At 39.8% G+C, this 128,344-nt stretch overlaps 1 protein-coding gene across 1 annotated transcript; it reads right to left on the bottom strand.

The window, feature by feature from the left end:
- Positions 1 to 66,983: 66,983 nt before the first annotated feature.
- LOC127629901 (forkhead box protein O1-A-like) lies at positions 66,984 to 126,340 on the bottom strand. The gene is made up of 4 exons (XM_052107202.1): positions 125,521 to 126,340; positions 73,155 to 73,346; positions 70,616 to 71,832; positions 66,984 to 70,473 (listed from the first exon to the last, which is right to left on the bottom strand). Exons 1-4 carry the CDS (start codon positions 126,076 to 126,078, stop codon positions 70,470 to 70,472), a joined length of 1,971 nt encoding a protein of 656 aa, XP_051963162.1. The 5' UTR covers positions 126,079 to 126,340; the 3' UTR covers positions 66,984 to 70,469.
- Positions 126,341 to 128,344: the final 2,004 nt, after the last annotated feature.

Here is a 128,344-nt window from a genome sequence, read left to right as displayed (position 1 = left end):
CTGAACCAAGCACTAGGAGGTTAAAGGGAAGTTAAATGATGTGTCCTCCAGCTTTTCTGCTAACTAGATGAATTATCAATGTTTTCAGTGGAGGAGCACTCGGTAGGGTGCTGACTAACTCAATTAAGGCAATCGAGAGAGAAAGGCTGAGGTTAGGAGAGGAGGAGGGGTAGAAATGGTGCAGAAGCGCTGCCTGAGAAGCTTTTAAGAGGAAAGTAATCACCCTGGTTACTCAGTAACTCAATAGCAATAGTGTTCGCTTACCTCTCCCCTTATACCCTTCAACCTTAGGCCCACGTGTAGAGGGACTGCTCTGATCCGGTCGGCTCTTGTTTAAACCCACCCACACACGGAAGCTGGTAACATGGAGGACTCTTTAGGAGAAAAAAGTTGAAGAGCACCGAAATGCTTAAAGGGTTATATCATACATTTCTTAATAGGAATAGTTCAACCCAAAATTAAAAATGTCATTATTTAATCACCCTAATATCACTCGAAACCCATTTGACTTTCTGCCGTGAAACACCAATTTGTTTGTTTGCCATATAATGACGGAGAATAGTGACTCCGGATTGTCAAGCTTGAAAAGGGACAAACAAAAGGCATAAAATTCAAAGTAATACGAATCCTGCACTTTATTCCAAGTCTTTTGAAGGGATATGATCACTTTGTGCAATGAACAAAACAGAATTTAGGTCGTTATTCACTCTCAAATGAAACATGGCGACTACACCTTACTGGTTCTCATTGCGTCTTGTGACTACATTTCATGACGTCATATTGCACTTTGGTCACAATACATGATAAGAACCAATCATTGCTTTTGATATTTTGTTTTTATCCCACTGAAGTCCACTTATAATGCCTTTATCGTCAGTTTTTAGTTTTTTTTTTCTTTTTTTTGGGTCAAACCACAGTTAAATTCTACCCCTCTCCTGCTGATCTCTCAAGGTCTCGTTTATCATTGTATTATTTAGGTCCACATTACATTTTCATCATCAATCTGGGAACTAGTGGCAGCTGTTTACCACTGTAGCTAGAAAACAGTGCTATTGAAGTATTTGTCCCTTTGGGTTTGCCACCAAAACATTACATGCACAGAACAGCACTTTTGCCACACATGTATTGGAAGGAATGCAAAGAATAAGTTGATCTACAAAGGAAATGTATGTAGGAACAAGCATATCCAATAAACGCATTAGCATAATACAGTGCATCTGGAAAGTATTCACAGCGCTTCACTTTTTCCACATTTTGTTATGTTACAGCCTTATTCCAAAATGAATTAAATTCATTATTTTCCTAAAAATTCTACAAACAATACCCCATAATGACAACGTAAAAGAAGTTTGAAATCTTTGAAAATGTATTAAAAATCACAATTACAGAAGTATTCACAGCCTTTGACATGACACTCAAAATTGAGCTCAGGTGCATCCTGTTTCCACTGATCATCCTTGAGATGTTTCTACAACTTGATTGGAGTCCACCTGTGATAAATTCAGTTGATTGGACATGATTTGGAAAGGCACACACCTGTCTATATAAGGTCCCACAGTTAACTAACAGTGCATGTCAGAGCACAAACCAAGCCATGAAGTCCAAGGAATTGTCTGTAGACCTCCGAGACAGGATTGTATGGAAGGGTACAGACAAATGTCTGCAGCATTGAAGGTCCCAATGATCTCAGTGGCCTCCGTCATCAGTAAATGGAAGAAGTTTGGAACTCACCAGGACTCTTCCTAGAGCTGGCCGCCCGGCCAAATGGAGTGATCAGGGGAGAAGGGGCTTAGTTAGGGAGGTGACCAAGAACCCGATAGTCACTCTGACAGAGCTCCAGCGTTTCTCTGTGGAGAAAGGTGAACCTTCCAGAAGAACAACCATCTCTGCTGCACTCCACTAATCAGGCCTGTATGGTAGAGTGGCCAGAAGGAAGCCACTCCTCAGTAAAAGGCACATGACAGCCTGCCTGGAGTTTGCCAAAAGGCACCTGAAGGACTCTCAGAACATGAGAAACAAAATCTGAACTCTTTGGCCTGAATGGCAAGCATCATGTCTGGAGGAAACCAGGCACCGCTCATCACCTGGCCAATACCATCCCTACAGTGAAGCATGGTGGTGGCAGCATCATGCTGTGGGGTTGTTTTTTCAGCGGCAGGAACTGGGAGACTAGTCAGGATCGAGGGAAAGATGATTGCAGCAATGTACAGAAACATCCTTGATGAAAACCTGCTCCAGAGCACTCAACCTCAGACTGGGGGAAGGTTCATCTTCCAACTGGACAACGACCCTAAGCACACAGCCAAGATAACAAAGGAGTGGCTATGGGACAACTCTGTGAAACTCCTTGAGTGGCCCAGCCAGAGCCCAGACTTGAACCCGATTGAACATCTCTGGAGAGATCTGAAAATGGCTGTGCACCGACGCTCCCCGTCCAACCTGATGGAGCTTGAGAGGTCCTGCAAAAGGAAAATGGGAGAAACTGCCCAAAAATAGGTGTACCAAGCTTGTAGCATCATACACAAAAAGACTTGAGGCTGTAATTGCTGCCAAAGGTGCTTCAACAAAGTATTGAGCAAAGGCTGTGAATACTTATGCACATGTGATTTCTTTTTTTATTTTAAATAAATTAGCAAAGATTTCAAACAAACTTCTTTCACGTTGACATTATGGGATATTGTTTGTAGAATTTTGAGGAATATAATGAATTGAATCCATTTTGGAATAAGGCTGTAAAATGTGGAAAAAGTGAAGCGCTGTGAATACTTTCCGGATACGATGTAAGTGTGACCTACAACACAAATTGCATAAATTACACCCTTTCATACCTCAAGTAGTTCAGTATTCATTTTGTTTGCTAGTTATTTGTTAGTTTTAGTTTTGTTTGTTAGTTATTTGTTTTAGTTTTGTTTGTTAGTTTTAGTTCAGTTTTATTTTTAGTTTAGTTTGTTTGTTATTTGTTTGTTTTAGTTTTGTTTGTTAGTTATTTGTTAGTTTTAGTTTAGTTTTATTCTTAGTTTTGTTTGTTTGTTATTTGTTTGTTTTAGTTTAGTTTACCACCCCCCATCTCCCCTGGAATCTACGCCCTTGCGTGACAACAATACCAACCACAAATTGAACTTTGCCATCAAATGGATCAAACAAATGCGGCTTTTAGAAATGCCCTCTTCACATATGAAATAAGCAAGTGCATTGATCACTGAGCTCTGGTGTTCATATTCAGGCTTCAGGGTTGCTGTTGTGTCTTAATATAGTGTCTAGCTGGCCCATCCTTCAATAACAGCCTCCTTGTAACATTTACTGCTCAAATAGCGAAGATCGAACTGAAATGGAAACTTTTTGTTTCTAATGTTGTAACCCAAAATGCAGAGTTGAAGGAGCTACACACAGCTAGAAAAACAACAAGATTTGACAGACTTTCCCACATATTGTTGTGGAAACTGGGTTTCAGATCACCCAGTTTTTGATCACCCAATAGATGTGATTGTTGTGCAAATGTGGACGGCTATGTGTTCATTCATTCATCTATGTGACGTTACAAAAAAACTGAACAAATCTTTTTTCAAGCTTAGTTTCAATAAATGCACTTTTTGGACTGGGGAGGAAGCTTTAAGCTCATTTTCATAGTACATCAAGCTCCTTTATGTTAAAAGATCAAGGAAAATGTAATTCCTCATGACATGACCCTTTTCAAACACTCTGATCACAAAGACATAAGTTGAGACTTCCTCTCCATGATCTTTGTAATTGTATTCAGGGCTGGGTGTGGTGGATAGGAGCATTTATTTAAAAGGTCAGCTTGTCAGATGATTGTCAGCCTTATTCTTCTTGTTGATTATGTTGACATTCTATATTTTACTGTCTTTCAGTACCAAGACCATAATAGAGCAAAATATGCATGATTACCTAAACTCACACACGCGATAATCCAAGGGTTCTCTTCGTGCATACTGAGATTCCAGGGCCCTAGAGATTTGTGTGACTCACTGGAGAAGTCGTGTGGCTTTTGTGCACTAAATGTGTGTTGGGATTGTCACACACACACATAAATACACGTCCAGACTAGCACAGGGAGGTGTGGAACGGTTGGTGGCAAGAAGAACCAGACTGAACCAGTCAAAGTTCTGACACTGCTTTCCACAGCAAGGAAGGGTGTGACTGAAGCCAGTTTGCAGGCCAAGACTTTTGACTAATTCGGGTGCAATCTAGAATGAGCTCTTGGTGTCTTTGGTTAGAGTAATTCTTAAGACTGGGAAATATGGCTAAAACTATATATCACAATTTTTCAGCCTTTTGATGTTTAGCTTGATGTTTATGTACTGTATTTAGAAATGAAAATATGAAATGGCTTAAAAGAGGTGTTGTTTTGTCAGAGGAACCATCAGTTCAACCAAAAAGCCATTATTGAATTTAGATACTAAATGTGTAATGCAGGAAGTTGAATACAATAAAAAATTAGGTCTGGGAGATATTGGGAATCAAAACTCGACTCATTGCAGGGGAATCGATGGCACTCAGGGACTTCACATGAAATTTAGGCATTCATACTATCATTCATAAATATTTTGAAGTATATTGCATTTTGAAGTGTATTGAAAGATTTAATCAAGTTTTTTTCTGAATAATCAAGAAAAATAGTTGGGGATCAACTCTGAATTCTGAACACCTGGAATTGGAATCAGAGTGGATTCCAAAATTTCTGGAATCGAACAGCCCTTGTAAAAATGTAGCATGTATTATACATTTTAGTTTTTAGTATTAATTTCATATTTAGGAAAGAATTCACCAAAGATGTTTGAGGCTCCCAGTAAAAGCGGCAGTTATTTGCATGCACTGGTTTGGCACCCGATTCACTGAAGCAATTATGCAGATCAGGCAACAGCGCAAACATGCCCGCAAAGCCTGAACGCAATTTGCAATGGAGCGGGAGGTTGGCCGGAGAGTCGGGGCAGCAGGGGCGGTATTGCACTCGCTCTATCGCACCGTTGTCACGAAAAGGGAGCTGAGCCGAAAGGCAAAGCTCTCGATCTACCGGTCAATTTTTGTTCCTACCCTCACCTATGGTCATGAAGGTTGGGTCATGACCGAAAGAACTAGGTCGCGAGTACAAGCGGCCGAAATGGGCTTTCTCAGAAGGGTGGCGGGCTTCTCCCTTAGAGATAGGGTGAGGAGCTCAGTCATCCGTGAGGAGCTCGGAGTAGAGCCGCTGCTCCTTTGCGTTGAAAGGAGTCAGTTGAGGTGGTTTGGGCATCTGGTAAGGATGCCCCCTGGCCGCCTCCCTAGGGAGGTGTTTCAGGCACGTCCAGCTGGGAGGAGGCCTCGGGGAAGACCCAGGACTAGGTGGAGAGATTACATCTCCACACTGGCCTGGGAACGCCTCGGGGTCGCCCAGTCAGAGCTGGTTAATGTGGCTCGGGATAGGAAAGTTTGGGGCACCCTGCTGGAGCGGCTGCCCCCGCGACCCTACTTCGGATAAGCGGTTGAAGATGGATGGATGGATGGAAGTTGAGGGCTCTGATTCTCTGCGCTCTATAGCAGGCTATGACACTCCTCCATTTTTTTTAATGAATTACTGCTGATAAGATTAATAGAAAATGTGCTCATTTTCATACATCTCTTTTAAATACAATTAATTTGATCATTTGCTTTCACCTGGCGGTAATAGCACAATGTAAATTATGCTGGGCAGTTTTTGTTATTGAAGTGCAATCTATAATAAGCCTGATTTACATTGGCAAGAAAAGGTATGTGAACCCTTTGGAATTACCTGCATTTATGTATACATTTTTATTAAATCTGGTTTGATCTTCATCTAAGTTACGGTAATGAACAAACATGATCTGTTTTAACTAATAAAACACAAATTATTGTATTGTTTTGTACATATTGAATACATCATTGAAACATTCACTGTGGAAAAAGTATTTGAACCCCTAGGCGATTTATGTCAACAAAAGCTAACTAGTGTCAGGAGTTAGCAAACCTGACGTCCAATTAATGAAATGAGATTGGAGGTGTGGGTTAGAGCTACTTTGACTTATAAAAAGCACTCAAACATTTTTTATTTGCTATTCACAAGAAGCATATGGTTACGTGGGCCATACCTCACAACAAAGAGATAAACAATCAAGAATGTTTGCTTTGCATAAAGCTGAAAAGGGTTACAAAGTTATCTTGAAGAGCTATGATATTCATCTGTCCAGAGTTAGACAAATTGTCTATAAATGGAGACAATTTATTCCTGTGGAGACCATTTATTCTCAATTTAAGTGGCCGTCCAGCCAAGATGACTCAAAGGGCACATAGCAGAATGCTCATTGAGGAAAAAAGAACCCTAAAGTTACTGTTAAAGACTTGAAGGAATCATTGGAACTGGTTTACATCTCTGTTCATGAGTCTACTATATGAAAAGCATTAAACAAGCATGGTGTCCATGGCAGGACATCACGAAGGAAGCCGCTGCTTTCCAACAATAATATTGCTGTGTGCCTGAAGTTTGCCAAAGAACACCTTGACACTCCACAATGCTACTCTATACTTTTGACTTTGATGAATACGAGTTCACATTTTTTGACCATTTAATGCAGAAAAACAGCTAATTCCAAAGGATTCACAATTTTTCTTGACACTGTATCTAGAAAGGAGGTGTGATTCTGTGGATAGGAATGACAATGACTTAATTTACATACTCAAAACACAGATAGATTGCAAGTGGTTAGTGAATAAGTTGAGTATTTTGCGCTGAAATACCATGCACTAAATTGGTGCAACTGTTCAGTAAATTGGCCCCTTATTATTTAAATAATAGGTCATATTTGCATAATAAAAAGCAATATTTACCAACATATATTTTTCACTAAAACATAAAATGTCACACAGGGACTTTAATAAACATTTTTGAGTAATGAAACAAACAAATTGCTCTGTCTATGTTTCGAATCCATTCATTAAAACAAACATTTTAAAAGAACTGATTAACGAAAATGAATACATTTTTCCAGCTGCATTTTGCATAAACTAGAGATTTTAGGGAACTTAATGTCAAAATAAAAAGTGCATTAAAAGAAACATGATATTGACAATGTTGGTTAATTTGATATCACTAACAAAAACATTTTATTATACCATGGTCAGTTGGAATACTCAATTCTGATTGGCTGCAATGTGTGCGTTAAAACCATTTAATGCACAGGTAGTGCATTCCTTTGCTATCCTCCACAATGAGACATTGCTAGAGTGTTATCTACCTAACGCACACCTAGCCATGTATTATTGTCATGGTTATTCTGTTATTTCATGTCTCTTATTTTGAAAAGTCATGTTCATGTCATGTTTTGTTCCTGTTTCCTTGTCACGTGATCTTCCTGTTTCCCTCCATGCTCATGTGTCTTGTTTTCATTGGTTCATTGTTTCATTACTTTGTTATTAGTTCTAGTTTGTCATTGGTTTTAGTTTATTGTCTTGTTATCTTGTTTAGAGTTGTGTTTGTTCATTGGCTTATGTTTCCCCATGTCCATGTATTTAAGCCCTCATGTTTGCCATTGTCTCTTGTCTAGTATTGATGTTTGTTTGGTAGCATTTTCATAGTTCATGTCATGTTTAAGCCATGCTAAGTCTAGTTTAGGTCAGGCCACTTTATGTTTTACCATGTTTTAGTCATGTTTATGTCTAGTTTAGTTCTCATTTAAAGTTAGGGGTTTGGATTTCACGTTTATTTAATAAAACTGCACTTGGGTTCTGCACATCGTCTTCGTCATTGCCATTGCCAGCTAAAACATTAAAATTATCCCTTACATATATAATGTAATGTAATGTACTGTACAGGGATGTAACGATTTCAAGGTTTCACAATACACCTCAGTTTTAAAGAGGAAGGTTATCAGTCCATTGAAATCTTCTCAGGCAGGAAACACCTCGAACCTCACCTTCTCCGTGAGCACCATTTCACGGAATTTGCAACATGAATACCTATATACAGTATACAGGATAGTAAATTATAGCCTGTTCCATGAAAACACCAGATTCAATGTAGTTTTGCATGATATGTAATAACTAGTTAAGCTAAAGCTATGTTTATGCTTTCTGTCACATTCACAAATGCAGCAAACAGTTTTAAGCACTCGCTCAACATTACGATGTGCCAACTTTTTGTTCAGGATAACAGTAGGCCAGCAATGTGTTTGATACTACTAATTATGTTTTACTTGTAAAACATAGTACTAAATAGTGTTTACAAAGTGCATGGCTTTTGGTGTGCAGGAAATTGACAGTGAAACTGTGGCAGAAATTGTCATTGGACAAAATGGCAATAAATAAACTGCAAATGAATAATATATTTTCAGTAGGTATTGTAGAATTGAACTAAATCACAAATGCAACAAATTACTGAATGCATACAAATGCATATTTAAGTGTAAACTGAGAATCATCATCACACATTTCATAACCAAATATTAAACTGCTAATAATATTATCAATGCACCTCAATACAGGAAACCCTAATACTGTGGTCATTTTTGTGACGTTATCATACCGTGAAAATGTCATACCGTTAGACCCCTAGTACTGTATATATTTTGTTTTAACATATATTAAAAATAAATGATAAATTATGTTTAAGACATTCAACTACTTTGGTACACTGTGTTTGGAATAGCTTCATTTGAATGCAAACTGCACTAAAAATGTTTTTATTGTTCCATACTATAAGGAAAAAATATTTGCACAATTCAGGAAGGTGCATTATGATTTGTACTTGACAGTTATAATATACTGTTACATCCTTTATATGTGTCTGTGTTTTTGTTTGTTTGTTTTCTCTCTCTTTCTCTCGCTCCGTTTCATTCTATTATACCCACAGACACTCGTCATTGTTCTGATGTCATCACCCTACCTCTGCCAATCAGTTTTTCACTACGCCGTTAATTACCCGTCTGTAACTCATTGTGAGCAGTCTGTTGTTGGCTCACTTTGTATCATGTTGTCTTTTAATATCTACTCTTCTGTGCCTGTTAATCTTGTGATGTAACCATTTATAACTGTCCTGCTTACTCTCGAATTCTAGCTCATAATTTTTGGAACTTTATTTGTTATTTACTCCTTTTGTTTACACAAATGGATCTGTAGAGATTTCGGGGCTGGTTACACATGCCGTGTGCCACAATCTTATGTAACTCTATATTTTATATCCATTGAAAATTGACAGAGAAAGTCAAAACAGCCAGAGACAGAATATGTAACCTGAGAAACTTATTTATCCAGTATATAAAGTGGATAAAAAGATGTTATGGTTGGGTACCTTAAGTTATGTAACAAAAGGAGACTAGAAATGATTAAGCAAATCTTGTGTTGTCTTTTCAGACAATCTGAAAATGTCTCAGAAACAAACAAAACTTTCAGCGCTGTCACCAAGGGTCAAAGCGAAGTGCTCATTACTAGTAATTGAAAGTAAAACATGAACTCTCTCTATTCCCTTTCTGCTGGTGTAGTCAGACCTTGTAGCACTAACTGAATGTTTTTCTGTATTAAAATGCCTTTTTTATTTTTATTATTACAGAAAAAAAAAAAAACATCTGTTGGACTATAATCCTGGACTGTCCCAAAGTAGACCAAATTGAAACTTGGAAACTTTTACATTGATGTATTGATTTATTTATTGCAGTTCTGTTTGGTGCTGCTAGTGGTGCAGAAATAACACGCTTAATCTTTAAAGTCCAATTCTTTAAACCTGGCATAAACCTGTGCCCACTTTTCTACACAAAATAATGGCATTGCATCTACTGTATATCAGGCTATTGAACAAAATCTTTATTCACAGACGTCTCTACAAAGAGGGAGTAAAGACAATAAGCAAGCCCATTTATAGCAGGTTACTGTCCACCACTGCTGTGAAAAGACTATCTCATGCCCTACATGACTCCCCGTTCTGTTCCTTTGGCTGCTTCACTCTGGACAGTCAGGTAAATGAATGGCCGTGGGTGAATCACACATGCACAAAGACTAAGGCTCGAGTCGACTCACAAAATGAATCACACAACCTGTTGAGGGCCCAAGTCATTCAAGCAGCTGTCTCAACTCACCGAGGTTACAGCCCTCCATCGGGACTCACGGTGGGGTGTGTTTTTACGGCGATCAATCTGTGGGCGTATTTTGGATTCTTTTTCTGATTTTTGGCCAGAGAGAATTCATCTGATCTGCTTCACAATAATGAACTCAGATTAAAAAATAAACAGTTTGAAGTGCCTGCATTGAAAAATAGAGCTGTTTGCAGGCAAAAAAAAAATGCTTCATATTGTTTTAAGTCACTGCTACTCAGGATTAGCACTCTTAAGGTCATTTCCTGCCATTCAGCAACAAGTGCTCTACACTTACTTTTGGGCAAGAGTCCTTAGCGTGCAAACATGATCTGATTTAGTTTGAAAAATAATCTAGGCAAGCAAATAATAATTGTTCCCTGTCAAAAAGCTACACTTTGATGCTGCGCTGACTTAGCGCTTTGGGAACAACTTTAGGTGTGACCAGCTGTGAATATGTGAGCAACACTTCAATGAAATTGACCAGAATTTATAGCCTCTGCTGGTGACATCATTGGATGCACCTGTAGCGGGGCAATAAATAGATGCGTCACAGGTGCATCGTCAGATCTTTTGTCTTCAGATCACTGATCAGATGTGTGTGTGTGTGTGTGTGTGAGTGAGTGTGTGTGTGTGTGTGTGTGCTTCATGAGCCTGTCAGAAACTTTCTACTTTCCTCTGTTAGGAGTTAGATTTTCTTAGGCAGTGCGCAGAAACCTTTCTCTTTAAAAAAAAAAAAAAAAAGAAAATGACTGAAAGACAGATCAAGCGGTGTGTGTTCCCTTGTTTACGCTGTATGGCTGAGAGGGACACACAGTTTTGTATACCTTCGCAGGTTGCTAATGACAGACGCCTCCCTGACGGGTTGGGGAGCAGGCTTATGTGGTCGTCCAGCTCAAGGGGAATGGGAGGGCCATCAGCTCGATTGGCACATCAACTGCCTCGAGTTGATGGCTGTATTTCTGGCCCTGAAATACTTCCTCCAGCATTTACGAGGCTGCCATGTCCTGGTGCGGGTGGACAACACAGCAGCAGTCTCTTACATAAATCATCAAGGAGATCTACGTTCATGCCAGCTGAATACTCTGGCACATCAGATTCTCCTTTGGCCCAGGGCAAGCTCCTGTCAGTCAGGACAGTTTATATCCCTGGATGCCTGAATGTGGGAGCAGATTTACTGTCCAGACAGAAAATGCCGACGGGGGAGTGGAAACTCCACCCCGAGGTAGTGGAACAAATCTGGGTGAGATTTTACAGGGCAGAAGTGGACCTCTTTGCCTCTCAACAGCCCCACTTGGTCTGGACGCGATGGCGCATACATGGCCCAGAATGCGTTTCCCCCGGTTTCTCTGCTCCCGGGAGTCTTGGCCAGAGTTCGCCAGCAAGGGTCCTGCGGGGAACAGGGTATGGTTCTCAGAGATAATGTCTCTCCTCGACGGCTCGCCTTGGGCGATTCCAGACAGGAGGGACCTTCTATCTCAGGCGCAGGGGACAATATTTAATCCCCGACCCGAGCTGTGGAACCTTCATGTTTGGCCCCTGAAGGGTACCAACTGAGGGAAACTGGGCTTCCACCTAAAGTTATCGAGACCATTCTAAGTGTTAGGGCTCCCTCTACTAGAAGAAGTTACGCCAATAAATGGGGTGTCTTTGAAAGATGGTGCAGTGCACATAATGCAGATCCAGTTAACGGCCAGATTGCTTCAGTTCTGGACTTTCTACAGGAAAAATTGTCTGCAGGCACATGCCCTGCCACTCTCAGGGTTTACGTGGCCGCTCTATTGGCTTGCCACGCCTTGATTGACAGGGTACCGTTGGGGAGACATCCTCTGCTCACTCGCTACGTTTGTCATGTGACTGAGACCTCCTGCTAGGACCAGGATCCCTTCATGGGACTTAGTAATAGTCCTTGAGGGTCTGGTTGAGACCCCCTTCGAACCTCTAGAGTCAGCGTCTGATAAACTTCTGACTCTCAAGATGGTTTTTCTTATAGCAATTACTTCTCTAAAAAGATTTGGGGATCTACAGGCTCTGTCTGTCTTGCCAGCCTGCTTAGTTTTTGCCCCAGGAATGGCTAAAGCAATTTTACACCCTCATCCTGACTACCTGCCTAAGGTTCCTTTCTCAACTGTCACTCTCGAAGCCTTCTGCTCCCCGCCGTTTACAATGCCGTAGCAGGAAAGACTTCACAGACTTTGTCCAGTCCGTGCCCTTCAGACTTATGTCCACCGCACTAGCCAGTGGCGTAAGTCAGGGCAACTATTCGTTTGCCATGGGGGCCATAACAGGGGGGCGGCGCCACCAAGCAGACTATGTCCCATTGGGTAATTTTGGGATGCTATTGCCCTGGCCTATGAGCTGCGTGGTCAAGCTTCACCAGTAGGTATCAGGGTTCACTCTACCAGAGGGGTCGTCTCCTCTAAAGCCTTGGCTAGAGGTGTCCCTCTGCAGCATGTTTGTGATGTGGCAGGCTGGTCCTCTCCGCACACATTCATAAGATTTTATAGTTTGGATGTTCATGCTACTTTGGGCTCTTATGTCCTTGAGTCAACATCTCAAGCTCATGTCTGAGACCTCTTGCACTCTTGTGAGCACACTACACATCCGTAAGGGGTCCGGACATCCACAGTCGCGGCGTGGGTATTCTCGTTCCCAAAGCTAAGTCAGAGCAGCATCAAAGTGTAGCTTTGTGACAGGGAGCGTCTCTGGTTACTTAACTGTAACCCCTGTTCCCTGATAAAAGCGTAACGAGATGCTGCACTTCATTGCCGCAATGGGATGCCCCAGGACTGCTCTTCAGACAAAATACCTGACGATGCACCTGTGACGCATCTATTTATAGCCCTGCTACAGGTGCATCCAGTGATGTCACTAGCAGAGGCTATAAATTCTGGTCAATTTAATTGACGTGTTGCACACATATTCACAGCTGGTCACACCTAAAGTTGTTCCCAAAGCGCTAAGTCAGCGCAGCATCTCGTTCCGCTTTTATCAGGGAACGGGGGTTACAGTTAAGTAACCCGAGACATTCCTCCATAGTGCAGCTTAAAGCTAATGAGCAGGAATCATGATAGTAAACTCAAAGCAAAGTAAACATGAGAAACTATCTCAATTAAATTTGTACACACTTCAGCCATATGGTCCATGAATCACATGTTTGGTACATTAGCCATTGACTGAGCTTGCGAACAATCGTACTAGGTGCAGATTAGAGCAAAAGGTGCCTCCATGATGCTACGATGTTGTGTGTGGTAGCCAGGGCATTGCTTTGCTGTTGCTAAGATTTCATGAGTGGTTTTAAGCATGCTCCTGTGTGATTTCTAGAGGGTTCTTGGAGGTTGCCAATTACCTGATCTCATGAAAATTAGCGACTGTGGCGACCTTATTTTGTGGCTTATTAAACATATCTAGTAGTTTGGTTAAAAATGTTCACCATGTGGCAGGTCGAGTAGGAATGGTGACACTGATACCATGACCCAGATAGGAGTGAGGTTTGGTGGGGTGAGTGTAATGGTAGCTAGTACATGATAGCTGTGCAGTGTGTAAATCTCACTCTCCTGGCCTAAATACACACATTAGCAATGAGGCTAGAGGCCATGGTTTTATAGCCTCCTTGCTAATGTGTCTGAATCCCATTCCAGGGATCGCCACTTCGAATCATGCTCGGTGGGTCGAGTAGGGCCAGTGACACTGGTGCTATGACCCAGATGGGAGTGAGGTTTAGGGGGGTGAGTGTAATAGTAGTCAGCTGGTACATAATAGCTGTGCAGTGTGAAAACCTCACTCTCCTGGCCTTACGAGATGCACTATCAACCAAGGCTTGAGGCCATGGCTTTCTAGCCTCCTTGATAGCACGTCCAACTCCCAGGCCAGGATTGATGGTTTGAATCCCACTCAGCACGGGTCAAGTAGGACCAGTGACAATAAAACACAATTGCTGAAGCAACGTCATTTTCCGGTGCTTCTATGACACTTTCGACTCACTTGTCAACTTGCGTGCTCTTTAGGCCTTGTTCCCTGATTCTGTGCAATGCTCTTATCAGTTAAAATAGCGCAAAATTTGATCATACTTGAACAAGCTTGTAAATGAAGATGTAATGTATGTTATGTAATGCAAATGTTAAAAAGTATCGCATTACCAGTTAAGCACTATAGTAAAAGTGTTTCGATGTCACCATTTTACTCGTGATTTGTGTGAAAAGGAATAAAAGTCATTGTTGCTGTAATGCTCAGTCTTCTTTTCACCACGAAACTGCTGCGAAGATAATACAGCCCTATGATACTCATCTGTGTGGCTCAAAACCCTCCTTTAATTTAAGTCTATGGTACTTTATGCCTGTTTTATTGTCCACCAGATATTTTGTTAAAATCCCTAACCCTATATATAATCAGTAATACTTGCCTTAGCACCAGCCACTAAATATAAGGGTTTACACTATGAATTCTTATTAAAGAACACAAATGAATGTGTTTTCCTTAGCAGCACTTTTAAAGCTATGTTGTGGTCATGCAGCGTTGAATCATATCAAGAGAGATCTATAGAAAGTGGTCTAATTCATATTTAGACCTGCTTGCTGTTCGTTATAGAAATAGTTGATCAGATGGTCCATCAAACATGTGAGTCATTGGAAGTGGATGCTCAGATCACATCTGCTGTCACGATATGAGAAAACACTACTGATTGCATAATTGTCATCACGACTCATATAATTACTTGCCATTTTAACATTTAACATTAACATTTTTCCGTTACAAATAAAATTACAGTTGACTGCAGGCACAAGTCCTACTGAGCAGCTATGGGTTACGTGTATCGATCAAGTCAATGACAATGAAAGCTATTGAGAATGTGAACCCATAGGAACTCTATTAGTTTGTTGGAAAGATTTTAGAAGTGCACTTAGCTGCATAGAGAGTTATAGGATGCTCCCTTGCTCCCTATTTAGTGAATGACTGTCTGTCTGCACTGGTCTCAGAACAGTTCAAAATGCACCTTATTTTCATCCTAACTACATATAAAGCATGTGAAATGTGAAAATGCACAGTGAATATAGGAATAATTTAACTATTGTTCATGAATTGAACCATTTTTTACAGTGATAACTAAATGAAATACAACAAAATGTATATTAAAATGAAGCTAAGATGCTACTCTTTACACCCACACAGGCTTCAATGAAAAAACTTCGGGTTATTACCAGAAACACTTTTGTTGGCTCTGTGCCCATAGAAGTGCTTCATGGAAATCAACGTCATGTTGTGTCATGTGACTTAGTCAGTGTCGGGAGTGTTACTTTTGAAATGTATTCCACTACAGATTACAGAATACATGCTGTAAATGTAATTTGTGACATATTCTGTTAGATTACTCAAGGTCAGTGACGTATTCTAAATACTTTGGATTACTTCTTCAGCACTGGTCAATTTTTTCACATGTTTTGACTATAAAAACTCTGTACAGTAAGACAAAATACACATGTTAAAAATACATTCTCTGAAAAACCTAAATATCTTATGCAATGTTGTTTCTAAAACAAGATCAATCAAATTGATCTTGTTTTAAGGATTTTAGATATTTTTACAGGAAACAATACAAAAATTATTATCAACAATATGATTTTTTCCCAAATATCAAAGATCTTACTAGTAAAAAGAAGCCTTTTAGCTTAACTTTATGAATGTAACTTTATTCTAAATACCAAAGATTTAAATTGTATCTGGAATATAGTTACTTATATTTTTATTTTAAATTTGTATTCCTGTTACATGTATTCTATTACTTCCCAACCCTGGAAATGTAACTCTTAAATGACAGTTGGTTTAAATGAATTTAGCACAAGGTTAAATTGTTGTTAGACAGCAAAAACAGGTGTATAACAGCCACTTATTCCAGTTTCAAGATGGATGCCTTTGTTATTCACATTAAAATAAAATAAAAACTGCATTAAGTAATTACATATTTAAGCAATGAAATACAAAAGGCCTTGCTATATTGTGAATATAGTCATGGCTAAGGGGCGTTGTAAGGCACGACACACAGCAGAATGACTAATTTCACAATATAGGACAGCCTTGAGTGCCTTTTGCTTTTTAAATTAAGAAAAATATTAAGGACAAAAATATTGGCCCCTATGGGTGCTGCACATTGATACAGGCTGTGTCTCGTTTGGAAGGATGCGTCCTCGGAGGTCGCATTTGTCATCAGCATACGTCACTGAGTCTGTCTCGTTTCAGAAAGCGAGTAGGACACCTCGAATGCAGCCTTTGAATGCGACCACCTTTCACGCAATTTCGGAGGATGCATGAGGTGTATCCTTTGTGGGCACTCACAACCAACAATTCTTTGCTTCAACGGAAATGTCTAAAAAAATGACTCCAATTTGCCTGTAAATATGATGTTCAAAAGCAAGGAATGTTAATTCCCAAGTTGAAGTACCTCAGTAGATGAGTGCAGAGTATATAATGTGAATAATTTTATTAATATATAATTAAAATAAAGTATTAGACTAAAGTACACCTGTAAAATACATTTTCTTTTCTCTTTACATCATTATAACTCTCCTCTCTTCAAGTGAGAAGGGACTTTGTTCCCTTCTCACTTGAAGTGCTTGAGCTTGTTAAAGAGTGACATGATGTCATGGCAACCATTTTACGTTCTGTTTCCATTTGTCCTACTGAAGGTAGTCTCATTTAAATGAGGCTTGTTTAAAGGAGAAAACTCGTATACTGCAGCCTCCAAAGGATGCGTACTACCTAGCATGCAGCCTTCGAAATGAGACACAGCCATAGACAGTAGCTGGATGAACAGGTGTTACTAGATTGTCTAATTGAATGGCTGGATTGTTATATGGACAATTTAGATTCCAGGACCGGAACTATCCATTTTATAGGAAACTTTTCTAGTGCAATTTTTTATTTTTTTTGCAAATTGAACTACCATAATCTCCAACACATGATTCCTTAATTGCTTTTGAAGTTAAATGTTAGTCATGTGTCATTAAATTACATTAAATGACTCATTTATGGTGAACAATTGTTTCTCTTTCCTTACATACAGAGCATCAGGTTACTTTCTCTCTCTCTCTCTCTCTCTCTCTCTCTCTCTCTCTCTCTCTCTCTCAACCACTGTGGCCTAAAACGTATCGGTTACCTAACGTAACCTCGGTTCTCTCTAGATGAGGGAACGAGTATTGCGTAAGCTAGCTTACGCTACGGGAAAGATTCATCTTTTCTGAGATATTGAAGCCAAAAATTATCCTTAATTTTTGTATCCATTATCAACGCAGTCGCGGCAGCTGCAGACCTTGAGCGGGCTAGCTAGCGAGCTCATAGGTTGCTCTGCGGCAACTGCTGCAGCCTATAGACGAGCTTGGGCGAACTCGCATCCAATGAGAGGCGTCCGCGCGCTCACTGCATCAAAGCCCGCCAAAAGGGCGTGACTAGAGTGCATATAAGCGTAGTTCGTAGGCTGGAACCCTGGTTTTCATTGACTGAAGCGAAAAGTCGCTGCGTGGCGCGAAGCACGGCCGGCTACGCAATACTCGTTCCCTCATCTAGAGAGAGCCGAGGTTACGTTAGGTAACCGATACGTTCTCTTCACGAGAGGTTCTCTCGTATTGCGTAAGCTAGCTTACGCTCACGGGAACCCATTGTCAACGCCGTGCGCGCCAAGCATCCACTGTATAAGCCCCAGGGAATTAAGGGGGACCCGGGGAGCCCTTATGAGTGGGGAAATAATATTTGGCCGGCAAGAATGCGGGTCATTGATTGTGTAATACATAAGCACATAGTAGGACCGGGAGCGACAGAGCGGCGGTGCCGGTCTGTGTGGAATGTGTCCCATCAGTGCAGCTCACCAGGGGAGCTGTAGCGTGATTAAACCGCTAGTAGTTTTGCCTGCAGAGCGGGCACTTCCATATTGTAAAATCTGACAAAGGTGGAGGGGAAGTCCATCCCGCTGCCACACATATGTCGTGAATGGAAATTCCGCTGGACCATGCCCACGAGGATGCCATGCCTCTAGTGGAGTGAGCCCTAATGCCCAACGGGCATGGCAGGTCTTTTGACGCGTATGCAGCAGCAATAGCGTCCACTATCCATCTAGATAGTGTCTGTTTCGAGCGGCGAGACCTTTGGTGCGCCCTCCGAATGAAACGAAAAGCTGCTCGGAGCGTCTGAAAGCAGCGGAGCGTGCAGTATACAATCTCAGTGCTCTGACCGGGCAAAGGAGATTGGCGTCGCGTTCGCTATCCGGTGCTGGCAGCGCCGATAGGGAAATGACCTGTGCTCTGAAAGGAGTACCGATCACCTTGGGAACATAGCCGTGTCTAGGCTTTAAAATGACCTTGGAGTCACTTGGTCCAAACTCAAGACACGCAGCGCTGACAGACAGCGCGTGAAGGTCTCCCACACGCTTGACTGATGACAGGGCAGTCAGAAAAACGGTTTTGAGTGAAAGGTATTTCAAATCCACGGATTGAAGTGGTTCGAAGGGGGGCTTTCATAGTTTCGAGAACTATAGAAAGATCCCAGATAGGAACCCGATGGGGGCGCGGGGGTTCATCCTTCTAGCTCCCTGAGGAAGCGGATGACCAGCTCGCTTTTACCCCATGACTGGCCGTGCAGGGGTTCAGCGAACGCCGCAACGGCCGCCACATACACTTTGAGCGTGGATGGGGATCTGCCCTCATCCAGCAGCTCTTGTAGAAATACTGAGCAGCGACGACACCCCACATGTCCGTGGGTCCAGGTCTCTGTCGGTGCACCATTTTGAGAACACAGACCATTTTGACGCATAGAGTCTTCTCGTGGAAGGGGCTCTAGCGTGTATGATGGTGTTTATTACTCCTTCTGGCAGAGCGACGGGTAGTCGTTGATCACCCACGCATGCAGCCCAGCTCTGGGTGGGGATGCCAGATTGTGCCGCGAGCTTGAGAGAGGAGATCTGCTCTCACTGGGATGGGCCACGGCGCTGTCAGTGACAGCTGCGTAAGCTCCGGGAACCATGTCTGATTCTCCCAACGCGGGCTATGAGGAGCACCGAGTGACGCCGCTTCCCTGATCCTCTGCATTACCTGTGGCAATAGCGAGACGGGAGGGAAGGCGTAAAGCGGGCGTCTGGGCCAGTCCTGGGCCAGCTGCGTCCTCGCTTCGAGAAAAATACTGGGCAGTGAGAGTTCTCTTTGGACGCAAAGAGGTCTATCTCTGCTCTGCCGAATAGGTGCCATAACGTCTGGACTGTTTGAGCGTGCAGGGACCATTCCCTGGGGAATATTGTCTCTGGACAGTCTGTCCGGGCCGTCGTTCAGGTGGCCTGGCACGTCGCGTCGCCCTCAGCGGCGCAGGTGGCACTGGGACCAACTCAGTATGCGTTTTGTCAGATGGAAGAGGTTCCTGGATCTGACACCGCCCTGACGGTTTAGGTAGGATACCACAGATCTGTTGTCCGAGCGGACCAGGGCGTGGTGACCCTGAATGACCGGGAGAAAGCGCACGCGCGCGTACTCGACGCTATCATTTCCAGACAATTTATGTGAAGGAGCTTTTCCTGAACTGACCATAGGCCGAAAACCGGAGAGCCCTCGCAGACCGCGCCCCAACCCGTGTTGGACGCGTCTGTCGAGATGACTTTCGCGAGATACAGCTCCCATTGTCACTCCCTGCTGATACCATTCGGCCACTGTCCAGGGCTGCAGAGCTGTTATGCAGGTCTGAGTCACCTTGATGGGCTGGCGGCCTGTGGCCCAAGCCCGGCGAGGCGCGGTGTTTAGCCAATGCTGAAGCGGCGCATGTGCAGTAAACCCAGCTGAAGTACTGCTGCGGCTGAGGCCATGTAACCTAGCACTCTCTGGAATTTCTTCAGAGGCGTGAGGCTGTTCATCTGAAAATATGCGGCTAGTCGCTGAACACGGCGTCTTGGCGCTGTGTAGATAAGCGAGCCGTCATTGCCACGGAGTCTAGTTCTATTCCCAGGAAGGAAATGGTCTGACTGGGCTGTAGTGAGCTCTTGGTCCAATTGACTGCAAGACCCAAACTGTTCAGATGGCTGAGGAGAACTGCTCTGTGAGACAGAAGCTCCATATGTGACTGAGCCATAATCAGCCAGTCGTCCAAATAGTTCAGAATTCGCAAACCCTGACTCCGCAGGGGTGCGAGCGCCGCATCCATGCACTTCGTGAAAGTACGAGGTGCTAAGGACAGGCCGAACGGAAGGACGGTGTATTGATAAACCTGGCCGTCGAGCGAATCTCAAGAATGGCCTGTGACGGGATTTATCTGAATCTGAAAGTATGCATCTTTCAGATCGAGAGAAATAAACCAGTCCCCTGGCGCACATGCGCGAGGAGTTTCCTGATTGTAAGCATTTTGAACGGTCTTTTTGCAAGCACCTTGTTCAAAACCCTGAGATCTAATATGGGTCTGAGGCCGCCGTCTTTCTTGGGAACAAGAAAATAACGGCTGTAAAGCCCGACTCAGCTCAGAGAGGGTGGCACTTTTCTATGGCCCTTTTGCACAGAAGGCTTGCTATTTCTGAACGAAGCATGCACGCTGCTTCCGTGTTCACAGTGGTTTCGAGCCACGCTCTGAAGCGAGGGGCGGCGATCGAACTGTAGCAAATAGCCCTGTTGTATTGTGCTTAACACCCACTTGGATATCCCTGGAATAGCTTCCCACGCTTTGAAGCGTAACGCTAGAGGGAGAATGGCCAATTCGCTCTGATTGCCGCACACAGAGCTGAACAAAATGTGTGAGCTGCGTTTAGTGTGTTCATGCATGATTGCTCGCGAGACAGCATGAACAGGCTGTTTTGTGAGTGACTTCCGATTGGAATGAATGGGGAAAGAGTCACATCTGTTACGTGATGCGCAAGCATAGTCATGGGCACGGGACTTACACACAGAGGAATGGTTGCTGGCCGTGTAACAGAGCGGGCAGAGAATGGGCGCACGACGCATTTGCGGGCGCATTTATTGACTCTAGCGCTCGAGCGGTTCAGTAACCGCTTTATGTGAGCGTGCTCTGGTGGGGACACGAGACATGCAGTGCTTGTGTGCAGAAGTGAACACTGGATTGTGGGCACATTTTCTACACATAGGGCTGGTCGTGTGACAGAGCGGGCAGAGAATGGGCGCACGACGCATTTGTGGGCGCCTTCATTGACTCTGACGCTCGAGCGGTTCAGTAATCGCTTTATGAGAGCGTGCTCTGATAGGGGCACGGGATGTGTTATGCTTGTGTGTAGGGGCGAACACTGGGTTGTGGGCACTTTTTCTACACATAAGACATGTTTGCTCTTTACAAGATTTATTTGGGTCGCCGTGAAAACGGCGTTTGAGTGCAGAGCAAGCGGGCAGTGTCACCGGCTTGTTGGCTGCTAAATTCACCACTGTAGTAGCCTGAGAGAAGGGGACTGACAGGGGTAAAGCTTTGACAGTGGTCCGGCCACGGCGGGACTGAGCCGTCGTTTGTTCAACACAGTTAGGAAGACTTCGGCTGCTCGGGTTTCAGCGTTACCTTAGATCGAGGCCCGCGGGGAGGCGGTCTGCGGCGGCTGTCTGAGCGCTGATCGAGGGCGGCCGCCCTGTCGACGCTGAGAAGTCTGAGATTGTTGAACTGGGCGCTGTGAAGAGGCTCGTGCAGGAGGCTGATCACGTGAGCGGCCTGCAGAGGAGCTAGCGCGACGCGGCAGGAAGAGGTTCATGGCTTGGGTGGCTTTCTGGACTTCTGAGAAGCGGTCAACAATGCCACTCACCGCGGAGCCGAAGAGACCGGTTGGAGAGAGCGGTGCGTTGAGGAACGTGGAGCTCTGCTTCTCCCATGTCGGCTAGTGTTAGCCATAAGTGTCTCTCGGTCACAGTCAGCGAGGCCATGCACTTCCCTAGAGCTTGGGCTGCAGCTTTGGTAGCCTAAGAGCGAGGTCTGTCGCGCCGTAGATCAGTAACAGCCTCTGGGTGCCTGCCTTTCTCATCCCACTCCCGAAGAAGGTCTGCTTGTAGGATCTGTAAAACGGCCATTGAGTGCAGAGCAGATGCGGCTTGGCCGGGCGGCGGAATAGGCGCCGCCAACATAGGCGAAGTCGCTCTGCAGGCCTTAGACGGGAGCACAGGCTTGGAACGCCATCTCGCGGAGGGCGGACAAAGGTGTGCTGCTACCGAAGTCCTCGACCGGGGATGGAGGAGTAGCCTCTCTCAGTGGCGCCGCCCACCGACGCCAGAGAGGTGGAGACGTGTGAACGGGTCCTGGCTGAAAACGGAGCGCTCCACGACTTTGCAAGCTCCGTATGTAATTCCGGCAGGAAGGGAGCGGCCCGGCCGCGGGTGTAGAGCGGCGATGGCTTTGAAGAAAGCAGCCGTCGAGTCTGTTGGGTGCCTGCTCAGGGGCGGTGACCACTCGAGCCCGAGGCGGTCGACGGCCTGTGTGAGGAGGCGTGTTAACTCCCCTTCGACCCGGCGCGGGTCCTGCTGGATTCCTGGGCTGAGGAGGAGGCTTGGGAGCCTGTCCACTCCTCGCTGTCCGAAGCCATGATGGAACAGCAGCCCTTATCCTCCGCCGCCATCCAAGATGGCAGCAGTGCGGCCGCCGGCGGCAACTGCGCGTCCCGGGGCGGGAGGGTGAAAGCGATGCTCGAGGGAGAGGCTCCGGCGAGGCAGTCGCTTCAACCACAGTTTCCGGCAGCCTTTGTGAGCGGCGCTTCTTCCTGCGCGGCTGAGGGTAGGCGGCGCGGCGGTTTCTGCTTTGATCGCTTCGAAGTCGAGCCCGCAGGGTCGACATCGGTAGCTCCTCGCAGAAATCGCATCCGCCCTCAGTGAGGGCGAGCTCTGCGTGCCCCAGTCCCAGGCAGAGAGCGCAGATGATGTGGCGGTCTCCTGTGCTGAGAAGGGCGCGACATGAGGCGCAAGTGGAGCGAGGCATCTTGAAAAGACGCTCGTACTCTTTTGTGAATAGTTCTTGAGAACTAGCTTGCTTAATAAAAGGATACGTCGTCGGATGGCGTAGCTCGCAGGATGGCTGAAGGTGGCTGAGACGGCCGGCTTCTTCTAGCGCTGTCCACGCTTGCTAGATGCCCCTCAAACGGCGACGCTGGCTTCCAGGTCAGCGATGCGGAGAGCTTCGCTGAAGAGATGAAAATCAGGGTTCCAGCCTACTGAACTACGCTTATATGCACTCTAGTCACGCCCTTTTGGCGGGCTTTGATGCAGTGAGCCGCGGACGCCTCTCATTGGATGCGAGTTCGCCCAAGCTCGTCTATAGGCTGCAGCAGTTGCCGCAGAGCAACCTATGAGCTCGCTAGCTAGCCCGCTCAAGGTCTGCAGCTGCCGCGACTGAGTTGACAATGGATACAAAAATTAAGGATAATTTTTTGGCTTCAATATCTCAGAAAAGATGAATCTTTCCCGTAGCGTAAGCTAGCTTACGCAATACGAGAGAACCTCTCGTAAGAGAACCATTATTTTCCACATTTTGTGTAAAAGAAATAATTATTCAGACTTTGGATAATAGATCTCAGACCCTGTGACATTGCAGTATATGATGAGATTAAAAACTAGCTAATCTCCACCATCATTTTACAACTGAAGAAACTACTGGAGTGGCGAAACATCTTAGGCAACAGAGAGACACATCCAGTTGTACTGAACAAGTATTCTAAAATAGCCGATACTAACTGTTGCTTAAAGACAACATAACATGCTTTCAGGATGCATTTTCCATGTGTAATGTGACATGTTTCCAAAAGCAACAGAATATTGAGGGATGAGACTTCATTTTATCCTTTGTGGGGTGGGGTGGGGGTTCCTCCCTTTTCTCCTCAATTTGGAATGCCCAATTCCCAATGCACTCTAAGTCATCGTGGTGGCCTAGTGACTGTCCGGGTGGCGGACAGTCACTAGGCCACCCGGACAGTCACTAGGCCACCACGATGACTGTCCGGTGGCGGAGGGCGCAGAGGCAACTGAGATTCATCCTCCGCCACCCGGACAGTCATCGTGGTGGCCTAGTGACTGTCCGGGTGGGGGAGGACGAATCTCAGTTGCCTCTGCCTCTGAGACCCAGGCATGAAAACTGGTCAGGGGTAAAAAAGGTGAGAAGAATACGGCAGCAAAAAAATCCAATCCAATCGACTTTATATACTGTATATAGCACATTTTAATTTTTCTCATTCATTTCACATTTGCTGCACAAAGAATAAATTGAAAATATAGTAACACATAAAACATACAAAATATGGGGGCCATTTTAATGTGTGGAGGCAAGTATTTACACAAAACACATTATTTTTTCTTTTTCGCCTGAACCAGAATCTCAAGGGCCCGTAAAAACCGTCCTCGCAAGGGAGCATTTCTGCTCCAACAAATTGAATTATTAATGCAGAACGGATAATTGTTAATTTATCATTAGCCTACTGCTTCGCTAAAAATGGAAATTCAGCATTTAAAGCATGCCATAAGTTAGGGCTGGGCAATTGCCAAAGAAATCTGAATTTTGGGGCTAAATGGCGATGGTATAATCTCAGTATTTAACTTTTTTTTCTTTTCTTTTTTTTTTTAATCTGTATTTAATTTAAACAAAAAAAAGTTATTTCATATCCTGGTAAATATTGTCCTACAAACAATGTTCATATTGAAGGCTATGAAAACAAACAGTGAATGCAACCTTTCAGTCTATCCAAAAAGGGGTCAAATCACATTACACTCTAACATTGCAAACATTACGATCTAAAAACAAAATAATGCTTTTTAAAGAAGTAGTAAAATTTACTAAACTTAAAATGAAAATAAAAACAAAACTGATATCATAAAAATACACTTGTAGGTTTGAAATTCTCTAGCACATTTATGTTCACCATCAACAACAAATATTCAACAACAAATATATTAGCAAAATCTATTTACTATTTAAAGTCAATGTATATTTTAGTCAAATTGCGCTCCTATTCTATTGCGCTCCGTCTGTTCGGCGCGCATGCTCGTTCACGGAAGTTTAGCCTGCTGAAGGCTCGTCCACTCATGACCTCAAAATGGAAATATTTGCATAACTTTCTAACATTTACAGATGGAGAATATGTCTGTGGAATCAAGTAAGTTATGCACTGAGGAAATTATTGGAAGTCACTTCGTTAAATATTATTAATAGAGGTATATTTGTTTCCACCAATCGCTGCACAAGTTAAGGTCACGTACTGTATGAAAGCACGTTAGTGCGAGCCCTCCCGAACCCATAGAGAATGCAAATAACATTGTAAGCTAACTTACCTCAGGCTTGCTTTTCGACGTGCAGAACTGTCTTTGTTCGGCAGTGTGTCCAGTTATCAGACTTGCGGTGTGGTGTCCAGTTGTCAGATTCGCGGTGTGACTTTGAAAAATATTCTGCCGTACTCTCTGACTCGGATTGGCTGTCAGTCAGCATTAGGAATGATGATTGGTATTTAAAGCCGCGAAGTTTATGGTAACTATAGAGATATAGCAGGTACTCTGACTCGGATTGGCTGTCAGGTTTCGGCATTAGGAATGATGATTGGTTTTTAAAGCCGCGAAGTTTATGGTAACTATAGATACATCACACACACCCCAACACCCCCAAATGTTTTTTCATCGGATCTGCACAAGTCACGTAGGTGACCCATTTTGTTTTTAAAACGGCGAAATTCGCCGAAAGGTGAGGAGTTTTCATGCCTGGAGACCATCAATTTGCGCATGAGTAAATCACGTGGCTTATTGAGCGTGTTACCGCGGAGACTTAGTGTGTGTGGGCGCTTCACGCTATTCTCCACGGCATCCATGCACAACTCACCACATGCCCCACCGAGAGCGAACCACATTATATCGACCACGAGGAGGCTACCCCATGTGACTCTACCCTCCCTAGCAACCAGGTCAGTTTGGTTGCTTAAGAGACATGGCTGGAGTCACTCAGCATGCCCTGGATTCAAACTATCGACTCCAGGGGTGGTAGTCAGCATCTTTACTCGCAGAGCTACCCAGGCCCCAGAAAAGTGGGTGTTACATAGCAACATGCAAGCAAATGTTACGTAGTTACTGTGTTTCAGCTTTGTAAGGCACTTAAGTCTACTAAGAAATACTTGATTTTCCATGATACCAACTATAATAGAGAAACCAAACATTAAAATCAAACAGTCAACGACAAGTGTACCTGTAGCACCCAACACTCTGAAATTAGAGCAGCTATTTTAATGTCACCCAACCAGCCATCCAGCTCTTTTTTTAACCTGGTCACAGATGCGGCCCATGTCAGGATTACTTATCAACCCATACATCCCCAGAGGAACGAGGTGTCCCGCTCAGACTTGTCGGCCTGAGGTAAAATCCGCTCCCACTGGCATCACTCAAGCTTGTTGTCAGATTGTATACTGCAACTATAGCACAGAAACCAAGTTGAGTAATAACTGGAGTCAAGAGGCTGAATCAGACCTTCCACTTGTGTATTATGTGGATTACTGTAATATCTATGGTATTGTTACTATTAGTGTATAAGAGTGGAGGTTTCCACATTACAGCTTTTTAGGTGGAGATGAATAACCTGGTTTGGAATTAAAAATTCGTCATACAATGGGTGTATTTTGACAAGTTGTGTTTGACTTGTAAATTAATGAACTTGACATTCTTTATTTTGATAATCCTGTTTTTGGATACTTGTCTATCTATCGATCTGTCTGCCTGTCTATATGGATTTCAGAATATGATTTAAGTCATCAAAACAAAATCCTGGCCTTAATTTTTATAGTGTGACACACACACACACACACAAGACGAGACAGTCACAATGAGAATCAAAACTGCTTTATTTGCAAAAAGCAGGCGAAGGTACAGTGGGAAAAATCCAGATGGAGAATGGTCGAGGAAAGCGTAGGGTCGAGAGCCGGGGAATCAAGATATAAACAAGGGGACAAATCCGGGAGATAGAAGTCAAAGGGAGCGTGAGGTCGAAGCCGGGGAATCAATATACAAACAAGACAAGCGAGAGGAAAACACAGGGGAACAAGGGGGGCTGGCAAGCTAAGGGGTAATCGAGAGGAGTACAAAACTAGACGAGACTAGCGGGGTGCGAAGATGCGGGGTAAACTAGAACAATAACCAACACTGGAGAAACGAATGCGAGTGGAATATATAGTGACGAGTGCAGGTGTAAACAATGAACAGGAGTGCAGATGACACGAGTGCAGGTGTAAACAATGACGTGGTGATTGGGACGAGTGCAGGTGGTCATAATGTTCTGGATGAGAGTGGGAAGCGAGCGAGTACGCTCGCGGAGTGCATGTGTGCCCGGGGGATAGTCTACGAGCATGTAAGCTCGTAGGAGCAAAAACGAGCGTGCAAGCTCGAACGAGCAAAACGGGCGTGGAAGCCCGAGGGAGGAAAAAGAGCGTACAAGCTCAAGGGGCGGAGCGAGGAGCGGGGTTCAGTGACATATAGCTGGCCTACTATGATCATCATAATAAAATATGGAAAATGAATGTGTGATTCAACATGCCAGAGCATTAAGTTATATTTTTATATTCAAAGTTACAATTATAATTTTTATGTAAAACTATATATTAAGAGTTACACGTGTATATTTTGGATTCACATTTATATATTCAACTATATATTTTGATTTACAACTTTCAGTTGCATTTATATATTCTGATTTCTAGCAATAAATTGATGAGTTAAAACATGACCACTCATAGGTGAAGCGAATAATGTTGTTCATCTCCTTCAGCTGCGTACACACTGCCAGCGACATTGCGTGCGACAGCGACTCCATCCCATTCAATTTCAATGAGAGGACAGCGACTTCCGGCGACACGAGCTGTCGCGACCGTTGGCGACTAGATGTGGGCGCGTCCAGCGACGCGACAAAGTTGAGACAAGTTCAACTTTATTCAAATGAAGAGCGACTAACGGAAGCGACAGCCAATAGGAGAGAAGATGGGAGAGCTCAAGTGATCCTTCTCTCTCTCTCTCTCTCAGCTCCTGCAGTAACGGAAAGATGAATGAAAGGGTAATTCTTGCTGTTAGCAATTTTCCAGTGCTGTATGATATGGATATGGTATATCCAGCCGCAGCTCTTGCACCAGCCGGTGGTACTCGCCGTGCTGACTCCGAGATTTAATGGTTTTGTGGACCCAGACAGACCGGCGTTTGCACCGCAGATAAACAGCCGCTATGGCAAAGAGCACGCCTTGTTTCTCATTCATCTTTGATATAAAGCATTTTATGTACTGATTCCATTTATATTTAGTCTTTTCCCTCCAAAATGTTTGCTTTTAGCGCCAAGAAAAGCGATTCACATCCGTGAATGTCATTTATAAACGTTACTAGGCAACCAGTAGTGGGAACGTGGGAACAACTAGCGACTTCAGGTGACCTTCGCTGTATATATATATATATATATTAGGGTTGTGCCGATGGACGATATCATCGTCCATCGTGATGGCTGACCAACATCACGATGTAGAGCCACCATCGTGATGCCACACCCCCTTTTGCGAGTCTTGCTAGTGTGACTCACTAATCCTAGTCTCTTCTATAGTTAACCTAAAAACTTTGCAGGGATTGCTCTGTAAATTAAATTGAGAATATAACTAATGCATATATGCTATTTTAAATACTGCAGTATATGCCAGAGGCGTGGCGTGTTAGTCTGTGAAAATACCGTGTCAGGCAGGCTGCACAAATATTGATATTGACATTGTTAGCTTCTTGTCTTTTTTTACATGTCTTACACTGTACATTTAGATTAAAATATTTTTATGTTGTAGGCTACAAGAAAATAGCCTTTATTAATTAATTATTAGTAGTTGTAGTGTCTCAGAAAATCTTGCTCATTGTCACATAGCACTTGTATACACTGAAGCGGCAGTGATAAACCCAGACCAGCGAACGTCAAATAACTTTTGTCTGGTTAATACTTTTAAAGAAAAATTTCCTTGGCCATAAATCCATAATGTCAAATCAAATGAAAGAAACAAGGTGAATATGAATAACACACATTTATTAAAACATAGAAGAACAACAAATAAAGAACTAGAAAGCGGAACAACACTCAGACCGAAACTCGGCATTAACATTTCACTTATAATTAGCAGCACAATTAACTTCAGCACAGGCTACAAAATAAATTATGTTATTGAAATATTGTAAAGTGGTCATATGAACTACACAAATGAGCGTTTAAAAAATAATATGCAAAATCGAATAGCTCCATAGCGGATGGCGAAAAATGCGTAAAGAAGTCTAATATCTTTCACCATAGACCATGTTTAAATTTCGATGTTTCTGGCCAGAAATACCAACATATTCACTTTATCTGGTTTTAATAAGCTGCGGATTGGAGTAACTACACTACCCGCTGTGCTGAAGACCCGCTCTGATGGAGTAGCACATATGCACAGATATTTCCGTGCTAATCTTGCCATGAACGGAAACCTTTTGTCGTTCGTTTTCCACCAAGTCAGCGGGTCCTCTTCCCCATCAATGGCCATTTCCTGCAGGTACATGGTCATTTCTGCCTCTACCTTTTGGTCATCAGTGAGTAAAATAACGAAATTATAGTTTTTAAGTGGAAAATAGTATTTATGTAAAGAGATATATTAAAATAAAAAGTGCACAACTCTTCTTAAGTGAAAGCTAAAAAAAAAAAAAAGCTTCACGTGTCGTGCAACCTACTGATAAAGCGCCGACGAGTCATTAGTTGGGTTAGTAAAATAACGAAATTATAATTTTTCATATAATTTTTGAAAATTATATGAAATTATATAATCCCCGCCCGCCCCACCCCACCGACGATATCATCGATCCATCGCGATGTTTTACTGTCAACATCGTCAACTGCCAATTTAGGGGACATCGCCCAACCCTAATATATATACAGTGAGGAAAATAAGTATTTGAACACCCTGCTATTTTGCAAGTTCTCCCACTTAGAAATCATGGAGGGGTCTGAAATTGTCATCGTAGGTGCATGTCCACTGTGAGAGACATAATCTAAAAAAAAATCCAGAAATCACAATGTATGATTTTTTAACTATTTATTTGTATGATACAGCTGCAAATAAGTATTTGAACACCTGAGAAAATCAATGTTAATATTTGGTACAGTAGCCTTTGTTTGCAATTACAGAGGTCAAACGTTTCCTGTAGTTTTTCACCAGGTTTGCACACACTGCAGGAGGGATTTTGGCCCACTCCTCCACACAGATCTTCTCTAGATCAGTCAGGTTTCTGGGCTGTCGCTGAGAAACACGGAGTTTGAGCTCCCTCCAAAGATTCTCTATTGGGTATAGGTCTGGAGACTGGCTAGGCCATGCCAGAACCTTGATATGCTTCTTACAGAGCCACTCCTTGGTTATCCTGGCTGTGTGCTTCGGGTCATTGTCATGTTGGAAGACCCAGCCTCGACCCATCTTCAATGCTCTAACTGAGGGAAGGAGGTTGTTCCCCAAAATCTCGCAATACATGGCCCTGGTCATCCTCTCCTTAATACAGTGCAGTCAGCCCTGTCCCATGTGCAGAAAAACACCCCCAAAGCATGATGCTACCACCCCCATGCTTCACAGTAGGGATGGTGTTCTTGGGATGGTACTCATCATTCTTCTTCCTCCAAACACGGTTAGTGGAATTATGACCAAAAAGTTCTATTTTGGTCTCATCTGACCACATGACTTTCTCCCATGACTCCTGTGGATCATCCAAATGGTCATTGGCAAACTTAAGACGGGCCTTGACATGTGCTGGTTTAAGCAGGGGAACCTTCCGTGCCATGCATGATTTCAAACCATGACGTCTTAGTGTATTACCAACAGTAACCTTGGAAACGGTGGTCCCAGCTCTTTTCAGGTCATTGACCAGCTCCTCCCCTGTAGTTCTGGGCTGATTTCTCACCTTTCTTAGGATCATTGAGACCACACGAGGTGAGATCTTGCATGGAGCCCCAGTCCGAGGGAGATTGACAGTCATGTTTAGCTTCTTCCATTTTCTAATGATTGCTCCAACAGTGGACCTTTTTTCACCAAGCTGCTTGGCAATTTCCCGTAGCCCTTTCCAGCCTTGTGGAGGTGTACAATTTTGTCTCTAGTGTCTTTGGACAGCTCTTTGGTCTTGGTCATGTTAGTAGTTGGATTCTTACTGATTGTATGGGGTGGACAGGTGTCTTTATGCACCTAATGACCTCAAATAGGTGCATCTAATTTAGGATAATAAATGGAGTGGAGGTGGACATTTTAAAGGCAGACTAACAGGTCTTTGAGGGTCAGAATTCTAGCTGATAGACAGGTGTTCAAATACTTATTTGCAGCTGTATCATACAAATAAATAGTTAAAAAATCATACATTGTGATTTCTGGATTTTTTTTTTAGATTATGTCTCTCACAGTGGACATGCACCTACGATGACAATTTCAGACCCCTCCATGATTTCTAAGTGGGAGAACTTGCAAAATAGCAGGGTGTTCAAATACTTATTTTCCTCACTGTATATATATATATATATATATATATATATATATATATATATATATATTGATATTGATATTGATATTTTGTTGTTTTGCAATGATAAACATTTCTTAGTCTTAAATTACTGTATGTGGCCACTATATATATAGTACATGCTAAGATCTGTCAATCCTTGAGAGATGAGGTGTGAAAAAAAGCCATGACCTGGCTATTCTCTGCTCCAAACTCTACTTAACAGTCTCCTAGTCTGAGTGTAATGAGGGGTTACACACATCTCACATGTCTAAAGCTCTTATGACCTGGCTACGGCTCTCTCACTGTGGCCTGGATTCAGAAAAGAAAATGGCAGACTGTAGTAATTAAAACAGAGTGGTTCTCTTGGGATTCAGGACCATGAGAAAATGTGTATGTGCAGTAAAACGTGGCCACCTGTTCAAGGCTATCGGAGGTTAAACTACAGACAATCCACTCTGAAGTGTTTTTTTTTACATAATTTATTAATGGACATTTACCATAATCCTGTGTGTTACATTATGTTGGCGTTATCTTAAATCAGGTTATGTACTGTAAGTATTTTACACTCATTATGGCACCAAATGTTGTGAATTCACATCCAGCTTGCATAATGCTGACATTTTTAATTTACACTCAAGCTACCCTTTTTTTAAAAGTAGAAAGCTACACTACAAGCTACAAAAAAGTATCTAAGCAGACTGTTTGCACTTTGAATTCTGCTAAATTTCTGTTGCTTAAATCAGTCTGTGCTTACCAAATTTGGAATCACTGCCCCAGTGACTGAAGATGGAAATGTTATTGAATGTATCTACGTATGAGCTCCAGTTTCTGGGTGAAATCTAGACATAGTGGTGCCAAAAGCAAGTAGTATTTTTAGTTGTAAAGGAGGTTATACAGTCAACAGGAATGGATATTTTATGAAATCTACCACCAAACCCCAACCCTAAACCTAAGCGTCAGTGGAGTAAAAATTATATTTTAGAGCGAGAGTGCAACCTCCGAATCGCACTCACTATTGTTTATGTGAACGTGATAATTACTGACCAGAACCCATGTCTCAAAGGTCAGTCTTGCAACACAATACAAGTAACACTAAAGGGAAACATTGACACATGAAAAAAGTGTGAAATGTCATGCAGAGTTTTCTATTTCATACAAAAAAAAAATTTTTTTGTATGAAATAGACTTCCCAATGCTACATATGAGAGAGAGAAAACAGTTTAGAGAGCGTGTTTGATTATTGCTTTGTTACAAATGTCACAATAAAAGCAGCTACTGTATGTAGCTGTTACGATCGCCTGTTGTTTTCACTGTGTTCTCTGTTTCTCTAGTCACGTTCATGTCACGTTTCCATGTGGTCTGCCCCGTGTTTCCTGTTTCACCCTCGCCAGTCACGTTCCTTGTCACTCTTCCTTGTTACCCGTCCCGTGTTTTCTGTTTCACCGAACACGCTCCCTGTCATGTCTTCCTTGTTGTCCGCCTGTGTTTCACTGTCTCTGTTAAAACTACACTTCCCTTCTTCCTCACTCCTCATCACCGCTGTCACAGCTTTATTGTCCGCACCTGTCGCTTATTTTGTTATCACTGTGTCTGTCTACTTAAACCCCGTCATTTCCTCTCTCCTTTGTCAATCGTTGACGTGTCCTGTTCGTACCTACGTTTGTAAAGCTCTTGTGTGTTCTCAGTTCATGTTCCCTGCAGTCTGCTGGTTCGCTCGAGGATAACCCTGGTTCGCTCGAGGATAACCCCGCTGTTCATGTTTTCCTGTTGTTTGTTCGTTCAAGGTTACCCCGCCCTTCGTGGATGTTCGCTCCCTGTTCACCCTTTGTATGTTAACTCATGTTTTAGTTTCTTTTTCCCATCGTGGACTTTTCCTTTGTTCCTGTGTTTGTATTGTTATTATTTGCTTCTTAATAAAACCGCATTTGGATCCGCACTTCCCGTCTGCCTCTTCCTCACATCATAACAGTAGCATTTTGTGATGCAGCACTGCAGCTCATTGGAAAAAGTAGCTTATTACTGGAAAAGCTACACTGTTTTAAAAACAGCTACTGTAACACATTTTAAAAAGTTTAAACGTTGTTTAAAGTTTAAAACAATCTTAGTAATTGTAAAGGGATTTAGGGAAAGGAGTAAGCGAAAATCGGCTTGAAAATATAAATAATAGTTTAATGAAAGACTTAAACCAAAAGACAGAAACTCACACATAGGACGGACAGCTGCCAGTAAGCATTCTCTCTCTGTTGCACCACCATCCGCAGTCGGCCTTTATCCCTCTCGGAGGCTTGGTTAGTCTGATAATGGGCCAGGTGTGTAAAATCATGACCCGGCCCCGCACTCTGCCTTGTCACATTCCTACTTCGTTCTCTCAGCCCAGGGATATCTGCCATCAAGATTATCCTACTTCCCACTTTTGAAGTTGCATTAATGACTATGTGTAGTTCAAGTGTTTTGTTGTCGGAGAGAAAACACGGAGGGCACCAGACTCATTCTTGCATATTTCTTAAGGAACGGTCTGCATTCAACTGTAACCTTGTTTTTCTGAAAGGAGGGAACCAAAAGCTGCTTCAGCAGTTGACGCTATGCTGAAGCACTTTAAAATCACGGCAATTTATAAATGTTTTACTCACTTTTGACACTCCCCCCTGATGCTCGAGTCATGGGGAGTGTATAAAATGGAGCAAAGCGTAATTTTATTTGGATTATTTTTACTACAGGCAAGAGAGCTCATCTTTTGGTCCCTTAACGTACACAATGTCTCGTTCCCTCCATTCAAAGGGGGAACAAAGGGAAAGCACAGCCTACAGCCAGACAGATATCCTCCTTAGCCCAAGCCCAGGATAAGGCCATGCTCCTGGCAAAGGGAGCCTTAACACCCATAATACATTGCATGGCTTGCAAATCATAAGCAAGCATAATTACTTTGACAAACCAGTAACAAAATCTTTGCTTGGAGACAATACCTTCGAACTGCCACCAAAGAACACAAAGAGTAGGATATCCAACAGCTCTACCAGCTTTGGGAACCAAGTTCTCCCAATTTTTTTACATAACACTGAAGGGAATGCATTCATGTTCTTTGATAGACAATTGTGAGCTAAGTGAAACAAAATCTATGAGTAACCATCTTGAATGGAGACTTAAATAGTGGCTGTAGAAGCCTTTCGTCGCCACATGCTGGCACTGTCTCTGTCGAATCTTTGGCAAGGAGATTTCGAACCTCTGAGCGCAAGACTAGCGTGTCCTGCACCATCATGATGGAGGACAAAATGCCATTGACACAAGGTGGCCGACTCACAAACTGAAGCACGTAGGCAAGTTTGATTGAGCACAGTACCCAACTGGACATGCTTGGAAGACCGTGCCATTAATCTATGTAATGAGCCAGAGTACACCTGTTGTTCACATCTGAACACCACCCACCCTTGGGGAGCAGTCATGCACTGCAAGTGGTTTTACATGGGAAACTGCTGCCCAGGCCCTCTTGAGGGTTAAAGGGCTGCCAAGCGACACGGAGGCACCTTAAATCTCTGTGTGGCATCATGGCAGTCTTTAGTCATGTTGTGACATGACAGTCTAACAACAGCAAGACATCAAGTAAGTGAACAGTGTCCAGCTGCAAACTCGTTTCCCACTCGCGATAGCAGGGAAAGTGAAAGAGCTGCTAGGCGACATGGAGGAGCCTTAAATCTTTGTTTTGCAACATTGCAGTCACCTGGCATGCTGTAAACAATAGTAAAAACAGTGCAAAACCGTCCTGTGCTACAGAGGAGATGCCACACTCTCATTCCTGGCTCTATCTATCTGTCCGTCCATCTGTCTGTCTATTTATCTGTCTGTCTATCTATCTGTCTGTCTACTTGTTTGTCTGTCTGTCTTTGCACTTGTCTGTCTATCTATCTGTCTATCTATCTGCATGTCTGTCCGTCTGTCTATATTTCTATCTATCTATCTATCTATCTATCTATCTATCTATCTATCTATCTATCTATCTATCTATCTATCTATCTATCTATCTATCTATCTATCTTTCCCATCGTTGCGTCGATTAAGTGACACAAGGGGTCACCCATGGAAGCCAGAGACACCTTCTGATCTTTGATAAAATGCCAATGGGAATTGGCAAGTGGTATTTGCATGCCACTCCCCCACACATACGGGTATAAAGGAGCTGAGTGTCGCTATTTCATTGAGAAATAAGCAAGCTGAATTCCCACAGCTTCCATTCACCTCTGCTGGATTCTGATGGCGCATAACAGCAGCTTCTGCACTGGTGCACTGCAGAGATTGCCCCTGGGTGCTTCGGCAGAACAAACTAAGAGTATAATCTAAAAGAGTATAATTCCTAGAAGAGTATATTCTAAAAGAGAAACGTCTTTTTAAAGATGCCTTTCCATCTGTGTATTATTCCTGGTTGCGCTTGTTATCTATCGCCTTCTAACGGCCAAGATAAGTGGCCTACCAACCGCTGTAGTAGACATGATCACTCAGGCTAGGGCCCCCTCTACGAGGCGCCTGTATGCCTTGAAGTGGCGTCTGTTCGCTAAGTGGTGTTCTTCCTGACGCATAGACCCCCAGAGATGCCCAGTCGGGTCGGTGATTTCCTTCCTGCAGGAGAGGTTGGAGGGATGGCTGTCCCGCTCCAACTTGAAGGTGTATGTAGTCACTATAGCTGCACACCACGACACCGTGGGCGGTAAGTCCTAGGAAAGCACTACCTGATCATCAGGTTCCTGAGAGGCTCCTGGTCGAATCCCTCCAGACCATGCCTCGTTCCCTCTTGGGACATCTCTATAGTCCTGCAAGGCCTACAAGGGAACCCCTTTGAGCCCTTAGAGTCAGCTGAGCTTAAGGCACTCTCTCTGAAGACTGCTCTCCTATGGCATACCACGCTCAGCACGTACCGCCTCCTGCAGGACTACGAGCCCATTCTACAAGGAGTGTTGTGGCCTCCTGGGCCCTGACCAGTGGCGCCTCTCTAACAGAGCAGCAGAGCAGCAGAGCACCTTTGCAAAGTTCTACAATCTCCGGGTTAAGCTGGTTTCGTCTCTTGAACAGGTAAGTCGGGGACACTCGACCGGATGTATCGTTTGCGTATAGCGCATTTCATCTCCACTGAGCTGAAGACGTGTGCTCTTGACTCTCAGAAGTTTTCACAAAATGTGTTCCCTGGACAACTTGCTCCTAATCCTGTGGCAGACAAGTTTATGGAGAAACTCACTGATGGCTCAGCTATCTAAGCCCTGTACTGGGGTGGTGCTCCGCATGTGTTGGTTCCCCATAGGTAACCCCTTGCATCGTTTATGAAACATTTCCCTGTTGGTTAACTGGCCCCTCTGCCCCAGTCACCATGTTTGTAGAGTCTCCTCCCCATTTGGGTTGGACCTACCATGGGACTTCTCCACATGACATACTTCCGGCTACACATGTGATGTATCTCCACTCAAAATGCCCCCCCCCCTCTCTGTCTGGGCAGGGTGTGGTCTCCACGATGTCTTCCCCTTGGGAGTGACACCCTACTTCCCCAGCATGGTCACTGATGGTCCAAGTCGGTTGAAAAATGTTCACTCATTTTGGGGAGAAAAATGTAAAAAAGAGAAAAAAGGCACACCCCATTCTTTCTTTGGGCAGTCAACTTGTCCCCGAAGGACCATTTGACACTCAAAACAACGTCAGGGGATGTTACGTGTTGGCCTGGTGCGCTGGCTATGAGGCACACAGTAGTCTGCCCATCTCGTACCACCACTTCATGTAACACAGTCCAGCTTGTGGCATTTTTGTAGGGGACCCTAGTGTCACTTCATTGACACAACGTCGGGTGAGTGACAGATAGGGAACATCCTGATTACCTCCATAACCTTCATTCCCTGATGGAGGGAATGAGACATTGTGTCCCTCCTGCCACAACGCTGGACTACCCACTGAAATGGCCGGGACCTCCTCTCTTGGCTCCTCAGCACAAAACCTTAATGAGCGGTCCGGAAGCCAATGTGCGGGGAGTGGCATGCAAATACCACTCGCCAGTTCCCATTGGCCTTTTATCAAAGATCAGAAGGTGTCTTGGGCTCCCAAGAGTGACCCCTAGTGTCACTTCACCGACACAAGGTCTCGTTCCCTCCATCAGGGAATGTAGGTTAAGGAAGTATGGAAGTCTATCTATCTATCTATCTATCTATCTATCTATCTATCTATCTATCTATCTATCTATCTATCTATCTATCTATCTATCTACAGTATCTATCTTTCAATCTATACATGTGTTGTCTGGCTCATTTAGTCATAGTAAATATATTTAACTTGAATAAAACTAGTTAATTTTGATCTTAACACATGAAGCACATTTTCAGGTAACCTGACATTTCATACTTGCTTTAGCAATACTCTACCTAATGAATCCCCTTTGGCAGTCCGTCACCTCCAAACTTCACTGTCTCCCTTGTTTGCTAATTAGAGCTGCAGGTCTTTCCCACTTCACACTTTCCCAGGTGTGGGCTTCACTGTAGACACTTCTTACCACGGAAACCAGGCATGGAATGCCCAGAGGCTAGCACACCTCCTCTTACTCATAACAGTATATTTCCCCAAACAATACAAAATAGACACTGCATTTCCAAATTCATTTTCAGGAAATACAATTATGCAAGTTCTATCAAATTTAAATTTACAGTAACATGCATTAAGTTTGAAATATGATGATCTGATGGTCTCAGCTTAGCTGTGGATCTCGTAGTAGATCATTCATCTAAGCTTTGCTTGCTCTGAATGTCTTAGGAATTTGTTACCGTAGTGATAAAACTATATTCCCAAGTCTGGCTCAATCAGGCCCCTATAGACATCACTACTCTGCTTTAAAGGATTGATTTAAAGGAGTAGTTTACTCAGAAATGAAACTTCTGCACATAATTTACTCACCCTTATGTTGTTCCAAACATGTATGACTTTCTTACTTGTGGAACACAAAAGGACAACATATAGTGATGTCAAGGTCCATCTTCTCAATACAATGGCAGTTGTATTTTACAGAAAGATAACATAAGTAACCTTTTCAAGCAAAAAAAATAATAATAAAAAAATGCCGGTCACTGGATGTTTTTAGTTTTTGGCACCATTCAGAGTAAATCCTAGAGACTGTTGTGTGTGAAAATCCCAGGAGATCAACAGTTACAGAAATACTCAAACCAGCCCGTCTGGCACCAACAATCATGCGATGCTCCAAATCACTGAGATCACATTTTTCACCATTCTGATGGTTGATGTGAACATTAACTGAACCTCCTGACCCTTATCTGCTTGATTTTGGGCACTACACTGCTGCCACACGATTGGCTGATTAGGTAATCGCATGGATGATTGTTGGTGCCAGATGAGCTGGTTTGAGTATTTCTGTAACTGCTGATCTCCTGGGATTTTCACACACAACAGTCTCTAGAAAATGACTCAGAATGGTGCCAAATACAAAAAACATCCAGTGAGTGGCAGTTCTGCAGACAGAAACACCTTGCTAATGAAAGAGGTAAAAAGAGAATGGCCAGACTGATTCAAGCTGAAGTCTGCGATAACTCAGATAACCACTCTGTAAAATTGTGGTGAGAAGAATATAATCTCAGAATGCTTTCTGCGGGTTGGCGCTGTTTTGGTGGCACGAGGGAGACCTATATATATATATATATATATATATATATATATATATATATATATATATATATATATATATATTATTATTATTATTATTTTATCTTATTTGATTTTTTTTTTTTTTTGCTTAACTAATAAAACAATGGATAAACTGTTCAAAATTAGGACAAAAATAATTTGGACACTTTCTTGTTGTCAAACATTAGCGGAACATGCCCATAGATAATGTGATGAACTACACCTGTGGTTACTCTGCTAGGACACCTGTGTATAAACTTGATGCGAACTCATCAAGATCATACATCCATTAAAAATAACTTTTAAAAGTTGGACTTTACAAACTTAATAACAAAAAAGTGTCTCAGAAAAGTTAGTTCTGAGCTCTAGTATTATTTGCTTTCAGATGCCACTTGGTTTGATATTTTATCGAATGCAATGACATTCATGAATTTTAAAGTGTGACCTAGGTGTTCAAAAAAAATGTTGGGCCACTTTATATATTAGAGATTAACATATATACACTCACCAACCACTTGTTTAGGTACACATGTACACCTACTTATTTATGTTATTATCTAATCAGCCAATCATGTGGCAGCAGAGCAATGCATAAAATTAACAGAAGCTTCAGTTAATATTTACATCAACCATCAGAATGGGGAAAAATGTGATCTCAGTTATTTGGATCGTGGCATGATTGTTGGTGCCAGATGAGCTGGTTTGAGTATTTCTGTAACTGTTGATCTCCTCGGATTTTCACACACAACAGTCTCTAGTGTTTACTTAGAATAGTGCTAAAAACATCCAGTCAGTGGCAGTTTGAGAGGTCAATGGAGAATGTCCAGACTGGTTTGAGCTGACAGAAAGGTAACAGTAACTTAGATAACCACTCTGTACAATTGTAGTGAGCAGAATAGCATTTCAGAATGCACAACACGTTGAACCTTGAGGCGGATGGGCTACAACAGCAGAAGACCTCATCGGGCACTTTCATTATGTCCATGGTGTTCCTAATAAAGTGCTCAGTGAGTGTAATTTTCAAGAGATCAGGCTGGTTTTTCAATTTATCAGTAGATCCAATATTAAAGAACTAAAAACTATTTAGTAGAAAATTGCAAAATCTTTCAAAATAATATATCGGTCAAACTGATTATCTGTATATCTCTGTAAAGAATACTAGTCCTTCTAAATCATTTTAAAATCTAACTCATTTCATGATTGATCCCTGGCCCCTTTCCATAAGTTAACAATAGGCTCATCCTCCCCTTTAAAACACAGCCAAACCTGCTAATCATGCGATCCGGACAGAGCTGTGAGCCACGCATGCCTTTGCACATGGCAGGGCAAATTAGAGTCTCTCTAGCAGTCTGGATCTTTAATTCAGCAGTACCAGGCCTTCATCTGTCCCATGAATTACAGCCCAGCACTCCCCGCTGTGCATCCAGCTCAGCCTGGCCCTGCGTCGCTTACACACAGAGAATTCAGCCTGGAGAACAACAAGGAATGAGTATGCAGAGCACATGAGATCAATGAGAAACAACCCATGATAAACACCTTTGCATTAACCATGTGACAATTGAGGCAAGATGGGTAATTAAGGTCACAGAATTAGAGCTCTAGGGTCAGGCATGGTTTGATGTTTTGGGTTGGTGGTGTGTTTGTGACTATAAATGGGCACAAATAGTCTTTTCCTGCATGGAGAGAGCGATCAGATTTCAAAACTCTTCTAAAAATGTACCTTAAAGACCCATGAAATCAAAATCGAAGTTTTGTGGCAAGTGGTATCTTCCATCAGACATTTTTGCAGCTGTGTTCACCTTTCCTTTTGGTGTGACCAGAAGCGTATTGTGTCAGTAGCGTGGAAGACCCAGGTTCGAATCCCTCATTGAAACCAGGAAATAATCACATTCACTTAATCTTTGACAAATGTGATTCGAAGTTTGCACTTTTCTCTCACATTATTATCTTTTCTCATACATATTTTTACTCTTCAGATGGTTAGGTTTAGATTTGGGGTTAAAGTTGGGTGGTACAGTTTAAAAAATATGAATTCCTCTTCTTCTATTACACTCTGTACAGCTGTAAACAACTTGCTTCACAACTTGCTTTTGGCGCCCCTCCATGGACATTACAGCCACAAAATGGAGCTCACAAATGACCATCTGGCCAACAACACTTACCACTTTTGCCACTGGGGGCAGTGTTTCAAATCTAAATAAGCACAGACAGATTTTAACTAAAGAACAGACAACCTACTGTTTCCGATTTCACTGTGAGATCAGTCTGTAAATGTTGTCTTTCTCTTTCTGTAAAATGGACTAAAATATTGATGACTCATCTTCTTCACAGGGGCGTATACACATTTTTGACCAATTAAGTGCTCTTTGAATTGAAAAAGTTCCCTGTAATTCTACCTGCCACCAAGCAGTGTTGGGTGTAACATGATTCCAAATTAGTTAGATACTGTAACCTAAAAGTTGTGTAACAGAATGCATTTTAAATTCCTGTAACCACATTCATTTATAACTTGGCATATATTCAAATGCTTTATAACTTTTGGCATGTAAAACAGATATAAAAGATCTGTGTCAGGATCTTAGTGGTGGAGTGATGCAGTACAGTCCCGACAGAGTGTTTCAGTTTGCGGTAGTCTGCTGAATCCTCTGCTATATAGCGTTCAGAACCGGCCCGCAAGATTGTAATTACACCGTGCAATTTGTGTTCAGCTCACATTTTGTGGGCATGTTTGCACTGTAGCCTGATCTGCATACTCCAGACAGCACGTGCAAAAAAAAAAAAAAAAAAAAAAACTCAGCATTACCGTATTTGATGCCTTGGGAGTGGTTGTACATTTTGGAGAAGGGAGCATCTTAGAAGACAGCATAATTTTGCTGACTACCTTTTGCACCTTCATATTGGAAGTACTTTCCACAATGCTCTAAAATGCTGTCTACAGAAGGTAGGCAGCTCACTGGGTTTTCAACCAGAGCTATTGTATTGGCTTTGTTATACTATAATCGTGTGTATTAAGCTAGCACAAAATGTCCTGTCTGTTGGCTCAAAACTTTGCTCATTTTCTATTTAAACAAAAAGAAAATGATCTGATTCTGTGCAAATTTGACATGTTCAACAAATCACTTGCAAAGAAAGTCTGTGGATGTTATAATGTGTTATAATGATGAATCAGGTCTAGTTTCATTGCTCGTACAGTTCCTCAAGCACCTGTGTGTGTGTGTGTGTGTGTGTGTGTGTGTGTGTCTCAGCGGTGGGCAACGAAAACTCGAAGCTTGTTTCCCTTCACTCCAGAAATCTGCTGAGGAGGCAGAGATTCACAGCAGATGGGCTGACATCAAGCCAACATAACATATTTCTCCAGGATTAATTGTCTGGCTCTCTCTCTCTCTCTCTCTCTATATATATATCTTTTTGAGCATTGGACTTGATTATATTCTCTTTGCTGATGATCTAGTTGTCCACAACACTCTAATAGTCTTTAGAAAAGTTTGATTTAAAATAGACAGTTTCAACTCTAAATTCTGATTGGATGAGACGTGTTCGAAGCTGAGGTAAAATTATTAGAAATGCCTAAAGTTAGGGTTATTAATAGTAATAATTAGTTTAACTCTATTCCTCAGCTGTAGTGTGATAGTAATCTGCTCCAAATGTGGAGTGATGCTGCTATACGTGCTATTGGAATTATTCTATGAGTATTTCAGTCACATTCTGTTATATTTCTTGTGGAACTCTTATTTTGACACCAACACAAAAATAAGACTCTCCTCTGACTCTGGAATGTGCATTTAAATTCACAGTTTTGACCAAGTGTGTGGTCGCACTACTTTTTCTCTGTGTCTCAATAGGCAGAGCTGCAGATCTAATGAACCTTATTTAAAATAAACCATTATTTTTAGTTTTCCCTGAAAAAGTTGCGGTTTACTCAAAACGTAATGTGTTTGTAGCACACATTTGACGCCTTTCAAAGGGATCTCATCATTTACTCATCCTCATGCCATCCCATATGTGTATGACTTTCTTTCCTCTGGAAAACACAAATGAAGATATTTTTTAAGAATATCTCAGCTCTGTAGGTCCATACAATACAAATAAATGGGTGCAAAATGTTGATGCTCCAAAAAGCAAATAAAAGCAGCATAAAAGTAATCCATAAAACTTCAGTGGTTAAATACATGTCTTCAGAAGTAATATGATATGTGACCGATCACGGAAAGTAGGGACACAAGTCGGTTTTGGGGCATTTTGAGTTATTCACATATTCTGAAAGTGTAGTCTCCAAGCTTTCCAACGATTTGTAACACATGGAAATCTGACAATATTTGGAGAAGTTGTGGCCATTTGAAGGTGGGCACTCAAAAAAGCTAAAAGGGTAGAAAACGGCCTCAAAAGATTGTGCAGTTCTCACCTCTCTCTGCTGCTGGGAGTGACAATAGGGCTCATTTACATCTCATTTAGATAAGCCATACCCCTGTAAAGCTCCCCCTGTAAAGCACAGGGGGAGCAAAAAGGTCAGGAAAATGTGCCATCAAAGAAAAAAAAAGTTTGCAAACAGGTAATAAATAAATGTCTCTTAGCATCTACCGATAAAACTGTATAGGCAACTCTTATGTACACTGAGTGCTTTTCATACAAGAATGTAAAACTAAATTCAGGTGGTTGGTTGATAAAGTGACATTCCACTTTCATCGTCGCTCAGATCGTCTTCAGAATCAGTGAACGCTTGTTCATAAGCATCCGGCTTGTCGAAGAAGTACTTCAAAACATTTTCGTTGTAACGGCCACGGTTCAGCTCGTCTGCGACATTCTTTGCGGCGTCCATCTTCACTGAATTTTGATATCAGATAGAGCCGGCTAGAGCGCTGCATAATAAGTAGCCACGCTGTTGGGGCGGGGGCAAAAGCGCCGGCGGCTATTCAGTACGGAAATACACACAGACAATGATACGCCCCTACTGCATGCTAGAATCTCCGAAAAACAAGCCGATTTCAACCTCAAAATGTACGCTTTTAAATATACCAATACTGTTATCTCAAACATGGAGAGGCTTCTTCATGATCTCAACTAACAGATTCTGCAAAAAAGCGGAAATCACCAATTTTGGAAAAAAACACTTGTTTCTCATTTTGCTCACAAGTTGTGCTGCCGACTTGTGTCACTGGTTTCCGTGACGGGTCACATATGTGTGGATGATCAATATTTAAGTAAATTCTTGCAAGAAATTCTTCTCCGTGACCAGTAGGGGGCATGTGCATGAAGAATGTGAATCAACAAAAATAAGAATAAGAAGAAAGTTAAAGTGGAGATTAAATGGGTAGAGAGGAGAATTTTACAAAAAATTTACTTAAATATCTGTTGATCTGTTTCTCACCCACACCTATCGAATCACTTCTGAAGATTTGGACTTAAACACTGTCGTGTATACAGTCATGTGGATTACTTTTATGGTGACCTATGTGATTTTTGGTGCTACAAAATGTTGGCATCATTCTCTTGCATTGTATGGAGATACAGAGCTGACCCCGGCGTAAAGGTGAGTAAATGATGAGCGAATTTTCATTTTTGAGTGAACTATTCTTTAAAGGTCCCTCTGTACTTCGTCTGTAATTTACAAACCAAAGGACAAATTGCAGGAACAAATTAGCAGAATGTCTTGTCTTTTAATTATAAAATAATGGGATAAAACACAAAATAAAGACAGTTTTCTTCTTAAATTATGTCTAATTGTTATCTTCCGTCCTAAGAGGTAGCTAGCATTGACACTATTCTTGTAAATTCAGGTCTGTTTTCATCACCCAAAAGCTAACATACTTTCCAAAGTGCAAAGAAATTAAATAAATAATAAACTTTGATAAATGTGTAGCACTAATTAAAAGCAGTTGTTGAACTTTATGGTAGTTTTCCAACTTTGTTCATTGACTTAGAATGCAAATATTTAGCAGTAACGCACAACTGGAAATAACACGTTTCGCTGTAAACAAAGACTTTCGTGAGAGCAGAGCGCCGTGGTGAATGTTATATCCTTTACAGTGCAGCAAATAAATGTGTTATTACCAAACATGCTTGTTATTGGTCAGTGTTGTTTTTGAATTGAGAGAGTGTGGCTCGAGAGCTGTAATGAATGGAGTATGCTTCATTAAAGTAACAAAGCAAGGGAAGGAAACACGCTCACACACACGGTTGTTTTTGCAGTACTATGAGGTGTTGTTTTGAATCCTTTGCCACCCAAGTGGCAAGTTAAAGTGTGAGGAGAGGGTTCAGGTATCGCCATGTGTTCCCGATTAATACAAAAACAGACATTAGAGGTCAGTGTGCAGAACAGACGCCATTACACTCATTAATATGTGCATGATTGTTGACTGGTCTCACAGGCTGATGCATGTGTGTAACCATGGACTTTGATACAGATTCACAGGTGTGTTCGTAGATGATAACAAACATCAGTGGTACATTTTGGCAAAGTAACCAGATGGGATATTAATATTTGGTTGTTTAATATACAATTACTGCTGTGTTTATTTGAGATCCATTTGATATCTGATGTTGATTACTTTTTCAAGAAATGTTTGTTTCCACTGCAGCATATTATGCATTAATTTGTTCAAAATAACAACAAATCCATTTTATGCATACAATGACGTGAATTCACCACTTTGAGAATAAACATGGTTTCAATTTCTGAGTAATTATGAAGAGAAAAATATCCTGCACACTACTGTAGCTTACAAAAGCAATCACTATTTATTGCATGTTGGCATGCAAAACAAAACATGCTGATTTCAAATGTTCATGTACCCTGAAATCAACCCTAATCTCCAAAATGATTGACAAGTGTACTGACAAGGGGATTCAAAAATGGAGGGGAGTAGATACAGTGACACCCGGGATGGAGAGGTGCGGCAACCTTGGTGTACGCACATGTTAAGACTCCTTTGTGTTGTGGTTGTACAGAGATTGTTTCAACTCTAAAAACTAAATTGTGCCCAAAACAATAAATTACAATTGTGAGTGACGTGGCCATCCCCTAGCTCCGCCACTGATGCTCAGAGGTCTAATGTTGCCTTCATGTACTATCGGAATACTTCCTACTTTTGAAGTCTACGTCGCGTTCAAGTGCTTTGTTGTCGGAAAGAACAGGAGACATGGAGGACACCAGGTTAATTTATATTTCTTGAGGAACTTTTATTTTGACACCATAATACATAATACTCAGCTTGCTTATGACAATGGAATGTTGGTCAAATACAAGCAATTTTCAAGGTGTAAAATGTGCAACAACATACATTAAATGGTTGCTGATATCCATATATTATGGCCGAAATGGCAAGCGCTAACAATAAGCTGTATTTAGGGGCCTGGGTAGCTCAGTGGTAAGACATTGGCTACAATCCCTGGGGTATGCTAGTTTGAATCCCAGGGCATACTGAGTGACTCCAGCCAGGTCTCCAAAGCAACCAATTTGGCCCGATTGCTAGGGAGGGATGAGTCACATGGGGTAACCTCCTTGTGGTCGCGGTGGGGCGCATGGTGAGTTGAGCGTGGATGCTACAGTGGGTGGTGTGAATTCTCCACATGCGCTATGTTTCTGTGGCAATTTGCTCAACAAGCCACATGATAAGATGCGTGGGTTGACGGTCTCAGACGCGGAGGCAATTGGGATTCATCCTCCACCACCCGGATTGAGGCGAATCACTACGTGACCATAAGGACTTATAAGTACATTGGGAATTGGTCATTTCAAATTGGGAGAAAAAGGGGGAAAAAACACAAAAACAACAAGCTGTATTTAGAAAAATGAATAAAACCTGTCATTCTCTACAGAGACTGTACTCTTCTCCACCATGTAGAAATGTATGATTCCTTCCATTACTGAAATGCAGGTACCAAAATTATCTCTGAGTTTCCCAGTCCTAATTATTACTTGATAGGTTTTTAATTTGCAAATTCCAAGAGAGAAACTCGTATTTACAATCATTTTGATAGCATGAAAATGTAGCACAGCACCGCTCGTCAGTGTCATTTAGGATGGCCAATCAAATCAAAGAAGGCCCACTTTTCATAAAAGCTAAGCAGGAACCAGTTGATTATTCCAGCGCATGCATCAGAATGATCAGGAGTTCTGATTAAGAATGTATAGTGCCATATAACATGTAAGTATTGAAGTAAACATGCAATATTTGCCCACTATTTTACGGTTTGAAATGCTGTACAGGGGTGTGTTTCCCAAAAGCATCGTTAGCAAACTATGGTCGCAAGTATTTGGTGTTTCCCGAAACCGTGGTTCCAACAAACATTCGCAAACAGCATCGCAAAGTTATGTGGTTATAACTACAGCTCTTTTCATGTGGTTACAAGCATAATTCCTTGTTGGTTTGCTGTGTGGACATACAGTAATTTAACTTCGCTGAGGCTTTCATCTTTCATTCCACATCATTCATTCTATCAAAACTTTGACCACGTTTACATGCACTTAAGTAAATGTTTTATTCCAGGGTTTTGAAGTAAGCGGCATTCTGAAACGTAGCGTAAACGCGAGTGCAGCCGTTTAAGGCGAAAGCGCTTTCTCACACATGGTTTCTATCAGAGAACACAGCTTTTATGTGTTTATGTTAACAGTGCCGTTAATATGTTTTTGAAGAGTGCACATGTGCTCAAGTGCGTCAGGGGAACACCAAAGTCTAATAGAGGCAAACCATCTATTACAGCACAATGAATCTGTCGCATTACAAAATACATGACGCTTTCCTGTCTTCAGTAGCTTTTTCACTGTAATAAGTTTGTAAGTTGAGCAATGGAGGAGTCAGGAGGCAGCGAAATGTCAACGTGAGTATTTTATTATTAGCGCCACTAAAAAACTTAAACCAAAAACAGCTCTTTGTAGCCACATAAACACACAAACGCCCCCGGTTTGTGGATCACCTCAAATTTACATGGCTAAAGTGCCAGGTACCAACGGGTGATCCACACATTGGTATCTTTCATGCGGTGGAGCCATTGGATGATCTGAGCAGAGAGTGAAGGTCCGCCCCAGCAGGTAGTAGCGGATGGTGAGGACCACCCACTTGATCGCAAGACACTCCTTTTTGATGGTGCTGTACTTAATCCCCATCAAGGAGTGTCTTGTGATCATCTCCATCAAGGAGAGCTTGCAATTATGAATAGTACCGGCCGCTGTTTATGCTCAGCATTCCTAGAATTAAAAGGAGGTCCATGCATTAAGTGCTGCACGAACATTGCTATTAATCCATGGTCTCTGGTTGGGGTAGATCTGTATTGTTTTAGTCGGTACAACATCCTCTATGCACTTCCTGATGAAACACGTTATGCTATCAGCGTAGACCTCAATGTTGTCATCAGAGGCAGACCGGAACATCTCCCAGTCCTCATGATCAAAACAGTCTTGTAGCATAGAATCTGATTGGTCGGGGTGGCGTGGTGGGCTAAAGCACTAAACTGCAGCAGAAGGTTGTCGGTTCGATCCCCACAACCACCACAATTGTGTCCTTGAACAAGGCACTTAACTCCAGGTTGCTCCAGGGGGATTGTCCCTGTAATAAGGGCTCTGTAAGTCGCTTTGGATAAAAGCGTCTGCCAAATGCATAAATGTAAATGTAAAACATACAATAGCTGTGTCCCCAATGACATACTATACACTGTACAGTACTATGCACTCAGCCATGTAGAGTATGACATTTCAAAGTGTAGTATCGTCCCAAATGGAACACTTACTTTTTTTTTTTACTTTACATTTCTTTACTTTTAGCATTTAACAGCTGGCAGAAATTATGTTTCAAACACACGCGATGTGTTGCCACTAGCTTTAGCAGGTTAGCCAACAATGTACATATTCACACATTGGGGTGATGGTAAAGCATTCAACTCACTTTTGTAAGGTGCTGTATACACTGAAACTTTCTATAATCTTTATTATTTACAATTGTATTGTCAGGCCAGTAACTCTGCCCCTTCCACTGCATTAAGTGCATTAAGTGTCCAATATTCCTCACTCCATTTTGACGGTTGAAAAAGAGCATTATCCAGGTAGTTAAAATAGACATGTCCATGCGATGGTTGGACATGTGAATGGCAAGCTCTGTGCACTTTGCTAGCTTTTAATACTTTTTATGTCATAAACCGTTGCGATTCGATACACCCTGATTCTTACTGTTTTATGACGACAATATGTTAAAGAATTCAAAATCCTCAGGCTCTGGCGATATTAAACTACACTTATGTGCTCAAGCTGATACCACAGACAGGGCTGCAGACCAGGGACTCAATTTGGGCAGTATGGCAGGAGAAATTCAGTGTCAGCTGGTGAGCTTGCCAGCAGTGTGGGCGAAGGTCGTCACAGACTTGTAGGATCTGGTTGTAATACATCAATCGATCACTTCCATGGAGATTAAATTCTCTGAGTTGGTTACAAGATTGATGGACAACAAGAAACAGATTGATTATCTGGTGTCATCGGAGAGGGAATTAGCTGCTAACCCGCTAGCGACCAAGACAGACTTCCAGTGCATTTGGGAAAATCTGGAGGATTTGGAATCGTAATCGACGAAACAACGTCCGAATTGTTGAAATTCCGGAGCATGAGGAAGGCAGAGATATGGTGAAATTCCTAGACGAGCTCTTCCCGAGTCTGCTCGACATAAAAGGCCTTAAGCTGGAAATCGAGCGAGCTCACAGAGTACCAGGTCGGAGATCGGTTCTGGACAAATTTTTAATATCATCCGATAAAGGTCTTGTGTTATGCAAGGAGTAAAGGAAAGTGTTCTTGGATGAACCATAGCATTTTCTTGTTCCCAGATTTAGCAAATTCGACAAGAGAGAAATATGATCGATTCTGGGAAAGCAAGAATCTCTTAAATTCGATGTGTAGGAAGGCCAAGTTCAGTAAGAGTTTTGTTCCTGTATCTATACGAGCTCTAAATACATAGGAAATCAGCCTTTGATACGTCAGGTATGCTCTCTGTCTCTGTTTTTTTTTTTTTTTTTTTTTTTGTAGATGTTTATATGTTGATGTTTCTAATATGTTATACATGTGTGTCTGTATTATGTACGCACCTATGGTGGAAACAAATTTCCTCTCGAGGACAAATCAATCAATCAATCAATCAATCAATCAATAAATCAACTGAAGATCACATTTCCAGCCAAATTGAGAAGAGATGCTAAGGATGGCTGTAGAGAATTTACATCCTTCATAAAACATTGAAGTAAGCCATTTGCTGATTTTAATTTTGCTGTTTAGTGGGCCTAACTGTAACATTCTCATTTGACTTTTGTTTTTGTACTTTTATTTTGACATTTCCTGTTTAGTTCCTGTTTCCTAGTCTTGTCTATTCCTGTTTTCCCTTGTTCATGTGTCCGGTTGTCATTGGTTTTAGTTAATTGTCTTGTTATCTTGTCATATTTGACATATTTTGTATTAATTTTCATAAAACCAAGATTATTCGTGTATGAAAGGTTTGAAACATGATGATTAATAAAGCAAATTTTAGATGGGGAAAAAATTCATATCATACAGGACAATACAGCATATTGTCCTGTCACGTACCTGGTTTAGCTGGATGGATGGATTCATTTCAGACATGAAGTTGATCTCACTTGACATTATTCTCATTTTCTGTAGCGTTTTATGAAATACGGCATTATCCATACAGTATTTATTGCTGATCACTGTATTTCTCTGCTACGGTCTACTGTCATAAATATAACAGCATCTGAAACTCTGTGCGTGGCGCCTCATGTCTAGCAATGCGCGCAGAGCATGAAAGGGTGTAAAGGAAGTTTGTTCTGTAGAGAAAAATATTTGAGGAAATAGCGCTAAAAGATCAGTTCAATTTCCACCCAAGCGCTTGCACTGTACACAGCTCTGTTGTTATGTCATTCTGATCAATTAAAGTGTAGAAACTGTAAGATGGGGCAACTGATGTCATGTATCGCGGTCCGCTAATTGGTGACCACTGATTTATGCCAAAGACCATATCACGGAGCTTTCAGCTATTTTATGATTTAGAAATAGGATCAAAGCTAATACAAGGTCTACATTTAAATACATATGTCAGCATTTTGAACAAATTTACAGGCAAACAAATTACATTATTGGCAGTTTATAGTATGGATCTATGTTTTCAAGTGGATGAATATTTATTCGGGGCTCTGTCCTACCTGCCCATATAGATGAGCCTTGCCTGGTGAAAATCTTAAAAAAAAAATAATAATTTGTGTGTGTGTTAGGCATTATGAACCTAAGAGATCTAACAGTAAAAGGACATTTATTTTTTGGACTTGTTTTCCAACATTAAAGCATTATAGTGTGTAGACTAAAGTTTAAAGAATTGTTCCCCTCAAAGGAGAAAAATTTCAATGATCCGAACAAACCAGTTCACTCAAATTAATTGGACTTTCTTATGAATCAATGTGTTTGATTTCCCTCTTTGCATAGTGTGCTTATAAAAAAAATGTCATATGTGTGAATGCATTGGGAAAATATTGAAATTCCGGGACATTTTGCATCCAGGAATGGAATTAACCGCACTGCATTAATGCATATTATTGACAGCTTTAATCATGATAAAATTTTACAGAAATATTAATGGAAGATTTTCAGAATCTCCACTGGATTCTCTAAACCCTTTTTAGTTCTTTTGATAGTTTTCACCAAAGATGTTTTGCTGAATTGCTGATTGGTTTAAAACTATTTCCTAAGACTGATATTTTTCGAAACCATTATCCTATGGGTTGAAATATAACTACAGTGGTACAGATCAGCCACCTGTACCTTATTTTATGATTGTTATTTTCACTGGTTAACAGCGTTGGAACCAATATCTTTCACTTCCCCAGTGTAAACTCTGTGAACTTCTTTGGAAATTGACTTTCTTAGATAATGCAGAAATGCTGATTCATTTCAGAGTGATGAAACAGTGTGGGCACATGCAATGGTGTGACTCCTAACACTTAGCTTCTCTAAAAATTATTCAGTTTTTGAATCATTTTCAAATGATTGAATTTGAAATCTTATATATTTTATTTTAAATAGTGCATTTATAAACAATCAAAACAAATGAACAAAAAACATTACTGTCATTAGTTTTGTGTAACAGGAGGTGCTGACTGGAAATTTGACAGGAATATCCTAACCACAGAGTCTTCAAAAGAGGAAACTTATTATGTCAGTGCAGTGGCACTTCAAAATTGCCATGTTATAATGAGCCATGAGACTCTGCATGGCGTGCAACAACTTCCCAAAAGAGAACTGGAGATTAGTGCCACACCATGACCAACACATGGTACTTGATGGAGTCAGGTAGACTGGAAATGTGAGAAACGTCATGGTTACTGTTGTAACTGGGAGACGGGGGCATTGAGAAAGCATGCCTTGTCAACCTCGTGCATCTCGACCATGTTCAGCCAGAGGTAGACCACAAGGGTGGCCATCGCCCGCCCTAGTGCCTGCGCTGTGACCTTCGTGGCTCTGAGTGCGAGGTCGGTAGCAGAGAGCAGTTCCGGTAAGCCGCACTCATCCTGAGCTTAGACGGAAACGAGCGTGCCGGTGGGCGGGTGGTCCGTGGGGATTTACCCGGCGAAACCGAGTTACATCCCCAAATCGCCTTCATCGCCAGCCGGGGGAAGAAGGAGAGACGCGGGGGGAGGCTGAAGTGGCTTTCTCTCGTGAGGAAAGAAAGCTGTTCTCGCACTGAGAACATGAACCATTCGTAAAACGCTGCCTGCATGTGATCGCAGCCCAGGCACGCGAGGCAGCTTTTATGACCGTCAGAAGTGGAGAAAAATTTACGCATCCAGGAACTACACAGAGGCGGAAAGACATCTTTAAAAAGATGCGTCCTGAAAAGGACGTTCAATGCCTGCTGTGTATTGCTCTTTTATGAGTGAAAACTCCAACTCTTTTAGAGAAACAAACTCTTTTAGGAGGGGAAAACACTCTTTTAGGCAGTGAAAGTGCTGTCGAAGCACCCAGGGGCGTGGACTGCACAGCATGCAGAGAGAGAGAACGCCAGCTGGAAATGCGCCATAGATCCAACAGCAGTGCTGTTCTTGCCAGTAGAGATAAGTGGAACAGTGGTGAACTCAGCTTGCTGTTGCACAACCGCTCGGCTCCGAAGAAAAAATCTGACTGACAGACAAACGACCACTTCCCTTTATACCCGTATGTCCGGGGGCGGGACATGCAAATTCTGTCTGCCAATTTCACATTGGCCTTTTCTCAAGTTCAGAGGTACACGAGGCGCCCAAGGAAGACCCCTTGTGTCACTTCATTCGACACAACGTCGAGTGACTGACAGAAGGGGAAGGGTTGTTCTAGAAGTCTCACACAAAGATATGTATTCATTTTTGTGCTGATGTAATATTATTCTTTATTCAGTATATTTGTTTTATTTATTGATACTGATACTAAACAGTTAAATCTTTTAATGCAGTGTTTGTAAAACAACAATTAGAATTCATAGTGATAACGTGCAATTGACGACCCTCCCATCATCTCAATATGCAAACAATACTTCCTTGCTACACAGTATGCATTAAACAGTACATCACATGAGCAGGGTGTCTGAAAACGTGGTATTCATTTTAAGTAAGCAAAAAATACCCTGACGACCTACTGCATCTGCTGAGATTCTGAAGTGTAAATTTTTTTTTCCATACATTTTACCCACAGTATATCTGATTTGAACAGCCCTGCATCTATGAAATCAGCCTCTTTCATAGTATGAAACATGTAAGTATGAGATACGTATACAGAACATCGTGGGTTTTGCTATGTTAACTAATGTCATGTAAACTAAAAGCATTCTTTCTGAGACTGAGGACCAGATGGATTTCATTTTCCTTTAACTGGACTGTCACTTGCCTTAGTTAACAGTTGGAAACATTCCTTTGTCTCTAAAATCACTTTCTTTGGGATATCTGTTGCTTTAAAGCATGACACGAGACAGAGGTAATGACACAGTTCAGACCACACAGTAAGCTCAGTCAAGCATTGCTGATTTGGTGGTTAGCTTTTGTGTTCTATGATATTAAGATCCCTTGTTCTGTTTAGCTCTTGCTTCGTCAAACTGCAAACAGACAATTGTTCCCCCTAAGGTGCAAGAAAGCGTGGGATACAATTTAGACAAATTTGCAGCAAAACTGCTTTTTCATCGCCGTTTAAAGGAATAGCTCAACTCTCCAAAAAAAGAAAATTCTGCTATAATATGCTCACTGTCATGTCATTCCAAACTTAAAACATTTTCAATCTTAGATGGACACAAAAGGAGATATTTTGCAGGATGTCCAAGCTCTTTCTTTCCATAAAACGTAAGTGGAAGTTTTGTTGAACATAAGGGCATGTGTGAGCTCCTGTTTCCAGGGGACGCTAAAAGCAAGTTGTATTTTTAGAAGAGCTAAACAAATATATTTTAATGCACTAAAGATTCACACCAAATTCGTAATGAATGTGCAAGTGCAAGGTCATGGAGGACGAGGAATAAGTCTCCTTACCGGCCCACTCGGACTTGGTTCGCGGATCTCACGCTCCCCGCGACAGCACCTCCCTGGAAAACTCCCCTGAGGAAGGACCTTCTTTCCCAGGGACAGTGCACCCTCTGGCATCTGCGCCCAGACCTGTGGAACCTCCACGTCTGGCCCCTTGATGGGACGTGCGAAGATCTGAATGACCTACCACCTGCAGTCATAGACACGATCAACCAAGCCAGAGCTCCCTCTACCAGGCAGGCCCACCATGACGCAGTAGACGGCAAGTCCTTAGGTAAGCAGGCACTTAACTCCAGGTTGCTCCAGGGGGATTGTCCCTCTAATAAGGGCTCTGTAAGTCGCTTTGGATAAAAGCGTCTGCCAAATGCATAAATGTAAATGTAAGCACGACTTGATTATCAGGTTCCTTAGAGGCGCCCGGAGGATGAATTCTCCCCGGCCAAGCCTGTTCCCCTCCTGGGATCTCTCAGTGGTCCTCTAGGGCCTTCAGAGACCCCCCTTCGAGTCGCTTGACTCTTCTTGTAAAAGGCCCTCCTGATAGGGCTAGCTTTCATCAAGAGGGTTGGGGACCTGCAAGCGTTCTCTGTCAGCGACACTTGCTTGGAGTTCGGTCTGGCAGATACTCTCATCATCCTAAGACTGCGACTGGGCTACGTACCCAAGGTCCCTATGACCCCCTTCAGAGACCAGGTCTGAACCTGCAATCGCTGCCCCGGGAGAAGGCAGACCCAGCCTTTTTGTTGCTGTGTCCAATACGTTCTTTGCGCATCTGTTTGGACCGCACGCAGAGCTTTAGATGTTCTGAGCAGCTCTTTGTCTGCTTAGGCAGATGGCGGAAAGGGAAGGCCTTCTCCAAACAGAGGTTAGCCCTCATGCAGGTTCGAGCACACTCGATAATAAGTGTGGCATCCTCGTGGGCACTGGCCATTGGCACCTCCCTAGCAGACATCTGCAGAGCAGCGGACTGGGCAACACAAAATACCTTTGCGAGATTCTACAATCTCAGGGTTGAGTCCGTCTTAACCCGTGTTTTGTCAGGTCCGAGCCGGTAGAACTCTGTAATACGGAACAACCGACCGGGTGTTCCGCTTGCACCTAGAGCCCTTCACAAAGGTAATCCAGTGCGGAATTTGTGGCCAGGCCCACTACGAGCCTAAAGTGCTCTATACTGGGGTAGGGCTCCACAGGCCTACTGGGGTAGGGCTCCACAGGCCTAATTCGCTCTTCAGGCAACTCCCTGTGATGTATTTTATGCGGTACGGTCCCCCTGTTGGCGGACCTGCGTCTCCCTTGGGCAGGCCTTCTGCCCCTAGTCGCTGTGTTTGTAGAGCTCCTCCCTCACCAGATAGGACCTACTTACAAACTTCCACGTTTGGCCTGACAACCCATGTGACGTATTGGCCACATGTTACCTCCCCCCAGTCTGGGCAGGATGTGGTCTCCGTAGGGACTTTCCCCCCTGAAAGAATAGGAAAGGCCATAACCATAACTTTTTGAATGCAAGAATTCCCTTTGTAAGTGTGGTTTGTTCTTGTCATGATGCCTATATAGCGAGTTTCGCTTATTGCCCCTGGAGAAAACAGGTGGTAGTCCAAGCTTAAATTATGGTCAGGGGACATGATTAACTGCGTTCATTTTTTTAACACGTTATTTTTTATATAATTAATCACACCGAATTAATGTGTTAAATCAACAGCCCTAGTTCATATATTTAATGCAGTTAAGGCATTTATTTTCCCAATTTGGCATAACTGATCTTCTTTCATTTTTTTAATGCATTGAGGGATATAGAATGTGTTTTTTGTGCAAGTGAGATGAATAAAGAGTGCTGTTGCATTCGTCCCTTGTCTTCTGTCTCTTTATTTATGCATGTATTTTGCTACGAGTAGCCTATATTTCAAATGAACTCGTGAGCCCAGCTTCTCTTTTTTTATGCCTGGATAATTTAGCACAAGGTACAGTAATACAAATACACATGTAATAATAATATACTTTAAGTAAAATAGGTATAGTAAAACAATTGCCACATAAAAAATAAATAAAAGAAGACACAGCCTATTCTTTATTTAATTTTTGCATGTTTGTATTGAATTCAGGGTTTCTTGTGTGTGGTGAGAAATAGTGCACCGGAATATTTTATGAATTATTTTATCCTTGCAATAAAAACAGGCCAATGCACTGGATTGTGCAGCAGCAGCTACTCTGGCAAAATGACATAAAGCTCTTATCTCACTGGTTAGTCAGTTTTCATTGCAGTCCAAAGAAAAAAAACATCTGACTGCTTCCATTAATAACCCTTCGGACTGTCGGTGGATGATCTTTCAATAACCTTTCAGATTGACGGTGGATGATCTGTCAGACAGTGTGAATAGCGTCATGTGAATACATTCTTCCTATTAAAAAAAATATTAAAAATGAATTAACATTTGCACCAAAAATGTTGTCTTGGTGTGAATAGCCAGATATCAGCATTAATCCTGCCTCTAATTTTAAGAAACATATCAAGGTAAATTTCATATTTCTGCTTACTAGATTCTGTGTGTCTATAATGTAGCCTGTAAATTAGCTATCTATCACTGAGATTATTGGGCAGCTGTGAGAGATTAATGTAATGTTATCAATAGGGCTGGGCAAAAAAACAATCTTGATGTTTATCTGAAAAAAAAAAAAAAATAGAGGGAGGGAGAGAGAGAGAGAGAGAGAGAGAGAGAGAGAGAGAGAGAGAGAGAGAGAGAGAGAGAGAGATGTCCTTGATATCGATGGTAAACTTTTGAGTAATTTTCTATACTTAGCATATGTTCTACATCTAGACCAGGGGTGTTCATTTCATCAATCGCGATAGCAAGACAAGACAACCACTGGTTGGTTGATCTAGATCAGTGTTTCCCAACCACCAAAACATTAGTGTGCCATGAAATATTGTCAGGTGTGCCATGGAAAATAATACAATTCCACAAAATAATAAAAGAATGAAAAAAAAATAAAAATTTAGGGATCCAAACTCCTTACCTTTTGGAGAAATTCGCCATTTTTAAACCATAATTGGTCACTTTTGTGATTGTGAAGAGCAATGATTAATGTGCAAAATTGAGTGATATTTGTATGCGTTAAGTGTCTTTCACATGACTCCCTTCAGCGCTGCAGAGTACACTGAAGTCTATGACGTCACTTTACGCCAAAGTGTTTTTCACACACACGTTTTTGCTTCACCAATAATGTCTTCGAGAGTACTAAACAACAAGAAATATTTAAAAACTGTCCAAATTTGTGAAGAGACATTGAATGTCATTAGAATACGGAAAATGCCCTGGCTATTGTGCTGTAGGTGTTTTGGGTTTAGTGTTAAAACTGAATGATATCAACATTGAACATTATTACATATATTTTATTTTATTAATTACAAGATTAATTACATGTAGGGATACATACAGTAGTCCCAACAAGCATTTAAAAAAAATGAAACTGTGTTTTTTTTAGTTGGTAGATCTTAGCCATTTAAAAGTAGATCTTCATGCAAAACAGTGTGGGCACCCCTGGTCAGGGGTCTTGTGAACAGTTTTTCTTCATTTAATTTATGCGTTGCATATAACAAAGCCAAAATACAATGTCCATGCATGTGGATAAGGGGTCGCACAATGGTTAATATTGTGGAGGAAGAGGGTGTAAAGGGATTAATGGAAAGTAGGAGGCGAGAACCAGCTTGACAATATAAAGAATAGTTTAAAAAGGAACTCCAACAAAAAGACAAACACACAAATGTGTCAGACCGTAAATCTCTCTACCTGTCCCACTGCAGTCTCCAGTCGGCCTTTATCCCTCTCTGAGGCTTGATTAGCCTGATCAAGTGTAGCATCATGACCCGGCCCCACCCTCAGCCCTGTCACATTCCTCCCTCGTTCTCTCAGGCCGGAGAGCCCCCGGCATGACGTACACCCACCCCCCCCCCACCTCTTTCCCTGGGGAGGGGCGTGCCTAACGCCCCGTCATAAAGCAGGTCATCCCCGTCTGGACAAGGGAGGGGACAAGGGGAGGGAAACAAAAATCGTGCCTAATTAATAAAAACATCTTAAAAAAGAGAGGGAAAGGCAAACACAGTGGCAGTGGGAGAGAGATAGAGAAATTACTCGCCGGATCTCAGATACGCCGTAGCTTGGTCCTCGGCCACTCCTCCAACCTCCAGTGGATGACAGCTACGCCTCCCCAGATGGATCAGAGGCAGTCTTTCGGCCCCTGGCGGACGGAATGCCCCGGCGTGTTCTCGGGAAACAGAAGGGGTCTCCCCTGCCCCTGGCAGCAGTTCTCCCGCTCCAGGCGGTCGGCCAGGAGCCCCTCCCTGCCCGCGCTCTCATACCCCGGCGTGTTTCAGCGGCTGGTAGGGGTCTCCTCCTCCCCTGGCAGTGGCCCTGGATGCTCCAGGCAGTTGGTTAGGAAGCCCTTCTCCCTTTATGGTCGGCGGACAATCGTCTGCACTCAGGCGGCCGGGCTCCTCCGTCCTCCGGCGGATGGCCGTGGCTGCTCCATTGGGGTGGATGGTAGTGGCGAGGACTCTACTACGGCACATCCCTCATCCTTCCTGGGTTTCAACACCAGTATAAAGGGGGTTATGGAAAGAAGTAGGCGAGAACCGGCTTGACAATATAAATCATATTTTAATGAAGAGCTGAAACCAAAAAGACAAATACACAAAGGTGTCATACAGCTGCCCGTAAATATCTCTCTCTCTCTCTCTCTCTCCCTCCCACTGCAGCTTCCAGTCAGACTTCATCCCTCTCTGAGGCTTGGTTAGCCTGATTAGGGACCGGGTTTGTAGCATCACGACCCGGCCCCGCCCTCCACCCTGTCACCGAGGGATTAACAGATTTAATCTCCATTGTATTGGTGGTCACCAGTTTATGTTGTGTTTTGTGTGATGGTTCCCCAGAATGGAATGCTGGGGTGCTCACCAGGCTGTTTAACTAGCTTGAACAGCTTCTTAAGAAAGACCATGCTGGTCTAGGTTTAGCTGGCGAAAAGCATGGCTATGCTGGTCCATCAGTTAGACCAGCACCACCAAACCAGCACTAACCAGCATAACCAGCCTAGAACAGCATGGGAATTACATTGCAGTATCTTCAGAGTTTACTAAAGTATATGAAATATGCCACCAAAAGTCAGTCAAATCTCAGATTTTTTTAACGTGTTACTTCCGATCATTTGTCGTGTCACTCATATGATCAGTTTATTCCCACCCGGCCAGGCAGTCTTCACACCAGTGGGGAGTCAACTGAGGACGGCAGTCTGAGACGCCTCATCTCTCTTCACACAAGCATTCGCTACATCTGTTTCTCTTTTTTCTCGTTCCTTTCTCTTTCCAAGTGGGTTGATAAATGTGCTAGTTACATTTGCCCTTGGCAGAGCTCTTGTAATTTAGGGTCTGACTGCTTTTTCAGAGCCTCTAACTCACTCCATATTGAGGGCCAGAATGAGACACTTAAACGTTGTGTCTCCAGTCACCAGATTGAGTTCCACTTATGGCGCTTTTCCACTACACAGTACCAGTTCGCCTCGGCTCAACTCGACTCGACTTTGTTTGGTTTTCCACTGTGTAAAAGTTGTACCTGTACCTGCTTTCGGGTACTTTTTTTCATACCACCTCCGGCGAGGTTCTGAGCGGGCTGAGGCGATACTAAAATGTGACGTAAAAACAATGCCGACTGCTGATTGGTCAGAGAGAATCGTCACTATTCACTGCGTCATCATTGCGCGCGCCAGACGGAGTATCCAGAATAACTCCGCCATTTTTAAATAGTTTGCACAGATATAGCCTACAAAACTATTATTATGGCACAGCGGGAGCGCCATTTACAGATGGCACTCGATGATGCAGCACATGCCTGAGAACTCGAAGCAGCTTTAAGGAGAGAGGAGATTGCTGCAATGTCGTCCTTCAACCAGGCCTTTCTGGGAACCCTGAGCCAGGCACTGAACCGGCGGGATGCTGTTCCACCGCCCCTGGACTGAAACCCCTTTGTTTATTTTAATTAAATGTTTGCACTACATGTAACATATGTATATAGTTGGATGTGTGAATTTATATTAATATTATATTTTTTTCTATTTGTATGCGTGTTTAAATAAAACCTTTTTGAAACTTATTACAAACAGTGTCTTTTTTTGATGGTTTGCTTTTTTACAAGGGTTTGAACAAGTATTTTCAGATTGTATACTGTGATAACCTTTAATGAAAAACAGCAGAGACAACATATTTAATGATAATGTATTTATTTAGCAATTAAAATAACGCATCCGACCCTCTCGTACATCTCTGCCCTCCTCCTCAACACCCTGTGCCACTGCCACCACAGGCTCTGCTGCTGCAGGTGCATCCCAGTCATTGTCATAGTCCTCTCCGTGACTCTCACAAAGGTTATGCAAAGCACAGCAAGTAAGAATCATAGATTTCACAATTGTAACATCACAGTCATTTCTTTTCATGAGGCAACGCCACCTTCCCTTCAGTCTACCAAAAGCGTTTTCAACCACTATCCGTGTCTCGACATATTTTCTTGTTGTAGATCTGCTGTTCTACTGTCAGCCGTCCAGTGTCAGTGAATCGGTAGCTCGGTTGAAAGCCCAAACAGACGGTCTGCCGCGGCGACTTTGCAAAGCTAAACAGATCTGAAACACATAAACCATGCACATTTTAGTACGTAATACTGGTAGCTATAAAGTTGATTAAATACTTTGCATATAGTATAGTATTTACACATATGCAAACGTTAGCTATGTTAGCATAACTTAACCTCTTGCTTCGGCTGTGAACAACCGGATTCGTCTCGTAGTCTGAACTCTGTAGTAATTCCCAAACTCTCCTGTTTTTTTCAGCAGTGTTTCGTTTTGCTGCCCTCAGCCTCTCATGAAACAACGTTTGTCTTCTTGCTGTGAGAAACAGCCACATCCCGAGGGTCAAAAACAGCATACACTCGATTTCCTCCATTGTCCTGTGTGTGTGGGTAGCGGATGTGTGTCGCGTATAAGATTACGTCACGGCAGTTTCCTGCGGTATCGCTATGACGACCGGGTATTATTTGTGGCGGTACTGTCTGCAATGGAAAACGGAGCGAAAAGCGAGCCGAGGCGAGGCAAGCCGAGGCGAGGCAAGCCGAGGCGAGCTGGTACTGGTAATGGAAAAGCGCCATAAAAGACTGCCATGAGATATACTACACTAGACAAATGGCATGGTGTTTTCCAACCCCCTCTTTTTAGAGAGTCTGGCTGTGGAAGCATTTTTCTAAGTCTGAATGTGATTTTGAATCTGAAAGTTATAGGAATAGTTCACCCAAAAAGGAAAAATATGTATTCATTTACTCATCCTTACAGCAGTATGCCATTTCAAATCTGTATGACTATCTTTCTTTAATTCTTGGAACACAAAAGGTTAATTATTTGAATGACATCCTGGTATTTTTTGTGCATATAATGAAAGCAGATATTATATGGAGTTAAGATGAAAATAATATGCATTTTCAAACTGTTCTGAGACCAGTGCAGACAGTGAACACCCTGTAAGTTAAGTCATTCAGAAAATAGGGAGCAAGGGATCATCCTATAGCTCTCTATGCAGCTCAGTGCACTCACTTTTAAAATCTGACCAAAAGTTCAGTTTCAGGCTTCAGACTGTTTGGACCACTCAACATGTTTGGCAGACATGGGACAATGGTAATCAGTACATGGTTTTAGAATTTAGAAAGTGTTGTTTTATTTTAACATGGTTGGCAGTGATTGGATGATGCTGGCCCTTACTTAAATCAGAAATAATTATGCTGATTTCATATGTAATGCCTATAATGTCCCAAAAACATGAATAACCAACACTACTGGAAACAATAAAAATGTGATTAAACAAATATGACTGTCTATAGTTTGGTATTAGTCCTGCTGTCTACATACATGGACATACATTTTTAGGAAAACTATTTGCTCAAGCATTAATTTGCGTGTTTATAAGGTGCTAGTAACAAATCAAAAAGGGAAATGGGAAATAAATAAATTAATGTATGATTATATTTCAATGTTTTTTTTAATGTAGCATCTACCATGATTAATTGCGATTAATCACAGAAAACTGTGTGACAGTAATTGGTTAAAAATAGAGCCCTAATGCATATATACAGTAGAAAACACACAAGTATGGGCCACTTTTATGATACATTTATGATACTTTTATGATACCTTTATGATACTTTTATGATACCTTTATGGTGCTTTTTTGTCATTTTGGAGCTTGACAGCCCCATTCCATATTCATTTTCACCAGATGGAAAGAGGGGCTACCTTTTTTGTTACATGGAAGAAAGTCATACAGGGTTGTAATGACATGACATGAGTAAATGATGACAGAATTTAAATTTTTTACCAAACTATCCCTTTATCAGTAGTTTTTCATGCTGCCTTATATATATAGTGAAACATTAAATATTCAAGTATAGAAGTAAAAGAAATCTTCCGCACTGGCAGATCAGTATTTCATCCTCTGAATAATGAATCCCATTGTGATCTGTTATTATTGATGACACCAAAGGGTCATTAAGGGTTTTACATATTTTTACATATTGCCCATTTTGACAACATTATTCATAGATAGGCAGAACAAATGCCATACTGTACAATCCCATTCAAGCCTAATTAAGAAATGTAGAGCCTTTTAGTGTAAAATCAAGTAAAAGTCATTTTGCGAAAATGCTGGCATAGTAACGTGATTTTATGATAGTAAGAGTAATGCATTGTGTTTTTTTAAATCTACTGTGTCTGTGGTCTTTTCTAGAGCCACCACAAGAATGTTTACTTAGATTTTTTTTTAAATGTTTCATTTGATAAAAAGAATTAGGAGGTGCCAAAAGATGTAATTCTCTTTATATCCATTCAATAATGCACATGCGGTGGAAAAGAACATGAAAATCCACTTTAATATACTCCAGAATGTACTAGCATCACATCTGTGTGTCCTCATGTAACCTTCTGCCTGCCTGTCTTGCCTTTTACCCTCTGTAATGTAAGGGCCATATATGCAGTTGGCTGCCATCCTCACAATCTTACACATACACACAGAGAACTCACACGCACCGCATTCCACAGGAGTCGACTCATGAGAGGCCTTCAAGGGGGCGGTGTCCCCTTCTCCTCCCCGCACTTCCTCTCTGTCAACACATGCTGTTTAAAGGGAACTCTGGACCTCACTGCTGAGCAAAGAAGCGAGATGGGGGAAAAAAGTTAGGCAAAACACAGGAGAGTTGTGGGGAAAAGTGGACAGTGCCAGTTCTTATATTGCATTGAGCTTTACCACCTGTATCCCCCCATAACAAGAGCAAGTCCTTGGGTGACCCACTCAGAGCCACTTCTGAGATTTCATCACTTTTGTAGGATCTAAGGAGATGTACTTGGGTCCAAAAGTTTGAGATCAAATAGAAAATCTGTTATTTTGTTTTCATTTAGAGTAAAACCCATGAATAATAATAATAATAAAAACACTTTACAATAAGGCTTTATATGGAATAGTAACATGAACTATCAATAGTTTATAACAATACTATTGCAGCATTTATTAATCTTTGTTAATGTTATTTCTATGTATACTAATATATTTATAACATTAAAAGAATAGTGAATGATAGTATATTTATAAATGAACATTAATAAAAATTAGTAGGAAAACCTATTCATTGTTTATTATTGTAGGTTCATGTTAGTTTATAATACATTGATAAATACAGCATATACAACTTATTAAAAATGGGTAACAATTTATAAAAACTATATGGTATAATGTATTATAGAGAAATGGTTTATAGTGAATTGATCATTTATATATGATTCTCCTACATTTTTAATACATTACTAAACTACACACAAAACGTACGTTTTTCATTTATATTCAATGTAGCAAACAATTTATTAATGTTTAATAAGTTCATACAAATTACAAATCATACAAAAGGGTTTTTCATCCTTAGTAATCCTTAAGTTGATGCAAACTTGTGGTAAAGAAGTATAGATTATAACAATAAGAAGGCATAAATTCATTGTTAATAATGATATGCATTTATATATGAAATGAAATGGATATACATTTAAACTTTTTAAAGCGTTTATTACTGTTTTAGAAACGTATTATTAAAGCAATTAATGCTTAATAAAGGTCGCAATAATGCACTAACGATGAATTGCTAGCCAAATATTTTGCGTGACATAATCTAAAGTGAGAACTATATACTTAAATGTGTAAATGGCTAAATTTAATAGTGTATGATGATATGAACATTAACCAAGATTAATAAATGCTGTAAAAGTATTATTCATTTTTAGTTTATGATAATGAATACAATCTTATTGTAAAGTGCCACCCTTTTATTAATATTCGTAAAAGTTAATTTAAACAAATACAATTGTTCATTGTAAGTTCATTTTAGTTTTTAATACATTAATGTTAACATATACCACTTTTATTTAAATATAAAAATTATTTTAATGTAATACAGTGGCACGAAAAGTATGTGAACTCTTTGTAATTAGCAGTTGTTTTTTTTTTTGCATTAATTAGTCATGAAATGTGATCTCATCTTCATCAAAGTTACAAATATAGACAAACACAAAGTGCTTAAGCTAACAACAAACAAACAATTATAATATTTCATGTCTTTATTGAACCCATCCCATTAAACATTCATAGTGCTGTGGAAAAAGTAACAATTCTTGATCGTATGTTTCTGAGATCTCTTTTTTGCAATGCATGGTCCAAGTCAGAGCAAGCTTCTTGTGAATAAAAAACTCAAAATGTTTGAGTGCTTTTTATAAGTCAAAGTAGCTTTAACCCACACCTCCAATCTTGTTTCATTAATTGGATTCCAGGTTTGCCAACTCATGAATCTAATTAGCTTTTGTTGACATCATTAGCCTAGGGGTTCACATACCTACACTGTGAATGTTTGAATGTATTAAATATGGACAAGAATACAATAATTTACATGTTATTAGTTAAAACAGATTGTGTTTGTTCATTATTGTAACTTAGATGAAGATCAAACCAGATTTCAAGGCAAAATTATACATAAATGCAGCTAAATCCAAAGGTTCACTTATTTTTTCTTGCCACTGTATGTTGAAATCCATTTTAACTAAGACTGAAAATTCAAAAAGTACTGTTCATTGTTAGATGTTAACTAATGTGATGAATACAACTTTATTGTGGTGTTATCGATTATTATGCTTTATAAAATTATTGTTTGTCAGTTCATGATAACGCATTAGTTAATTGATACAACCTTATTGTAAAGTGTTCCTGCCCAACGTCAAGATCATTCTAGCAACGAGGCCCCAGCTGGAAGCCAGAACCATAATAGAAATCCAACAGTTCTGCAAAAAAACAAAACTTCTGTCGTCCTTTTCAATCAAAGCCAGAACAAAGATCCCCACAGCTTTTCACACGAGTGATTTCCACAGGACCATCTGTCTAAAGAAACACCCGAGCAGATCACATCTCAGAGCAGAGGATACAAAAATGACCCGAAGCCTGAAGCGGGGTTACTGAATTCATTCTGACTGAGAGGAGAAGGGTATTTTAGGCGGACAATGACTGTCCTCCACTTTTTAGAAAAATGTATAAGGATTTAATGATGAAATTTCTCCAGCAGCTCTTTAAAGTTGCCCTGAGTCATTTATTTACTCACCGTCACGTTGTTTCACACCTACATTAAGTAAGCACCACCCTCATAGTGATGGATGATCGGAACAGTTTTCTGATTTGGATCGTTGAGTCTCGTTCAGCATGAACGAATCTTTTTTTCAAGTTAGTTCACCTCTCGATGTCATCTGGTATGAGTCGTTCGTTATTTTGTCAAGTGACAACCGTATCTGCATAGGGTATACGGCTGTCACGTGACAAACGAACGACTTGAACAAGAAGATTCCAGTGGTAAAAAAACTAATATTCTGTTACCTGTGTGAGCGATACATAGCGTATACCGCTGTCACGCACAAAAACAACAAACGACTCTGACCAAAAGGGTTGAAAAGTGAACTACAAATTTCTGTATCCTCCACAGCGCCTATGCGGTTTTCACGTAATAAACGAATGGAGGTTGTGCAAAGCGCATGCGCGGCCAACACAAAATGAACGAACCGCTCATGAGACTATTCGTACTTCTGAGTCACATACAAGATTCGTTCAAAATTAAAGAATCGTTCATGAACGACCCATCACTACCCCAAAGCTTTCGAAGTACGCTTTTGGGTAAACAAAGAGAGACAGTCAATTGGATTCATCTTTATATAACATCATTTATATACACATGGCTTTTTACAGTGACAACATGTTTCTTGTGTGGGAATACAAGCACAACAGGCATCAAGAACAAAACCAGAGACCTATGGCCTCACAATTCACAAACTGTTTGCTTACAGCTGACAAACTAAAATAATGAACATATTATATATATACTGTATACATCAGTATTGGCATGTCAGCATAACAGTGTCTTCAAACAATATAGTTTCTCTCTTATAGATATTCTTTCTAAACTACATAAACAAATTGCACTACTAGTTATATAATCTTTTGATTGTGAATCAAATAATTTTTGTGCATAAATGTAACAGTTTGTTTCAAAATAGATCATCTTCAATTCTGTCTTCTCCCTTTAAGAGAAATCTTTACATTTATGGAAAAAGTGCAATATCTTAATTTATGGTTTTTCGTTTTTCAAAAAATAAAAAATTGGTCCAAACTCCACAATCTGAAGAAAAGAAGATAACATTTTCTTCCCAATTTGTTTTCAATTATACATATATTTTTTTTTAGTTTTTCTACAAACTGCTGCTAAATACAAAGATAACAGTCAGTGTACAAAAAGTTTTGCATGTAAATTATCTTTGACTCTCTAAATATACATAATATTCATCAGAACTATGAACTAGCAAGCAACATTAACTCAACTCCAAAGCTCTATAAAACATGAAATATCAAATATCTAAAAATCTGTAAAATAATTATCATCTAAGTACACATATCTGCATAGGTGGGGCCACCTGCTAAATTCACAAAGCAAACGCATGTCAGGTTTTGTGCATTATGGATATTCAATGTGGACGCAGTCATTTTTTTAAAACATATGGCCTTCACCCTTTGCCCATGTTGATTGAGGCAGTGTGGACCAGAGGTATAACTGATATTAATTTAATGACGTGAGATGTTTGTTGTATGTGAATTTAACAGATGTCTGTCATTCTTTCTAAGACTGACTAACACCATGTCCTAACCAGGCGGGACAGAAAATAAGAATCATATACATCGATTAACAACCTCGAAGCTCACTGTAGGTTTATCTTTAAAAGTTTAGTTTTTTAAATATTTTTTTCTATGGAGAAAATGAATGGGATTTTTACATCCAAAACTAGACTGTTTTTGGACCAATGAGATTTGACTGTGGGCGGGGCTACCGAACACAACGCCACAGGAATAGAAACCAAACAACTGACAAAATGCTCACCGTGGCAAAGTAGAAAAAAAACTCAGATTTACAAGGAAGTGAGGTTTTATCATGATACGCCTAGTTAGGACACATTATTAGTGTCCCCAAATTATAGCACTAATAGCACTATAGCATAACTTCTCTTTTTAAAATTAATCATCATAAAAATAGTCAGCACCTCACGTTTAAATCTACAAAGCTTAAAAAAATGTCTTCAACGTCTGTTTTATAACACTACTCAAGAAATCATTTTGAATCATTTAAATTCTTCCATGAATTATCAATGATACTTGCACCCTGATTCAATTTTCACTTGCCAGTTTGCAACGTTTAAATGTCTGCATATAGGTGCAAAATAACCAAATCTGTTGATATCCATGAGCAAATAAAAAAAGGTCAAGAAAGAGAAAAAAATATCATATAACTAGTACGTATACATCACAGTGCCTGAAATTTGCAAGAGAAGAGAAATAAAATACAAATATGATAAAAGTGTAAATGATACACTGTGATATGATTCAATCACATCACTTCTTCAGCCTAATAAATAACGATAAGTCAAAAACACTCTACACTTTCTTAAAGGCAGAGGACTGTAGAATAACTACAGGAACAGATTCTATATTGTGGCGAATGCATAGGAGAGTCTCCTTGCGCTGTAGTACTAAACTACAATATCAGCCACTGCCACAATGCTCTGAGGCATTAGGGACCCTGTGAGCAATACTTAAAGGGATAGTTCACCCAAATAAAAATTCTGTTATCATTTACTCACCCTCATGTTTTTACAAAAGCGTATGACTTTCTTTTTTCCATGGAATACTGGTGACTTAGACTCCTATTCTGCCAAACATTCACTTTCATTGCACGTTTTTTTTTTTTTTTTACATACAATGAAAGTGACTGTTATTGAGGCCAACGTTTTGCCTATTATCTATTTTTGAGTTCAACAGAACTAAAGTAATAGAGGTTTGGAACAACATAGAGGAGAGTACATGGTGACAGAATTATAATTTTTTGGTGAACTATCCCTTTAAAAGCAAATCCAACAATTTTTCAAAATTTCAAGGTTTGAAATCTACTCACAATGCACATTTTCAAAGTAAATATGAACTAGTGAAATATTTTGTCCCATGAGGGCCCTCTGCTGAAATGCATTATACACAGCTTATTGTCAAACTGAGGCCAGGAATAAACAGCAATAACGATAATTCTGATAATACAAAACAAAACCTTTCTACTTTATATGCCTTTGAAATATATATTTCATGTATTTACAAAAGACGTGGAAAGATGTATACAATTCAGATGAGAAACACCCTTTCATGTAAGACCACCAATATGTAAAATGTCAAATCCAGTTTCTTTCAAATGTACAAAACAACATTAAATTTGTTGCCCTGATTGTTGATTTCATTGTGTAAACTCTATGTACACCAATTAATAGTAACACACTCTTTATAAATGTAGTACATCTGCTCGATGTCAAATACACTGACGTGACAGAAATAAAAGTGTTACGATGTGCTGTGTGCGACGTAGTTCAACTAGTCTGCGAAAATTTCCCTAACTTTTTCGAGGTCCTGTTTGTGCAAGACCTTTTCTAAATAAATCTATTTACAGTCGTTCCCCGCTTTCGTCTACAACTGTTCCAGATCTTCCCGATTAAGCCAGTCATGGAGTCTCCATGAAGCACAGCATGAATGCATTATAACCCTCAATATAAATTGCAGGGTAGCACATTGAAATGACAACACGACATTTGAAAGAGAGCTATTACCATGCATATCACTGTTTCAAGGTGTATCATATGTGCTTTTGTGGTGCCTGGTGTTGGATTTGGTGGTTCTAATTTATCACAGTTTGCCCATATTGGATGTGGCTGTAAAAACATTACAGAAATTTGTGTGGACTATGGTTTATGTGTGTGTGTTGCAGCAGATGTAAGGGCCTCAGGTTGTAGTTGTCCTGATTTGACCATTGGTTCTCTACAGTGAGAAAAAGGCAACTAAATAAAGCTTGTCAATTTGGCTATGGCTCACAGGCACCTGGTTTGGCACTTGGTTTGAATTTAAGTCCCAATGTCTGAGGAAAAGTGTCCTTGAAAATTAGCTCCATATTGAGCCCATTTGCTCGGCAGTGTGAGGTCGTATCGCACCACCTCTGCTAAAGAAGAAGTAATAATGGAGGCTGTGTCCTTGACAAGGTGTTCATGAGAGGTTAGGATGGGTGTATATAGCCACTCAGTGTTGCTGTTCTTTGGAGATGGAGAGATTTTACCTGTAAAAACAAGATGACACCAAAGGCATTATAATGAGAAATTCAGTAGGTGTCTAGTACATTTCCTGCTGGAAAGAGATCAGTAAAAACACCAGAAACAAGATTTGGAAAAACCACTGTAATGGAAGGTAATAGTTCCTACCCAGACACCCAGCTGTGTGTGGTGGTCTTTACACTGTGAGGTGTGAAACTCTGTTGAGTGTTCATGTGGTCAAAGTTGAAGTCCAGCGACTCTCCATCCATGAGCGTGTCGTGCAAGATGGACTCCACATCGCATTCGAAACGCTCCACGGGCATCCCATCGAGATCACTGGGCAGCTTCTCCAGGTATTGCTGTTGCTGATGGTGCATCAGCCCTGGGCTGCGGCCGTATCCATTGCTGTTGATGCTGCAGTAAGGTGGGAGCCCACCCCCAAGATGGGCAGAGCCTCTATACTGCATCTGCATGGCTGATTTGATGCTTCCCAGGCGTCCTGCAGCGCCGCTGTGGCCAATGCTAGTCAAGTGATGCAGCGTTCGCCCGTTCATTGCCAGTGATGTGTGTGGGGCTTGTCCATGCATGTGCGAATGGGAGAGGGCATGGGTGTGAGATACCCCACCTCCCATAAGTTCATTCTGTGCACTGCTGTAAGGGGGCAGCATACATCCACCACCTCCACTTGACTGGGAGACAACTGTTTCCACAGAGGGCATGAGCTCTCCAGGATCCCCGTCAGATGTCAGAAGCTCCTTCAAAAGCCCTGCCGTGCAGTTAAATTGGCTCATGGATACTGGACCCGGCCCAAAGCCAGGCTTGGTTTCTGGCAGAGGCTGCATTGGCATGGAGGACATGCTGCTCATTCCTCCCTGGCCATAGAGACACTTACGATAGTCTTGTTGGGTTTGCTGGTTGACCGTGGCTAAACCTGGGGAGCTGTAGGGGGAGTAACCAGGGCTGGCCTGCATGAGTGAGGAGGGCGAGGACTGCTTGGATCCTGACCCAGGCCCTCCTGCCGACCCCACCGATGGGTTCTTAGGTGAGAGTAAGTTGAGGTTATCCAGAAGGTTCTCCATGACATTCTTAGAGCCATTGTGGCCCAGAGAACCAGCCATTTCGGACAGGCTAGGGAGGGTGGAGGTCATTTTGGACCCTGAACCAGGGCCTGGGTAGACCATGTGGACATCAGAGTCGCCAAGTTCATCATCAATGAAGGGCGAGAGACGCCCACTCAGAGTGCTGGCATTGGAGCTGGTGCGAGGACGGAAAGCCGTCCATGCGTCAAAGTCATCGTTGCTGTGGGAGTTCGGACTGCCAGGCCACTTGCCATAATGAGAGCCAGGGCTGTCTGCACCCCCCTCAGGCCCACCCTGAAGAGCCAGCTATAAACACAGAAATGAATAGAGTCAGTCGTGAGAAAAGTACTGGTAAAAGTAACTATGTATACATAGTTAGAGTGCAAACTGTTTATCAAAGAGATCACAGGATGGTCTGCTGTGCTGCTTTTAAGGTCATATTATACAAACTTCGTCATCAGCACAGTTTCCTAGTCATGGTCAAAAGAGTATACTTTGGATGGCCAAAGCAATTTTATAATTGTGTGTGAGACATAACGACACACAGACTCTAGGTGCTCACACTTCTATGACATGAGATTTACTTTTTCATAATGACATTAGATTAAAATCTACCATGTATTGTAGGCAGTGTTGTCACTACAACAGTAGTTGATACTTGTGTTCCAGTGAAATTTGACAATTCTCCATATCAAAATTAATACTAAATAATTTGTTAATTAGGTAAACACCATTTTAAGTTCTGAAGTAATTATTCAGGACAAGGAAACAACAGTAATAAAATAAGAACAAAGAAACAAATTAAGAAAACAGAGATTACATATCAATATGTATTCAAGTATACATTCAGAAATTGAGCCATAAAACTAGATCACTGACTTATGAAAAACCTAGGTTTTCACTGCATGATTATAATACATTACTATTTATAAAGCTACTAAATTTATCCAGCCAAGATTTCTTGATTTCTTGATTGTGTTTTAATTAATATGTCACGCCAAGGAATTTTACAGTGTAGAGTCACACTGGTGCATTTCCACGAGTGCTATTAAAGCACACAAACACACACACACACACATTAGCACAGAGAAAGAAGGCGTTTGTCAGTCAGACAGGAGAATTTCCGAAATGTAGGATGGCAAGGGGATGGGTCCTTTATATTCATGAGAAAAGCAATACCTGATTGGTCGAAGAAAATATAACCCAACCCATTAAACTAATGCTATCAACCCCTGCCATTCTGCGTTTCGGCAATTTTACTTTCATATGGTTACGTTATGATTATCAGTATTTGTATACTTTATATCACCTGTTATCAACCAGTGGTTGTCTTGCAATCAACTGGTCAATCGCGACTGACATAATGAGCACCCCTGGCCTAGCCTTTAAGCTTGGGAATCAGCAGGTATCTGGCGATATAATTTTGTAGTGATACTTGGGTCATGATACAATAATATTCCAATTCTTTACGTTTAGTTTGCAATTCAAAATTGATATATTGCGATCTTTTACTCATTTGTTTCTCATTCATCTTCATTGAAATTTGATGCACAACAAATGCTGAACTTCCTGCTTTACTTCATCGTAAAGCCACAAAAGTAACTTAGAACACAGGCATTTTCTTATACCTTTTTCTTTGCTGCTCGTCCTCTGCTCTTGGAAAACTTGCTGTTGTTGTCCATGGAGGCGGCTCGGCGTCGAGGAGACTTGCCGCTCTTTCCTCCTTCAGGGTTGAGCATCCACCAAGAGCTCTTGCCTGTGCCCTCATTCTGAACACGGATAAACCTACTGTGCAGGGACAGGTTGTGTCTGATCGAGTTCTATGGGAAAAAAGAGTGCGAGGGGAAAAAAGTGTAAGTGTAATGTTCAAAGTTTACCCTGTTCCTGTAATTTCCCCTCTGACGGTAAGTCAGCAGAGTGCAAATCCTCTCAGCAGCTGTTTTCTATTAAATCCTGTCTTTTCTCTTCACCTCCACTTTCTTCCACTCGCCCTTCCTAGAACATTCTCCGCAATTCAAAGGACACCTGAGGACAGTTATCCTTATAAAATATTCAAGTGAATATTTACAAATTGTTCTCAGAGGTACGTGGAATAAAATAGGAGAATCCCTTCTGATGTTGTATTGTACAGATTTTTTTTTTGGTGAATATCGATGGTCCTTTTCCAAGTCTAAACCTCAAGTCTAAATTAAAAGACTTTCATCAAAGACACCAGCATGTTTTCAGTGGTGATTTCTAAGGCAAGCAACACTATTATTGTTGAATTTTTAACTTTTTGAACAAATCCATACCCCTATGTATTAAAATGTATAACTTGTCCCATAAAATTTCTGCTATGGTCATGAATGATACCTCAAATCATGTGGATTGTTGAGGAGAGGTGTGCTATTACTTTTCAAAGCAATCTTACAATTTCCACCCAAGCTACAGTATATCTAGGGACTATTATATCATAGAGACTTGGGTGGGCCTTTTTTACTTGCGCCAGTAAGCAACAACTTAGCAACACTACATATCTACATATCAACAAGCTAAAAACCACTCCGAACACCTTAACAACCACATAACAACATCCTGGCAACCACCCACAATACCACCAGCATCAAGATGGCGAAGAAGAAAAAAACTGTTGGAAAACAGCAAAAATGTGGTATATATACACATAGAGCCACATGCGTTTTCTAAGAAATGTGAATTATTTATCTATTTTCCTTCAGAGGCCATTCACAGCACCATAAATAAGAAAGAAAAATGGCATTGTTATTAACTACATGCTCTGATTTCATTACATAGAAACAAATCACTTCGAAATAGCAACCTGTCTTAAAGACCCATCAAAAACAGTCTTTCTCTGCCTGACCCGTCTTTCTCTGCCTGTTTCTCTACTCAAGTCAATGAACAGTTGTGGCACGGGGGTGGATTTAGCCACATAGAAATGATGTACATCTCTCCTGTGAGTCCACATCCCATAATGCCTCTCAACCACAGTAAACATTCAGCCTGGCATAGACACATTACCTATGTCATCATGGCGATCCCATTTTCCTTAGAGAGGAGGAAAATGGGGGATTTTTGAAATGCTGGCCTATTGCCTCCTGTGTCTAATTTAGAGTTGTTAATGGATAGTTCCAGGCTGTGCTGGCAGCTTAAGCTGATCTTTGAGGTTGTTTGTGAACTAAAAAGCTTCATGAGATACATGCAGAGGTGCATGATTTAAAAGAATATTATATATATATTCTTTTTTTCTTTTTTTTAATCTGGCCCATAAATCCAACAGTGGCTATAAAGTTTCAGATATGGTCTCTGACATGTGCTTAAAAGAAAGATGCAAACATTCAAAACACACTCCAAGTCTTGCAAAGCCATACTTTTGACTATCTGCATAAACTCTGATCCACATTGCTACTTATTTTGGAAAAGAACTGCCCTCTCAGACAGGAGAGGGCCATCTGACCGACATGTAACGCAACCAATCACAGTTCTTTTTTTAAAGTGACATTTAGGGTGGTAATTCTCAAATCACATATAACTCTAAAGCTGTCTTCAAGACTTCTTGGGAAGTTCCTACTTCCAAGTTTGGAAGTCATAATTATGACATGATCGCTTCTCTAACTATAACACTATCCATCGGTCTCATTTTAAAAAATCGTTTCCCCACATGTCAGGGATGTAAAAACACTCATCGTTGCTTTAAAACACAAGTTTGCATGCCGTGTCAAATGTCTCTATGTTCCAATAATCTTGGCCAGTATGCAAACGTATATACTGTGACAAATTTAACCACAACCAAATCAGATGACGGTTCACTGATGGAAATAAGGAGTGGTTTTGGAGAATGGAAACCCTGGGGGTCTGGGGAATACCAGAGCTGAACACGGCATTTTGACAGGGAAGAGTCTGTGCGTCTGGATGTGGTCAGGCCTTTAGAAAGGGACAAGGATGGCTTCCTGTTGAGTATTAGGAATGTGTTTGTGAATTAGTGGTGAACTGATGGAACGTCCAATTTCTTCTCTAACATTACCTCCAAAATATAGCAATGAGTGTCTTCTTGGGCTGGGCGGTATGATGATCTATACCAGGGCTACTTAATTTTGGAATGTTCATGGGCCTTTATAATGAATCAGCTCAATGCTTGCAACATTTGGCTAAGCTTTTATGAGTTTAATAAAAAAAAATTTGGTTTCATTTATATTGTGTTTAGAATTTTAAATTTTTTTTTACTTTCATGTGGTTGCGTTATGTATCATCTTTTAGTTTTGTCTAGTTTAGTTGCCTTTGCTTACATTTACTTTTATCTAGCCTTGTTTGTTTTTGTTTGAATTCATCTACTTTTTGTTTAATTTTGTTCAATTTTGTTTGGTTTTGTTTTGTTCTGTTCTGTTTACTTTGATTTCTTTTTGATTCTATATGTTTGGTTTGCTTAGTTTCATTTACTTTTGTTTATATTTGCTTGGCTTCATTAGGTTGCATTTACTTTCATTTAGTTTTGTTTAATTTACTTTCAGTTAGATCTGTTTGATTTTCATTTGTCTTAAGTTTTGCTGGGTGTAGTTGTAAATTAATTTAGCTTAATTTCATTTGGTTTGATTACCTATTTGAGTTTTGTTGCTTTGGTTTATTTTATTTAATTTTGTTTGGTTGTTTTACATAGGTTTCGTTAAATTTTTCAAAAACAAAAAAAATGTAAAAGGGATAAAGTACCATTCATTTTAAATAGTTTAACTTTGGGTTATCAAAACATAAGCATTACTATATGGTTATGTAATACATAAAGCATTTTTAAGTTCAATTTCTAGCTAAATTACTATGTTATGATTTTTACTGTAAGAGTGATATTATTTACCCATATAATGATAGAAGATTTTGATTATACTGCTCACCTCTAGTGTATCTCTTTAGCCTGTTTGAAAACCGTACTGTTGTTTGTGTTCTCTATATAGCACGGGCCAACTGAGCTATTTCAATACGTGGTCAAATCTGTGAATGTCCCTAAAATGCAACTTTCACAACAAATGGACAAAAACGACAGAGAACCCAAACAATATCAAAGCACGCTCATCCTGTATGCATGCCAGAAACTTCCTTCCCGATTGACACATTTTTAACCTGTTTTGACAATAGTTGATGTATTAGTGCCGGAAGAACACAGGAACTTTGAAATTCCAGCAAATCACTGTGTTCAAAGTTCAAGCTTAATCACAACTAGCCCTCTTATACCCCTTATATGTCTTCTGGAAACAGAGAGCGGGATGCTACGGTGTCACAATCCACATTCCTGTCTGTGTATACCAAACCTCAACCATCATTCTTGTTGTGTGAAGACCATGTAATCTCGGGTTCGCAACAATACTGCCATTCCACAGATACCACAACAATAAGTGCAACATTTTATAAAATGGAGCAATTTCTGGAATGCTATAGACAAGTAAAACTGTCATCTATGCAAATAAATCACATCTTATCTTGACATACAGTGTGAATGTATATATTTTTATTGCCAGCATGGTGTATTGGGCAGTGGTGATGAGAGGTCTATCACCATGACAATAACTTACATAAAAACAAAAATGAATTATGCAAAACTGCCAATTTCCATGTAGTATTTTCCTTCAACTGGTTCTTCAAGTCTCTTTGATATGAAGTAGTAATGCTACAAATTTAGATCACAGTGCCTGCAACTGGACATATCAACAAATGGACTAGAATTTATCATGGTAACCACAGTTTTCGCCAAAATACCCCAAATGCTAGCAAGATTCTGACAGCTTCTTACACTTGATTGAAACTGCTGATAACAAAACATTACTCTGTTTAAGCATTGAGATCAGCTATACACCGCAACACTGTCTCAACCAATGGGGGAGTGTTCAGGAAACTTGTTTGAAAACAATAAATATTTTTGCAATTCTGGTTGGTCATGCAGAAATCACTCACTTTCACTTGAATTGTTAAGGAGTAACAATATTGATTTACAGCTGTACAAGTAACTGCACTAACTATGGCATGAGTATGGTTACCATGGTCAACTTTTGTACCACTGTATCCCCATTAAATATTCAAAAAGACACTGATTTTAAACCCCTAAAGCAGGAACAATGAAGAAAGTCAACAGCAAAAGCCAAACACCAGGAAGTGACCACATGAAAGAGGACTGTCACAGGAAGCCGGCCTCACTTCCTTTCTTTCAGGAAGCAGTGGTTGTGTGTTTGAGTGTGTAGAAAGAACTGGAATGCCAAGCAACAGAGCCAAGCTGGTGGTGAAGAGAAAGAAAGAGAGGGAAAGAGAGCGGGATTGCTGCTCTACTGCACTCGACCCCTCCACTGGCAGACAGTTTGGTACTGGGGTCAACCACAGTGATTCTCACTCCAGAGAGAAACAACAAAACAGATGACAGAAATAGACCCAGAACAGTGCCCACTCTACTGCCCCACTTATATAATGGACACCTAGACATTAAATGTGCCTTAAAATATCATCATGGCCTAACAGGCCCTATTCATCATGGCCCTAACAAAACAAAACAAAAAAGTACTCTGGTGGTCCAGCACAGTGATGGTATACAATAGTATTGAATGTTTATCTTGTTCATATAGCACATGGTACTCCACATTTACATAGCATTACAAGGAACTTCAAAGAATAACATGGATTTCCACGATACATGTCCTAAAACAATGTAATATTTTTTTACTTTATGGTAGCAAATATAACAAATTTGTTAGTGAATTCTTTTTTTTTTTTTTTTTTAGATCAAGACATTATTATTTGCAAGCAAAGAAGAAAAAAATGGTCTGTTGTAAGTGAATTATGAGTAAACAAAGCAATAAAGGGGGCAATAGAAATACCTTCAAATGGACCTTCAAATTCAATCATATATTCTCTTTTTCAGGTAGCTAGATATAAACATGTCTCCACCATGACAGTACTGTATTTAGCCTTAATAAGAAAACTGACTACAGAAAAATACACGTTTTAACGGGCATTGCAGAAATGCAATGTGAAATCTTGCTTGCATACTTAAAAGCATTGGGTTCATACTTGCGTAGAGTAAGTCTAAGTGTGTAATTACAAACTGTCTGAGAATCCAGTTCTATCTGGAATTTTGTTTTTTCTAAATTTCTCAATACTTCACAAGTATATTTCAGTCATGACAACTCTCAAAATTAATTTATGTTCTTATAATTGATATGACAAGTTGGTAGGTCTAGATCAAGTTTGTAGGATCGGACTAGATACACTACACTGCCACTGCTCAAGAGCAAGTATAAAGACTTGCTACTAGGACATAAATAAAACATGCTGTTTTGAGCATGTAGGACATTCTGTTACATTCTGGATTAAATATACATACAATCCCTGTGAAGCAGATTTAGAGAAGTGGTGCTGGGGAGGAGGAGGGTTTCATAGAGAAAATGTGTTGTGTGCTGCAGTGAAATGGGCTTAAACCTAAAAATGTACTGTTAATTTAAATCTTAGACAAAGACGGAGTTCAGAAGTCGATTGGCTAACAGTATGCATGTCAATGGTCTCATCAGCTGCACCCTGCGAGCTAATTGGCTAACAGATTTTGGGCCCTATTTTAAGACTGCTATGTCTGAAAGGGGATATGACATGAGGAATCAAATTTTCCTTGATCTATTGACGTATAAGAAGCCACTATACTATAAAAACATACTGTAAGTTTCAGAACTCAAAACTTCCTTCTCAATGCAAAAAGAGCATTTGTTGAAACCAAGCTGTTAAAATGACTCAATCTCTAATTCCTCCACATTATGATGTTACACTGTGGTAGACATTTGCATCTGACCGCATCCAGAACAACACATCAACCACTACTTTACCTTTATTCAATTATGTAGCTCATCCAGTGATGGTAAGCAGAATGGGAGTAAACTGTCAAGTCTGAGAAGCAGCACCAATCCTGAATGTTTATGACAGAGGGTCAGAATGAGGGTGGGAAATGATCATGTTTAACAAATATACTCATTATATAAGTGACCCTTAAGGAAAATTTTAAAATAATAAAAAAAAAGTATGTCTTGACCCCTTTAAGCGCAATACTAAGCAATACGTTATACACGCTAAGTCAGTGTGTTGGCAAAATAGTGGGTGCAAGTGGTTCTTCTCCAATTATTGCGCCATCTGCATCCCTGTCAACCAATGTCAATATAAATGAAGACAGCCAATTCATAAAAAGTGTGTTTATAGTGTAAATTGGCTGTATGCAATGCATTCGAGAATAAAAATGTTGACCATTAGTGTCTTACGTTCTTTTGCGCATTAACTACATTCTTGTTGAATGTCTGGCATATTTCTATGAGAGTGATACGCTTCTTATACACACAATTAATTATATTGATCACACACATCATACCTAGTATTAAAAGTGATCAATAGCTCTTTGATATCATCTTCTGGTGGAATCCTCAAACTGCACATGCATGAACTAGGTTTTAGACTTTAGCTGAGAATAGATGTGGTTCTCAGACATCTTAGCGATGACCGATCTCTCAGGAATAATTTCGTGGCACTTCATAACCATACAATACCCATAATAAGCCCACATACATCCACAGATCAGCTATCCAGCCTATGCCCACTTGTGCTGGCACAAAAACTGTCTTAGAATTAGCGCTCTCACAAAGTTGGATAAGACGTGTTGTGCCTAAGAACTATATTTGAAAATATGCATGGTATTATGTGGCGCAGTAATTTTACATTAGTGTTTGTGTTTGAGTGAATATGTGTGTGTGTCTCACTGTAAGCTCCACAGGCAGCTGAAGGTCATGTGTTTAGGGCAGTCCAAAGCCAAGGACACAGAGTCCCATTTCTCCTTCCTTCAATCCCTTCCTCCAAGGAGCCTGAAAGGCCACAGTGTTCTCTCTCTCTCTCTCTCTCTCTCTCTCTCTCTCTCTCTCTCTCTCTCTCTCTCTCTCTCTCTCTCTCTCTCTCACTCTCTCTATTTCTTTTCATTCCTTCTATGAGCATCCAAGATTTACTGAAGACACTACAGATGGAATCGAGAATTATTTCTTAATCAAAAACGGTTCCATTTAAAAAATAAATAAATACTGGAATCAAAGGATTTAAAATGTAGGAGTTTTCAGGCTGACTTGAATGAGATGAGAGAAGAAGACTGGTTGCAGCAAATTAATAGCTTACAGTATTGCATGGTCCCAGCTGGTTTTAATTAACAACATATAGCACAACTTGTGTAGTCTGATTCGTGAACGAAAGACTCTTATGAGGCAGTTGTTTTTAATGAAGCGGTCAAAACCACTTAAGTCAACCTCAAACTCTTCAAACTAATGGTGCGATCAAGTCCTCCTGGGAAGTTATTTGTATGAGGTCGGAAACCGTAAATACGATGTGATGTGCGTTCAAGTGATTTTTGTCAAAACGAACAGACCCGTTTTGCAATTTCAGATTTTTTCCTCTTTTTTTTTTTTACTTACTAGGATTCTTTTTAAGCACCAATAAAAGGAAATGAAGAGCAAAGCCACGCATTAGGTGTGTACGAATGCTTTATCTATCAACTGTATCATTCTAGTGTGACCAAATATAATAATGGGAAATGTAGTTTTGTTACAAATGCTTGTTGCTGCATAAACCAGTGAAATGAGTCACATTTTCTGACAAGTTTTCTTGTTATTCTTAATTAAGAGTACAAAAAACTAAAGTCAAAATCCTCAAGTAAAACTGAATTAACAATAACAATTTGCTTCCACCATGATGATTACATTCCCCAACTCGGAAAGTCGGTGCTCAAAGAAAGTCCAGAATTTCCCACTCAGAATTACAAATTTGTGGTGACCTTCATGTACGCTTAACTTGTAAATACAGTAATTCGGACATTAATTGAACACACCATAGCTAACCAAATCAGTCAGAGCTGAAGCTGAATTAACTCAAAAATGAACCGAGAACTGTTACAATGTTAATGGTGCAAGAATTGTAAGACTTGTGTAATTACTGACTGTTTGTTCATAATATTTCACATAATTTAGTTGTTAAATGGTACTTAAATGGAACTGTAATCATTAAGAAGCTGTAACTGCATCCGAATATACATACATCCGTACAAAATAGTTTGCCGAAAACAGTAGAGTAATATGTCAGAATCCTCAGTATTCATAAAAGTGGAGGCGAGAAATAATCAGATGACCTCTGAATAGTGCATCAGCTGCCCACTTTACTATCTCATAATGTCATGGGAGCTGAGGAGATTCAAAAAAATATTGTTGCCACCTAAGGGCGAATGTGGGCCATTCTTGGTGTGGAGGTACCCTTTGGCAAGGAGTATCAATGTGTCAATTTAGAAAATGTTTGACCAGTGACTTTTTGAGATATTGGGGCTCAAGGAGAATAATAATAATAATAATAATAAAACCGTCAATAACAATAGATTTCCTCCTACCGGAGGAGTCTAATAATAATAATAATAAAACCGTCAATAACAATAGATTTTCTCCTACCAGAGGTATGTAATTATTTTGCAGTTGTTGTTGTTGTTATTATAACATCGTACACTCACTCAGCACTTTATAAGGAAAACTATGGTCCTAATAAAGTTCACTTGAACTTCTGCTGTTGTAGCCCATCTACCTCAATGTTCGATGAGTTGTGCATCCTGAAATGCTTTTCTGCTCAATACAATTGTACAGAGTGGTTACCTGAGTTACCATAGCCTTTCTGTCAGCTCATACCAGTCTGGCCATTGAGCTCTCTAATCAACAAGGCATTTCCGTCCACAGAACTGCTGCTCACTGGATGTTTTTTGTTTTTGGCACCATTCATAGAGTAGAGACTCTAGAGACTGTTGTGCGTGAAAATCCAGGGAGATCAGCAGTTACAGAAATATCATATCAGCCCGTCTGGCACCAACTATCATGCCACAGTCCAAATAACTGAGATCACATTTATTCCCCATTCTGATAGTTGATGTGAACATTAACTAAAGCTCCTGACCCATATCTGGATGATTTTATGCATTGCACTACTGCCACATGATTGGATGATTAGATAAATGTATGAATAAATAGGTGTACAGGTGTACCTAATAAAATGCTCAGTGGAGTGTATGTTGGGGTCAAGGGACAAAGCCCATGTTCCCGGATGAAGTATGTCCAGAATCTTTTCATACTACTCACCTGCATACCTAAAAAACATACTTTATACCTGTCTTCTTGACAGGTAAAATCCGTCATCAAATACAGTACACACTCTGACAGAACATGATATAAGAGGCAGCTAATGAAATGGAAGCATTTAGATTCCCACCAATAAAAGACATCTGTTCACCTGAAATGTAGGCATATACGACTTCTACAGAAGAGCTAAATGTCACAATGTTCTCTGCACTTTAAAGCAAAAAACTCCCCAGCAAGATACGGTGAAGGGTGTGACTAAAAACGTAGCTACATGTGTGAGCTACATTACTGCCAGCCAGCGATATTCAGACATAAGAGTAAGACTGTGCAAGAAACTAACTTGATGAGACAACCTCGTTCTTACAGGGACTTTAAATGTGGTTTCAAGCAGTCAAGGGGAGACTGATGTCAAATGTCGTGGTTTGAAGTGCGACACCTGTGCAGGCAAGAAGCAGAGACCGCAATGTCCTAACAATATCCACGTCTTCTTCAAAGGACAAAGTCCAACCTAAAGAGGGTCTGATTATGCATTCGTTTTGAGCTTTGGGCTCGTGTCGGGTCATGTCTGGTGTAAACAGAGCTGCTGTCTGCTGACAATAAGAATGTGTGAGTGTGGTTTGCAGGCGACGGAGAGAGCACCCAGACCTGTCATTAGCTCATCACCAGCTCAGCAGGTCTCAAGAGTACTAAGTATAGCCCAAGCCCCAAAAGTGAAGCAATCAGGTGTAAATAAACCTAAACATTTCAACATGTTAACCCTGGAGAGAAGCTAGACTCCAAGTCTAGAGTCTTTTGCAAAAGTAATCCTTTCAGAATTTGTCACCACTTGATATGAATGAAAAATTGTGGCTCTGATAGAACATTCAATTAAAGTTTTATAAAGCACCTGTAACTGCAAATAATTTAAGAGAGCTATGGATTGATTTTTTGAATGATCGTTTTGTTGCTTGGGAACCGTGATTGATTATCATTATTAATTACTTTAATTATCGAACATTGTTGTTTTTTATCATACCACTGTTGCTACCATTTTATAAGCAATCCACTTTAATCCTCATTGTGCCCCTGCAACTGGGGTAAAATGACTGTAAAGCACAGTCAGTATGTAATATTAGATTAGGCCTTTCAAGAGATGTCATGTCTTCTCATGACTGCTAATATGCTAACATGAGGTGTGACGACTTTACAACTAATGTGAACTATGTAGGTGGTGCGGCATTTAACTTCATGCAAACTTTCATATATTCAGTTGCTTGTGGTTTGACCATATTTGATGACTACTTTCATTACAACAGAAGTGCTCACTTCTAGAGTACACACTAATGCCGTTTTAACTCGTATGACTTTCTTTCTTCCACGGAACACAAATGAAGATATTTTGAATGATGCATGATGTGTTTTGTCCATACAATGTAAGTCAATGGGTCCAAAACTTTCAAGCTCCAATAAGGACATAAAGGCAGCATAAAAGAAATCCAAACAACTCAAGTGGTTAATCTATGTCTTTGGAAGCAATACGATAGCTCTGGTAGAGGAAAAGATACAAATTTTAGTCCTCATTCATTGTAAATACTGACATCCGCAATCTCTTTGGTGCGTTCATGAGAGAAGCACTCACAAACTTATACACGCTTGACGCATGTGCAGCATGCTGTTCAAAAACCATATATTGTGTTGCCAGCCTCATGGTTTTCTCGCCAATTTGGGCGGTTTTGAAAATGCAAAGGCGAGTTGCAGGAGTTTTTTTGTGATACTTTCAAATGTACCCCAGTCACAAAAAGGTTGATGGTAAACACTAGAAAATAAAATATGCTATGTCTTATTGATGTATAATGATACCAGGATTGAGGACCTTGCAACCATATTCAGCATCAAAGAATCTTGAAGCCTGGACTGTGTTCCGATCGGGCCGGATGTCAAGATTTAGAGTGAATAAGGACTTCAATTTGGGCCTGTTTCTCAACCAAAGATATTGTATTGCATCAGAAAACCTTGATTACTCGAGTTGTATAGATAACTTTTATGCTGCCTTTATGTCCTTTTTGGAGCTTGACAATTTTGGACCCCATTGACTTACATTGTATGGACAAAATGGCAAATCCCTTTAATTTGACACAAACTGTCTTAAGATTCTAAGTCACATTAAATTTTCAAAACCCATGTTTTCTTGCACATTTTTGGAAAGATTTTCAATGTTTTCAAGATTTTCAGGAAAATTTTCAGAGTTTTGTTTGCTGAGCAAAAGACACACAAGTATATAGTTTGACAAATTGGGTCTCATACATGAAACATGCAGTGATAAATTCTGTATTCTTGGGCAATGCAACAATTCTTGTGCATTGTGACAATTGAAATAAAAATGGTTTTATGAATGATTTGTATAGAAAATAATTTTGCTTGTTTTTCATGAATAAGGCTCATTAAATGGATTGTACTGTATCCCTCGGAAAAAGTTTTGTTGCGTAAAATATTCATTTGCGTGTAAAAAAGGTGCACTCAGTTTGCACAAAATTTGAGTTTGTTGCTGTGACACTTAGCAACAGAAATGCAGCATCACAAAAAAAACAAGTTCAAAGTTACCAGTGTCATATTAAAAATGAACAATTCACTTTCAGCAATTAAAAATGTATTCAGCGAGTGAAAGCGTCCAATTACAAGGGATTACTGAGCGAGTATTATTCGGCTAGTCATGTGATCTTAACATAGCGGCACTCTTGAATGTGCACCCATCACAATATGTAGAATAAAGCATCTTTTTCTCTAACACTGACATTACTAGAGTCTACATCTCATGTAAGTGCACATCATTTCAACATATTTTTCAAAAATACTATTCCAGTATTACTACTTCTTATATTGAAAAAGTTAGCACTTAGAAATGTCTTTTACACTGATTAAGGTCTACACCAGAGCGATATAACTTATTTGGGCCCGCTCCATGTAAGTACCACTATACTGTAAGAGCACTTCATATTGTGAATGCAATTTTTTGTATCTCTTAAGCAGAAATGTTCATATTTGACTACAAAGATCTGAAGAGCATAAATTCATGTTTCAATTAACCTCCTAATGTGAAGCCTCTTTGTAACCTCTCATTATGTCCTTTAGGCCAGTATAACATGCTTTCTGACTTTGCAGAAATGAATGACGTATTAAGTAGGGATCAAGGAAGTTCGTGAAATCAGATCTGCGCACTCAGCAAAATATTAGCAAGGTCAGGAAAACTTTGATAGGAAAAGTGGATACTGACTGAACGTCCTATCATCAATCGACAAAACAAATGTTGTGAATGTGAATACATCAGTGCTCCATTTGGTGAAATCAAATGATACTATATGCAACCCCATTTTATAAAGTAGCTAAACAAGGAAGTCCCTGTGCAGGCATCATAAATGGAAATCCAACAACAATATCGGTGCCATGTTCTGTCTATTTTAAAGTGATCTTTCAGCAGTTAATTTTTTATTAATTTCTCCCTGGACAAAAGTCAGAGACGTATAAACCTGCAAAGTGGTCCATACCAATAGTTCATACTATCGGTTCAGATGTGGTGCGGGGTTTGCCTTTGAACAGCAGGAGTATAGATTATAAAGAGACTGTGATAGATAAGATGGCCACACAAGTATATCTCTGAACGCAGCAGACACACTGATTTATTGCTATATTAAAGTGCACTTACTAACACACAAATGATCTCTTTCTGTTGTACCTATTGTACATACACACAGTATTAGAGGAGTAGCAATACACAAACACAGACAAATACACTCTTAACAAGGAAACAATTTTCTCCAAGATTTGCACCACGCAGACACACTGTGGCCACTTCCTGCCTAGCACTTCCTGTAAATTCCGTCAGCAGCATGCGGAAGGTTAGATTTAAGAATCTCAATAATTTATTAAAAAAACAGTTCCCACGGCTGTTGGTCAATGATTTTCCATTATTTTTTCAGACATTTGTTTAATAAATAATTTGATAAATAAATATGCACTCATAAAGAGCCATTTCTAACCGATTAAATATTTTAGGACCAATCATTACAAAAAAAAGTAGTGAATATTCTTTGTTTTATTTTTCCAGGCCTGAAAATTTTAAAATGTATTAATATAAAAAAAAATACTTCTTAAATATTATATTTGTTTAATACATTTTTTTTTAAATAAAATGCATTTTAAATAATTTATATTTTAAATATTAATAAAAATATTAGTATGTTTTATTGAAATTTTTAAAACGTATATAAACATAAATGCATTATTTTATAATAAAATATACTAACATTTTATAAATATATTAATAATAGTTTTTAAATAACTAGGGCATTCACTTAAAATTTGTATTCAAATTAATTAGATGATATGCCAATTAAGTAATACAATTAATCACAATTAATCACATATTTGAAGAGAAAGGCCACCAAATAAGAAAATAACTATATTGTATAAGTATTATTGATCAAATAATTATAAATAATATAACAATTCATATAATTAAAGTACATTACAAAGCATTTTATATTAGACAATACAAAAAAGTGGCTTTAGAAGTCTTCATATTGTTTAATTTTCATATAATTGAATATAAAGTTTACTGTAATCCATTTTGCAATTGAATTCATGTGCCAAGTTAAATGTAGTTTGAAACACAGAAAAATAAGTCTTGATTCAGAGTTGTACTCCATCCAACTGTGCTTGAATGCAAGAAGGCGTCACTCGTGGACGTTGCAATATATCAGTATATCAGATAGCAAACAAAATATCCACAAAAATTCTGAAATAATTGTAAATATTTACTGCTATCGAAGTAAATGCGTTATTAACGCATTAATGCAAAATTAGTTTAAAGTCAAAAGATTTTTTCAACACCGTTAACGCGTAATATGACCCTTTGAATAAACCGTTAATTCACGCAAATGCCGCTACTGTCATGCATTGCCGTCGGGAAAACAGATGGTGTATATTCCTTTTAGAGGTCGACCGATATTGTTTTTTTCAGGCCGATGCAGATGCCGATCTTTTGAAATCCGGGTCGGCCGATGGCCGATTAATGCTGCCGATTTATTTTGGCCGATATTTGGCCGATGTGTGCTTGTTTTTAACCTCTTATTTGAACCTTTTATTTGAAAGATAAAATGTAACACAAATAATTACTTAAGATAGACAACATTTCTCAACAAATACATTTATTGAACACTTCACCAATCTGCACTTGTACACTTAAAATTAAAAATGTATAATGTAAAAACATATTGTATAAATAATGTATAACAAATATATTAAATAAACAAAGCAGGTGTTACGAACTGCTCCGAGACACGAAGGTTGAGATCCAAATGCAGCTTTAATTAAGGGGCAATCCAGACACGTAATCCAATATTCAGAGCATCCAAGAGAAGCACAGGCATAACTAGGGATGGGTATCGGTAAGTTTTACTACTCTTACCGATACTGCTTATCGATCCGGTACTTTAACGGTATTCTTAACGGTTCTTTTGTTATATATATATATATATATATATATATATATATATAAAATTTTATTTCAGGAAGGTCTACTAACATTACTGTTCAGGTGTGGTCTAAAAAGAAATCTAATAAAGTAATCAATTGTAAAATAACACTGCATAGTTTATCATAGATAGATTAATGCTTATTAATGCATAAGTTATTCATTCAAGAGCTGTAAGTGATTTTCTCTTTGCCTTTTGTAATGGCTCAATCGTCACATGTTTAATAGACAGCTTCCCCTTTAAGACCGAGTTCAGATCTAGTAGGCTCCTGATGCAGCATATTTTCTCCCCAACTATTTCCATAACTACGTCAGAGTTGTAGTCGAGACCAACTCACTCGAGTCCGAGTCGAGACCGAGACCAGAGAGAGTCGAGTCCGAGTCGAGACCGAGACCAGAGAGGGTCGAGTCCGAGTCGAGACCGAGACCAGAGAGGGTTGATTACCTAATTTACTTTTATTTACTTAGTGATATTGGTTTAAAAAAATATTATCAGTTCTTCTAAGCTGGTGAAATATCAGTCCACTCTCTAAATGTAACTAATAACCTTTGCTTCTGTAATTGAAGTCCCGCAGAATGTACATGTTGCAGAGTGTTTCCTTTTAAAAGTCTTACTGCATATGAATTCTTTGTGTCCTTTAAAGGCAAACTGAATAATGGTCGATTTAGCAGACATTTTCACACATTGCTAGAGGCTCACATCCTCCCTACCTGACCGGAATCTTGCTGCCTTTGCGCTAACTAGTCTCAAGTCATGCGCAGTTGCGCACTAGAAAATCACCAATCACTGGGCGTGTCAATCAATTTAAAGAAATATTATATACATACAATAATAATCATGAAAAATATTTTGAATTGGACTCGAGTGGACTCGGGAATAAGTCCGAGTCCTAAAATGTTCGAGTACGAGTCAATACCGAGTCAAAATGCACACGAGTCCATGACAAGACCAAGACCATTAAAATATGGTCTCGAGACCGAGTCCGAGACGAGTCCGAGTCTCGAGTACTACAACACTGAACTACGTCCATTTAAGACATAAACTGTGTTTAAGTGAATCTCCAAGCCGGTCGTTTTGACATATTTTTGTGTATAGTTGATTGTTTAGACGCATGAAACCCAAAGTAGTATATACTTTGCTCGTCTCTTTGCGATTGTGTTTCGAGCGCTGCGCCTTGGGAACGGTATCTCTTAGCGCTCTTTTTATTATTAAACGCGTCCGCAATTTAGCAACAGTAGCATTTTACAACAATCACCGATCGTGCTGATTCTGGCGTTAAGTTTGAGTTTTAGGGAGAAATGTCAGTGCACCGCTGTAAAGGGAAGGAAGTTGTGCTAGACAGAATGCGGCTTATGTATAAATATTATTTTTATAATTTTTGGAAGGCGAAATCTAAAATAAAATCAGACTAATATCACAGATCTAAACCAGGCTACGTTTGAATGTTTAGTTCTGTCACTCATTAAGAAGGGCTCGTGTTTTGCTCGCTGTAGCACCGCGTGAGCGAGTTCTTTCTCTCTCTCTCTCTCTCTCTCTCTCTCTCTCTCTCTGACTGCGAATAGCTAAATTGCATCACAGGCAAATGGTTTCATATTATTATACATAGAAATGGCTGGCGAGATAAAATAACTTTCTCTTTATAGCAATAAAAATGTATTTTCTTAATTTCTCCAGTACCGACAGCAGAACCGATAACGTCCGAGCTTACCAAAGCCAGTCCTTCAATAGCCTATACTGCGTTGGTATATTTTTATTACTTATTTATCTGCATTGAGTGACAACCCTCTCAAATATAAGACACACAAACAGAACAAATAGATTCACTGTCTGTAATTGCAAAATTCTTGCTTGCTTATTGTGACATGATAGCAACCCTTCTGCTGTGATAATGCAACTTCAACTACGCTATCAATATCCAAAGTAGCCGAACGTCAACTAACACGTGTTCGACGCACGCTGCCCCTAGAGTCAACTATCGTGTTTGTCACGTTTTTTTCTTGAAGTTGGCAGTAACATATCAAAAATTTTAATTAAATCTAAAGAAGTTATACAAATTTAACCCTTACTGTTTTCTCCAAGGAACTTAGCTCCTTCCTTAGGCACTGGATGAGGTCTGCTCACTCTGCTGGAAAATGACTCTAGGGGCAGCGTGCGTCGAACACGTGTTCCACAACAACACTAGGCTGCCCACAGATGCGCCTGCCTAATAATCGGCTCGATGCCGATTATGTAAAAAATGCAAAAAATCGGCCGATTAATCGGTCGACCTCTAATTCCTTTAAATATAGCTGGTGAGACTGTGCAGTATACACATCTAAAGAGTTGAAATATTTATGAAAGCCTTTTAGAATACAAGAATAATTCAGCTTGGAGCAAAATGCAAAGTCTTTCGTGACTTAGTCTGGACTTTGTCTAAGTGTGTGTATGTGGGGCAGCCTGAATCAAAAGATCAGAATGTTTCTCAAATCAGAACCAGGTCCAGCTGAGGTCCTGCCAGGCCTCTAGTCTGCCTCTCTGCTTCGGATTCCACTCCAGGGAAATGAAATTTTGGGCTCAAGCTGAAATCAATACATCCAATCAATAGCTGAAAACAAGACTTCAGTGTGGTCTGTTGCTTTCCAAATAAAGATCAGGGTCAGTAATTGTGGATCATGTTGGCGTAAGAGACCCAATTTAGTGTCTGATTTCCTTCAGGGTGGGCTGATCTTAATTAGTGTGCTTATTAAAACAAACTATTCCTGAATCAGGCAGCTATGATGGCTTTGAGGCATTCTGAGCTTATAAACACTGACAGGGCTCCAGAATATAAAAATTACTTAGGAGTCATTGGCTCCTAAACAGAAACATTATGGAGCCAAATGGCTGTTTATAGTAGCCAAATCACAGATTTTCTCGATTTAGATTGCTATTCAGAAAGAAAAGGAAGTCAGCTGATAACCCATTCATCTAAGATTTAATAAGCCGTATATATATATTTGAGAAGATAAGTGTGCATTCCCTTTTGTCAAATAAATGTTCTCAGCCCTTTCATAATTTATACAAATATAAGAGATAAAAACAATTTTATTTAGTACTGCTCTTCAGAATTTACATTACAGATATTTACATAAAGTATAGTATGCATATAGTAGTAGGGCTGCAACTAAGGATTATTTTGATAATCGATTATTAGAAGGATTATTTGACAAATATTGCAACGATTAATCGATAGCTCTTAACCGATTATTCTGCTTGTGCCCCGACTTATAAGTTTAATTCTGTAAAGAAATTAATTATTAAACTATAAAAAACTATTGTTATCAAGTGTTTTTGTCTTCTTTTCCATTTAAAAATGTATAAAATTCCTTGAAACAAGATGCATTTTCTTGAGAAGCAACATAAGGTAAGATTATAAGATAATAAGAGTTGCTTTCAGAGAAAGGAGCTTAAATATACAGTAAGTGTATTTTGTATAGAAGTTTATTTTTTACTTTGTTATACTTCTGCGAGTGCAGTAAAGACAAAATAAACTTATATTCAAGATATATTATCTAAAAGCAAGTATACATATCTTATATGCTGCTTCTCAGGTGAATGCATCTTTTTTTAAAGGATTTTTAGATATTTTAAAATATTTGTATTTTTAATATTACATTCAACATCCTCAGATAACAATTTCTTCTTCTGCAATACAGCTGCTAAAAAAATTATGTAGTTTTAAAAGAGCATTACATATTTATATTGAAAAATAAGCCAAAACAAAAACAAATCAAAAACATATTTTGTTGCAGTGTATAATGGCTCATTTCTGTTCACTTCAATCCATCTTTAACTCACACCAAAAAAAAAAAGTATTAATAAAGCTGCATATTGCCAATATTCTTCACGATAAGAAATGCACAGTGACATATATTATGATTCAATAAGTCGCGAGCCATCACGTTATAATCCAGCTGCAGCAAGTGCGCGCACTCTTAGATCGGGACATTTGCGCAACTCATAAAAGAGGCACTGACCGCACAGAAAAATGCCAGTTTCGGAGTTTGTAGATATTTACATGATCTGCTTCCATATTATTTTAACTTTAATAAAGCTATTAAAGCACCCGATGTAACATTGGGGTGTTTCCTTTAAAGACACTCAACATGCAAGTTTTGCTTCAGCGGAGCGGCAGCTCCAGATCCACATATTCCACAACGAGGGTGCTTCTCTATTTACTTTGTATTTTTGCATTATAATTCCCTTATACTTTGCGATCTACATCACCTGAAGCTGTTTGGAAAGTTTAGAGTGCATCTGGACTGTGAGCTGTGTAATTCTTCCTCTCCTCTGTCAGGCGCAAGCTGCAGTGCTGCTCTCATCATTAGAGTTTAAAGTGATCTCATGTTACATTAAATTAGATCAAATTACCATTTTTTCAATAATTTTTTATTGTCGACGTTGTCGATAATGTCAACTAACCATTTCAGCCCTATATAGTAGTGTGTTGTCGTCTTGAGCATCAATGAATATTTGCAACTTGTGTAATAGTTGTGAACAAGTCCCTCAATCGTCCAAAGTGTCAAAAGCTTGATTATATGCAGTTGAAGTCAGGAGTTTACATACACTTTGGCTGAAGTCATTAAAACTCCACAGTTTTTTTAACCACTCCACAGATTTCATATTAGCAAACTATAGTTTTGGCAAGTCAATTAGGACATTTAGGTTGTGCATAACACAAGTAATATTTCCAACAATTGTTTACAGACAGATTGTTTCACTTTTAATTGACTATATCACAATTCCAGTGGATCAGAAGTTTACATACACTAAGTGCCTTAAAGCAGCTTGGAAAATTCCAGAAAATAATGTCAAACCTTTAGACAATTAGCCAATTAGCTTATGATAGGAAGTGTACTGAATTGGAGGTGTATCTGTGGATGTATTTTAAGGCCTACCTTCAAACTCAGTGCCTCTTTGCATGTCCTCTGGTCTGATGAAACTAAAATCGAAGTGTTTGGCCATAATGACCATCGTTATGTTTGGAGGAAAAAGGGTGATGCTTGCAAGCTGAAAACCACCATCCCAACCATGAAGCATGGGGGTGGCAGCATCATGTTGTGGGGGTGCTTTGCTGCAGGAGGGACTGGTGCACTTCACAAAATAGATGGCATCATGAGGAAGGAAATTTATGTGGTTATATTGATGCAATGTCTCAAGACATCAGCCAGGAAGTTAAAGCTTGTTCGCAAATGGGTCTTGCAAATGGACAATGACCACAAGCATATCTCCCAAGTTGTGGCAAAAAGGCTTAAGGACAACAAAGTTATGGTATTGGAGTGGCCATCACAAAGCCCTGACCTCAGTCCGATAGAAAATTTGTGGGCAGAAATGAAAAGGCATGTGCGAGCAAGGAGGCCTACAAACCTGACACTGTTACACCAATGCTGTCTGGAGGAATGAGCCAAAATTCCAGCAAATTATTTTGAGATGCTTGTGGAAGGCTACCCAAAACATTTGACCCAAGTTAAACAATTTGAATAGAATGCTACCAAATACTAACAAAGTGTATGTAAACTTCTGACCCACTGGGAATGTGATGAAAGAAATAAAAGCTGAAATAAATCAATCTCTCTACTATTATTCTGACATTTCACATTCTTAAAATAAAGCAGTGATCCTAACTGACCGAAGACAGGGAATGTTTTCTAGAGATTAAATGTCAGGAATTGTGAAAAATATATATTTGGCTTAGGTGTATGTAAGCTTCTGACTTCAACTGAATACAGTATATCAAATTCAAATTATTTTACAATATTGCCTTAGTCTTTCTTTACTGTTACTGGATGGCCCAGACACAGAGACAACAAGAGTGCAAATTGAATGAAATCCCAGATGCAGTTTAAGTGCTACTCCAGCAATAATTACCAGAAGAAAATAAAGTGGTATACAATACGGGACTTTTAATTATAAAGAAGCCTGAAATACACATGGGACTATTATTATCCTAGTTGTGAGCTCACTAAAGGTTGATTCGCTGAGAAAGTGAATCTGATTCAAACTGCTAACCTGAGCTCCTGAGTTCAAATCCTTTTTGGGTGATTCATGAAAAAGACCCGGTTCAAAAGAGTCATTTGTTCACAACTCTCTCACTCTTGGTTTGTTGTTGCGTGCGGTGCAGCAAGGTTGTCAGAAACAGGAAGGGTGAAAAATGGCGCTAGACACACTGGTGCGCACTCTAAAGATGTATTCAATAACTCTCAACATGATATCTGATGATATCAGTGGTGACTAGATTTTAAATTATTGTCGCAATCAATCATTTCTGGTCACATTTGTGACCATTTTAGTTGCAGTCTGGAGCACTGACTGACCACTCTTGATACCGCAACCATTTGGACTTTTTGGAGTGTAGCAGTTAAAATCACCATCCACCTTCATTGTATGGAAAAAAGCTATCTTTAGTGTTTCATAGGGCTGGGAGATATGGCAAAAAATATTATCATGATATTCTTTTTTATATCATTCGATATCAATTAAATTCAAGAATACAGTGCAGAAAGATCAGATATGATGTAACCAGCACTGTTGTTTTGTTGAGCTGCTCACTAGAGACGAGGAGAGGGTGTAACCGTCATGATGTCTTGCAGTCAAGATGGAATCAACCTGGGGTCCGGATCCGGAACACGGTGACCTGCGTAGCGGGGGCAATAGCAACTTCATACAGTATGAGGCTGCGTTTCCACTGACGTGGAAGAAATCCGCACAAAGCCAATCCCAATGCTAGGGAACTGCTTGCCCCGCGCTGCTGTCAATTTTACAATCCACCTCACAAGCTTGATATTCGGCTTCCATAGGAAGGAATTGAAAGCGCTCGCTCACTACATGCCAGTGGAAACATACGATAAGAAAGCCAAACTGCTAGCGTTTTTACTAACATGCATGTCTAGATGTAGAACACAGGCTAAATATAGAAAATTACTCAAAAGCTTATTGTCGATATCATGGAGTTTTTTTTAATCGCATTAAATATTGATATCGTTTTATCGCCCAGCCCTAGTGTTTCACTGAAGATGGAAAATAATACTGGGTTGGAAAAACATGAGGGTGAGTAAATGATTAAGAGTGAAATAATTTTAATTCTACATTATAGTCCTTTAATTGTAAATGTATAGTGTGCGTTGGAAGAATATCTTAAACTATTCCTGCGTTAATGTGTAGAAGAGACAGTTGTGTCATCTCAAGCTTGTGTTGATTGCCTTTGTTTGCACTTTGATAGGTTATCTTGGCCAACAGGGGACAATCACAGTTATACATGCTGGCCTACTTTTGAAAGTCAATAGACAGGAGCTCTTAAGCAGCCCGCGAAGGAAATGCAGATGGGGAAATATGAAGCGTCTTGGGTCCTGTCGTATTTACATTTATCCTTTCATTAAAACCCATCAGCAGAGGTGGAAATGACAATCGTCATTACAATCCTCATGTACCTGGCAACTTCAATGTGTTGCCAAGGAGAGCCAGTTAAGGAAACATGACAGGTCAAGAGGAAATAGTAGGTGAATTTCAGTTCTCAGAATAAAGTTCTGTGAATACGTACCACAAAGATTCAAGCTTTGAAGAGTTATTATTTTAAAGAGATATGTTGCATGATATCTACATTTTCTGAACTAAATAATTGTGTTCACCCAAGCAAAATCGCTGCCCCAATGCTTGGGTGTTACGGATGGTTACTAGTGTGCTATGGTTGGTTGCCTGAGGGTTAAATTTTGCGGATGGTTGAGCGCTCTAGCCTTTCAAAGTGTACTCTTTTTATCGCTAGCCCATATGGACATATTCAATATATGTGCAATATGACTGCTTTGTGATACGCTTTAGTGCAGTCAACAGCAGACACATTTGCAAATGACGTGCATAGACGTGGACAGTCCGAGTGTCTAGAAAAACTGGCCTTTGCGTGGACAGTCAATGCATAACGTGCTGGTGAGACAATCTGCACAAGACGTGGCAGCACGCATTATTAAAAATTCAGCCTACACCATAAGTTTGTAAACTTACAATTTCTTGAATTTCATTACATTTTAACTATACTTTCTTAAATTAATATTCATGATGGCAACATCCTGTTTGCTACCTCAATTCAAAACCAGGAATTGAATTGGAATTGAATTTACATTCTTGAATGGCGCAAAACCTGTTGCAAACTACAAACAAAAAGTGCAGGGTCAGTGTGGGGGTTAGGGTGACTCTCACAAGAGTTTCACAGCATTGAAGACACGATCACTTCCTGCTAGGAAGCTAATAATTTCCCTTTTTTCATCTTCTTGTCTCCTTATTCTCTCAAATTTGTCTATGAAACATGCCACTCTTGCTGCTGAGACCGGCCGACACAAAAGGCAACTTGTCTCACGTGATGACGTCAACTCCCACTAAATGAATTTTGGTCATTTTGGCCTGCTAGACAGAGATCCCAGTGTGCAGCTTCTCAATCCAATTTTTTCTTATGTTAGGGGAGCCCTCCCTACATCGCTCCATTTATGCTGGAAGAACCCTTGCTTAAGCTCTTTGTCTTTAAAATACCACTTTCATGCTAAAAGTGGGAATGTTCTGATGTAAATAAAAGAAAAGTATTTTGGTAGATAATATGTCTCGCCCTGGCAATGTGGGAGATGGGACTTTGATACGTTGTGTGAAGAGACAAGGCAGTCTACCATGACTGAGTAGCTCCTGGCAATCTTATCCTCGCACATCTGTAAAAAGATTCTGGGTACACAAAAATCCAGACAATATCCGTAAGCTAGCTTAGCTGAGCAATAGCTGAGTACTTCATCGCCCACCAACGGGAACTTCTTCAGTATTTAAAAGCAATATCTTCTGAACACCACGGTGGTGTCCTAAGGCAGTTTTGTAGTTTTATGCAACTAATTAGTGTTAGCATAAATCATTTTAATTCTCAGGGTTTAATATTAGCCTGAATGACTGCTGCAAAGTTCAACAAGTTTTTAGTTTGTCTGTTTTGTCCTGCCATTAAGCATAACCCTCAATAAATCTTTTTAGATTTATGCTTACAAAAATTGCCAATGGGGTAAGAATATATTCTATGAAAACAAGTCTTGATATCTACTGCAATATTGCCTCTCAAGTAAGAATGTACAGTCTATGTACGTTAGCTTTGAGGCCAAAATTTACTTAGCAAAGAGACACATTTAACCCTCAGAGACCTAGCATGGCAAAAGTGCAAATCTCTGAACTCTGCAACAACAACAGTTTTGGCAGGAAAAAATATTAACTGTCATAGATGGCTAAACTCACACAATAAGGTCATAGTTGACGCAATTGCTAACACTTTTAGGTCAATATTTAGGTGCTTTTTACTTTAAATTCTCCTCCCTGCCCAGTAGGTGGTGATATGTACAAAGAATGTGAATCAACAAAAACAAATGAAGAAGAATGTAAAAGTGAAAGTAGTGATTGATCGTACAAAAGGAAAGTAAAGACAAGTGCTTTTTCTCAAGGTCTTACATTCTTTTGAACGTTTTTGACATCATTCCCCGCCCAAAAAAAGAAAATAGTTAAGAGGAATCTACATACCGCATCACATCTCAAAACTCGCATGGATGCGTTTAACGTCCTCATGTCCTCCACGTTCGATCTTTCAAGGTAGTTAGGCAAGACTGATTTTCACAAGAACTAAAAAAAGTTTTTTAAAGGACAAGCACTTCGATATTTCCTGTCCGAACTTCCTGTTTCAAAAGGAAATACATCAACATAGGAAAGGAAACGGCACCCGTCAAACAATTTCATGGTGTCTTTAGGGATTTCTGTTATTTTATGGGGTTTGGACAGAGGAAGCTTAGATCAGCATAAAATGACCGATATCTTCAGACTTTATTCACGCTAGTGTGAAAGGGTGTATTTTATGCCCTCATTGGCCCCATCGTGGCATTCAAATTGATGGAGGGAAGGTTAACAAAGTTTTTAAAGTGCAAATCAAAGTCAGTGAGTACAGCACTATTACTTGACTTCCTCTCCATTGTATTAGCACAGGAAGTGCTGGCTAGTGCTGATACGGATCAAGCTAATGTCACAGCTCCGCACAAAAACACTGGATCCATGGTCCACCTCACGAGGGCAAGTAGCACACACAGTCTGAAGATGACGGGTTCGAGTGCTAACGCTTCCTTAACTAAATACAGCCGTCTGATTGCAGAAGAGACCAGAGAAAAGGAGAAAAAAAGGAAATCTCTTAGAGGACAGAGTTACCCCTACTGCAACACACGACAAAGATTTCTAAAGGCATACATTGAGATAAAAACAGTATTCCTAACAATGAACTTCCATGAATCCAGTCCAGATCATATTTTAAGAGCCTCTGTCACAAAGACATTTCCTTTGAACATTTGTGCAGCTGTTATGAAAGAAAACACGCTAATGTTATATATACAGCCCTGTTTTGGTAGAGTCCCCTCAACATCCATGATGTTCAGTCGCTAATCCTGGTGACCTTTCATTAGACAACAGGGTGCACAAACAATGCAGGCTCTTTACGTAGTTGAGTAATTCAATATTATGGCTGCATGATTCTGACAAAATTCATAATTGTTGATTATTTATTTTCGATTAACAGGATATACATACATTTCTTATTTTGGGTGGCAAATGGATACCATATTCTTTATGTAGGCTACTACACATCCAAAAAAGAGATGAAAATGGTATGAATTATTGCTTTTTCAGTTGATCAAGACGTAAATACTTAAATGGTCAACTTCACATTGGCACTCTTAGCAGCATGAAAAAAATACTCTTATTCTACTTTTGAATAACACTACTTAAAGCTCGTCTTTACAACAGATAATTGTTACCTATAGTCCTATAGACTCATTTAAATGATTCTGGTGTGCACTGCACTGCAAACAACACTCAAACTTTGGGCAGGACTAGAGGTAGATCTATATATATATATATATATATCAGTTTTACCAATTAATAGGTGCTGATAGTTGGTTATCGGTTATCTGCAAAAATCTATGTCGACAGTTTACTTCATTTTCCAATCAAAAGAACACAATCTTAACAGAAGCGAGGGTATGCAAAAAATTTTTAACTATATGGAAACGTGCCCCGTCAGCACATACATCGTGCCTCCAACTTCATATCTTGTGAATAATAATAAACCATATTCCTCGTTAAACCTCATCTGGGGAAATATTTATACAGTACAAACTCTTCATCTGGTGAATATATTGGCTCTAAAAAGCTTATATTGGTAAATACATAAATATAGAGCATTGTAAGTCATTAAAAAAAAGAATCATTTGTTTTGGGCTTGTTTACATTATGCACCAAAACTTAATTTTTCAGGTTATAATTAGGATTTTGGTTCAACATAAACTGCATTAATTTTGGACTCTTGTTGCCTCTTTGTACCTGTCACTGTGAAGAAAGGCTAAGCATTATATATATATATTTTTTAACATTCATTAAATCGATTTTAAAAACTATCAGTCGATTAATCGGTTATCTGCCTTTTCCACCAACTTAGTTATTAGTATTGGCAGAATGCACTATGGGTTGACCTCTAATCAGGACTACGTGTTTTTTCGGACAATAGCATACAGTTAAAGTATTCAGAAATCATTATTTTTGAAATTCCATTAGGTGGCGCTAGTCCTACAGAAATTTCACACTTTAGCTTTAATCGCAACAGTTGTAATCGTAAACTAGATTATTAAATTCGATTCATTGTGCAGGCCTGTTCTATATTTGTATTTATTTTTCAGTTCAATGGTGGAAAAGTGAAGAAGTATCAAGCAAGCCAGGCTACCCAGCGAATCAGGTTGACGTCAGCGAGAGCAGGTGATGAATCAAATCGAGAGAGCTGCCAGGACGAGTCAGGACGGGCGGCTGCAGAAGGAAATAGATCTAGCACCTCTCACACTTACTCTCACACATTTTGCAGCTTGCGGCTGCACCCCCATTGGCAGGAAGTGCATCAACGTGACCTTTATGGTGGTGGTTTGGTAAAGTAATTCTGCAGTGAAGGCCCTGTGCCAACTTGGCCTTGTACTTTCTGATTTGAGATAAGTTTTGTTGCTTTTTTAAAGACTGAGGATAAAAAAATTTAAAGGTTGAACTGGGTGAGTGCAAAGGTGAATGTGTGCTTCTTGCTCTATGACTAATCATGACTAATTTGTCAGTTATTTGATGGTTTAATCCAGAGTGAATTATTACAGGGACAGTACCATTGGACCAACTTGTGGTGCAGTGTTTTGGGCTGCAGAATGCATTATTTATTTATTTCACTATACCTGAAATACGAACTACATTCATCAAAATGTGCTGTATGCAATAGAACATACTGCACAGAATACTGTATTCTACAATGCAATGCACTTGATTGACTTTACTTTTTATTTACATGTGCTATCTGAACAGAAGTAATATCAACCACGGTTTTTAACATCACTTTTTTGATTGTTATTTAATCAAACAGCCAAAGTTGCAATATTATTAAACTTAATTATGACTAGATAGGTACATTTTTTGAAGAAAATGTGAGTCATACTTGCTGTGGGAAATACTCGCCACCACAATGTTCCACCAAGGGCCTCAATACACTGCCCCAAGTCAAACAAACCCACCCCCAAGTTTCTGCAATATGGCTGGGGCATGTTTATATATACGGTGGCTAGAATGGTCTGGATGGTTGTTAGGACATAGCTGGGCAGTTGTCAGGGTTATATTTTAAGGCTGCTTGCAAGCCTGAGTCAAACAAGCAACCCCAGGTTGTTGACATTCAGATCCGAAGATGATCCCTCTGATCACTTTGTAATGTTAACTCTATGGGATTTGTTCACGCACCAATCACATACAAAAGTCATAACACACCTCTTAAACATTTAAAAATGTTTCTTCTCTCAATTAATCCCTTTAAAAGCACCACATCTAAAAAATATTACACTCACTAATTTGTTGTTGGAAAACTAGTGTAACATCAAATGTCCCATTTGTTGCCTTCAGTAACCCTTAGTCATTCAAATGCTCCCAAACAGCCAATTTAAGTTGCTTTTTTGGTTGATATGAGTCTGGTAGATCGAATTCCTCTGATACATTTTGGAGTTTGTGTGTAGCCCCAGTTCCATGAGAACTGAAATTTCACGTTCAGTCCGCAAAATCTGGCCAAGCACTATGTGGAAACTGTCCGTAACCATAGTAACAGCAGCTCTAACCACCCAGACACAAGCACAAGATATTTTCATATTTAGGCTTAGACCGAAAAACTCTTTTATATTATATATTTATATTATACATATAATATTTTTGCAACATGTATATTTTTAACCATATATTCTAAATTCTTATGGTTAAATTAACCGTGACATTTGTAATCACAGATTTAGAAACACTCATTCTAGTAAGGAGGAGAGGCGTAAACGTAGCGAAATTAATGCGGTTTCAAATGAAAACGTATTACAGTGGACGTGGCCTGACATATACAATTATGAGCCAAACGTTATGACCACTCACAGGTGAGCGAATAATGTTGATCATCTTCTAACAAGGCAACATGTCAAGGTCTGTGTAGAGTTTTTGTAGTCAATTAGGGACAAACCACAAACTGGCAACAGGGTGTTGGGTGCACAAGGCTCATCGATGCGTGAGGGCAACAAAGGTTATCCCATCTGGTCTGAATCGACAGAAGGTCTACCGTGGCACAAGTCACAGAAAATGAATGATAGTTACGGGAGGAATGTGTCACAACACACAGTGCATCGCACACTGCTGCATATGTGTCTGCGTAGCTGCAGAATGGTCAGAGTGCCCATGATGACCCTTGTCCATGTCCACTGTCAAAGGTGCCTACAATAGGTTTGAAAGCGTTGAACTGGACCTTGGAGAAGTGGAAGTATGTCGCCTGGTCCAATGAGTTATGTTGTCTTTTACATCACGTGGACAGCTGTGTACATGTGCACCATTTATCTGGGGAAGTGATGGCACCAGGATGCACTGTGGGAAGACGACAAGCTGCTCGAGGGAGTGTGCCACCTACCTAAACATCGTTGCAGACCAGGTACACCCCTTCATGGCAGTGGTATTCCCTGATGGCAGTGGCCTCTTTCAGCAGGATAATGCGCCCTGCCACAATGCACACGTTGTTCGGGAATGGTTTGAGGAACATGATGAAGAGATCAAGGTGTTGCCCTGGCCTCCAAATTCCCCAGCTCTCAATCTGATTGAGCAGCTGTGGGATGCTCTAGACCAACAAGTCCAATCCAGGGTGGCTCCACCTCGCAACTTACAGGACTTGAAGGATCTGCTGCATGCCTTGGTGCCAGATACCACGAGACACCTTCAGGGGTCTTGTAGATTCCATGCCTCAGCAGGTCGGTGCTGTTTAGGTGGCACATGGAGGACCAACATCATATTAGTCAGATGATCATAATGTTTCATCAGTGTATATGGCTTTTATGCAGAAATGATACAGTAAACAAACATTTAAATCCCTTAAGAGGCATTTCGACGAGCGTTTAATAGCATCCTCAGAGCCGTATATATCGTATTAGCGTCCGTATTGCCATCAGTTTTACTGAATGCCCCTGTGTACGGACAGAGCCATGTTTGTAGTGGTCAGAGAGGGAGATATTTTAGAGTGTGCTCAGGAGAAAGTGACTTTGCTTTGCTTGGATAAAGACCCTGTGTGGTTGCAACACACTACTTCATGTCACTGTGATAAGGTGGGGTTTCAGATATTGCTTTGATTGTTAGCTACAGCCAGGCTATGGTACAGTGATCGAGTGTGGCCCGACAGATGTATGCCTCAAGGGTGTTATTGCAGCCAAACCGCAATAGACCTTATCTGAGCACTGTAGACGCTCAGTCAGGCTAACTGTCATGAAAGTATTAAACATGGGTGGTTGGACTGAAATGTTTTAGTATGAATTACACTTCAGAATGGGAGCTCTAATAACCGGTCGGCAAACAGATTTTCAACGAATTTGTCAAGTATTACATTTTTCCGTTGTTTTGTCAGCAGTGCCCATCCTTTTTTGAATTCCGTACTATTTTCATGCTGATGAAAATAAATGAGTGGTATGGTATCAAGACTGATGATCTTTGACACAAGTTCACTTAAAACACAAGTTATCGATGTTGAACTATATTTGAGAGCCTTCACGCAAGCTTTAACTGTGGGTGGTTGGCCCTTAATGGGAATCATTTTCTCACCGTTATGTTGTTCTAAACTTGCAAGACATTCTTTCTTCCAATGATTTCAGAAGGAGATTTTAGGCTGAATATTTGTATAAAATAAAAGATAAAATTACTAATAAAATATCCAATAAAAGTATTTGAAGACTGAGACTAAGATGCAATGAAAACGAATATAGACTGAGACTAAAATGAGTTTGCCAATTAATCTGTTTTACTGATTAATCAGCACCAATAGTTGCTTTTTGGTTATTTACAAAAATTATACAGATTTTAAAAAATATTTTGGCAATAGTGTTTTCTAATATTTTTACCAATTAATAAGTGCAAAAAGTTGCTTTTGGCACTATTGATTATCTGCAAAAATCAACTGCAATAGTTTTTCCCCCCAAAACATTTCCCCAATCATTTTTATCAGTTTTGCCAATTATTCGTGCTGATTAATATGTTTTGCCAATTAATTGATTACAATTAATCAATTTTAGCAGATTAATCGGCACTGATAGTTATCTATCTTATCAGTTATCTGCAAAGATCACCACCAATATTTTTTCTTTGTCCTGTGGATGCCACATTACCACCTTGGGGTGTGCATTATTTCTAATAATTCAACAGTCCGACGTCAAATATCCTTCAAATATTGTATTTCATTGTAGATTATTGTAAGAGTGCATGATTTCTTTCCCTTATGTGTTTGTGTGAACTGGGTGCACAGAAATGTCAAAATAAGAGTCACCAGTGTATTTCTGACTTGTTTATAATTAAAAGTATTATGCAACAAATCTTAATATTTGTTCTGGTTATTATTGGTCATTTGATTATACAATAGACTAAATCTGGGATTTTATAAATGTTGGACTCTTGTTGCCCCTATATCTGTGTCCATTACAGTAAGAAAAGACTAATAACATTTTGTAACATTCAATTAATTGATTTTAAAAGCTATTGGCCAATTAATCAACCTTTTCCATCACCTTAGTTATCGTATCAGCAAAATCCAATAACAGTTGACCTCAAGAAGAAAAATAGTCACATGAGGGTGAGTAAATGGGGAAAAAGACGCTAACAAATTACTTAACACGTGTTTTGTTTTGAATAGATATGTCTTATTTGTGAAATCATAGCAGATGCCTGCTGTATGAGTGAATCTGTCACATTTACAGTACGACTGTGAATCATCTTATGGGCCGCACCCATAAGATGTAGAAGTATTAGAGTAGTGAATGGTCTAAGAATGTGAACTATTTACCAAAGGGGAATTTAGGGCATTGAATGAGCAGTCGGATGGAGGCATACAGTGACGAAAGAAGAATGCTGATTTTAAGCAATAGGAAGTGATCTGAGGAAATGACCTCACAATGGTAAAATCAAGGATGCTGATTAATCTGATTTGGGGTTTAATGCCATTCTTTTTTTGTTTAGTAAAGCACAATACTTTGTACAACATACCTTTAGAAAACAATATGAAATTATATCTTAACTGTGACTATATATATATATATATATATGTGTGTGTGTGTGTGTGTGTGACCTGTAAATGTTTTGTGGAGCTTCACCCATAAAGTTTACGTAGTGTTTCTAATGCGATTGAACATTTGTTAATCAAGAGTGTATAAAGGGTTTTAGTGTATAAATGCAATGATTTGTAGTAACAAAAGCAAGATAAGAGGTTATGCTTCAGATCAAGTCAAGACATGTGCAGATCAGAGGCCAGATCTAATTAAATTCGATCCCGCCTGGCTTTCACAAGACATCAGCCAAAAGCCCAATCATGCAAATTCCACTGTGACGGCTGTAACATTCCGACAGTTCCTTGGGGGAGACAGAGAATGTGGAAGAGGAAAGAGGTTGAGAAAGGGAAGGATGACAGGATGCTGTGAATGAAGGGGTGATAGAGAGGAAACAGGAGAAGAGGAAGAGTCAGTCCTCTCTCCTTCAGTGGTGACATCACCACCAACGCACTGCCACGTACCCTCGGCTTTCTTCAAAGTGATCATTTCCTGTTAAAGTTGAGGAGAACTTCAACTGATGGGTAACTCGTGACTAAGGTGGAAACAGGATGCAAAGGTTTTCTTTAATTATCTTGCTTCAATCTGAGCTGTACTACAGCAGGCAAACCAGAGCTGTCTTATATTTCATAATGCCTAATACTTTTTGGGGTCACTATTATCAAATGTATTTGGGCACTTTAGCTAAACTTCAAATGTTTGAATGTCATTGCATTAGATAACAACATTTCAAACTACCGGTAAGTGCTATCTGTAACTTTATGCAATGGCTTTTAAACAACTAGTCTGAAGTCATTTTTAGTGGATGTATGAAGTCAGTCCCCATCAAGTCCAAATAATCTTTTTAGTCATTTCAACAGTAGACTTTATCTATTTTTATTTAATTTTATTTTTTTATCATTAAAAAAACAAGATAAAAGTATCTTTGTTGATGAGAGATGTCATTGCTAATTTGGTACTAGAAAATCACTTGCCATTATATCAAACACTGCTGAAATCTATTTGGTTTGTTAAATGAAGCTTAACATTGTCTTTGTGTTTGTTTTTGAGTTGCCACAGTATGTAACAGACTGACATGTCTTAAGGTAAATATATTAGGTCAAAAATGGCAAAAAAGAAACAGCTTTCTCTAGACACTTTTCAGTCAATAATTGTTTTGAAAAAGATTTCATACAAAGGTGTACACTACAGTCTTCAAAGACAAAGGACAACTGGCTCAAACAAGGACAGAAAGAGATGTGGAAGTCCAGATGTACAACTAAATGAGGATAAGTACATCTCTAGTCTCTAGTTTGAGAAATAGATGCCTCACATGTCCTCCACTGACAGCTTCATTGAATTCTACCCGCTCAACACCAGTTTCATGTACAACAGTAAAGAGAAGGCTCAGGGGTACAGGCCTTATGGGAAGAATTGCAAAGAAAAAGACACTTTTGAAACAGAAAAAGAAAATGTTAGAGCGGGCAAAGAAACAGACATTGGACAACAGATAATTGGAAAAGAGTGTTATGGATCTTAACCCCATTGAGCTTTTGTGGGATCAGCTAGATGGTAAGGTGTGTGAGAAGTGCCCGACAAGACAACCACATCTATGGCAAGTGCTACAGGAAGTGTGTGGTGAAATGTCACCTGAGTATCTGGACAAAATAACAGCTAGAATGCCAAGGATCTGCAAAGCTGTCATTGCTGCATGAGGAGGATTTTTGGATGAGAGCATATGAATTCTTTTTCAAATTGTAATAGTAATTTTTCATGTTATTAATGTTTTGACTATACATTGTGATCAGTTGAATGCCACTTTGGTGAATAAAAGTACCAATTTCTTTCCATAAGAGCAAAATCTGTACATTACTCAAAACTTTTGGCCGCCAGTGTATATTTTAGAATATAATAATTTAATAAATGTATATTATAAATAATATATAATATTAATATAATTAATATTATCTAATAATATATATTATATTATTATAATGTACTCATATTTATTTTACAATTATACATTGTATATAGTATAACTGATTATAGTCAATATTGAATGCAAAATGATTATTATATTAAAGGCAACATCTACAGACAAATTCCATTGAGAGGTCATTCCTGCTTTTCTCTCCAAGTTTCATATGAGTCACAGAAACCCAGCACCTGCGAAAGGAATGGACTGTCCCATGGAAATCTTGGTCACGAAAACATGAACAACACAAAGCAAGCAAGCAGAATGAAAACAAAACAGAATGGCTTAAAACTCGCGCCAATTGTTTTCACTCTAGCGTGTTCAACCTCTGTGAGTCGGCAGGCCAACACGACATGAATGATTCATTGAAACAAAACGAAGCGCACATGTGGGCACACGTTTAATCTGCCCAACTGGCTTGGCCTTATCCCAGGAATTCACGATCACAAAAACAGCCGCCACACACACACACAGAACTCAAAAGAGCCAACAAAAACAGGTTGTATTTACAAGTCAAAAAGGGATAGTTCAGCCAAAATGTATCATTCTGTCATTATTTACTCATCCCATTTCATTCAAACCCTGTATGACTTTCTCTCATCTGTGGAACACAGAGGGTGAATTTTGGAATAATGTTTATGAAAGTGAATGAGAACCGGGGCTGTTAAGCTCCATAATGCCAAAAAAGTACCATAAACATAGTCTGTATACAGAAACTTGTGCTCTATATTCCAAAGCTTCTGAAGCCATCTTGACGTTTGATTTTTAGAAGATTATCAGTGAATAAAGATTTAAGACTTTGCTCTGTTTTACACACAAAACTATCACAGAAATTAGAAGACTTTAAATATAGCCCAAGCATTTTATGCTACTTATATGGTGTATTTGCATCCTTTTTTAAGCTTGAAAGCTTCAGTCCCTACTCGTTGTAAATTCATGGAAAAGAGCAACTAGCTCAATCGTACAAAGTTTCTCTTTTTGTGTTTCACAGAAGAACTTTATGCAGGTTTTAGAATAACATGAGTGCGAGTAAATGATGACAGAATGTTCATTTTTGTGTGAACTATTCCTTTAAAATGAGCTAACCAGTTACACAAGCCCTCTATAGGCAAACAAAGAAGACATATGCAACAGTGGACATACAGTAAATGTAATTTATGTCAAAAGAAAAAAATCTTCCCCAGAAGTCATGCAACAAAATAAAGATTAAATACTCAATTCACTTTTATTTGTGGTTTACTCACCACGGAAGTCGGCTGCGGTGTGTATCAAAGTCAATATTATGTTTTAAGGGTATGTTTGTGTATGAAAGTGTGTGTTTGGGTGAACGCGAGCTGGGCACTGTGTGTCTATGTGTCATTATAGAGGGCCAGTCTGTCAGGCACCACGTATAATCACTTTAGGGCAGGAGTTGCACAACAGTGGAGAGGGTAATTCCTGCGGTTTGGGGCCTTGGCAGCCAGCGGACTCATAAAAGTGACGGCCACAATGTAGTCGCACACTAATACTAGCATCAAGACGCATATTTCTCTCTCTTGTTCACTTACACGCTCAAAATGACACAAAAACAAGACAAAGTGTAACTCGTTGAATAGTGGCCCCTCTGATCAGTCTGGGTGGGCCCATCCGTCACTGCTATTAGTGTCTCTCTCTCTCACCTGTCACTCTGCAAGCCGATGAAGCTCTTCGTTCTTACAGGAAATGTGACGTGATTCTCAATCTTTTAGAGGAGCACTGCTTTGTGACTAAACATAATTTCTAACATCAAAGTGCACACAACGATTTTCTTTTCATCGTGGCTCAGTACTTCGCACCTATGCACATATTTCTATAATGTTCTATTATGTATAATGTTACCCTAACCTACTTACACAAAATAGAACTTGAATATAAACTGACAAAAAGTATAAAATTGTGTCGGTTTTGAAAGCTACAGTATGTTTACATGTAAATATTTTGACTGCATTTTTAAGGCAACATACACACTAAGGGCGGACACGTACTCTACACAAGTATGTGAATGCAGACGCATCTTGTAATGCAAGCTCGATTTCATGCGTCATTGCATTTTGAAATGTGTCAGTGCAATACATAACTTAACGTAACTATGCGCTGCATTATCAACGTTTGCCGCAATGGACGCTGCATCGAGATTAGTGTGATGCACTCACTTCTACCGTGAGTTTACTCTTTCAACTCAACTTCTGTCATCGTGGAGCAACATTTTGAAGAAAATATTGCTGAGCAAGTAAGTTAAATTCAATGTAATTATAGCAACTTACCAGAATAATAACACATCCAGTTTAATGGCACAGACGTTTGAAGGTAACTCTATCGCCCCCTTGAGTATTGAGATTTGTTCCCGCCACAGTAACGCAAGAACGCACTATAACCATGATCAACTGGACAACATGTTGTCAATGCGGTGGTCAAGCGCTCGCATCTGCATTCACGTACTTGCGTAGAGTTTCGGCCTTAACCCATTTTCATTTGAAAAGTCTGAATAACGATGACGTTAGGAAACTGAAAACAAAGTATGAGGTGATCGTGAATGTTTTCAAAACGCTCTGTTTTTGGTGATGGAAAACAATGTTCTATTGTGGATGCGAGGTGTAAATCTATCAAAATTAAGAGTGTAGCGGCTTATCGTGGCATGGTGCATCGCGGTTCCAAAGTGTGAGAATGCGCATCATGGAGATGTGATGTTTTTTTTATTTTTTTTTTATTAAAAGAGTACAAAATTACAATTATTTTAGCGTCTGTTCTATCCAATACATGTGACATCCTTAGCCTACATAACGTGGGCATACAAATGGAAATCGCTTCACTGGCACAAGGAGCTCTAAAATATGGTTGCACACTAGCAGCCACAGATGTTATACGATGAGTTCGGAAGAAAATGAAACCAGGAGCGAGAGAGAAAAGCGCCTTTTCAGTGCGAGGCATCGAATGTCTGTTTGAAGCGCAAGAGTGACCTGCTCTGACAGCGCAAGAGAAAATGTAAGTTTACAGAGGTTTAATGAGAGTGCCACATTAATCTACTATATATAATGCTGAATATCATGTATAATAACGCTATGGGGGAATATAATACTAATGTCATGTCTGTTTTTGAAAAGCATATTTAGATGTAATCAGAGACAATCCTATTTTAGAAAATTTTTAATATAAAATATACAAAAATATTTGTAATCAGTGACAGTGTGTAAGCATTGAACAGCATATGTATCTAACATGATTCCATATTTTCAATAAGCAGAATTATTAGCTAATATTTATTTCCATTTGGTGTCACCATGGACCTGTTCTGGGCGTTTTTTAGTCCTAGTGCATCTGATTGATCATATTGCACTTTTAAGAACTGTATTTTTAGCTAAATTTTGAAAGAAAACAAGCTGTTTTGCATATGTCTAAAAAGTAATAATAATAATAAAAACTTTCAATATTAACTTTTCTTGATTCAGGCTTAGTTTAAAGAATCGTGAAATTAACCGAACTGTGAGTATCGTGAACCGAATCGTTAGATGAGTGAACCGTTACACCCCTCATCGAAATTGTGAGGGCCAGTCTGTCAGGCACCACGAAAATGACATTTCCGCTAATTGACCTCTCTCATCAACAAGTCTTTTCCGTCCACAGAACTGCCGCTCACTGGATGTTTTTTGTTTTTGGCACCTTTAAGAGTAAATTCTAGAGACTGTTGTGTTTGAAAATCCCAGGAGATCAGCAGTTACAGAAATACTCAATCCAGGCCGTCTGACACCAACAATCATCCATGTAATTATCTAATCAGCCAATCGTGTGGCAGCAGTGCAGTGAATAAAATCATTCAAATACGGGTCAGGAGATTCAGTTAATATTCACATAAACCAACAGAATGGGGAAAAAATTTTATCTCAGTGATTTCGACCATGGCATGATTGCTAGTGCTGGATGAGCTGGTTTGAGTATTTCTGTAACTGCTGATCTCCTGGGATTTTCACAAACTACAGTCTCTAGAGTTTACGCAGAATGATGCAAAAAACAAAAAACATCCAGTGAGCGGCAGTTCTGCAGATGGGAATGCCTTGTTGATGAGAAAGGTCAACAGAGAATGGTCAGACTGGTTCGAACTGACAAAGTATACGGTAACAATTGAGTGGTGAGAAGAATATCGTCTCAGAATGCTATTCTGAGATGCGGGTTGGTGCTATTTTGGTGGCATGTTGGGGACCTACACAATATTAGGCAAGTGGTTTTAATTGGTTACTAAAATAGGACCATGTTATTTTCTTGACAGTTTTCAGGAGAATCACCTGCTTAGTTTTAATAAACCATCTAAGTTGACTGTGTAGGAAGTTTTGGATTGTGAACATCTACGTCTAGAGCTCATTAAACTTTATTTCAAAAGACTAAGAAAAAAATCTGGTTTTCCATTATATGACCCCTTTCAGGACAGTGTTGAGTTGATAGATGAGCTTACACCAGACTGCATGCACAACCCCAGTAATCATCTTTCGCTGGTGCCGCGTTCACCTACTGCGATACAAAACAACTGTGAAAGCTGTGAGTGGTGATAGCTCAAGGCACCACACTTCTACATTGCTATTAGAACATATAATCAGTGGTGAAAAAGTCCAAAACACGTCATGTCAAAATCAGAGTATATGAGAGGATTCCAGCGGCAGCAATTTCCCCTCCCGACTCAAAGCATTCTGTAATCACTCCACTCTGGATTTCCATTTTCCACTCCTTGCTCGAACATTCGCTGTATATTTTTACACCTAGTAACTGCTCCACTGTTAAGTTCCTTCAAATGCTTTTTTTTCTTTTCTAAATACTAAGTAAATACTCCTGAGCACAACATGTATTAAATTAAATTATGTTTAAGCAATCTCCATACATTTGCGAAAGCAATGTATTAGTATGATGATCATGTGATTCTTTGGTATTTTGAATAGGCTATGGATGGATGGATGGATGGATGGATGGATGGATGGATGGATGGATGGATGGATGGATGGATGGATTAAAGGTTTGTTAAAGAGACAGTATTGGTTTTAGCACGTGTTCAACAAATCAATGTAAATAGTAGAAATTATGCAATTAAACAATAAATGATATATCGCAATATGAGAAGTAAAATTTTTTGTAGTAAAAATTGGTTAATATATTAAATAACCATATTGTAATAGCATGCTGTCGACCAATATTATTATTATTATTATAAAGAAAATAATAAGTCCAAAATACCCAATGAAAATACAATTTCTAACAGAAAATAAATAAATATTAAATAAAAAAACACTTCTTGCAAAAATAAAATTAATTCATTAATGCAGATCTCATCTTTTGGCTTTCATAATATTTTTTAGCTTGCTTCATTTTGAGGTGGTAAACCAGATTGCTTGTATTACCACGAGTGATTATTGTTACACCACACAGTTTGAAGATCTCTATCGATTGATACTTTATATCGTCACCACAATATTTATAGTCATATCACCCAGCCCTAATACTTTTAGGTGTTTTTATTTTCTTTAAAGTCATCATTATTATTTATTTAATGCTTTTCACAACACATGTCATTTCAAAGCAGCTTAACAGAAAATCATGCATTAACAAAATATTTAACTGTGATATCTATAAAGTCTTAGAGTCATCATTGTGTAGTTTGATTAAATATGATTGTAAACTGTATATAGAAATTAAATAATTAAATAATAATTGTATTTAGAGAAAAATAACCTTGGGAGAAACCAGACTCACTGTGGGGGCCAGTTACTCTCTGGCTAACATCATTAATATAATGCCAGTATTAGTTATTTGTGTGCAGTGCAAGTCATGGTTTAAAATGAGTAAACTAAGTAAGTATTAAGGGACAGTGTATAAACAAAGATTTTTATTAACTGTAAGATTAATGACTAATGTCTTTAAAGTTCATCCTTGATTGACTCCAGAAGTTCATATAGATGTATTGTCCTTTGTTAGTTGGCTGATGAAGGCTTTTGTTGGCAATTAAATGATAGTCTATGTATTACATTTTAAGAGTGTAGTCCATCAATAGACAAAGGTGATGCAGGCAAAGATCAATAAGGTGCATCACAGTTCAATCGGCAGGTCATTTTGGTGAGGTTTGGTGGGGTTCATCCTACATTCAAGGTTCAGGCAGTGGTATATGAAATATCTGATGTCTTGGTGTTGGCATCAGTTCATCCTCTGAAGTCCATCATAAAAAACTGAAGTGATATCTGGCTAGCACCGACTGTAGTTTGGCATCACCAAACAGGAACAGAGCTCTAAAAAGTGATCAACTTCCACTATATTGAAAAGACAGCTCAGCATATTCAATGAAATATCTCCTTTAGTGTCATACAGGGTTGGAATGACATAAGGGTGAGTAAATTATGACAGAATTTGTATTTTTGTGTGAATTATTCCTACAAAAAAAATGCTCCTTGCTCCTGGCAAAATCACACAACTCCGCTCTCCGATTCCACTCTGCTCTGCTCACATCCTCTGGCCCAAATGTTAAAATACAATATTTCTCCTTGTATTTAAGTTTTGAGGGAGTATGTTGCAACCCAGACAGCAGCTTTGCCAGCATGTGGCCTGTTCCCTCATGCAATCCCCTGCTCTCCTAAACTGATTCATGAGAATGAGATGTTCCGTCCCTGGCCAGAGGCCAACGGTCCACCAAGATATCAGCGTGTTCAGGCCACAGTGAGGACGCTTACAACACCATGTCACCCTACAGGCAGATGGTCGCAGGAGGGAGTTGGGAGAGGCATGCTAACCCCGCTGGGTCTGCCAAGCCCCAAAATACTTTCCCCAACCTCCAGCCTTTGACACGTCCACCAGTTCTGCACGCAGCTTTAATGGTCTGCTGTGCACTTGCCTGCCATGTCCTACTTGGAACGGTTTACCACAGTGCACTCTTACATCAGAGGTAAGAGAGCTTGGATCGCTATGTAACGTGGCTCAAAATACACAGCCTCATCTGATTGGCTGAGCTGGTAAACACAAGATCATTGTTGAGAAATAAATAAAGAACAACTGTTATTAAACTTTGAGGGGGGTTTATTAACGCCTCAGCATCTGATAAAAGTGCCCTGATGTCTCTCCTCCCCACCAAAAAATGGGTAGCTATTGAGAACAAATCCTATAATGATGATATATTGTTTGAATCTAATAATTCTGGACAATACAACATGAAACATTTGCAAGAGAGCAGCATCAACACTAGCTACTATGTGTCTTGGAAGCCACAGCCCTTGAATAATACCAAAACATTGCTCTTGTTTGATTCCTTGTTCTCCATGAGTGGTTTGTTTATGGAAAGGTACAAAAAATACATACACCATTTTTTTTCATATGGGGTATTCTTCATATATATATATATATATATATATATATATATATATATATATATATATATATATATATATATTTTTACAATATTTTTAAGTGTTCCATGACCTCTGCTCTACGTCCTTCTCTTACTCTAGTCTGAGGTCATAGATGGTAAGCTATATAGAAATGCAGGGCTAGGTTAGTAGACTCGTTAATTTCCATGAAAATAATGTATGTTATGCGAATTCACTTATTTTGTTTTTCAAGGCCTTAAACAGTCTTAAGCTAACCAAAGCAGTGTGTAGGCTTTCTAACAATGCACACCTTCAGAAAGCACAACAGAACTGCAGTGTTTCTCACAACACACACAACACCTTCACGCACATATGCACTTGCATACACACACATATTTTCGAAGATGGCTACCACTCGCATGCCAGGAATAGTGATTCAGCTAGGGGTGTAATGGTATTTTCACTGTATGATAACCATCACAAAAAACATCACGGTATTACGATATTAAGGTACAGAATGAAGCCTATTTTGGGGCCACTAAAACTTTAAGCTTGGATGGGACCATGAGAAAAAATATATATATATTACTAACTACAGTTTTGACATACGCAAAATAAGTATCGTTTAAAAGTTTAGAAGCTCTACTTCACAATGCATGTAGGCATTATGACCAAAACTGAACAAGTGCTTTGAAATTTGCAGACAAATCAGAAGTATTCTGTTTTGATCATTTATAAAAAATAAAATATTGCACTATACATATTTTTGTAATCGGTAAAAACATTGCAAACATCAAACAACCATGCGTCATATGTTGTTGGAAAGCTCTCAAAGAGTAGAATACAAACAACCTATTTGTTTCACTCACAGACAAAAAAAAATAAAGCGAGTCATAGCTAAGTATATGTTTTTGACATACATGTTTCATGCGAACAGGGGTTGCTCATATGCCACGTTTTCACTTATAACGTCAAAAAAAATAAACAGAACATAAAATACCACATACTAAGAGGATGCAGTTATCTTAAAAACAAGCCCACACACAAAGATGTATATAGATCATTGGATAATCCGCACGAACACGTTAGCTTTTCCGGATAAGATGATGCCATTGGAAATGCTGTAGGGTCATAGAACGTTAAACCAATCAGATTGAGCTCAGGTTGCTCTAACCAGTGGTTAGAGAATCATGTGATCAATAACTCTAATTACATATGGCCACCAGGAGATGGCACCAAGTACAGGACACAGACTCAATAATGACTCAAATGGCACAGAATGAAACTCATCCTGTGAAATCTCATAACTAAAATCATGTCTGCATGCTATCCAAACCTTTAGTCATTGTTGTGTTTGCAAGTGTAATTAGTTCTTATGAACACTTATGAAGTGTTAATGCATAATCCTAATAAAACATGATAGTGCTCCCTTAGTACTGCCTTTCATTTTCACTTGTTTAAATTTATAAAAACAAATGTGTATGTCAGCAACTGCTTATGGTAATACCAGAAAAGGCTTCATATAATATGACCAGGATATTTTCATGAGAATCACCCAATTCCGTTAGGTGGCTCTAGTGGCACACACAAATTACACAATACAGCTTTTAAAGGGCCCAGACTGGAATGTACCCCCAAATTTCATATCCACCTGCCCTCTAAAAATACATCTGTTTGTTGGGTCTGAGTTTACAAGTCACATTAGTGCATGAGAGAGGCCCCGTCCACTGCAAGAGATTCACTGTCTAACAAGTGGCACCAGACTTTGGCCCAAAGCGCTCGGATTCCAGTAAACATTTCATTATGCAATCTTTAATGAGTGTTGCCTTATCTGAACTCCAGCGAGAGAGCGCATCAGCCAGTCACAGCCTCGAGGAATGACTGAGGAGTGCTCTATCTTTGAGTGCTGGCTCGCATGGCTTTCGCAGTTAAAAAAGAACAACCGACAACCCAGTTTGTGCCGAGTCATATCTGATTAAGTGTAGCGGGCACAAACAAATTGCTGGAAGAAAAGCTGTTTTCAGGATACAGGTAGGGGAAAATTGTGAGGGGAGTGAAGAGCTGTTGGACAAATACAAGTATCCTTCATACTGAAGTACAATTGTTCATGAAGCTCCCGCTGGGATGGGGTAATCAGCACAACACAGATATTCTACACAGATCTCCTCTGCCTAAAATATCTGATTCTTGGAATCATGGTGCCAGAGCTAATGTTCTCATCTCTTTAAGGAATTAACTGCTCTTGTTCACAGTAATAAAGTGGCAGTGACAAGAAAATTACCATAACATCGCAGCAGATGTTATGGAATTTGTTTTACAAATTCAACATGTTTCTTCAAAGAAAATTTAATAAATGTCAAAAATGTCAAAGCTAGAAATTGATTTTGGGTGAAAATTAAAATGCAGAATTCAGTGAAATGCACTGTAAAATGTGTAAAACAGAACTGAGAGTCCTGTGCTCTTGTTGTTAGCTTAATGCATGTTCATATTAGCCAATAAAATTTAATAAACAAACATACAGTGGGGAGGGCCATTCAAATTGTTCTGAAATATGTAAAACTTGCAGGTGCAGATTCCCTGCAGGCCTAACAATAACATAATATTATTAACAAACCGATATATCGGCCAATCGAATAAAACAGTTTAGTGATCACAGCATCAGCTGATAACTAGGCATGCTTGGCCGATTAACAGAAATGTTAGCTTAGGGCTGGCGATAAAACGATATCAATATTTATTGAACCAAAATATTTTTGATATCGATGATAAACTTTTGAGTCATTTTTTATATTTTAGTCATAAAATCAGTCTGTTAGGAAGTATTAGCAGGTTAGCTGCTAAAGGATATGAGTATTGAGGCTTGGTAGCTGCTAACAAGCTATCTGGCTAATATGATATTGTTGTGTTCCGAACAAGACAGCACTGACAATGCAATAAATCTATCGACTGAATACAACAACAACTCCATTGCTGTTTATTTAAAGGGTAACTAAACACCTGCTCAGAGTCTGACTCCACCCACTAGAAATATTTGAAAATGCAGGAAAAGTGGGCAGACCCCGGCGGGGATAGAGGGAACGAACCGAGTGCGGGGCTGAGCGGGGTGTGGCACCTGAGACTCGTAGTGACGGATTAATTGACAGCTGCTGTCAGACTCTATGTTATTATTATTCCTCACACGGTCGCAAGACGACATGTACATGAATCTGGCGTGGTGAGCTGGAACCTGCTTACGTCAGCTGTCACCGCTACGTCCACGGTACCGCAACAGCCAATAGGAAAATTCAACTGCAGTACCCACCGTTCAACCTGAAGAGGGCAGCACTCAGACGTTTTTACACCATATATTGTAGAATTAAAACACTTTATACACAAATGTCAAAAAAATTACTTGAATCAATGACCAGTACTAATAAAGCCCCATGCTTACAGATCATTAACTAAAAAAAGTTGGTTTAGGGTTTAGTTACCCTTTAAGTACTGTTTGGTTAAATGTTTTTTCATGATTCATAGCACTGTCACAGGCAAAAAAGTGTTTCTTCTTCTTGTGATGCTTATTGGCGGTTGGCAATCCAGCTTATGGAGCATTACCGCCACCTTCTGAGCTAGAGCGTGGACCGTCAGAAGTCTTTCAGTGGAGTCAAACATCAGCTGAAGATGATGAAATTGGCAAAATTTCATCAAAAAGAGGTCACACACACCTTATGCAAATAGCTTACCCTCTGGGTTTACTTTAAAAATTACTATAAAAACATTATGGAATAATCAAAGGCAGAATCTATTCGGTTAAATATTAAATTATCTCATCATTTGGTTACAGATAAAGTCATTAAAACAATTAGAGTTGCATTTCTTATTTCCAAAATATTTCTTCCTCAAAAGTCTACCGGAATAGATAAAAGGAATTAAAATCGGAACCGAAATAGTTCAATTGTTTACGATTCCCCTCTCTAATAGTAGCGGTATTGACTACTGAAAAACCCACATCACTGGATCCACCAAGTTAGTATTACTGAACCCAACTGTTTGTAATATGGCCAGTGTGATTTGACCTGGTGGCCTGAAGTCTTTGTTTTGAAAAAGGTTTTAAAAAAACTCAATTGGAGGAGGGTTTATCACAAGAGAAAAGTGTGACATACTACAGGACAGGAAAATCGATGGTGGACATTAGTGACGCTCCGATCAGCATTTTTGGGGCCGATCACCGATTACCGATCACCAAAATCATGATCTGCCGATTGCCGATCACTGCCGATCACAGAATGGCAGGGGAATGGGAATCTTTTATCAGTAGAAATATGCTAGAGTCAAGAAAATCTTAAAGAACCACCAATGTTTATTTGATTGTAGTTAGAAAACAAGATAACATAAGGCTACTGTATGCCATCTTTTCCAAATAAGGCAGAGTAACATTTTTCAAAACAAAGAGGGGTCAGGCAGACTACAATGGATGTAGTTGAGGAACTAACTACATCAGATCCAAAAAATAAAATAATGTATAGCTAGATTAGCTACTATAAGCCAATGCCATCCTTCATAAATAACAAGGCAGAGAAACAAAAGGAGGCCAAGCAGATAGTTACCAACCCACATGAACTTGGGATAGGATGAGGTCACATTTAGGCCCAGGCTACTTGTAAAATGTAGTGTTTTTTAATGTAATAAAATTAAACAATTGGCCACAAAATGTTTCAAACAAAAACTTGCTTGGCCTCACAAAGTACAAAATCATTCAGGTCTCAATCATAAACTAAAGGCAAGTTTCTCTTGATGACTATGAGCATCTCTGCATTTTTTCATGCTTTCTGCATGTTTTTGGCGTTGTCGGTTAGAATTGCGTGGATTTTCTCTTTTTGGATCCCCATGACTGAAACATGCCGCTAAATGCGTTCACCAAAGCCTCCGCAGAATGTGACCCTGTGAAATCCTGACAGTGTAGCACAATGTTGTGTCTTTTGAAGTTTGAGTCAATAAAGTGCACTGTTAAGCTTAGCAGGGACATTGGACAGGCGTCTGCACTCCATATATCGCTTGTGAAGCTAATATGTACGCTATCATTCAGAAGCTTGTCAATGTGTGTGTGCACGGATTTGTACAACGCGGGGAGACACACATCAGTTAGATATTTCCTGCCTGGGGGGTCGTATCGTGGATCAAGGCAGGTTAGCAGGCGACGGAACCCTTTATCCTCCACAACGGACAGAGGTTGTTCGTCGAGGCAAATTAATTCCATGATACTGGACGTGATGTCTTTCCATCTCTTACTATCCTGGCTGTATGGTTCACGTCGTTTAAAGGCATCACTCACAGTCGGCTGATTGAGGGATGGGGATGTTTGCGTCAGCTGGTTTAGTCTCTCATACTCTGCATATTCAGCTGTTGTATGGCGTGTTCGAAGATGCCTAATCATGTTGGTTGTATTAAAATGCCGTTGGTGTATTCCACCTCGAGGGATTTCAGCACGACATGTATTGCATATGGCTAATTTTATGTCTTTGTCTGACACTTTGAAAAACCTCCAGACGGGAGAAGGAGAAGTCATTTTGCTGTTGTCTAGCCAGCTCTGCTCTGCTATTGTGTTCCCGCGCGTGCCACATGCAGAAAAGTTGCGCGAGTTATTTACATCACGTGATCGGCTTTTTTGATCGGCGCTTTTGGGGGTTGCCGATTGAGCTATTTAAAGCCAATATCGGCCGATCATGATCGGCGGCCGATCAATCGGAGCATCACTAGTGGACATCAAAGACTGCTCTGGTGATTGGTGACTGCAACCTGCATCAAATTTTGATACTGCAAGTGTGACGTATGTTTCATAGATAACGTATATAGAGTGACATATAGTTTCATAGCGAAAAAAGGTAGAGTAACAACTGTGAACAGATCAAACCAAACCATCTAGCCGTGTTTGTTTATAAATACACAGAACGCTCATATCATGTGTAACATTTCAGAGCCTAGGTATGCAACAGCACTCGAGTTTACCACTCCACAAGCATATATACAAAGCTAGACTATACATAATACTTACACCACAACAGAAAAGCCACTCTACATAAAGAATCAAACTCATGTGCATCGTTATATATTGTGCAAAACCTGAATAGAAACGTGGGTTGAGAACTTGAGCAAAACACAAACCAGGTTGTAGTCGTGGCTTGGTGGCTAGAGTACATGCTCTGACCAATTAACCTGTAGTGCTCATGTGGGGGATGCAGGTTTGAATCTGGTGACATATAAATTCTCAATACAAATACTAAATCAAAACCAGCAATTAATGTGTTCAATAAATGTCCTTGATGGCAAATCTTGTGCCCAGCGGAGAAAAGATTAGCTATGTCAAGCTGATCAGATTGCTCACTCACAAGGTTAAGAATTTGTCATTCACTAAAAACTGGCTGACATAAATACACATCTTAATGTAATATTATTTCTATGGATACCAGCATTTCTATGGATAACCATCATTGCTATATCAGAAGTGTCCCTGTGACACTATAAGTGGCTACAGAAATTGGAGGAATATCAGAAGTGTACCAAAATGCTAATATTTTTGGACACTGTACCATGGTAATACTATGTTTTTGGATATGGTACATGGTAATACCATGTTTTTGGCCAAGTACAAATTAAATTCTATGTTTTTGGACATAACATCAATGGAAATGCCATGTTTTCGGATATGTACAATGGAAATACAATGTTTTTGGACATGTAGAATTTAAATAACATGTTTTTGGACATAGTACCATGGTAACAGAATGACATTCTCTGCCAATAAAGGGAATTTGTGAGGAAAGGATATACATTATATTATACACTGGTGACCAGAATTTGGAATAATGTACAGATTTTCAGTTTCGGAAGGAAATTGGTACTTGAATTCCCCAAAATGTAATTCAACTGATCACAATATATAGTCAGAACATTACTGATGTAAAAAAGAGCACCATCACTATTTCACTCCAACACCTCATCCTTGAGTAATCATGCTAATTTGCTAATTTAGTACTAGAAAAATCCCTTGCATTATATCAAACAGAGTTGAAAACTATTTGGTTTGTTAAATGAAGCTTAACATTGTCTTTGTGTTAGTTTTTGAGTTGCCACAGTATGTAACAGACTGACATGTCTTAAGGTCAATATTTGGTCAAAAATGGCAAAAAAGAAACAGCTTTCTCTAGAAACTTGTCAGTCAATCATTGTTTTGAGGAATGAAGGCTGTACAATGCTTGAAATTGCCAACAAAACTGAAGAATTCATACAAAGATGTACACTACAGTCTTCAAAGACAAATGACAACTGTCTCTAACAATGACAGAAAGAGATGTGGAAGGCCCAGAAGTACAACTAAACAAGATGATAAGTACATCAGAGTCTCTAGTTTGAGAAATGGACACCTAACATGTCCTCAGCTGACAGCTTCATTGAATTCTACCCGCTCAACACCAGTTTCACGTAAAAGAGTAAAGAGAAGGCTCAGGGGTGCAGGTCTTATGGGACAATTTGAAAAGAAAAAGCCTCTTTTGAAACAGAAAAACAAAAAGAAAAGGTTAGAGTGGGCAAAGAAACATAGACATTGGACAACAGATAATTGGAAAAGAGTGTTATGGATCTTAACCCCATTGAGCTTTTGTGGGATCAGCTAGACGGTAAGGTGTGTGAGAAGTGCCCGACAAGACAGCCACATTTATGGCAAGTGCTACAGGAAGTGTGTGGTGAAATGTCACCTGAGTATCTGGACAAACTGACAGCTAGAATGCCAAGGATCTGCAAAGCGGCCATTGCTGCACATGGAGGATTTTTGGATGAGAACTCTTGAAGTATTTTAAGAAGTTCTGAAAATTTTTTTAAATTGTAATAGTAATTTTTCATGTTATTAATGTCCTGACTATACATTGTGATCAGTTGAATGCCACTTTGATGAATAAAAGTACCAATTTCTTTCCATAAGAGCAAAATCTGTACATCTTTTCATAATTTTGGCCACCAATGTATATTAATTTATAATTTAATAAATCTATTTATTTAATGTAAATGCTTCTACATAATTTTATTGAATACAAATCTAAAATATATACAAATAGGTATACAAAAGGCATTATCTTAGGAATTTTATGTATTAATTTGAGGTATTTAGGTAATGCTCAGTTTGTGTTTAAACACATCTGATAATTGCAAAGTGCTCTAACAAGTTGTTACACAAATACTTCAATGTTAAGCTCTCTAGAAGAGTAAAAGACACTGGTTTCAGTGGATCGTGAGAAGGGGATAAAAGGTGACCCAAGTACATTTACATAGCTTCAGGAATTTACCCTTTGGAGGTGACATTAACTGTCGAAAGTTACTTTGTCAAGAAGATGAGTTACTTTATCCTCTGGAGCAAAGCCCAGACTCTTTTCTGCTTGACAAACTGACAATTTAGCCAGATGATTCAGCACGTCAAATCTATTCACTTGTCACGATCAGAGCGTGCAAAGAGCGGCGTTAATACATTTCTCACCCTCTGTTTTTTTATTCTCTCAGTGACAATATGCTCTCTTTGGAGAGAATAAAGCTGGCAAAAAAGCAAAGTGCCTTTCTCCCATTTCGTAATTTTCACATGTCTTCCCCAAGTGAACTGATTGCCTGGAGAAAAGTGGCTGATAACAGAACGGTCAAGATTTTAGGTAAAATTTGAATAGTCATTGGGGTTTGGATGACATTTTGGGAGAACTATCCCTGTAAAACAACTCTTACAGCAATCATTTCTGAATGTCCAACCTCTCCTTCCCTTCAGCACATTAGTTTACAATAACAGGAGATATACTAAGGTCAAAGCTATGTGTAAATAAAGCCCTGATGGACCCTTAAACTGATGATCACCAGCGCCACATGGTTTACAACATCAAATTCAAATTTAACAGTTCCTGCTGGAAACTTCCTGTGGCTCACAACACATTGTCCTATTATGAGTCAGAACTACTGAGCATCCAATCACTTCACAGATTCAACAAGATTACACAGATCATATCAGTTTTACAAACAAAACATGAACGCACACTGAATCTGATCTGACATTGAGTTTATCACAAGTGATTTCGATAACAGCCGGGAACGCTCTGTAGCCATTCAGTGCTTGTAATACAATAAATTATGTGTCATCAGAGGACTACTACTCTTCAGTTATCAATACACCTCCCAGTAGATGTACAAAAGCATGACAATTGTGGAATGCTGTTGCAGAGACCCAGACAATAAACCGGTGGGGTGGAGCTGAGCTTTCTTTGCATGCGTAGACTGCCATGCTTACATGCTTGGCAAACATCAGAGAAGTATTGACAGTTAATCCCATGGATATTAATAGCATGCAGTGCAATGAGGCGCTACACCTAACAACGCAACTTTGGGCCAACTAAACGAGAAGGTTTCCATGGCTCCGAAAGGACTGTTTTCTTTTCCTGTTTCTCCTGTTGCCAGGTTGGTTCAGGCATACCAGTAGTGAAGAATCGTAATACTGTGTGTCACCTGAAATGCTTTGTTGGGTTACACCTTAAAACATACCTACTACAAGAGCTGGAGTCGTCATATTGTGGTTTTGGTCTTGAGACCAATAAATGTGGTCTTGGTCCTTGTTCGGGTTTCAAAAGTCTTGGTCTAGAATTGGGTCTTGGTTCAAGACTTAAGTTGACCTTTATGGTACTAAAGGTGATAATTCATTCAAAATTGAAAATGTCAAAGTATTTTTTTGTATTTAACGTCACTTAAAGGGACAGCCTGATTCTTGGACAAAGATGCGATCTTTGAGCGTTGTGGAAAACACAGATGGAATCCAGTCATATAAACGGAATTAACTATAAAATGCGGGCTGTCGTGGAATTTGACATATTTGGGAGAAATTAATGTATAAATATACAGTTAATCAAATTAAAATCGTGATATGTCCTAGTGTGAACATTAAAGCACAAAAGTCTGAGATTTACAGGCTGCATAAGCTGCGTGCTTCAACAGTAAGAGAAGCTTGTGAGAGGCTTTTCACTGTGAAGTGCGAAGCACATGCAGGCTTTATATTTATATAATTAAATGATAGCCTTTTATGATTTAATAAGCACATTAACTCATATTGTGAACAGCTTTTCTGGAGGTGAGAAGTGAATATGGAAGTTTATTAATGACAAATGTCTTTGAAACTATAAAGCAAGCTAAATTACACTAATTGAAAAATAACACATTGCATTAACAGTGCTTGCATTTTTGGGGATGCAATTTCATATGGTTGAATATTTAAGCTGTGAATATTTCAAGTGAAAACATTTTGCACAAAATTTCGTCATTCAAAATTCAATAATTATTTGTTGAATAATGAAGATAAAAAAAAAATGTTTAACAAAATTTTGAAGGAAAAAAATTACTAAAAAACATATACATTTGATACATTTATTATTGAATTTTGAAAGAAATGTTGTGTGACATGTTTTCAATTGAAATTTTCACAGCTTAAATATACAACCATATAAAATTGCATTCACTAAAAATGCAAGCAATGTTAATTCAATGCATTTCTTTTTTTAATTAGTGCAATTTAGCCATCTTTTTATTTCAAAGACATTTGTCATTATAATACTTCCCTAAGTGAAGCCGTCAAAAACATCTGCTTTTCCACCAACATTAAAGGTCTATTTAAATAAACGCATGAAATTGAAAAAATGCAACAGAAATATATTACTTCTGTATAGTAAAAGGTACAGAGTGCCCCTTGATCGTTTTGCTCTCAGTCAGGGTGGGGGGCTGGGGGCATCAGAAACTTCTGTGGGGGCTTGAGGCAAATCTAGGGGGCAATGCCCCAGACCAACTTGTCTGGGACTTAAGTACTTTGTCTGAATTTGGGCAATGGAGGGTCTTATATTCGTCTGGGTTTTGGGATTAGTTCTTGAACTTCATTTTAGGGAGTCTAGTTACCTGGAAATGTGAAAAGATCCTACAAGTCCACCCTATCAGTAGGCATCTCATAACACATATTACTCGGGACCTGTCATATGACATGGGACAGCACTTGACCTATTGACTGCAGTGCACCACCTCAGCATGCTCTGAATGTAATGAGAGCCAATCAGCTGTCCAAAACAACAATGAATGGAGACTATTGACAATCACATGACAATCCTAAAACAATAAGTGAATGATGCACCATAATCAGTGCTGAATCTCAGTAATTAGGCCATATGGAAAAGCAGAAATCAATAGCCAACGTGCCAAAAACCATAAAGACTATAATGCATGAGACCCAATTTCACCTAAGACGAGTTCTCATGGACCGTGACGCGACGTAACGGTCATAGTCGTCCGACGCGTGAGTATATAGACCAACAATTAAAAGATAAATACCTTCCAACCAGCAGAGCTGTTACTGTCCCCCTTGTCCTTAAAATAAGGGACGCTTTTCACCATCCAGTCGTAGACCTGAGACAAAGTGAGCCGCTTTTCGGGGGAGCTCTCGATGGCTTTGGTGATCAGATCCGCGTACGACATATTCCCCCAGGCGTTGCGTCGGGACGAACTGCTCTTGCGCTGCGCGGCGGCGGCGGCGGCGGCGGCAGCGGCCACTGGAGAGGAGAGCACGGGCACCTGTTGCTGGTGACTCGGGATCTGCTGCTGCTGCTGCTGGTGGATACAGCCCTCTTGGCACTGGAAATCTCCGCACATGAGCGGTTTCTGATCGGGATAGTCCTCATTCTCTTCCAACAAACTGAGGTTGTTGATAAAGTCCGTGTTGCTGGAGGGCTCCTGCTTGACGGACGGAGCCGGGGACGATGTGTTGGAGTCGGCGGCTGCTGGGTTGGGGAACTCCGGTCGCGGCAACGGCCAAGTGCACGAGCGGGGTCTGGATAGCGGCTCGAAGTCCGGGTCGATCTCAACCATCTGGTTCTGGGCTGCTTCAGCCATGGTACCAGCAATACTGTATGTATCGTAAAATGTCACATATGATTAGCGAAATAAATGATGACGACGTGAAACGCGATAAAAAATATAAAGAGAAATTAATTGATACTTTTAAACTGACTAAGTTACATTGACAACAATATTTAGTGCGTCAGTGTGCGTCAAAGCAGATAGAATGGCACCAGAACGGTGTTGTTGTTAAGGTTTGTAATCCAGTCTAGTCCAGTAGTGTGTAAAACTCCTTCTGTTGCTGTCGCTTGTTGAGTGTGTGTATTCTAAAACTCTGAGCGCGTTTACTGGAACTCACTATCATGTCAACTGACGCCGCCCCCGCACATGATTGACAAGTGCTGACAGCCAATCACAGGCACGCGTTCGAAAGCGAAACAAGCCGTGTTTTGGTCCTATGAGAACTAGTAAACAAACTTTCACCGATTTACGAATGTTTTGAAAGTACAACTCGCTTATGACCACACCGATTTTAACGCTATTACGCTATTATTACATTGCGGATTAAACACACAGAAGAACGGCGTTTGTGGTATTTTGTGATATAGTTGTAAGAGAAATGAGATCAAAACAACAGTTTTGCGATTTTCATTTATTTAAAAAAAACAAAAAAACATTTATATAATAAAGAAAGGAATTGTGTGGCAAATAACATGCTTACATAAGTGCTAAATATCCGATCATGTGATTTTGAACTCTCGTTATCGACTTCGTAGTACGTAGTGCACGTTTTGATCTATTTCAACTGTGCATTTGATGTATTTTCACATAGCCAATGAGGACAAATATGGTGCAATTATGTTTATTTTAATAATATATCTATTTAATAAACATTTAATAGAAAATATGCTACTTTGCATCAAAAATGTATTTGTGTTATTTTTTGTTTTCTTATTAAATATAAATGTAAAATAAATTAAACGATGTATCAATAATGAATTTGTTTAATATGTATTGTATACAAAAATTATATATAAAAAATACATTATTTATTTAAAGGTATATTCCTGGTTCAATACTAGTTACGCTCAATCGACAGCATTTGTGGCAAATATGAAAGAAGTTTGACTTGCCCCTCCTTTTAATAAAAAAAAAAAAAAGAAAAGAAAAAGAAAGAAAACAACAAAATCTGTGTTACAGCAAAGTCTATAGAGCAAGTCAGTTCACTGGCAGCCATTTTTGGAACGCTTCCGGGAGGCCATTTCCAGTCATGACAGTGCCGCTCCAAACTACTTGAATGGGGAAAGACCGAAATCTCAAAAACTGTTGGTCAAGATTACGACCAAATTACATTTTTCAAATCAGCAGTAAAATTTGATATATGGTATGATAATTATTTATTTATTTTACCTCAGATTACGCTAGAACAACGAAATTTCCTCGTATTTTATAACTAATGCGCATGCGCGTGCTCAAGACGATTGACGGGCGATGTCTGTATCTAAAAGGTCATTGGTTCTTTTACCTGTAAACTGGGACTTCCTTTCTACATCCGTTGACCGTTGGGCGTTCCAATTTCTCTCATGCATTTTAATAGAAGTGGCTCATCTCTGCTAAACAGTCTCCGGTTACAGTGAGGCACGTACAATAGACGTGAATGGGGCCAATCCGTAAACTTTAAAATATTCACTTTTTGTAAATGTAGAGCCACAATTGTGAGCAATATGTGTGTTGACATGAATTTAGTATGATAAAATCGCTTACATACCATGTCTGTGTAAAGTTATAGACAATTTTACAACTTCATTGCTTTGATAATGCAATGTCAACAAACCCTAAAACTCTAAAACGACTGTAAAAATAACGATTTAAACAACTTTACAGTTCAAATAATACATCAGTTTCAACAGAAGAATTAATGTGCTTTTATAAAATTATAAGCTTCACATTTCTGCCTTTAAACCCTCCAAAAAATGGCCCCATTCACTTTCATTGTAAGTGCCTCACCGTAACTTCAATTTTTTCTGTTTTTAAAGAAAAGGAGGGACGATTCAAAATAATTTTTTGCAGTAATCAACATTATGCCACAAATCCTGTCGATTGAGCGTATCTTGTATTGAACCCGGAATAATCTTTTAATTTATTTTTATTTTTATTTAATATCAGTATGCTTTGAGTACATTTATTTTGAAATGTAGATGTAATGCCAAAACACATATTGTTCTCAAAAAGATGAGAATTTAAGACCACAGATAAAATCTGTTCATAGTGTGTAGGCTATGTTTAGATAACGTACACTATATTCAACACTGTCCTGCCA

The sequence above is a fragment of the Xyrauchen texanus genome, chromosome 36 (assembly GCF_025860055.1).
Source record: "Xyrauchen texanus isolate HMW12.3.18 chromosome 36, RBS_HiC_50CHRs, whole genome shotgun sequence".
Lineage (NCBI taxonomy): Eukaryota > Metazoa > Chordata > Actinopteri > Cypriniformes > Catostomidae > Xyrauchen > Xyrauchen texanus.
This window is presented reverse-complemented; position numbering and strand designations above follow the sequence as displayed.

Excerpts from the sequence above, each read along its gene's own strand:
- LOC127629901 (XM_052107202.1), bottom strand. The coding sequence starts at position 126,078 with ATGGCTGAAGCAGCCCAGAACCAGATGGTTGAGATCGACCCGGACTTC. Across the intron at positions 73,347-125,520 it reads ACAGCTCTGCTGGTTGGAAG|AACTCGATCAGACACAACCT; the intron begins GTATTTATCTTT and ends TTTTTCCCATAG. Across the intron at positions 71,833-73,154 it reads GACGAGCAGCAAAGAAAAAG|CTGGCTCTTCAGGGTGGGCC; the intron begins GTATAAGAAAAT and ends CTGTGTTTATAG.